This window comes from Lagenorhynchus albirostris, chromosome 2, assembly GCF_949774975.1.
Source record: "Lagenorhynchus albirostris chromosome 2, mLagAlb1.1, whole genome shotgun sequence".
Taxonomy (NCBI): Eukaryota; Metazoa; Chordata; class Mammalia; order Artiodactyla; family Delphinidae; genus Lagenorhynchus; species Lagenorhynchus albirostris.
The window spans coordinates 58,025,132-58,169,310 of record NC_083096.1 but is presented as its reverse complement, the minus strand read 5'-3'; the positions used below and the strand labels follow the sequence as shown (position 1 = coordinate 58,169,310).

Here is a 144,179-nt window from a genome sequence, read left to right as displayed (position 1 = left end):
TACAAGTCTTACCAGAAGGGGAAAAAAGCAGTTTTTCTCTGCATTAAAAAAATGAGAAGTCTTTTTTATTTTCCCCCTGAATGATAGGACCATAATGATTCAATTTCTTTTGCACCAATCGGCATCAGCCGTGAGATCCAGACCTGGCACATGGAAATTTCAGCCTTAAGTCAAATATTATTTCAAAGTTAATGACAAAATCTATTTTTGCAGTGGTCTTGTTTAAAATATTTCCCCTTAATACTCTTGAAATGCTGTAATTGAAAGCAGTTATTTGAGATGCCAGTGCATACTTCTTTAATTATGTCCTGTACCATCTGTTTCCAATGAAACGGCAGTATCTGTTTGCAGTTACCAATCTTATGAAAAACAGGCTTGTCCCGAAATAGATTGGAACTAAAACCAGAAAGCATTTCTTTCAGAGGCATCCTTTCAAGCCAATTAACTTTAATCATTATAGAAATGTTTATTTCCCATCTTAGTCCCTCTTCACATGTAAATTCCTTCAGGGGAAAAGATCCCTTTTTGTGACTGTTTGAATAGTTCCAATTTGGGTTAATCAGAACCTGCTGGCCTGTTTATTTTCCAATTGTGAATGCTGGCAGATTTCTTGATGAAGGAGGCACAGAGTCCCCAAGGGGAGCAGATCTAGAAAAGCAGCAGATACACACCTACTGGTCAGAGAAAGTTCGCTTAACCTCCAGGGTTCCAATGCTTGACTCCATGTTGTCTTCTAGAGTGGGGACCAATGAAGTGATTTGATAGGTGGGAGACCAGGACTCCTAAGTTGCATCAGGATGAAGCCCATCTCCCCAAAGGAGCCAGACATTCTCTTAGACCACACACTCACATGTCACTCTCATACAAGCTGTAAGAAAGCTTGGTGACCTTGCAAAATGCAGCATCTGTGGTGGTGGCTTATAAGTGGCATCACACTACCTAAGGAAGAGTTATTTCTAAATTGCTCTGTTCTTCAGGGAAATTTTCAATCCACAGGTCAAAAAAAAGGTTCATGGCATGTTTTTGGATGTTATCATTAAATAGCGTCATTTGTCCATCAGAGAACTTTGACTGATTTGTCCACTGATATATCCCAAATACCTACAACAAACAGTACCTGGGACAAATAGATCCTCAGTGAATATTTGTCAAATTTATTCCCTCTTCTAGACCATAACAATATGTTAATATAAGACATATAAAATCTCTGCTCTTATGATGTCTTGGAGATGAAAATAAAAGGGTCAAAGACAAGACATATTGACCATGAGCATCTTAAAGATGGAACAGCAAGATCACCTCTGTGCCTAGAAGGTATCTGATGCAAAGGGTCTCGGTCAGAGTTGGTGTTTATTAAATATTTGGTTAATTTAGCTCAGCAAGCATATGTGTCTTGGCCAATACCTAAAAAAGCTACCATTTACTGAGCCTTTAATAAGTTCCATTCACTGTGATGAATGTTTTATACACATGAGCTCCTATGATCCTCAAAACAAACAAATAGACACCCTGTGAAATAGATATAAACTATTTCCAATGTTCAGATGCAGAGCTGAAGCTTATGTATGGTCAGTAACTTAGTGAGATTGAGCAGTTAGTAAATGCTAATCTGAGATTAAGAATTCAGGTCCATCTTAGTTGAAAGTCGATATTCATATGAGCTCTCTATTTTCTCACATGCAAAGCTCAAAGTGTCCAGGAAGGCCTCCTTCTAACACACCAAAGCTTAGGGATTTCATGGTCACATATTTTAAAAATCTGAAACCATGTTATCATTTGGGAAACAACAATTTCCATTCCCATTTCTCCCTTGAAGTTTCTGGAGTTGTACATTGACTGGACCTCCTAATAACAACATCCTTCAACTTTAGCTTCCTGAGCATCTGTAGCTTTTGGATCTTATGGGCTCCATCCAAGAAGATATTTTCCTTGTTTCCCAAGAATCATGAGGGTAAGTAATATATTTTTTTCTGTTTGGAATTGAAATGTTATCCTGTCACGTTGGATGAACTTGGCAGGCTTGAATTAAAAAAACCACCCATCTATCCCACGCTCTCTTCCTCTGATGATTTAAATGGAAGTGTAACAAAATCCCTTAAACCTTCATAGTTTAATCCCATCCCCAACTTTTCAGAAAGCCATCAGAATTCCTGTGGGACTGTCCAATGAGAGGCAGTACAGGATGATGCAACAATGGGAAATGTGGAGGGACGTGATGGAAAGTTGGGAAAGAGAACAGAGACACCCTAATTATGCAGGGGCTGAGCATCTTCACATAGTCACGCTAATGAGTGGCTTCTGATACTGTGTGGTCAAGGAGGAAGCTGGCCTCCATGTTCTCGAGCCTGACATTCAGGAGCTATGACTCATGCTGGGTCTGTAGCAGACTAACAAGTTATGAACAAACTACTAGCACTACCTCTACATTAGAGTTGCTATGATCTATTTGTCAACTGTTCATTTATCACTTAATAATATCAATCACCACTTCTCAGTCTTCATGCACAGTGTACTAGATGTTACCCTAGCAGCAAGTGAGATGTATCTTTATTCAGAAATGTCCCATTTAAGTTCATTAAACACACACATACATAAATATGGGATGAAGATAAGAGCTCCCTCAAAGAAAATAAGAATGTCAGAGTACAGGTCTTTTGCCTCCTTAGGCAGGTTTATCCCCTGATAAAAGAAACTGAAGATGACACAAAGAGAAGGAAAGATATGCCATTTTATTAGATTGGAAGAATCAATATTGTTAAAATGACGATACTACCCAAGGCAATCTACAGATTCAATGCAATCTCTACCAAATTACCAATGGCATTTTTCACAGAATTGGAACAAACAATTTCACAATTTGTATGGAAACACAAAAGGCCCTGAATAGCCAAAGCAATCCTGAGAAAGAAAAATAGAGCTGAAGGAATCAGGCTCCCTGACTTCAGACTATACTACAAAGCTACAGTAATCAAAACACTATGGTACTGGCACAAAAAGGGACATATAGATCAATGGAACAGGATAGAAAGCCCAGAAATAGACCCATGCACTTATTGTTGTTTAATCTATGATAAAGGAGGCGAGAGTATACAATGGAGAAAAGACAGTCTCTTCAATAAGTGGTGCTGGGAAAACTGGACAGTCACATGTAAAAGTATGAAATTAGAATACTCTCTAACACCATATACAAAAATAAACTTGAAATGAATTAAAGACCTAAATATCAGACCAGATACTATAAAACTCCTAGAGGAAAGCATAGGCAAAACACACTTCGACATAAATTTCAGCAACATCTTTTTGGATTCATCTCCTAGAGTAATGGAAATAAAAACAAAAATAAACAAATGGGATCTAAGTAAACTTAAAAGCTTTCGCACAGCAAAGGAAACCACAAACAAAACAAAAAGACAACCCACAGATTGGGAGAAAATATTTGCAAATGATGCAACTGACAAGGGCTTAATTTCCAAAATATACAAACAATTCATAAAACTCAATATCAAACAACCCAATCAAAAAATGCGCAGAAGACCTAAGTAGACATTTCTCCAAAGAAGACATACAGATGGGCAACAGACACATGAAAAAATGCTTAACATCACAAATTACTAGAGAAATATAAATCAAAACTACAATGAGGTATCACCTCACTCCAGTCGGAACGGCTATCATCAATAGTCTACAAATAAAAAATGCTGGAGACGGTGTGGAGAAAAGGGAACCCTCCTACATTGTTGGTGGGAATATAAATTGGTGCAGCCACTACGGAAAACAGTATGGCGGGTCCTTAAAAAACTAAAAATAGAACTACCATATGATGGAGTTACCAGCAACCCCACTCCTGGACATATATCCAGAGATGCACCCCAGTGTTCACTGCAGCACTATTTACAACAGCCAAGACATGGAAGCAACCTAAATGTCCATCAGTAGATGAATGGATATATATATATATATATATATATACATACACACAATGGAATATCACTCAGCCATCAAAAAGAGTGAAATAATGCCATATGCCACAACATGGACAGACATAGAGATTATCATACTAAGTGAAGTAAGCCAAAGATAAATATCATATGATATTGCTTATATGTGGAATATGAAAAAAAAGATACAAATGAACTTATTTACAAAACAGAAATAGATCCACAGGCATAGAAAACAAACTTATGGTTACCAAAGGGAAAGGTGGGGGAAGGATAAATTAGGAGGATGGAATTAACATATACATACTACTATGTATAAAACAGATAACCAGTAAGGACCTACTGTATAGCACAAAGAACTTACTCAATATTTTATAATAACATATAAAGGAAAAGAATCTGAAAAAGAACCTATCTATTTATATCTGAATCACTGTGCTGTACACCTGAAACTAACATGACATTGTAAATCAACTATACTGCATTAAAAAGAAATAAATTAAAAAAAAGAATATCAGGATAGGGCAAAAGTCAGTGTGTTAAAATGAAAAAACTAATAATAACAATAACAAAATTAATATTTATTTAGTTTCTACTGTGTGCCAGGCACAACGCTAGAAGTTTCATAGTAACTTTATAAGAACCCCTTTGAGATGAATATTCTTATCCCTATTTTACAAATGAGAAAATTGAGACTCAAAGAGACTAACATTAGGTTCCAGAGCTAATAAACGATAGAAGCAGAATTCAAACCAGCTCTTCCTGACTCCAAAACCTCTGCTCTTTCCATATTAATGCAGTTTGTCTAAAGGATCATTAGTAGAGAATGTGGTACAGAAAATTTTGTTCTCAAAATTTCATTCATAGTGGATAACATAGATGGAGGTGGCAGAATTAGAGAAGGAAAAAAGGCATTTAAGAAATAAAATCTTATACTTCACAAATTTCCATGTCCTTTGAAGTCCTGAAAAAGATTAATTTTTATGAATCAATTTTAAATTTTCCTGTGATAAGTGGAAATTTTAAATATATGCACTTAATACTTATGAGAGTAATGAAATGAAGCATTGAAATTGCACCATCCTGAGCTTCCCTATGTAATCATGCCTCCATCGTTTAAGCTCCTGAGATTCAGTCCAATGGCAACAATGAAAACAGTCAACATGCCTGGTTACGATTCTCTCTAATATCACCCTTTAGGTCACTTTAAACTTGAGCCTTGTCAGCTTGTTTTACGGATCTACAGGGAGTGTCCATTGTAACACATCAATGAGGAATCTCCAAACATTACTAAGACTGTCTTTTGGTTTTACTGAAGATGGTGGCAGAAGCAATGGCATCAGTTTTCCTATTCAGTCATCATAATCATTATTGCCAAATTAATATGCAAGTCATTTTGGGGGCTCTATATATTATCTACAGATTTTCTATGCAGTAAACATGGTTTATATATAAATTGTAAATTTATCCAACTAATTTTTTGAAATAATTCCAATGAATTGGAACTGCTAGGACTAAGGATATCAAAAATTTATAGTTTTGAGTCCACACTAGATTTTCCCCTACTATATAGACAGGACCTCATCAATCTTGTCCCCCAGTGTTTATGTGGGTATGTTTCCTAAAACTGTACAAATGTTAAAAATTTAATCTTTGGTAATATGATATTACAAAGAAATTGCTTTTCTTCTGTTACTGTTAAGCTCAGTCATCTTCATATATGCTTAATCCTTACTAGTCACTTGTGCTATTTCATTTTTTTCTGTTTTTTTCATTTCCCTTGGTATACCAATGTCTTCGTTACTGGTTACTAAGAACTCATTTATGACTAAGGATGTTAACCATTTGCCATGCAATGCAAATGAAATACCATATTTTATTGCCATCAATTTACTATGGTGTTTTGTATTTTGGTTGTGTACTAAAATAGAATCATGTTGTGTTTTTTAAAAAAAGTAAATTTCGTTCTGTTAAGGAAGGAGATTGAGAAAATAGAGAGGTTAAAAACTTACCATTGGATCCTGGAAATATTCCTGAACTGGAAATTAAAGTTCTATTTTCTGCTGCTTCACTAATTAACTTTCTACTTGGGTGAAGTCACTTCACCTCTCTGGGCTTTAGTTTTATCATGTATTCTATCAAATTAAGGAGACGAATTTAATGCTGTTAAAGATTTCAGTGGGAAGTTTTGGTATCCAAATCTCACCCTACTCCTACCTCAGGGTTCTCTGTTGAAGGAGATATTTCAGCAAGGCTAAATAACCAAATGGGAAATAATATGCCAGCATTTCAGGAGTGGAGCTCCTTGATTAAGTCATTCTAGAGCATCTTGGGCTTTGAGACTATATTGGGCCTTCCTTTCCCTACTCCCATCTAGCATGACTGGATCTGGGTAGCATATTCCAAATTTACGTAAATAACTAACCTCATGGGTAATAACAGACAACTTGTCTCAGCCATCCAAGTGCAAGGAAACATTAGGTCAAAGTGTGGGTGAACTTTCTCTTCTGAATGGACCAAGGCAGAAGTAGGGGATGGAAAAGAAGAAGAGAAGAATAATCTCTCTCCTCCAAAAATGACTTCTAAGGTCATTCCTGGTATTAAGCGTCCATGGATTGATGAAGCCACTGCCTATTAAAAAACCAGGGCTAGGGCTTCCCTGGTGGCGCAGTGGTTGAGAGTCCAACTGTCGATGCAGGGGACACGGGTTCGTGCCCCAGTCCAGGAAGATCCCACATGCCACGGAGCGGCTGGGCCTGTGAGCCATGGCCGCTGGGCCTGCGCGTTCAGAGCCTGTGCTCCGCGACGGGAGAGGTCACAACAGTGAGAGGCCCGCGTAGAAAAAAACAAAACAAAACAAAACAAAAAAAATCCCCCCAAACCAGGGCTAACATATAATGACTATCATTCAAACTGAGACATGTAGTGAAATTGAGGATTATATATAAAGAAATGAGAATGAGGTTAAACGCAGAGTTTTAATCAGGACAATAGATATCAGAAGACAATGGCATAATATATTTAAAGTGTTAAAGGAAAGTCAGTACACCTAGAATTTTTCAGTCAGCTTAACTATTATTTAAGAGCTGAGGGGGGAAACACAGTTTATCATACACAGTCTCTCACTGAAAAAGTTATCAGAAGATGTGCTTCATGACATTATCACTTTTTTTAACCATGAAGCACTATGTAGCATTATACCAGGTTAAGATGGAAAGGAGAAGCAGGGGTACAGGTTTTCCCTCTCAAAATACCTAAAAATGAACAAAAATATTTTGAAAAGGCCAAAACTATACATATGTTGTGTGTGTTTAATGAAGATAAATTGTTACATTATTAATATAGTTTACATGTGGTCCTACAGGTAAAGAGGATAGACTTAAAATTTTTTCATGTCCATTCCAAGGCCTGAGTAAAAACAACTTAAACAAAGCATTGTGTTATCTGAATTTTACAGTTGTATGTATGTGTCTATGTATAAAATTATCTGTTTCTATAAAGGGAAATTGTACAATCCAATATAATTTATTTTAATCTAGTTCAATTCATTTATACCAATTCAGTCCAGGTCAGATCAGCTCACTTAAATTTAATTGAATACAACTGCTTGCTCTAATCTTGGTCCACTTTCATATTAGTACGAGAAAGTAAAAATCCAGCCCCAGATAATAGCTCTCTGTTGCCAGTGTTTGTTCTAGCCACCTTCCCAATTCCCCTTTACTCACTTGACTAGCTTTTTCCATTTCTCATCTTCTGAATCTTTGATCTTTTGGCTTTGTGGCCCTGATCCTATTACCTGCTTTAGATCTCTCTTTATTTTGACAACTTATTTGGACCAGTTTCTGTGTCCTATTAATTTTAGTCTGTTGACTTCTTATGATCCGTTCAAGTTTGATGACTTTGCAAGTCAAAATAAGAGACACTTGGTTAAAGACTAGTTCTAAAAAAAGTCACCAGACTATGAGACTATACGTTGACCTCCCCACAAATTTATAATGCACTACTGTGCAGTGAGACATAAAATGGCAAAGAAAGACCATGTATATTGTGAACTAAAAAGACAATGATGCCTCAACTTGTTCACCTCTGTGCTTCTTTGTCCTTGATTCTTTATACCCATAGCTTCCCCTAACTGGATAGAGCCCAAAAGGCTAACCCAACCTAGAACTCTTTCTGTGTGCCAATGCAATTCCCAAACGCATTGGGAGAGGCAGGCGCATAAATGAGGCCCAGCATCATTCCAAAGTTCTAAAAATAAATAACTTTCCAAATAGTTCAAAGAGATAAAGAAGGCAGACAGGCTCTATATGGCTGGTAAAAAGTTGGCATCAAGGGCAGATGATGGATTTGAACTACGGTTTGCTGTATTTTTATGCTTTGAGTGACAGCATAAGTATCTTCCTGCTATTCTTGGCAAGGCAAAAACTCAAATTTTGCCTTTGGTGTTTTTTTCCTTACTTTATTATTTTTTAAACTGTGGTAATGCAAAACTGAGAAAAAGCATTAAGTCATCCTCTCTATTGCTCTGGCCAAAGAATTACTTCCTATGGTGTGTATTCTAGGACTTCTATGAACTAAACTAACCTTAAATTATGGTAATGTTTTCACTACTTTCTCTGGGACATGTCTCCCAAATCTAATGATTATTATTATGTATTAGATATTTATTTCTGATTCTGGTTTCCAAATTTTCTACTCACATTTCTCTGAGCTACATGTGTATTATTCAGTAATCATAACATGGGGTTACAGCCTTCATATTAAGAAAGGCATTTAAGCATTTCCTCAGTTAATGTACTGAGAGTGGGGATAGGTACATATAAGGGAGTGGGATGTTACAGAATCTCAGTGAGGACCTCTTAACCCCCAAGATGTGACATCTGTTTAAGGTAATCATTGCATGTTATATTGAAAGGAAAATAAAACATCAAAAGATAGCTTGGTGGATGACTGAACTGGGACAGTTCCAACTCTTCATTATAGTTGAGAGAGCCGTTCACCAACTATCAATAATTAGGCTCAGCCTTTATTGGATTCTCAAGCTGTTCTATAAGGTCTTTCTATTCTTTCTGTCAAACCTTGAACATTTTCCACTCCTGTGTGAGCTGAGATGGTTTTTTAGCTCACAGCTTCTTGATAGTCGTTCTTCCCCCAGAAGAACGACTGTACTTTGCCCAGCATTGTAGAATCTTGCCCTAAGCATGCACAGCTTATGATTTGGCTAACTAAAGTTTCAAGATAGATTTCTGGAGCTGATAAAAAAGATACCCACTTTGACACTTCTATTTAACATTTTACTGGAGATCTCAGCCAATTAAATAAGGCAAGAAAAATAAAGATATGCATGTTGGAAAGGAAGCTATAAAACGGTCTTTATTTCCAGATGATATAATCATGTGCATAGAAAAATCATAACTCCTCAATGTATTATAACTAATATGTAAATTCAGCAAGGTCACAGAATATAAGGCCAATATACAAAAATTTAACTTTAAGTCTAAATACTAACGACAAAATGTGGAAAATAAAATTAGGAAAACAATATTTACAATAGCTTTGAAGAATATAATATACTTAAGGACAAATATAGTGGTATATATGTGAGACCTATGCATGCAAAACTATAAATACTGCTGAAATTAGAGTTAAATAAATGGAGAGATGTGCTATGTTCATAGAATGAAAGACTCGATAGTGTTATGATACCAATCCAGAAATAAACCCATACTTTTACAATCACCTGATTTTTTAACTAAGAATCCAAAGCAATTCAATGAGGGAAAGAAAGTCTTTTCAACAAATGGTGCTGGGTCAACTAGCTACCTATATGAAAATAAGTGAGCCTCACTCAACCTACACCTTACACGATCACACAAGTGATTATTTTGAAATGGATCACACAAGTGATTATTTTGAAATGGACCACAGACTCAAATATAAAAATCAAGTATATATAGTTTCAAGAAGAAAACAAAGGAAAACACTTCCATGATGTTGGTGCAGGCAATAATTTTCACTAACCATAAAAGAAAAAATGTGAAATCAACTTTATCAAAATTAAAACTTTTGGAAGATTCTGTTAAGATAATCTAAAGACAAACCACAAATTGGGAGAAAATATTGTGTGTGTATATATATATGTGTGTATATATATACGTATATATATATGTATATATATATACATGTATATATATATACGTATATATATATAACTTTAAAAACACAAAAGATTTGAACAGGCAGTTTACAAGGACAACATGCAAGTGGCCAATTTGTATATGAAAAAGTACAATGTACTCTACACCATCAATCATCAGAGAAAAGCAAACTAAAACATCAATTAAATACTAATTGATACTCACTAGAATGGTTAACACTTAAAGACTGATAACGCCAATTGTTGAGGAGCACATGAAATAATTTAACCTTTTATACAATGCTAGTGGGAATATTATATGGTAAAACCACTTTGGAAACATTCTGGCAGTCTTTCATAAAGTTAAATATATACCTATCTATGATCCAACTATGTCACTTTTAGCTACTTACCCAATATAAATGAAAGGATAAGTTTTAAAAAGGGAATGTTCAGAGGCTTCCCTGGTGGCACAGTGGTTAAGAATCCACCTGCCAATGCAGGGGACACAGGTTTGAGCCCTGGTCCAGGAAGATCCCAAGGGTTGCGGAGTAACTAAGCCCGTGCACCACAACTAATGAACTTCCGCTGCAGAGCCCACATGCCACAACTACTACAGCCTGCGCGCCTAGAGCCCGTGCTCCACAACAAGAGAAGCTACCGCAGTGAGAAGCCCGTGGACCACAACAAAGAGTAGCTCCTGCTCGCAGCAACTAGAGAAAGCCCGCGCAGCAACGAAGACCCAACGCAGCCAAAAATATAAATAAATAAATAAATAAATTTATTTATTTATTAAAAAAAGTGAATGTTCAAAGCAACTTTGTTCATAATAATTAAAAAGCTGAAAATAATGCAAATATCTGTTAACCGATGAATGAACAAACTGTGGTATATCCATGCAGTGGAATACTACACACAATACTGCTGGACCTCAAAAAAACAATTATGCTGAGTTAAAGAAGCCAGACACAAATGAGTATAGTTTGATTTCATTTAATAGTGTGATTTTCATTCAACTGTTCTGTAATAGTGAAAACAAATCTACAGTTCCCTGGGGTGTGGCAATGGGTGGTTAGCAGGAATGGACTGTGAAGGGTCAAGGAAAGACATCTCTGGTGTGATTAAAATGTTCTACATCTTGGAGAGGATAACGGTTACATGGGTGTATACATTTGGACAAACTCATCAATCCTTAAATCTGTCCATTTCATTGATATAAATTATACTTCAACTTTAAGAAAAATTTATAATGAAAAAATTCATACTATAATTTTGCTCTTTGATCTCATCTCTCCATATACGCCTACCCCATATTTTTTCACTCTTGATGAGTACTTGAGTATAAAATTAAATTTTATTTACTTACAAAGTTTGTGGCCCTCTTTATTTAACCACAAGTATGCATTTAGTACCCACGCCAGGCATTGTTATGTGTCTTGGAAATACAGCAATAATTTTTTCCCAGGGATCAGCCTAGAATCATCTTCAAAGAAACCAATCTGACAGGGGCTGTAAACCAGAGATGTACTTGGCCAGCCAGAGGAAATGCTGACTACATTAAGGGAACTCTTGATAATAAAAATTCGAGTTTTGATTATTAAATGAAATTAGACAAAATAATTACTGAAATAAGTTTCGTGAGTAAAATCACATTTGAGAGTAACCAGAGAAGTCGTGGGACCTGCTCTAGGTTTCATCCAAGAAGTGGGGAACAGCAAACCCCAGAAAGACAATTTTACCTAGTAGTGTAGGTAAAGGATAAAGACTGTTGTTAATATTGGTGTTAGTATTGATGGTGATAGTTGACTTGTTTGTTTATTTTGCACTTTATCAGGATCTACTCTTTCAATATAACAGTTATTTTCTGTTTATTCCTCATAAAAGCATTGTCCAATAGAACTTTCTGTAATGATAAAAATATTCTAGAGCTGAGCTGTCCAATTTGGTAGCCACTAGCCACATTTGGCTACTCAGCACCTGAACTGTGGCTTGAATGACTAAGAAACTAGATTTTAAATTTTATTTAGTTTTATCAATTTAAATTTAAGTAGCCATCTGTGGCTAGGGGCTACCATATTGGACAAGTTATTCTCAAAGGTACATGTGTACTGATTGATGTAGTTACAGTGCCCAAAGACCTGAAAGGCATTGGAGTTCTCTGTAAAATGTTGCCTTGGCTCTAGAAGGTGAATTAATACACTATTTTCCCATGCAAATATACTTGGCTTTATTGGATAGCACACATTTTTAACCTCTACATCTCAGTCTCCGTAGGGTAGCTCATGACTTTTCTTTCCTCATTTCTCATAAGGCCACGGGGTCTGATTCCTGAGCAGTCAAACACTTACAACACTCATTGTTCCTTCAGTAATTTTTACTTGTGCTTAAAGCACTGGGAAAGCCATTGGTGATTATAACTGTGTAGTTCCTACCTTCATGGAATCTACTTCCTGCTTCAGAGGTCTTCTACCCTGTGAGCCTCAAGGAAAACCAGGTTAAGTAGTTCTACTCTAGACCTCAAGGAGAAACTTGTATTCTTCGCCTTCTACCTCTTTCTTCTCCCTTTCCTTCACTCAGTATCCTTATCCTTAGGCTAGTCTTCATGGATTTTATTTTTCATCACAGTGGTACAATCTAAAGCAACGTTTCTGCAGGCTCTTTGTTGAACAGTCAGTTCACACAATCATAAATTTTATATCAACTTAAAATTCAGTTACCAAAATTTTAAATAAAACTCCTAGTATTGAAAATCATACATTATAATGAGTACATTATTTCATTGATATTATTTACCAATTGTGATAGTACATGCGTTTACTTCTTGATCAGTGGAGTCAGCTTGACTCATAGGTCAGTTGATTCCATCCTAAATGGAATAAAACATAGTAGTTAAAAGCAGGGTGCATTTCTTAGTTCTCTCTCACATGAGTTGTTTTGTTTTCTCTGATTTGCTTTGTTTTCCTCAGTTCTTTTTTTTTTTTTTTAATTGCTCATAGGAGCTTTAACTGTAATAGCCCAAATTTGGAAACAGCCCAGATGTCCTTCAACAAGTAAATGGTTAAATAAACTGTAGTATGTCCCTACAATGGAATATTGTTCAGCTAAAAAATAAAATAAAATTTAAAAAGAACAAACTACTGATACATGTAACAACTTGGATGGATCTCAGGGCATTATGGTGAGTGAGAAAAAAAAAAACAATCTCAAAAAGTTGCATAATGTATATTTCAATTTATGCATCATTCTTGAAAAGACAAAGTTAAAGAAATGGAGAACAGATCAGCGGTTAGGCAAGGAGGGAGGTGTGACTTTAAAATGGTATCTCCAGGGACTTCCTTTGTGGTGACATTAACAGTTCTATATCTTGATTGCGATGGTGGTTATATGAATCTAAACATGATAAAAATACATAAAGCTATACACAAAGACATACCAAAAAAGGAATCTGTGCAAAAACTGGTAAAATTGGAATAAAGTCTGTAGGATAATTAATTGTATTTAATCAATGTCAATTTCCTGGTTTTGATCATGTATGTACTATAGTAATCTAAGATGTTACCACTGAGGGACACTAAGTGATGGGTATATGGGACCTTTCTGCACTACTTTTATAAGTTCTGGAGTCTATAATTATTTCAGGATAAAAGTTTTAAAGCATGATTAATTGTATAATTTTGAATACTAGAAAAACCAGAAAATGTAATTTAGAAAAAAATATATATACCATAGCAATAAAGCATACATATTACCTTAATAATAACTATAAAAATATACTGAAGGGAAAATAAATCTATAAGACAGTTAAGAGAGAAAATCTTAAACCTTTTCTTTTTGAATTTATTTATTTATTTTTGGCTGTGTTGAGTCTTCGTTGCTGCATGGGGGCTTTCTCTAGTTGCAGCGAGTGGAGGCTACTCTTTGTTGCGGTGCACGGACTTCTCATTGCGGTGGTTTCTCTTGTTGCAGAGCATGGGCTCTAGGTGTGTGGGCTTCAGTAGTTGTGGCTCACAGGCTCTAGAGCGCAGGCTCAGTAGTTGTGGCACACTGGCTTAGCTGCTCCGCGGGTATGCCTGTATTCTTGCCAAAAATCAAATCTGGGCTTCCCTGGTGGTGCAGTGGTTGAGAGTCCGCCTGCCGATGCTGGGGACACGGGTTCGTGCCCCAGTCCGGGAAGATCCCACATGCCGCGGAGCGGCTGGGCCCGTGAGCCACGGCCGCTGAGCCTGAGCATCTGGAGCCTGTGCTCCGCAACGGGAGAGGCCACAACAGTGAGAGGCCTGTGTACCGCAAAAAAAAAAAAAAAAAAAAAAAAAAAACCCCAAACAAACAAAAAATCAAATCTGCATCTCATCAAGCTTCTAGATCAAATTTCCAGTTTGTAGGAACTACAGGGGACAGAGGAACATGCTAGTGACACCACAGAATGCAATAAGCAAATCCAGACTATAGGAAATTCTACCAAATAAACATCTCATTTCCCTCCACAAATATATGGCAAGGGAGAAAAAAAGAGGGAAGAGAAACCTGTGATTTGTAAGAGATTTAAAAGACATATCAACAAAATGCAATGTACAAACACTTTGGGGTTCTGATTTGAAAAAAAATGTAAAAAATTTTTTAAATTGTGGGACAATTAGGAAAGTTTGAATACTAAGAATTTGATCATATTAAAGAATTATTGTTAGTTCTTTTAGGCATGACAATGGTATTGGTAGAAACCTTTTAGAGATACATATTGAAGTATTTACAAATAAAGGATATGATCCATGGGATTTGTTTCAAAATAATCTAGTTGAAAAACGTAAACCATATATAGATAAACCATATTTGGTCGTGTTTGATAATTACTGAGGCTGGGTGATAGGTATATGTAGATTTATTATAATGTTCTCACTACTTTCATGTATGTTTTAATATTTCCATAATAAACAGTGTAAAAAGAGGGAGAAAACAGGCAGAAAAGAATAACGGAAACAGTCTAAGGTTGTGGTTAAGAATGCACCTCTCTAATCGACTGCCTGAGATTGAATTCCAGCTCTCCTACTTATTAGCTGAGTGACCGGAGCAAGTACTAAATTTTCTTCTGCCTCAGTTTCCTCATCTGTTCAATGGGGTAATAATGGTACTTGTCTAACAAAGTTGCTGAGAGTCAGTGAATTAATACACATAAAGCACTTAAAACAGTGACACATACCTATATATGCTAATACATGTTAGCTATTTAATGAGAAGTCATCCTAATAACAAGGAGTTAATTTTGAAGCTCAGCTGGAAAACGTTCCAACACTAATCATTTGGTAGTAGCTTCCTGAAGTCTTGAAATGAGTATGATTTTGAGACCAAATGTGGGCACAGCAAAAGATAACTTAGACTTTGGTCTGCAAGGGTGGGGAAAGTGGATGCATGTGGAGGTATTTACCATCTCTCTTCTGTGAAGCCCAAAAACCAATGACAGGACAGTTTCCATGAAATTACACAATTTTGTTACTGGAATCTACTTTATCCTTTTCTTTTACTGAGGTGATAACTGGGGACCAGAGAGGTCAAGTAATTTGTTAAAAATCACACAACTGGCAATTAAACAGTCCCTAGAATCCAGATCTCAAGATTCCAGTAAGACAAGTTATATGTTTCTTATATCCCAGCATGGCATGTGTGGGAAAGTCCATTCATCCATGAAATCAATTATGACTAGAGCTGTAAAGTACCTTATTTGGGGAGTTCCCTTAATATTGGGAAATAGAGAAAGGAATAAGTGTGGTAGGGTTGAATAGATCTAGAACAACCAGACCATCATTTCTGGGTTTTCAGGAAACCAAATCATTCCCTGCCATTCAATTCTTTGTTTTACAGGATCAAGTTTCCAAAGGATTTTAGAGGTCAAACCTTAAGCAGTAGTGCCCAAAGGTCCTACTTCAGGTCTCCGGTTTTCTTCATGGCTGATGAGACCCCTCCAAAAACTTAAAAATGACAGTGGTGTGGATCATTTTTGAGGTCTATTCAGAGACATCTGAAAATATCATTTATTTGCCTTGAAATAAAGGAAACATTTATTTTATTTGAGAGTGTCCTAACAGTTCACAGGGAACATCCAAAGTAAGCATATTCTTTCCCAAAAACAGTTTTCAAGAAGGGTGTATATTTCTTGCACTGCCAAGAACAAAGCTTTCATCTGTGAGGAACTTGAGAGCTAAAGTGTATTTCAAAGACATATTAAACCTATGTCCTAATAGGTCAATTATTCTTGAGAAATTTCAGTGGCTGAATTGAAGAAATGTTCACAAGGAAATTAAAAATTGAAGTTGTTATTCAAAATTTTGCCTTTTAAATGTGCTGTTAATCAAAATGGGCCTTTACAAAAGTCAGTCAATGTTTTTTATGTCCCCTCATCGTGTAAATTGTTGATGGGGAAGAAAACCATGAAGCAGTTACTACCCTTAGCTACCATTTGCAGAGAAGGAAGCATTTTGTAAACTAAGCAGTAATTTCAACAAAGTAGTTTAGTGTCTTAAAGACAAATTTTTCAATAGCAAATATGCCTACAAAAGGACCACTGTTCGGGCTTCCCTGGTGGCACAGTGGTTGAGAGTCCACCTGCCAATGCAGGTGACACGAGTTCGTGCCCCGGTCCGGGAAGATCCCAGATGCCGCGGAGCGGCTGGGCCCGTGAGCCATGGCCGCTGAGCCTGCGCGTCCGGAGCCTGTGTTCCGCAACGGGAGAGGCCACAACAGTGAGAGGCCCACGTACCGCCAAAAAAAAAAAAAAAAAGGACCACTGTTCTAGTAATTATTGAACTACTTGTAGTCCCCTTAACATCATGTCTTTCCTTATACCTTTTCACATATTTGTGGTTATTCTTTGCTACTATACTAAAATTTGATAAGCAGTGATTTATTTAAGGTTAGTTACAGTGTGGAACTTGAAATCCTATCAAACCTTTCACACTCTATTACATTAAAATCCATTGGTCTATCTTCACTTTGAGGAGATTTTTCACTCATGTCCAATTTTGTAACATCATAGATTGGTAATTTGGAACATACTGATTTACTTAGTTATGCAGATCTTCCAAATGCTGACACAAGGTCACATTTATTAATATCACCGCCAAGCACCAACTTCATCAGAAAAGTCTTTAAATATTGGGAAGTTGTCAAACTCATGGTGGTGGATAAAATTTTCCAAGATTCGAATTTTCTCTTTAAAACTTTAATTTTATCATTGGCACCAGATACTTGTTTTCCCCACAGTGACATACTCACTTCACTCGTTTTTGAGAAAATGTCTGCCAAATACCCAAGTCTGAATAACCATAGTGTGTCATTCCTTCTTTCAAATTAAAAAAGAAAATGTGTTTCATGAATAAAACATTGAGTTCAACTCACAACTCAGATAACCGCACAAGTGCTTTTCCTCAAAAATAAGAAGTCATTGCATTTTATTTTGTACGGAAGTGTTTTATGCGTCCTTCCCATTTCATTACACAGAATATTTAAAAGACTTGTACTAGCTTTGCCTGTTTTGTTTTATTTACTGTGACTACTAATACAGTTTGGTGCCACTGCATTGATTCATGCTAAAGGACTGGCAGTTTTACCCATCAATGCTTTTGTACCATAAGTGCATTATTATGAAAATACTTTTGACCTCATGGACTCCTGATAGGATCTCAGGGGCCTCCAAGACTCTGCCGATTACTGATGATGCTTTGAAAACTCCTGCCCTATAGTATATTAATTCTGATAGAGTATGATTTGAAGTAAAGATTACGGGAGAGTGGCAAGGAAGGAAAAGCTTAGGCTCTGAAAAGGAGAGCTTAATTCCTATTTGGTTTATGTTCAAAGTAACCTTGAATGGAAGATACTTAAAGGAGAGTATCTTAGGGGCAGGCTATAAACCTTATCACTGCAGTTAATGAAGGAATCGAATGAATAAAAATCTAATATAAAATAAGAAACTAAATTAAATGATAAAAGCATTTTGCGTTTGAAATGTTAAAAATACATTTGGATTCTCCCTGTTATTACTTCCTTACTACCATGGGAATAATCTTGATTAGACAATACTTCACTGGGCAAATTTAGGAAAGTTCTTGTAGAGTACACAAGAATGAGAATTCCGTTTTCTACAATTGCACTTTAATGTTTCAAAGAAATGTAAATCTGCTTCGACTTATCAGTATTAGATAGCAACTAACCTCAGCATTTGGGGAAAATTTACCCACAAAGTAATGTAAGATATAAAGCCAATTTTAGTGCAAATGTACCTAGTTTGATAAAATAGGTGTGTGGATCAACTGGAAAGTACATTTTTGCACATTGACACATTAAATATTTATCAAGAAAACTTGGTTTTGAAAAGATTTCTCAGGTGAACTTTTCCCAAGCAGGTAATCACTTCCTATTGTTTAAAACTTTTACAGTTGTCTTTTCTGAGTACAAAAGTAAAGCCTTTTCCTTGTATGTAGAATGTGTTTTACATTTTTTTTTTCTAGTAGAAAAAAGGAAAGAAACAAAGAGGGGAAAGACAATAGAAAATTTCTCCTAATGCCACATTACTACTTTGTATATTTTGGGTCTTTTTAAGAGAAAAATACACATTCACTGTAAAAAAAAAAAAAAAAAGGAAATATACAAATAAAAGTTGACATAAGAAAATAGGAATAATAAAAAAGTGGTAAACACTGTTAAAATGCTCCCTCTCTCGTTAAACTAACTAATTAAATATTATGAACTCAGTAGGAATACAAAGCATGAAAGAGTTTTGTATTTTTTTTTCCTCATCATTGCCTTCAACTAAGCTAGGGAACAGCTTTTTTTTCTATCTCACATTGATATATAGAAGACACAAAGTTTTTCCATTTTAATCTCACAGCCAGTGTGCACTTCAGAACCTCCTGCCCCCCAGGTCCAGCCAGGTGAACAAAACTTGAAGTTGACTGGAGAGGGTATTCTCTACAGCTTCACTCCTTCACTATTTTCCACTTTTCCCCAACTATGGTCATTGCTAAAGTACTTTCTTGTGTTTTTGTTCTTCTTGCTTGCTCTTTCTCCATATGGAAAAGTTAGTATTATCTAAGTGTTTTTCTTATGTCTTTAAAATGTTTTGAGCACAATTTTAATGCCTATGTATTATACCATCTGTCACATGATTATTCCATAACTCTCCATTATTGTTGTGTTCATAATTCTGACTTCCACTCATCAGATTTTTTTTTAAGCAGGTATACTCAATGTGCATTGAAACCCTAGAGCACACTTCTGTGAATTACTCCTTCCCTATAAAACCTCAAGAGTTTTGCTGAGTGTTACATAAGAAAAAAATTTAGTACCACAGGGGAAAGTAAAAAAAAAAAAAAATCACTTTTAAAATTGCATCCAAAAAAAAAAAAAGTACTTAGGAATAAACATAACCAAGGAGGTGAAAGACTTATATGCTGAGCACTATCAAACAATGATAAAGGAAACTGAAGGTGATTCAAAGAAATGGAAAGATATCCCATGCTCTGGGACTGGAAGAACTAATATTGTTAAAATTGCCATACTACTCAAAGTGATCTACAGATTTAATGAGATCCCTACTAAATTACCCATGACATTTTTCATAGAACTAATAATCCTAACATTAATATGGAATCATAAAAGACCCAGAATTGCCAAAGCAATCCTGAGGAAAAAGACCAAAGCTGGAGGCGTAACCCTCCCAGACTTCAGACAATACTACAAAGCTACAGTGATCAAAATACCATGGTATTGGCACAAAAACAGACATATGAATCAATGGAACAGAAGAGAGAGCCCAGAAATAAACCCATACACTTATGGTCAGTCTTCAGCAAAGGAGGCAAGAATATACAGTGGAGAAAAGACAGTCTCTTCAGCAAAAGGTGTTGGGAAAGCTGTACAGCCTCATGTAAATCAATGAAGTTAGAACATTCCCTCACATAATGCACAAAAATAAACTCAAAATGGCTAAAGTCTTAAATATAAGACATGACACCATAAAATTCCTAGAAGAGAACATAGGCAAAATATTCACAGACATAAATCTTAGTAATATTTTCTTAGGTCAGTCTCCCAAGGCAAAGAAATAAAAGCAAAAATAAACAAATGGGACCTAATCGAACTCATAAGATTTTGCACAGCAAAGGAAAGCATAAAATGAAAAAGCCTACGGAATGGGAGAAAATATTGCAAATAATGCAACCAACAAGGGCTTAATTTCCAAAATATACAGACAGTTCACACAACTCAAAATCAAAAAAAAAAAAAACCTAATCAAAAACTGACAGAAGACCTAAACAGACATTTATCTAAAGAAGACATACAGATGACCAACAGGCACATAAGATGCTCAACATCTCTAATTTATTAGAAAAATGCAAATCAAAACTAAAATGAGGTACCATCTCATTGGCCTCAAATAGCCATCATCAAAAAGTCTACAAATGATAAATCCTGGAGAGGATGTAGAGAAAAGGGAATTCTCCTACTCTGTTGCTGGGAATGTAAATTGGTGCAGTCACTGTGGAAAACAGTATGGAAGTCCCTTAAAAAACTAAAAATAGAGTTATATGATCCAGCCATCCCACTCCTGGGCATAGATCCAGAGAAACCTCTAATTCAAAAAGATACATGCACCTCTATGTTCACAGCAGCACTATTTACAATAGCCAAGACATGGAAGCAACCTAAATGTTCATTGACAGAGGACTGGATAAAGAAGGTGTGGTATGTATGTGTATGTTCACTTATTCTGTCAAGCATAAAATCAATAATTGATACCGCAGATTTAAGCAAAAATTTATGAGAAAATTATTTCAAACTAAGGCAATCTCTCCATGAGCCTAACTTTTATCTGCAAATTAGGAAAGACTGTTTTGATTCAATCAGTGATCAGACCCATGGATCATTGCCGCAGAAAGCGCAAGGAGCTCACTGTAACAGCCTAGGATGCAGAGGGTGCTATGCTAATACGTGTTAATAGATGCTATAGGATAAAAGCGTCCCAGGGCTCTCCTGGTGGCTCTGTGGTTGAGAGTCCGCCTGCTGATGCAGGGGACACGGGTTCATGCCCTGGTCTGGGAAGATCCCACATGCCGCGGAGCGGCTGGGCCCGTGAGCCATGGCCGCTGAGCCTGCGCGTCCGGAGCCTGTGCTCCGCAACCGGAGAGGCCACAACAGTGAGAGGCCCGCGTACCGCAAAAAAAAAAAAAAAAAAAAAAAAAGCGTCCCATAATCAAATGAGATTGGAAAACCCGAGGTTAAAAAAAGTTAAATACATTTCTGAGAGTATCTCAGGGGTACTCTGCTATTTAATATGTGAAAGTGCAATATGAATTTGCAAAAGGAGGCAGTGACTATAGAGGCTTGTTTTCGTGAAGCATGTCCTTACCCTGGAAGTCACAGAGGGAAATATTCTCAGACTCTGACAGGTAATTCACCAGTTTAGGGAAAAAAACCCTAATTTCCTATTATAACTTTTTATAACACATTACAATATACAATTTATCTAAGAGAAATAGAATTACAGGCAGTTAAGCATGAAAAAACTACGGTAACATTATTTATCTATTTATTTATTTATTTCCCCAGATGTCAAAGATATTCTTGGAATTTAATAAGAATAAAACAAAGGCTTGCTGCCTCAGAGAACAGAGAAGCAGCAGCTATGAAATGCTGGAGAAGAAATCAGCCTCAGGGTGTTGATCCAATGTCTGGTACAGGAAGGACAAGAAGGGGATGAGCGTGACCTCTTGTGGGCAGAACCTCCCTTATTTCACCTTTGTACACTCTTCTTCCAGAACCACACACAGTGTCATGTATGTAAGGTGATAAAAGTCAGGATGCATGAGTAAAGGCTATTTTTCTAATCTTGACTTTATTCATTAACAAAGCTTTCCTAAAATTAAATCTTATTTGCTTGTGTATTTCTATCAGTTGGGATTTTGTTTGTCTGCAAGTGATAAAAACTGAAAGCAGGAGACTAGAAGTTTATCTTTATGAAAAAAGCCTATATATCAATATACAAAGCTGCCAAGTCAGCTTCATGATTGTCAAGGCCCTTAGCACAGGGCTTCCACCTCATCGTCCAGTCTGCAGTGACCATGTCCTTTCTGCAGCCGATAGGAAAGAAGAAAGGAAAAACAAAGCAAGCGTCTCCATTTAAGGATGCTTCAAGAATTCGTACATGGACCATGATAAGGGAGGCTGGGAAAAGCAGTCCTATTCCAAGTCGCCATGGATTCAGCTTAAACTTGGGAATTCTATTATTATAGAAGAAGGAGGGAATGCCTCAGTATTTAATACAGAAAAGTGTATGAAAGAAAAATTTTAACGTACAGTAAAGAAAATAAAAGTATATGAAAACCTGAGAGAGAATGGCCAGCCAGAAGAAAATGCTTAGCTTGCATCTTTGGAAGGGCCATCAGATGTTTCTAGTGGGGACATCTGAATATCTCAAAAGCACCATTCAAAGAAAGATAATTTACTTCCCTCTTCATCTCTTCTTCTTTCCCACACTCTCCAAAGTGTGTTAGGGAGTTGGGGAGGAGTTGAGTATGAAAAACAAACATACTTTAGCCCCTTCTGGAAACTGCCAGACCACCACCAGCTCTAGCTTGGGGAGGAGAAGTTGTGATTTTGAGTGAAATAAGTAGCGTTATTACATAAAATTGGACAGTTTTTATTACTAAATTGTGATAGTTCTATTACTTAAAGTGATCATAGGACATTTGAGTACAACAGGAGATCAGAAGTGTTATATGTGTGCTTGAAGATTTTATCCAGGAGCAGGGAAAGAGCTTTCCCACTGAATAAAGTTTAAAGGAAAAATGAGAAATAAAAGTAAAGATTATTTGTCATTATATCTCATGAGTATTGCTTGTACGCAGCCATGACGACAATAATTACCTCATAGGATTTTTGGTGAAGAGTATGTTCAAAAAAAGGAATGCAAGAAAGCAGTAGAGAACAAGGTATAAAAAGCAACTAAATAAATGTTGGTTTCCTTCCTTTGTTTCATACTATTCATGTGTTGAATTCATACTATTTACCAGTTATGTTTTTCAGAATAAAGACATAAAAGGGGGGAAATCATTGAGAAAAGTAGAAATTAATTTGAAAAAAATCATATCTCAATTTTCCCTGTCTAAAGAAAATTCAATTTATCTGACTCACTGCCACCTGGGGGCAGCTGTTGAAACTTTAGACACAAGTCCCAGGAGGACTCCAGCACTTGAGGCTTGGAATTTTAACCCCATTTTATTAACAGAGTCATTCTATAACATATTTCTTGAGTTTTATGAGATCATTTAGTTACTTTTCTGCTAAATGCTTTTGCCAGTCCAAAATGGGTCCACACACTGATATGACAGGGTCTGAAACCATTTCCTGGGGGTATTGGGTTAGAGAGAAGCCACTTTCCATTGTGTCAACTGAAGGTGGAATTTTCAGTTTTCTCCATTAACATGACGAATTTCACTTGCCTTTTCTGCTTTCCTAGTTGTAATCGCTAATGAATACAAGTTTTATATTTAGTGACACCTAGTGGTTCCATGTGGTAATGAGAACACTTGCTTTGATGCTTTCTCTGGCTGCGTAACAGGCCAAGAGGGGCTAGGCTTGGGTTTGTTTCTCATTTTTACCCTTGTCAAATAGTCTGTGAGAAAAATTACTTTGTATCATAGTAGATCAGATTCTCCCATTCCTGTCTGTAAAACAGAATTGATATTTGTGCTCCCATATCATCAATGGGATGTCAGAAATTTCTGGAAGAGAGGTGCTATGTTCTTTCAAGTTGTTATAAATTGTAAAGCAACTCTCTTTCTCTCTGCTGGAATCTATGGAGGTGCTACTAACCAAGAGTGTGGAGGAAAGAAGACAGATAATGTCAATTGTTTCACTTCCCTGACTGGAGCACAGACATAGTATGGAGATTTTTAAGGAGGAAGAAGCCAATGACTCACATTTTTCTGTCTGGTTTGAACTTGTAATTTTTTAAAAGCAAAATAAAGAGCAGAATATGACATTCCATATTTGAAAGCCATTTCAAAATCATTTTATAACAGACCCAATTGTGATTCAGCAGTTATTTATCTTACTCTTGTCTTTTGTTTTCTATCCACCCATAGATTATAAAAAATTGAGCAGAGTCAAGTGAGTCCCCAGGGAACAGAAGAATCCAACCCATTATGACTTTCTTCTTTCTTCCTAAGTTTTAAATAGATAAAAACACAAAAATAATATAGTATACACTCATGTGTCCATATTTTCTTTAATAAAATAAATAAAAATATTATGGGAAAAGTTACTTATTTTCTTATTTCATTCCAAATCCCCATCACTATCATGCATAAGATGTTTATCCTCTTAGCTCATGTTTTGTAAAAATAATTTGCTTTCAATATATGCACATATCAAAAATATTAGTTGGTGTGTTTTATATGTTATAATTATGTAAATATTATTGCTCTGTAGGTATCATTCTACAACTTGTTTTTATAGCTAGCCATGTATAGATATATAATCTTAGTCCATTATTTTAACTGCTGAGTTCCATTGTATAAAGAGATCACAATTTACTTGTCCATTCTCTTACTATAACATATTGTTTCCAATTTTTTTCCTACTAAAAATAAGGTTGTGCAAGTACTTTTATAATGGTGGAGTAAGAACCTCTCAAAATCTATTCCTCCATAAAAGCAATGAGAACACTGGCAAAATCAACATTTTTAGAACTTGGGGAATTAACTGAATGCTTGCAATCATCTAAGAAGTGTTTACTTTTAAAAATGGGTGAAAACCCAAAACCCCAAAACCACAGTAGCTGTGAAAATCAGTAGCCTAGCCACTGCTAGAGGGCAGAATATGTTCACAGATCCCACAAATCCTCCAGGGAACCATCATTATTTGACCTTTTTGTTATCTCCTTGAAAAAGTACCATTCATAGGGCCTGTCATTATTTTACCTGACTCAGAGGTCCTTCAGTGCAAACAGTCCTATTCTCAGAGCATTTGCCAAAACCAATCAGTGGCAGTTGTCTAACACTGTAGCTCCCAGAGGTGGCAACAACAGTTGGAGCAAATAAGAGCCTGACCAAAAAAGGAAAAATAGAGACATAAGGTGCCCATAGGACGCTTTGAAAGCTCTGATCTATTTCTGGAAATCATGTTCAGAGCTCTGTACACACCAAGGAAAGACATGAGAAGGTTCTAATCTCTTCCCTCTGGGCAACATTAAGGCTCTGCAATCAGGAAGCAAAGACTAAGGCAGTGCTGTAAACTGCTGGAAGTATAGAAAGCATTCAATAACAACAACAATATACAACACACACGTACAAACACATGGAGCTCCTTGGCAAAGGTTGGGAGACTTACTGGTTCAAAACACTTTAAAAAAACCTCTATTCAATCATTAGCTAACTGAACAGAGAATTAATTCAGTGGCCGTATATGACAAAAAAGAAAAACTACAGGCTTTACAGTATTAGTCCAGGAAAGTCACTACATTCACAAAATAAAACCACCATCAATAACAATAATGAGCATAACAACAAACTCTGAGGGGAGAGCAATATGATTTCTAGAGCTGCTATATTAAATTTTTTTAAATATCCAGATTTTAATAAAAATTATGACACATGCAAAGAAAAAGGAAATTATGGCCCATATACAGGAATAAAAAACAATAGAAACTGTCACTAAGGAAACCAGATGTTGTACCTACTAGACAACGACTTTTAACAAACTGTTATAAATGCAGTGAAAGAACTAAAGTAAACCGTGTTTTTAAAGAAAGTATAAAAACAATGTCTCTTACCAAATAGAGAATATCAAAAAGGAAACAGAAATTATACAACACAGCCAAATAGAAATTCTGGAGTGAAAAGTATAACTGAAATGAAAAATCTACTTAGAGGGGCTCAACAGCAGATTTGAATAGCAGATGGCAAAATCACCAAACTTGCCAATAGGTCAATCGATGTTATCCAGTCTAAAGAGCAGAAATTTAAAAGAAAGAGGAAAAATAAACAAAGACTCAGTGACTTGTAGTACATCATCAAGTATATCAAAATATGCCTAATATGAGTAATAGATGGAGAGGAGAGAAAGGAGCAGAAATAATATTTGTAGAAATAATGGCCAAAAACTTCCCAAATTTAACCCAAGAATCCCATTAACCTGCACACACAAAGCTCAAAGAATGTCAAGTAGCATGTGTAAAGCCAAAAACAAAGAGAAAATCTTAAAAGCAACAAGTGAAAAGCAGCTCATCATGTATAAGATATTGTCATAAGATTAACAGCTGGTTTGTCATCAGAAACATGGATGGCAGAATGTAGCAGGGTGACATATGCAAAGGGCTGGGAGGAAAAAATTGTCAACCAAGATTTCTATATCTGGCAAAACAATGCTTCAAAAATTAAGAAAAACCTTACAGAAATTGAAAAGATTATAAGGGAATGCTCTGAATAATTGTATGCCAACAAATTACATAACATATGAAGTGGAGAGATTTCTAGAGAGACACAAACTATCAAAACTTGCTCAAGAAGTAGAAAAAATTGAATAGAACTATAATAAGAGATTAAATTAGTAGTCAAAAACCTTCCTACAAAGAAAATGTCAGAACCAAATGACATTAGTGGTAAATTCTACCAAGTATTTAACAAAAAATTGACAACTATCTTTATAAACTCTTCTAAAAAATAGAAGCGGATTGAACATTATCCAACTTATTTACGAGGCCAGCATTACCCCTGATACCAAAACCAGACAAAGACATCTCAAGAAAACTACAGACCAATATCTCTTATAAATATAGGTGCATAGATAGTGTTGATGGTTGTACCCGTCTGTAACTATATTTAAAACTACGGAGTTGTACACTTTAAAAGGGTGAATTATATGGAATACAAGTTATATCTTAAATTTGTTACGAAAAAATGCTGCAATGAACACACTTCCCCGTGCCTCCCAGTACACAAATTCTATAAATGTTTCTATGTCTATGGACCTACAGGTGGAAATTCTGGGTCGCAATTTTTCAATTTTACTAAAATGTGACAAATTGCTCTACAAAGTAGCTATATCATTTGTACTTCCTCCAGTAGTGTGAGAAAGTTCCAGTTTCTTTTATCTTTGCCAATATTTAGTAATCAATTTAAAAATTTTTACTTATTTGTAGTTATTTTTTTACTTATTTGTTGTGAAATGGTATTTTATTGGTTTGCATTTTCGTGACTTTGAGGATGATTAAGCATCTTGTAATATTTATTGACCATTCAGTTTTCCTGTTCTGTGAGTTTTCTATTCATATCCTTCACCCAACTTCTAGCAAGCTTGTTGGTTTGCAGAGCTACCTTTCAGTGCAGATAACACAAGAACCAGAAGCTTCCCTCCTCAGGAGTGACAGTGAGCATTACCAGCCACTTGAGCATATCAGTACTTTCTAGGCAAGTACATCCATTCCAGAATGGAATCTTTGAAATATATGGTTGTCATGACGAATGACAACATCTCAAAGGATTCCTTTCGTTGTTAGAATATTTTACCTTTGGCTAAGAGGTAAGACACTTGAGTTTATCTTCACTACCTTGCCTCCTATCAATTGCAGAGAAGTCACACACGAGTAAGTGATTTTTATTCTATCAATCCTTCAGTCAGTCAAAAGTCTGTCTTCTTTCTAACTTTGACTACTTTTCTTAGTTTTTGTTCTGTTAAAAGAAAGAACTATGGGTATATTAGAATTTACTTCACTATGGCCCTCCTCTAAAGTTCTTTCCAAATTTGCCAATTAAAAGAGTTCATCTTTGTTAATGAATCTCCTAACTCCACGTCTACCTTCTTTTCCACCATCTGACCACAACTCTCCTGCCTCGAAGGCATCTGGAGCACTTATCTTAACCTATGGCAGTCTACACCATCAAATTTTGGTCTCACCTCAAGCACTCAAGCTCAAAAGTTGAACCCCCCTCCAGAAAACATTTTATTTTTCTCAATGAAGCTGGATTTCAAGGAGTCAGGAAATAGAAAAATTCATCAGGTGGTGAAAAGCTCATCAGACTAAATAGTTTACACATCAATTTTTTATTAATAAACCATGCACACATAAAAACACAGACTAGCAAAACTTGGGAAAATTCTAGATCTGTTCTAAAATTTCTTCACATATGTATTCAATCCTGTGAGAATTTTAAAGGGGAAACATTTGCTAAAGCTAAATAAACATTTAGTAAATATGGAATCTTTGAAAATAACAATGAAAACACTCCAGTGGTGAAATAGCTAAATTGTGAATAACTATGACATCTCTGGAATGAAGCTTTTGTTCAGATATTTGGATCCAGAGGTACTCCCTGGGAAGATGAATGATGCTTTTTGGTGGGGATGGAGGCACGAGGAAAAGCAAGGTGAGCAGCTTAGACAGAAAAACGGAAATGGAATATGCAACTGAACACCTTTCTTTCGTTCTGGTTTTCAACCAAGAATCTACTGTTGCAGGTAAGTCATGATAGAGGAGGTAAATTCTGAAGCTGCCAAGATCAAATAGCAAGAGTAGAATAAATCTGAAAGAGCAAATTTACACACACAGTTCTGGGTCAAGAGGAGAATTTCTCTATCTGAAAGTCCAGCAAACATTTGATCTGAGAGTAGCTCATCACATTCAATACTGAGTAATCATCAAAATGGAATCAATAGAGGATGTAAAAAAAAAAAGAAAGATTTTACAAGAAAAAGGCAGAAATGTAATATAAAAATAATGACAGTTAAATAATTCTAGGAAAATATCACAGAGCAGATAAAAAAGACTTCATAATTTAATGAGGTAATTTTATCTGTAAAACGTAATCTTGAAATAGAGATATAAGAATTTAGGGGAAAACAGTGCCGTTTAGGACAGAAGTGGAGGGGAAAGGATATTCTCACAAAAACAAAGGTCATGTTGGAAACGGTGCAAAGAAAATAAGCATTGCTGAAAATATGGTAAGGAGCATGAAGGACAAGACTGAGATAAGCTAGAAAGACATTAAAAAAGAGACCAGGGTTTCCCTGGTGGCGCAGTGGTTGAGTCTGCCTGCCGATGCAGGGGACACGGGTTCGTGCCCCGGCCCAGGAAGATCCCACATGCCGCAGAGCGGCTAGGTCCGTGAGCCATGGCTGCTGAGCCTGTGTGTCCGGAGCCTGTGCTCTGCAACAGGAGAGGCCACAACAGTGAGAGGCCCGTGTACCGCAAAAAAAAAAAAAAAAAAAAAAGAGAGACCAATATAAGCATAATTGGTGTCACCAAAGAAGAGAACCAAAATAAAAGAAGAAAATATTTAAATAAAATTTTTAATATAAATTTTCATGAAGATATAGGTCGAAAAGCAGACTATGTCCCTAGAAAAATTAACTCTATACAATCAAAGGAGCAGTATCCCAGTAAAGTTGCTGATTTCCAAAGATAAAGAATGCTTTGGAAATCCAGGAAAAGGAAAAGTATTCAATTAACCTTTCTAGGAGAAGAAAAAATCCAGCTCACCATAGCATTTTCCACAGCAATACTGGATAACAGTGGAACAGAACACATAAAATCCTTGAGGAAAACATTGTGGCCCAAGAATGTTATACTCAGGCTAACTTTAACTCAGAGTGAGTGTGAGAAATGTTTTGTAACATGAAAGAACTCAACGAATGTGTTTCTCTTCAAGAGACTAATAGAAAATGAAATTCAGCTCAACAGGAGATGACTAGAGAAGCCAATGCAGTGTGCACTGAATCTATTTAAAAGAAAGTGGGGATTATTGTTACAGAACTGAATATAAATATTATAAACTTTTTAAGTATGATAATTATATAACTAATAACCCAGGAAAATTAGGAAATAAGGAGGAAGGTAATGTAAGGACATTGATTCTTTATTATTAAAACTTGGGGATTAATAAGTCATCAAGTAATATAAACAAAAAGGCATAAAGGTTTCACTAAGTAATTTAATCAACTAAAATCTATAGGGGTTAAGGAAGGGGAGGAAACAGAGATGAACAAATTTCATCTTTGCTCACAATTGGGAATCAGATTTGGTCTAAAGTTTGGTCTACAGTTTTTTTTTTTTATTTTTATTTTATTTTATTTTATTTTTTTGGTCTACAGTTTTGAGGAATAAATATATTACAAAAAGTTAGAGTCATCTTAATCATAATCACAACAGGAATATAAACCTTTCATATAAAAGAAACACACAAAACACACCACTTCACACACACACACAAAGAAAGTCAAGGAAAAAATACCAAGTAATAAAGGACTTAAAAGTAGCCACAGCTACAGAAAAAGCATAAAATATAGAACAAAATTAAGACCAAAATATGTTCCATAAATAAATCAAAATGGATTGAACTCATCTATAATGAGAAAGGAGACTGGTTAAATTACAAATAAAACCCAGCAATATGTTACCTACTAGAGACATTTATAAAACAAAATACTCCATTGTAAAGCAATTAGACTCCAATAAAGATGTTAAAAAAAAAGGTTGTGAATAAAAAGATGGGAAAATGTACACCAAGAAAATGTAAACAACAACAATAACAACAAATTAGGAGTCAGGATCTTAATTCAGACAACTTTGACTTTTAGGCTTGAATTAAGACTTAAAGAATTAAATGTGATTTTTTAAAAGCATCACATAATGAGAAAGTCTATAAATCATAATAAAGATAAAATAATTATAAAAATTCATGTGGTAAGAAGAATTTTAAGATGTCCTCCAATATTCCTGTCTCTTGGTATACATGCCTTGTATAAATCCCTCCTCTTGAAGCTGAAAAGTTAAGGAAGGATAAAGGCTGGAGCTCTGATATGATGGGATATGATTATGTTACACAATACAGCAAAAGGGATTTTATAGATGTAATTAGGTTACTAGAGAGTTGGCTGCGAGTTAATCAAAAGGAATATTATGAATGGGCCTGATGTAATCACGTGATCCCTTTGAGTCTGGGTCTAGACGTTGGAGACAGAAGTCATATTGGTAGTGTGAGAAGGCCTTGTGAAGGGGCCACAGAGCAAGGAACTCAGACAGTTTCTACAAGCTGACAGATGCCCTCAGACTCAGCCAGCAAAAGAGCAGGATCCTCAGTCTTTCAGTCTCAAGGAATTGAATTCTGCCACCAACTTAAATGACCTTGAAAGAAGATCCTGAGCCTCAAGTGAGATGGCAGTTCATACTGACACCTTGATTTCAGCCATGTGAGACCCTAAGGAGAGCCTGACCTTCTTGACCCACAGAAACTGTCAAATAATAATAAATGGGTGTTTTTTTTTAAGCCATTACATTTGTGGTAACTTGTTACACAGCGATCGAAAATTAATATGATCTACTTACCATATAATATAGTAGCATCAAAATTCATAAAGCAAAAAAAAAGCTATAGGAAAGTTACTGGTTTATGTACTAATACAAAATACTCTTTTGCAGCATTAGTAGTAGCAGTCTTTAATTCACCTTTGTCAGCAAGTCGTCAAGGAGTATTAAAGCAAGTATGAATTTAGGATGTACTTCAGACAAAGGTAACTGTGTGTATTTGTGCGTGGGAGAGTGAGAGAAACCCATATATCAATCTCTAGCCCTGCATACAAAGAACATATCTTTTTTTCTAATGCCCACAGAAAGGTGTACTCACAAAAGATAACCATATGTTAGGCTAGAAATTTCTGTATAAATTCCAAAATGTAGAAATAGCAGAAATAGTCTCTAATCACAATGCAAAAAAAAAAAATTAGCAGTCAATAGTAAACTTATGAAATGAACAAAAATCCTTACTATGTGTCATATAAGGTATTCTATTAATTCTTAGGTTAAAGAGAAAATTAATACACAAATTACAGAATGTTGATAGCACTACATATTGGAACCTACAGCATATAGCTGAAAGAGTACACAGAGAAAAATCCATAGCTTTGAACACTTAGAATTATAAACCAGAAAGGACAGAAATAACTGAATCAAGTATCCACAACAAGAATTTAGAAAAAGAACCTCAAAATAAATCCAAGGAAGGCAGAAGGAAAGAAGGAGTACACAAAGATGAAGCTGCATCCCTGAATCTGATAAGAGAAAAATAGTAGAACTATTGAATAAATTCAAAATCTGATACTTTCTCATGATGAGAAGGACACTTCACTTCTGTGATATTTTTCCCAAAACTTATATTTCCAATCAAATCTTGAGAAAAACATCAGATAAATGCAACCTGAGGGGCATGCCGAAATATCTAACCAGGTACCCTTTTCAAAATAGTCAAATTCACAAACAAGGAAAGATTACAAAATAATTACAGAACACAGGAAACAAAGGAGAAATGATGACTAAATGCAATGTGGGGTCCTGGTTTGGATCCTGGAACAGGAAAAGGACATTAGTGGAAAAATAGAGCCTACAGTTTAGTTGTTAAAATTGTACCAATATAACTTTTTCAGTTTTGACAAATGGTCCATGGTTATGTAAGATGATAACACTACGGAAACAAGGTGAGGGGTATATGAGAACTCTAAACTATCTTTGCAACTTTTCTGTAAATCTAAAATTATCCCAAAATAAAGACATTATTTAAAAAAAAAGAATTACAGAAGACCTAGAAAATTGAAACAGAACAATTAAAATGAAAGAAATAAAAATAATTATCAAAGGGCTACACCGTCAAAGAAAGACATATCAGGTTCTAAAGGTTTTCTAAGGAAATTTTACCAAACATTTCAGTCATTGATAACTCCAATTCTAGTTAAATCATTCTCATATCATAGACAAATTTAAAAGGCACTCATATTCTTTCCCATGAAGTAAATAATTTAAAAATAATATAGTTTTTTTCTTTCCAATTTTAATACACTTATTTATTTCTATTTTCTAACAATACTAGCTGGAATGTCCAGAAATGGCAAACGATAGTGGTATAATGGTCATCATTGTCTTGTTCTCTACTTTAATGAGAATGCTTCTAATTATATCCTTATTACATCTGGCTCTGGCTTTTGTGTTTATATGTCACATTAAGAAAATGACTACATACCTGTTTTATTAAGAATTGCTATCAAGAATAGATTTAAAATTTTATCAGAATTTTCTGCCTCAATATAAATGATCATGTAACATTTTTAGCAGTTAATATTGAGAATTATATTATGGGTCCTCCTTTATCTAACCATCCTTGTAAGTTTGGAATAAATACCTCTTGGTTAGGGTTCATTATTCTTTTAATGTGGCTGTGTATTCTGTTTGTTAATCTTTTAGTTAAGTGTTGTTTAGTAATATTTGTAATGAATTTGTCTGAAGTTGTGGGTGTGTGCGCGCGCGTGCGCGCACGCATGCGCACGCACATACTGTCTTCATTGGGCTTTGCCATTAAGGTCATATAAAACTTCAGATTTGGGGATATGTTCCAACAGGTGGTAAAAGTTCATTTCCTTTTAACTACTCTCCCTCTTCTCCCTGACTAGCAAGTAATCTCCAGATTCTGCAGTCCAGTGTCAAATGGCATCGCATGGTAAGTGATATTCTATGAGGAAGTAATGTAACTGAAATCTCTTGGGGGGAAAAAACAAACAAATTTGTTCACTGTCTCCATTACAAGCCTGTCATAATTAATGTTTAAAATATATTTTAACATAGGTGAGTAGGTGGAACGGGGAAAAGGGCAGTTTGATTGAAAACTGTTTTTAGCTTTTTCTTCCCAGCAGAGTCATATTCGTGCTCACCCTTCTGTGCCCCTGCAATGACCTTCAACACTAATTCAAAAGGAAGGAAGTTTTGACCCATCCCACTATTTCCCCATCCACCCTCATCTCCTGATTGCTCTGCCACAACAGCCTATTATCCTTCCTCCTTCCTCACTGTGGAAATCCTTCCCACCAAAATGGGTCAGAAGTAATCACCACTCGGAAGAGGACAACAAGTCATGTCATGGCAGATGAGAAAAGAAAAATATTTTCCCAGGTCACAGCCACAACCTCAGAGAAATAAAGACAGGGGAGACAAGGGGAGCTGCGAGAGAAGGAAACCCCATTACCCACTCCAATAATAGTAAAAATAGCTAACACTTATGTAGCATTTATAATGTGTAAGTCATGCTCTGAGTGCTTTACATGAAAAACTCATTTAATCCTCACAAAAGTCCTACAGAGTAAGTGCTACTACTATCCCTGCTTGACAAATGAGGAAACTGAGGCAAGAGGTGACCTGCCCGTTGGCACATAATTTACAAGTGGCAGAGCCAGGGTGCAAATTCATGGAATCTGGTTCCAGAGTCCCTGGTCTAAGCATCAAGCTGTAATGTGTCAACCCTAAAACCGAGAATCTTGCCTGCCCTTGGGATCAAGGAAGACCTGTGAATAAATTATGAGGTTGAAGACTTTAAATAAACAGGATTCAGTATTACTAATAATGGTGAAGCTGTTTTAATAAAGAGATGGAAAATTCATGGAAATCAGACTTAGAAGTCAATAAGGGAGACAACGATCTAGGAGGGAATCGAGGGTAGGGGATCAGTGAGAAGAAAGGGAATAGAGGACAGTGGAAGGCTTACAGGAAAAAACAGAACAATTTCCTACTTGTCTCAGCTGAAAAAATGTTATTAGCGCGCCCATATCTGCGTATTCTACCTCTAGATAGATAAAGACTTGGAATCTTTGTCTGCTATTTACTCTTTTGTGCTGTACTGTACATGTGTGTGCATTATTATTTTTTTTCTTTTTTTATACAGCAGGTTCTTATTAGTCATCAATTTTATACACATGTCAATCCCAACTGCCGAATTCATCACACCACCACCACCACCCCCCTGCAGCTATCCCCCTTGGTATCCATACGTTTGTCCTCTACATCTGTGTCTCAATCTCTGCCCTGCAAACCGGTTCATCTGTGCCATTTTTCTAGGTTCCACATATATGCGTTAATATATGATATTTGTTTTTCTCTTTCTGAATTACTTCACTCTGTATGACAGTCTCTACATCCATCCATGTCTCAACAACAGACCCAATTTCGTTCCTTTTTATGGCTGAGTAATATTCCATTGTATACATGTACCACATCTTCTTTATCCATTCATCTGTCGATGGGCATTTAGGTTGCTTCCATGACTGGCTATTGTAAATAGGGCTGCAATGAACATTGGGGTGCATGTGTCTTTTTGAATTGTGGTTTTCTCTGGGTATATGCCCAGTAGTGGGATTGCTGGATCATATGGTAATTCTATTTTTAGTTTTTTAAGGAACCTCCATACTGTTCTCCATAGTGACTGTATCAGTTTACATTCCCACCAACAGTGCAAGAGGGTTCCCTTTTCTCCACACCCTCTCCAGCATTTGTTGTTTGCAGATTTTCTGATGAAGCCCATTCTAACTGGTGTAAGGTGATACCTCATTGTAGTTTTGATTTGCATTTCTCTAATAATTAGTGATGTTGAGCAGCTTTTCATGTGCTTCTTGGCCGTCTGTATGTCTTTGGAGAAATATCTATTTAGGTCTTCTGCCCACTTTTGGAGTGGGTTGTTTGTTCTTTTAATATTGAGCTCCATGAGCTGGTTATATATTTTGGAGATTAATCCTTGATGTAATTAATTTAATTAATCCGTTGATTCGTTTGCAAATATTTTCTCCCATTCTGAGGGTTGTCTTTTCGTCTTGTTTATGGTTTCCTTTGCTGTGCAGAAGCTTTTAGGTTTCATTAGGTCCCATTTGTTTATTTTTGGTTTTATGTCCATTACTCTAGGAGGTGGATCAAAAAAGATCTTGCTGTGCTTTATGTCAAACAGTGTTCTTCCTATGTTTTCCTCTAAGAGTTTTATAGTGTCTGGTCTTACATTTAGGTGTCTAATCCATTTTGAGTTTATTTTTGTGTATGGTGTTAGGAATTGTTCTAATTTCATTCTTTTAAATGTAGCTGTCCAGTTTTCCCAGCACCACTTATTGAAGAGACTGTCTTTTCTCCATTGTATATTCTTACCTCCTTTGTCATAGACTAGATGACCATGAGTACGTGGGTTTATCTCTGGGCTTTCTATCTTGTTCCATTGATCTATGTTTCTGTTTTTGTGCCAGTACCATATTGTCTTGATTACTGTAGCTTTGTAGTATAGTCTGAAGTCAGGGAGTCTGATTCCTCCACCTCCGTTTTTTCCCTCAAGACTGCTTTGGCTATTCGGGGTCTTTTGTGTCTCCATACAAATTTTAAGATATTTTTGTTATAGTTCTGTAAAAAGTGCCATTGGTAATATGATAGGGGTTGCATTGAATCTGTAGATTGCTTTGGGTAATATAGTCATTTTCACAATATTGATTCTTCCAATCCAAGAACATGGTATATCTATCTCTTCACATCATCTTTAATTTCTTTCATCAGTGTCTTATAGTTTTCTGCATACAGGTCTTTTGTCTCCCTAGGTAGGTTTATTCCTAGGTATTTTATTCTTTTTGTTGTAATGGTAAATGGGAGTGTTTCCTTAATTTCTCTTGCAGATTTTTCAGCATCAGTGTATAGGGATGCAAGAGATTTCTGTGCATTAATTTTGTATCCTGCAACTTTACCAAATTCATTGATTAGCTCTAGTAGTTTTCTGGTGGCATATTTAGGATTCTCTATGTATAGTATCATGTCATCTGCAAACAGTGACAGTTTTACTTCTTCTTTTCCAATTTGTATTCCTTTTATTTCTTTTTCTTCTCTGATTGCCAAGGCTAGGACTTCCAAAACTATGTTGAATAATAGTGGTGAAAGTGGACATCCTTGTCTTGTTCCTGATCTTAGAGGAAATGCTTTCAGTTTTTCACCATTGAGAATGATGTTTGCTGTGGGTTTGCCGTATATGGGCTTTATTATGTTGAGGTAGGTCCCCTCTATGCCCACTTTCTGGAGAGTGTTTATCCTAAATGTGTGTTGAATTTTGTCAAAAGCTTTTTCTGCATCTATTGAGATGATCATATGGTTTTTATTCTTCAATTTGTTAATACTGTGTATCACATTGATTGATTTGCATATATTGAAGAATCCTTGTATCCCTGGGACAAATCCCACTTGATCATGGTGTAAGATCCTTTTCATGTGTTGTTGGATTCTGTTTGCTAGTATTTTGTGGAGGATTTTTGCATCTATATTCATCAGTGATATTGGTCTGTGATTTTCTTTTTTTTGTAGTATCTTTGTCTGGTTTTGGTATCAGGGTGATGGTGGCCTCATAGAATGAGTTTGGGAGTGTTCCTTCCTTTGCAATTTTTTGGAAGAGTTTGAGAAGGATGGGTGTTAGCTCTTCTCTAAATGTTTGACAGAATTCACCTGTGAAACCATCTGGTCCTGGACTTTTGTTTGTTGGAAGATTTTTTTTTTTAAATAAATTTATTTATTTATTTTTGGCTGCAATGGGTCTTTGCCGCTGCGCGTGGGCTTCCTGTAGTTGTGGTGAGCGGGGTCTACACTTCGTTGTGGTTAACGGGCCTCTCATTGTGGTGCCTCCCCTTGCTGCACAGGCTCCAGGTGCACAGGCTTCAGTAGTTGTAGCTTGTGGACTCTAGAGCACAGGCTCAGCAGTTGTGGTGCACGGGCCCAGTTGCTCTGTGGCATGTGGGGCCTTCCAGGACCAGGACTCGAAATGGCATCCCCTACACTGGCAGGCAGATTCCCAACAACTGCACCACCAGGGAAGTCCCTGTTGGAAGATTTTTAATCACAGTTTTAATTTCATTATTTGTGATTGATCTGTTCATATTTTCTATTTCTTCCAGGTTCAGTCTTGGAAGCTTATACCTCTCTAAGTATTTGTCCATTTTTCCATGTTGTCCATTTTATTGGCATAGAGTTGCTTGTAGTAGTCTCTTAGGATGCTTTGTATTTCTGCGGTGTCTTTTGTAACTTCTTCTTTTTCATTTGTAATTTTGATTTGAGTCCTCTCCCTCTTTTTCTTGATGAGTCTGCCTAATGGTTTATCAATTTAGTTTATCTTCTCAAAGAACCAGCTTTTAGTTTTATTGATCTTTGCTAATGTTTTCTTTGTTTCTATTTCATTTATTTCTGCTCTGATCTTTTTGATTTCTTTCTTTCTGCCAACTTTGGGTTTTGTTTGTTCTTCTTTCTCTAATTCCTTTAGGTGTCAGGTTAGATTATTTATTTGAGATTTTTCTTGTTTCTTGAGGTAGGCTTGTATAGCTATAAACTTCCCTCTTAGAACTGCTTTTGCTGCATCCCATAGGTTTTTGATTGTCGTTTTTCAATTGTCATTTGTCTCTAGGTATTTTTTGATTTTCTCTTGATTTCTTCAGTGATCTCTTGGTTATTTAGTAATGTAGTGTTTAGCCTCCACGTGTTTGTATTTTTTACATCTTTCCCCCTGTAATTCATTTCTAATCTCATAGCGTTGTGGTCAGAAAAGATGCTTGATATAATTTCAATTTTCTTAAATTTACTGAGGCTTGATTTGTGACCCAAGATGTGATCTACCCTGGAGAATACTCCGTGCGCACTTGAGAAGAAAGTGTAATCTGCTGTTTTTAGATGGAATGTCCTATAAATATCAATTAAATCTATCTGGTCTATTGTGTCATTTAAAGCTTCTGTTTCCTTATTTATTTTCATTTTGGATGATCTCTCCATTGGTGTAAGTGAGGTGTTAATGTCCCTCACTATTATTGTATTACTGTCGATTTCCTCTTTTACAGCTGTTAGCAGCTGCCTTATGTATTGAGGTGCTCCTATGTTGGGTGCATATATATTTATAATTGTTATATCTTCTTCTTGGATTGATCCCTTGATAATTATGTAGTGTCCTTCCTTGTCTCTTATAACATTCCTTAAAGTCTATTTTGTCTGATATGAATATTGCTACTCCAGCTTTCTTTTGATTTCCATTTGCATGAAATATCTTTTTCCATCCCCTCACTTTCAGTCTGTATGTGTCCCTAGGTCTGAAGTGGGTCTCTTGAAGACAGCATATATATGGGTCTTGTTTTTGTATCCATTCAGCAAGCCTGTGTCTTTTGGTTGGAGCTTTTAATACATTCACGTTTCAGGTAATTATTGATATGTATGTTCCTTTGACCATTTTCTTAATTGTTTTGGGTTTGATTTTGTAGGTCCTTTTCTTCCCTTGTGTTTCCCACTTAGAGAAGTTCCTTTAGCATTTGTTGTAGAGCTGGTTTGGTGGTGCTGAATTCTCTTAGCTTTTGTTTGACCGTAAAGCTTTTGATTTCCCCATCGAATCTGAATGAGATCCTTGCTGGATAGGGTAATCTTGGTTGTAGTTTCTTCCCTTTCATCACTTTAAGTATATCATGCCACTCCCTTCTGGCCTGTAGAGTTTCTGCTGAGAAATCAGCTGTTAACCTTATGGGAGTTCCCTTGTATGTTATTTGTTGTTTTTCCCTTGTTGATTTCAATAATTTTTCTTTGTCTTTAATATTTACCAATTTGATTACTATGTGTCTTAGCATGTTTATCCTTGGATTTATCCCGTATGGGACTCGCTGAACTTCCTGGACTTGGGTGGCTATTTCCTTTCCCATGTTAGGGAATTTTTCGACTATAATCTCTCAAATATTTTCTCAGGTTCTTTCTCTCTTCTGCTTCTGGGAACCCTATAATGTGAATGTTGTTGTGTTTAATGTTGTTCCAGAGGTCTCTTGGGCTGTCTTCATTTTTTTTTTTTTTTTTTTTTTTTTTTTTTGCGGTACGCGGGCCTCTCACTGTCACAGCCTCTCCCATTGCAGAGCACAGGCTCTGGACGCCCAGGCTCAGTGGCCATGGCTCACGGGCCCAGCCGCTCCACAGCACGTGAGATCCTCCCAGACCGGGGCACAAACCCGTGTCCCCTGCATCAGCAGGCAGGCTCCCAACCACTGCTCCATCAGGGAAGCCCCTGTCTTCATTTCTTTTCATCTTTTTTCTTTATTCTGTTCCACAGCAGTGAATTCCACCATTCTGTCTTCCAGTTGAGTTATCCGTTCTTCTGTCTCAGTTATTCTGCTACTTATTCCTTCTAGTGTAGTTTTCATTTCAGTTAATATATTGTTCATCTCTGTTTGTTTGTTCTTTAATTCTTCTAGGTCTTTGTTAAATATTTCTTGCATCTTCTCGATCTTTGCCTCCATTCTTCTTCTGAGGTCCTGGATCATCTTCACTATCATTATTCTGAATTGTTTTTCTGGAAGTTTGCCTAGCTCCACTTCATTTAGTTGTTTTTCTGGTGTTTTATCTTGTTCCTTCATCTGGTACATAGCCCTCTGCCTTTTCATCTTGTCTATCTTTCTGTGAATGTGGTTTTTCGTTCCAGAGCTGTGCATTATTTTTTAAAATGTTTAAACAAAATGGGTATAATGCTTTAAAAGTTTATTCAAAAAGATGTTTCTATAGATAATCTAAGTTTCATCACTGGATCAATCTATTCATTTGTATCTAAATTTGAAATCCATCTCTTGCTCTTGTAAAGGTGCTGTTTACTATGTATGTCTGTGAATGTCCCTCATCCTCAAATCATCAATTTTATCTTTATTTTAATTTTATATCATTGGATTTTTGTCTTTGCCTCTAAGCCACCCCCAATCACTTTTTATTTCTCTGGGGAAGAGGGATTTTAATTAATAAAGTAAGTTAATAGAGAGCAAAGTATCTTACTGTGTGAATTTGAAATTCTTTTTTGTTTTATTTTGTTTCGTTCCTAGTAGGGATTGCAAAGTGGAGATTTGCCATCAGTGAGCAATAAATATACTTTGTTTTGACCTAGTGAAATATATACACTGTTAGAGAAATAGAGTAGTCTAAACACAGTCATTGCCAATAGAGTGATGAAGAGTTTTACTGACAATATGAAGTGAACAGAAAATCTAGAAAACATAAAGAGCTAATTTATGCCATTTATACTACAGAAAAAAGTTTATTAGACACCAATTTATCTCTGGGGGCATAGCAGGAATCAGTAAGACAGCTGCTAAGCCTGTAAAGTAAGAATATGGTCCTAAGAAGGTTAAAACTGCACTACAATTTCAGTTCTTAATTTGTTTTTCAGAATCAGGGTTTATATTTCACTTAGCTATGGACAAGATCAAGTCCAAAAACCAAATTATATTCAAGAGAATGACATAGACTTAGGCTGCATATAGTTGTCAACAGAAAGGAGATGGTCAAATGGTTCATGGGACAAAAAGCAAACTTGTTTCGTGTAGAAGTCACAATTTGAGCCTAAATTGAATTCTCTAGAATTCGGGCATGTCTGGACCACTCCAGATGAGACAGAACTACCAGGAAGGAAGAGCCTGCAAGGGAAGAACATATCTTGTGTGAAGATATTATCAAGGTACATAGTGTGATTCAAGGACAATAGGCTGGTAGAAGAGGGGGAAGAATCTCGCAATAGCACAGCCCCAGCTTCTGAGTCCCAGAAAGATGGGGCTGCTGTAAAAAAGAGAGAAACAATGAGTGGCTAAAATGGTGAGAGGGAATGAGGTCACCTGTGGCTTTTGCTATGAAGTGAGAGCATCTTTTGTGCAATCCTAGTTTTCTCTATCTTTTTAAATTGAAATATAGTTGAATTACAATATTATATTAGTACGACCCAGCAACTCAAATCCTTTGTATTTATTTGAAGAAAACAAAAACACTAATTTGAAAATATATATGTCCCTCATGTTTATTGCAGCATTTTTACAGTAGTCAAGATATGTGAGCAACCTAATTGTCCACTCACAAATAAATGGATAAAGAATATGTGGTACATATATACAATGGAATATTAGTCCTAAAAAAGAATGAAATCTTGCCATTTGCAACAACATTGATAGACCTGGAGGGTATTATGCTAAGTGAAATAAGCCAGTTAACTTGATAATGGGTATCAGCAGTCATGGGACTCCATCAGCAAGCACTAGCAATATTATCAATGCCTTTGACAGGTGGCAGCAGCAGCTTCAGCAGAATCTTTTGGTTTCAGCCAGAATAGTCAATGTTATCTTACCAAATCACAGCAATAAAGAAACTGTCACACTTTTAAACTATTATAGATAGCTTGGCTATATAACACAAACTCTTTCTGCATCTAATTTGGTGAATCTATACAGTTATTCCTCTTTTTCAAAAATGTCTTGGCTAAGGTCATGGAAGCAACCTAAATGCCCATCAACAGATGACTGGATAAAGAAGATGTGGTGCATATATACAATGGAATATTAGCCATAAAAAGGAACGAAATTGGGTCATTTGTAGAGATGTGGATGGACCTAGAGACTGTCATACAGTGTGAAGTCAGAAAAAGAAAAACAAATATTGTATATTAACGCATATGTTAATGCGTTAATCTAGAAATCTAGGAATCTAGAAAAATGGTACAGATGAACCGGTTTGCAAGGCAGAAATAGAGACACAGATGTAGAGAACAAACATATGAATTGGGAGATTGGGATTGACATATATACACTAATATGTATAAAACAGATAACTAGTAAGAACCTGCTGTGTAAAAATAAAATAAAATTCAAAATGAAAAGAAAAAAATGTATTGGCTAATTTTACTCATTTACACTTTCAGAAGAATTTCGGACTGTGCTTGTGAAATTTCTCCCAGAATTTCTTTTGGCATTTGATTAGAATTGTATAAATTTATAGATTATTTTATGGAGAATTTATTTAAATTATTGTCTTGTCATCAGGAACATGTTTTTTTCTCTCACTTGAATCTTCAGTAAAGTTTTTTCTTCATGTATACCTTAAATATTTCTTAATCATTTATCTAGGTGTATTTTATAGATTTACAGTTATTGAGTGTAGAATATATGATTTGCAAATATTTTCTCCCAGTACATTGATTTTTTTTTCCTTTCCTTAATTGTGTCTTTTGAAGAGCAAAAAGTTTTAGTATTGATCAAGTCCAATTTATCTTTATTTTCTTTTGACTGTGCTTTGGGGACTATATCTAAGGAAATTTTGCCCAAACCAAAAGTGACAAAGATTTTTTCCTATGTTTTCTTCTAAAGGATTTATAGTTTTAGCTTTTAGATTTAGATCTATTATCTATTTTGAGTGATTTTTGTGTAGGTGTGAGGTAGAAATATGAATTCATCTTTTTGCATATAGATATCCATTATTCCATTCTTTTATTTTTAACACATAATCTCATACCATTATTGCAGCAGAATGTGACCTGCACAATTTCTGTCTCTGGGAACTTAGAGATTTTCTGTTTCTGAAGTGGATATATGATCAATTTTAAATGCTTTTTTAGTTTTACAAAAGTGCTATGTTTCCATTTTTTTAAATGATGCAATATAGATGAGTTTTTTAAAATACCACCATAAGAACAGCTATCATCAATTATGATTCCAGCCATTTCCCTAGGTTGCAGATCATTCTCTCTAAAAAATAAAATCTGAGGCATAACTTACATTTTTTCTGGTATCCAGTATAACCAATGAAGAATCTGATCATGATCTGATTCTCTAGCTTTTGTCACCTGTTTTCTCTTTCTGGAAGCCTTTAAGATTTTTCTTCATCTTGGCTAGACTGAAATTTCATAAAAATAGTTTTAGGTGTATTTTTTATTCAAATATGTTAAGCACTTACTCATGTTTCAGTCTAAAAATTCCAGCCATTTATCTTTGAGAAGATCTTGCGTTATTTATTGGAAAATTTTCTTCCTTGTGTTTTCTTCATTCTTTCCTTCTGAGATTACTATTAGTTAGACATTGTATTGTGACATTTTAAGAAATCCCAAAATCTCATGGCTTTGATCTGAGACACATGAAAACATACTGAAGAATCAACTCAGGACAGAACCAAAGAGTTTCTCCTTGTGGATGGATTGTTGTGTGTGTATTAGTGATCTGGCACATCAGAATGTTCACTGACAAGACAGTTTAAATAATGCTCTAGAAGGATGGTTTGAGGAGAGATTAATGCCTTAGGTATTCATATAATTAAAAGGTACCTTTGTGGTTCATTCTAACTGCTTTGTTAAATGTCTACCCAATAGTAATAGTAAAAAGAAATGTGGAAGTTTTTTTAATGTGTGCATATTAACATAATCACTGAGCTAATACTCTCTATTTTGCCTTCAAGGGTCACTAGACTACCTACTGAAATGTTTGTGGTTCTCCGTGGGTTAGACTTACTAAGTCAGTGTTATCACTTCCAACAACCAGATAACACTGACTAATGAGGATAAAAATAAAGACTTTTTCTGCCCATTAGAGATCTATTCATTTAAAGGGGAACCTTTCGATACTGAATAGAGAAGCAGTTTGTTAATATGACCTATCCAGAATTATTAGTGTCCCTAGATAACATTAATATTGTCAAAGTGGATAATAAAAGGCATAAGAGATGGCAAATTAAAGTCCTAGATGGACTGGGTAAAGCTGACTTGAAATTGTTCCAAAATAAGGGCCTGTTCTATAGGCCTTTCTAAAATGTGGGGATTAGGAAACAATGTCTGTATCACCAGCTGGCTAAACCTTATTATTAGGAATAAAAATTTTGGGCTTCAATGGATATCATAGAAGAGTTGTGAAGAATGTTTATGTTATTACAATAATCCATTATGACCTAACTCAGAGGTCTAATCCAGGTCTAAACTAGGGATATATTAGAGAAATGAGTTTTAAGTAGGCTTGGAAAAGGAAGAGAGTAACTAGGAATCCTCATCCTCTTGGACCACTGAAGTTGATGTGAACATGATGATTTTCATCACTTATTCTGCTCAGGGTTTTTAAAATTATATTTACATACTAATAATGCCATGTATTACTAGTTCTGAGGGTTTATACAATTATATTAAAAAGATGAGAGGGAAAGAAACCAGTAAGTTTTATCAGCAGAATTCTATCAGATATTGAAATGGGTATTTATGAATATAAGGCTCCAAAGTAGGCAGTCACCAACAAGTTTTTGAATGAAGTCACATTGAGACTTGGACTTAAAACAACACTCTAGATTCCACAAGGTTGCCATAGGGGAGGGAGGGTGGAGAAGGGAAGCACTGGGAGCCTGGGATTAGCAGATGTAAACTATTGTATATAGGATGGATAAACAACAAGATACTACTATATAGCACAGGGAACTATATTCAATACCCTGTGATAAACCATAAATGGAAAAGAATATTAAAAAAAAGAATGTCTATATGTGTACAACTGAGTCACTTTTTTGTACAGCAGATTGGCACAACACTGTAAATCAACTTTACTTCAATTTAAAAATAAAATAAAAAAACAACAATACACTACTAGGTTGATATTACTAGGCAGTGATATTGGACATATTACCTGGTTATGATGTCCATGTATACCTAAGCTTTAAAAAAGTTCCTCTCTTTGCTGTTCCCAATGAAAAAAAAGTGGAAAACTTCCCCATTAAGGAAGTGAGAGATATTTGGGTCTCTGTGTTTGTAGAGGTTCTCTGCTTTTACTGTCATGCTATAAATTTTGAGTTATCTCAAGAGAGTATACTCTAGTGGCCATCAATAATAATGCAGCTCAACAGAAGCGCTCGCTTCTCTGTTTGGGGTAGAGAAATCAAAGAAAGCACAAGGGGCAGAAATCCAGCAGAGAAAACTGATAAGGAGAAAGGTATAGGTCTCTAGGCATAGAATATCAAGTTTCAATGAGTATTAATATGTCACACCAGAATCAGTAAAATGACAAGTATTGTACCCAGCACACATGGTTCTAAAATGGAAACAAATGGTTTTGCCTCAATTATACAATCTCACTTTTTTTTGACAGTCTCACTTGTTGACTTTGGTCATGTAAAAAGGAAAAGTAAGCTTTGGCTAGTAGTCTTTCTCTTTGTTCATTTGTGTCTGCAGATAACTGAGGACCTCACATCCGAATGTGAGACCTGAGCTGATTGGTCAGCATGATGACCTGCCAGACTGAGCATCTACAGAAATCCTCTACTGAGCTACTCCCATCTAGGTCCCTAGTGGCTTTCATGTCTCAAATCCAAATAATAATTTTCTTTTTCTTGTGTGACCTTTAAGCAGCATTTGATATTGCTACCAGTCACTACTTATCTCTCTTTTTCCACTGCCAGTATTCTAATCCTACTCTGTTACAATCTCTCACCTCGGTAACATTCTCTTGGCAACAATTTTATCATATTCAATCAAATCTCTACAAAGCAGCCCTGTGATCTTGTCCCTCCTTCTATTAAATGCCTCCCATGGTCCTTAGAGATGAGTAGTAATCTTTATTACTCACAAAAGGACCAGCTGTGATTCAACCTTTCTGGCCCCATGATTTTCCACTGTCCTTACTCTCTTTGCACCATCCATGTGGTTTCCTTTCATGTCCTCTGATATAATGGTTCTCAATCCTGGCTTCATATTAGGATTATGTGTGGAGATTTTTTTAAAAAATACTGTTGCTAGGGCCACACCTTCAGATATTTTGATTCACTTGTGTGGGGTGAAGTCTAGGCATTTGTATTTTTGGAAGGGATCCAAATGATTTTAAGGCTCAGTGAGGGTTGAGAACGGTGTCTGTAATGCAACAAACCCTTTCTCAAGTCAAGTCCTTAACCCGTAGTGTTTCTCTGAAAAACTCTTCCTCTGCTCTCCTCACCCCCATAATCTCTAAGTTTGAGCTTGAAACTTCTTCAGAAAACAAATTTTCCTTGATACCCTCTGCTAGTTTAGCTTCCCTTAATCATCCCTATAAATCCTCTTTTGTTGAATACTTACTGATTTCCTGTGTTTCAAGTTTGCTTTCCCATGAGATTACTGGCAGAAATTATCTGTCTTGCCCCTGTTCTAACCCCACTGCTTAACACAGCACCTAGTACACAGTAGACACTAAACAACTATCTGATGATCAACTGAAAATGTTTGTATCCTGGGGATTCAATCTTGCAGAGATATTATATTTAGTTCTTCATCTTTCCATAACAAGATTCTTGGTTGAGGGGAGATTTGTAAGGATGGCAAAGGATTTTTGATGAGGGAAGTGTGTATTTGGGGTACCCTCATGAGCCAAGATATGTTGATGCTAAGAACCTAAAATGTCTGGAGATTTGGTGAAGTAGGCCTTCCAGTAGTGTGCAGAGATGAGGGCCCCACATCTCCCTGGAAAAGAACTTTCTAAGAAAAGACAGTGGAGGCACAAAACTAGTTTAAAGAGAATGATTAATTAGAAAAAAAAAAGGAGTAGGGCAATTCTACATAATATAACAGCACAGTAACTTTCTTTCAGGGATTTGTCCCATCAATCTTCCCCAGAGTTTAAGTCAAGCAAGGAATGAATATAAGAACAAGTAAAATCTGTTAAGAACTACAATACTGAGAGTGCACAGTGTAGTTACACTGGTTCTGGTTCTTTTTGCAGTAGTAGAAAATAATTTAACTGGATCTGGGAGTAGGCAGTGAATTTATTCTGGGTGTAGCCTTCACCTATCTCGGTATCTGGCCTTGGCAGTGTTGGTAGGGACACAAGAGCATCAGCAACAGCAATCACTACCTTCAGTAAGGCACCAGCACAAGACAGAAAGCCTAAGAGGTAAGGGCATTGGATATTCATGCCCTCAATTCAGATGCCCCATCTCTCTGAACTTTTGACATTTTGCTATTATCAGAGAAAGGAGACATTCTAGTGAGCTAAGATTAAGGGAAAAGTTCAGACTCACATAGTATTCTAGAAGATCAAGTCCATGGCTCCCTTTGAACATTCCCAGGATAGTTTGGGAATTACCAGAGGGAATTCAAATTCCCTCAGAATAATGATTATTATGATAATACCATTTTCTCCCTGGCTAAGGTGGCATAAGAAAACACACATTATCCATATGTGATTTGAAACATCTGAGATTTAAGAAACTAGTCAAGTTGGCACAACTCCAATTCTTCTGGCCAAGAATGACAAGCGATATTGAACACAAAATGTCAATGATATAAGATATATATAAAAAGCACATGGATAGTTTAGAGAACAAAGCCAAAATAATAAATATGGAAGCTTAAGGCCCACCAGACTGGCCCTAGAATCCAGTGTTATGAAATATATTACAAAGTACAGATTTCCAGGATTGTGAGCATTTTTTTTAATTAATTAATTTATTTATTTTTGGCTGCTTTGGGTCTTCATGGCTGTGCACGGGCTTTCTCTAGTTGTGGTGAGTGGGGGCTACTCTTCGTTGCGGTGCGCAGGCTTCTCATTGCAGTGGCTTCTCGTTGTGGAGCACAGGCTCCAGGCGCACGGGCTTCAGTAGTTGTGGCACGCGGGCTCAGTAGCTGTGGCTCGTGGGCTCTAGAGTGCAGGCTCAGTAGTTGTGACGCACGGCTTAGTTGCTCTGAGGCATGTGGGATCTTCCTGGATGAGGGCTCAAACCTGTGTCCCCTGCATTGGTAGGCAGATACTTAACCACTGCGCCACCAGGGAAGTCCCAGGATTGTGACGGTTTTATCAGTTACTGTGGGTTTCCAGTGAAGACCCAGAGTGATTAAGGAGTCATTGAAAATGATATAAAAGAGAACTTATCCATATAATAGAAGTTAAAGCCAGAATGATAATCACATCTCCCCAGAGGAGGCACTGAAGAATTTCCGGGAACACTGGTGAGCATGTTATATATTTGAAACAATAACAAAAAGCCTAATTGGGAAAAGCAGGTGAAATTCCTGGCTAAATCCTATAACTCCCTATACCGACACCACTGGAGAATCAATCTGTACATGTTAGACAACCCTTACTGCTTATCAATGTGTGCACTGGCTTTTGGAATTAGATAAACATTAGCAGTATATATGGCACAGGTGAAAGCATGCTTATAACAAGGAAGGGATATTGCTGTAAATCAGTGAATCAACAAAAGATGTGACGCTAAAGTAATATGGGCAGAACAATAAACTGGTGATGGATTTGTGGTAACAAATTTGGAAAAGAGAGATCCTAGCTAACAGAGGGGAAGCAGAGGTCCATGTTATTAGAGATCAACGTAATGACGATTATTACTGTACAAGCAAGCTACAGGCTTAAAAATGGCTTCTCAATTCTGGCTGTACATCAAAATTTTCTGGAAGGCTTTTTTTTTTAATGTTGACGCCTGGTCTTGAATACAGACCTATTAAATCCATATCTCTGGAGGTGTGGCCCAGGAATCAAAATCAATATTTTTTAACCCCTTAATGTACTGCCAATGTTGAGAATCAGTGCTTTAAATTTAAAGTGTTACAAATTAATTTCTAAGGACTCAAGCCCAGTTAGAACATATTGTATAAGAAAAGTTCCCATTGAAACAATACTGTCAAAGGATCATTGCTTATATCAACAAAATGTTCAGTTAGTCACTGCCCAGAGAAACACAACTAGTAGATTTCTGGCCAAATTAAATGGAAGTGGTGACAAGGACAAAAATGTCTTTCCAAAATAGACCAATCACCATTATTCTTCCATGTTACAGTGAGAGTTGTCTACCATATAGAAGATTCCATGCTCTCTAAGTAATAATAATGTGCAGTATGTTAATAAATAACATAGCAAAGAATTATTCTCTCAAGATTAAGTAAAATCATGTTTGGCATTGTTAGGAATCAATGCTAGGTATGAATATAAATATTTTAGAGAAAGGAGAATAAGTCCTCTGAACCACTCAGCCTGAGCACAGCCCAGAGAAGAGGTGTTAGACAATGATCAGTGTGGTGACTCCCAGGAAGGTCATGGCAGGATGCTTATCCCTAGTGGGGAGATGCCATTTTTTAATTCAGATCCCCAATCAGGAAGTTTGTCTGACTCTCTCATCTGTTTGGGCTGGTTTACCATGGTACCAGAGAATGGGTGGCTTAAACAACAGAAATTTATTTCTCACAGTTCTGGATGCTGGGAAGTCCAAGATCAAAGAATGGTAGATTCAGTATCTGGTGAGGTTCTTCTTCCTGGGTTTCAGACAGCCATCCTTTCCCTGCATCCTCACATGGTGGAGACAGAAATCGCAAGCAAGCTCTCTTATGTCTCTTCTTATAAAGGCTCTAATCCCATCATAGGGGTTATCTCTCATGACCTCCTCTAAACCTAATCACCTCCCAAAGGCCCCACTTCCTAATATCATCACACTGGGGGTTAGGGTTTCAACATCGAAATTTCTCAAAATTCAAACACGCAGTCCACAACACGATCTTAATAGACAGGCATATAGCTCTATCCATCAAGATTGCTCTTACACTCCACAGAGGCAAAACATAGATCCCACAGGGCACTCAATGCTGGAGTCAGCAAAGCAGCACTTAGCAAACAGAGAAGGGCTTTTTTTTAATGTGCGAAGTATTCAGGGGCAGTCATTTGCCATGCACTAGAGGAATAAATTCCCTTTGAAATACCATTATTATACAGCAGTACCTAAAAGAGAACTTTGAGCTATTTCAGAAATAGAGGCTGATAATTTCTATAAACAGCACTAATGGGTCTGATACAAGAAAGTGATATTGCAACAGAGGCTTGCATGAACAAGAGTGGGATGTGCAGAAGAAAAGAGGTGCTATTCTATTAGGTCTTCTCCAGTTCTCCAACTTCTTGAATAAAGAAGTGGAGATTCTTGGGCTTCCCTGGTGGCGCAGTGGTTGAGAGTCCGTCTGCCGATGCAGGGGACATGGGTTCGTGCCCCGGTCTGGGAAGATCCCACATGCCGCGGAGCGGCTGGGTCCGTGGGCCATGGCCACTGAGCCTGCGTGTCCGGAGCCTGTGCTCCGCAATGGGAGAGGGCACAACAGTGAGAGGCCCGCGTACCGCAAAAAAAAAAAAGAAAAAGAAGTGGAGATTCTTAATGGAATCCCATTTATTATCATTTATAAATTTAAATAGTTATATTAGACAGCTATACATTGACCTGTACATGGTTCCCATTCTATAGTAGTGTGAGTTTGGACATTTTTCAGTAAGGCCTGATTTAAATCACCTTGCTGATATGTTTATACATAGACTCCACACTGAGCAGATTGCACTTAATGGTTAGAGTGTTGTATAGGAGGGCACCCGGTAAAGAGCATTCCTAATAAATTTTTGTCTGGAAATGCTAATTATATAAGCACAGTGGTTGGCTGTAAAAGGCCAGCATTTAATATCATGCATAGGTTTAAATTACAGTTTGTCTGGTCTCATCACTTCTATAAACCCTTGGGCTTATATTTCAAGTCCAATTTGGTCCCTTTGGTTTCTGTAAAAGACAGAATTACACATGATGTTATGAGCCCCACAGGTCTGTCATCATTGATTCTTTTCTCTCTCCTGGTACTTACAGGTGCAAACAGCTGCCAGCCTATGGGATGCATACTCAGGCCTCTTAAGTAATCAAGCCATGATCCTGGCCATGAACTCCAGGTATAATAAGCTTTAATGCTTTCATATCACTGATTGAATACCTTTTTAAAAATGTAATAAATACATATCAAAAATATGAGAAATAAAAAGCTACTCCAAATTCCACCACTCTAATTCAGCAACTATTAGCTCTTTCTTTCTCATGTTCTTTTAAATCTTTCTGTATTGCAGGAATAGGCAGATTATTTAACTACTGCAGAATCATAAGCAGGTTGCACATTCAATTTTCTATACTACTTTTCATTTTTGCTTTGTCTTAATTTTTAATTTCTCCGTAAAATCATATTTTCATTTTAATGGCAATGGAATATTCCAAAATTTTGACATTTTCTAAATTATATTATATTTTACCAACATTATGATAATCATCCTGGTACGTAAAAGATTGTATCTGCTCTGAACTACTTCCTTGAAATACCATTCTGAAAGTGAGGTTCCTGATTTAGGTGATAGGCAACCATGAAAATGCCCTGCTGTGGGGGAATCCTCATTGGTCAACAACTCCAGCCCTGCCTGTATAGATTCACCAGCACGGTCTGTGAGGTGTCACTTCCTGTAGGCTGATCTCACCAATGACCCAGAATGGTAGGACAAATAACTCCAATGGGTGACTTCAGCTTGAGGGATCGCCATCAGCCAAGCTGAACCCTCCTTGGAACTTGCTGCAGTCCAAGACTCTTCCTACCCTATTCCTCCTTCCTTCCTTCTCTTGGAAATCTCTTGTACTTCTAATCCTGTTTTGGCATCTGCTTCCCCTGAACCCAAAGTAATGCAGATGAGATGAACCTTCTAAGAGCTTTTGATTGTGTCAACTTGTTTTCCAGAAGAACTGCACTTATTAATAAGTGTTTTGTCAAAGCCTAGTCACCTAGAAGATACTCATACATGTATACATAGATCCATATAAACAAAATTTGGCATACTGTATTATATTATTTTACAGGGTTCATGGAAAGGCAGACCCTGGATTAGAATCCCCTTCTCCATATTTTAATTTAATTTTTTGGTCTACTTAAATGTCCTAAAAATCCCCCACCTAATAGTTTTTCCTTTATTCTTTAAAATTTGTTATAGATTTTGGTTTTCATATTTCGACCAAGTATAATTTGGTACATAAAGATTTACATGTGTTATACCTTCATATATACTTGTATAATTTAATAATATAAAATTTTATTTGTTACTATTAAACTCATATAATAGCTTACTTATTTTTTGACTAATTTAGTCTTTATTAATTATTATTTAGTTTCTGCTTACTCTTTTGCTTGTCTTTTTTTTGTTGCTGTTATTGGAGTATAGTCGATTTACAATGTTGTGTTAGTTTCAGGTGTACAGTAAAGTGAATCAGTTACACATATATCTACTCTTTTTTAGATTCTTTTCCCATATAGGCCACTAGAGATTATTGAGTAGATTTCCCTGTGCTATACAGTAGGTCCTTATTAGTTATCTATTTTATATGTAGTAGTGTGTATCTGTCAATCCCAATCTTCCAATTTATCCCTTCCCCCCTACCCCCCGGTAACCATAAGTTTGTTCTCTACATCTGTAACTCTATTTCTGTTTTGTAGATAAGTTCATTTGTACACTTTTTTTAGATTCCACATGTAAACAATATCACATGATATTTGTCTCTCTTTGTCTGACTTACTTCACTCAGTATGACAATCTCTAGGTCCATTGATGTCACTGCAAATGGCATTATTTCATTCTTTTTTATGGCTGAGTAATATTCCATTGTATATACATACCACACCTTCTTTATCCATTCATCTGTCAATGGACATTCAGGTTGCTTCCGTGTCCTGGCTATTTTAAATAGTGCTGCAATGAACATTGGGGTGCATATATCCTTTTGAACCATGTTTTTTCTCCAGATATATGCCCAGGAGTGGGATTGCTGGATCATATGGTAGCTCTATTTTTAGTTTTTTAAGGCACGTCCACACTGTTCTCCATAGTTGCTGTATCAATTTACATTCCTACCAACAGTGTAGGAGGGTTCCCTTTTCCCCACACCCTCTCCAGCACATATTGTTTCTAGATTTTTTGATGATGGCCATTCTGATTGGTGTGAGGTGATACTTCATTGGAGTTTTGATTTGCATTTCTCTAATAATTAGTGATGTTGAGCAGTTTTTCATGTGCTTTTTAGCTATCTGTATGTCTTCTTTGGAGAGATGTCTATTTAGATCTTCTGCCTATTTTTTTGATTGGGTTGTTTTTCTGATATTGAGCTGCATGAGATGTTTGCATATTTTGGAGATTAATCCCATGTCAGTTGCTTCATTTGCAAATATTTTCTCCCTTTATGAGGGTTGTCTTTTCATTTTGTTTATGGTTTCCTTTGCTGTGGAAAAGCTAAGTTTAATTAGGTCCCATTTGTTTATTTTTGTTTTTATTTTCATTACTCCAGGAAGTATATTGAAAAAGATCTTGCTATGATTTATGTCAAAGAGTTTTCTATGTTTTCCTCTAAGAGTTTTATAGTATCCAGCCTTTTAGGCTTATAGTATCCATTTAGGCCTTTAATCCATTTTGAGTTTATTTTTGTGTGTGGTGTTAGGGAGTGTTCTAATTTCATTCTTTTACATGGAGCTGTCCAGTTTTCCCAGGACGACTTATTGAAGAGACTGTCTTTTCTCCATTGTATATTCTTGCCCCCTTTGTCATAGATTAGGTGACCATGGGTGCATGGTTTTATCTCTGGACTTTCTATCCTGTTCCATTGATCTATAGTTCTGTTTTGTGCCAGTATCATACTGCTTTGATGACTGTAGCTTTGTAGTGTAGTCTGAAGTCATGGAGCCTGATTCCTCCAGCTCCGTTCTTCTTTCTCAGGATTGCTTTGGCTTTTGTGGTCTTTATGTTTCCATACAAATTGTAAAATGTTTTGTTCTAATTCTGTGAAAAATGTCATTGGTAATTTGATAAGGATTGCATTGAATCTGTAGATTGCTTTGGGTAGTGTAGTAATTTTCACAATATTGATTCTTCCAATCTGAGAACATGTTATATCTCTCCATCTGTTTGTGTCATCTTTGATTTCTTTCATTAGTATCTTATAGTTTTCTGAGTACAGGTCTTTTACCTCCTTAGGTAGGTTTATTCCTAGGTATTTTATTCTTTTTGATGTGATAGTAAATTGGATTATTTCTTTGATTTCTCTTTCTGATCTTTCATTGTTAGTGCATAGGAATGCAAGAGATTTCTGTGCATTAATTTTGTATCCTGCAACTTTACCAGATTCCTTGATGAGCTCTAGTAGTTTTCTGGTAACATCTTTAGGATTCTCTATGTATAGTATCATGTCATCTGCAAACAGTGACAGTTTTACTTCTTGTTTTCCAATTTGGATTCCTTTTATTTCTTTTTCTTCTCTGATTGCCATGGCTAGGACTTCCAAAACTATGTTGAATAATAGTGGTGACAGTGGACATCCTTGTCTTGTTCCTGATCTTAGAAGAAATGCTTTCAGTGTTTCACCATTGAGAATGATGTTTGCTGTGTGTTTGTCATGTATGGCCTTTATTATGTTGAGGTAGGTTCCCTCTGTGCTCACTTACTGGAGAGTTTTTATCATAAGTGGGTGTTGAATTTTGTCAAAAACATTTTCTGCATCTATTGAGATATTATATCATTTTTATTCTTCAATTTATTGATGTCATGTCTCACACTGATTGATTTGCAGATATTGAAGAATCCTTGCATCCCTGGGATAAATCCCACTTACTTGATCATGGTGTGTGATCCTTTTAATGTGTTGTTGGATTCGGTATGCTAGTATTTTGTTGAGGATTTTTGCATCTATCTATGTTCATCAGTGACATTGGCCTGTCATTTTCTTTTTTGTGATATCTTTATCTGGTTTTGGTGTCAGGGTGATGATGGTGTCATAGAATGAGCTTGGGAGTGTTCATTCCTCTGTAATTTTTTGGAGGAGTTTCAGAAGGATAGGTGTTAACTCTTCTCTAAATATTTGATAGAATTTGCCTGTGAAGCCATCTGGTCCTGGATTTGTGCTTGGTCTATTCATATTTTCTATTTCTTCCTGGTTCAGTCTTGGAAGGTTGTACCTTTCTAAGAATTTGTCCATTTCTTCTAGGTTGTCCGTTTTATTGGCATATAGTTGCTTGTAGTAGTCTCCTATGATTTCTTATCTTTTAAATCTTTTTTTAAACTTGCCATTATACTATTATTTCTCCTTTTCCTTTTTTTTTCATAATGCATTTATTTTGCTTATGGCCTTCATGTCTTTGGTTGTATTTTTAGTCCTTTTAAAATCTTAAATTATATGTTTAGTTTATTATTTTCCCTCATTTTAAATAAAAAAAAAAGTCTTGACAGTATTTAAGTACTTTGAATTTTCTAATTTTTAAAATAGACTTCTCATTGTGATTTGAGAACGAAATATATATCCTTTTATATTTTGAAACTTTCTGTGGCTAAGTATATGGTAAATATTTGTCAGCATTCCATGATTATCTGAAAAGATAATCCTTGTTATCTTAATTAATACAATTTATACCTCCTTATTAATTATATTAAAGGTCTCTCCTTTTGCAGAATTATTTTTATCTACTATATACTAATAACTGAATGCTTAATCATCTCCTATATCTGTCTATTTCTCCTTATATCTTTAATAATATAATAATTTTTCATAAAATTATTATATATATTAATAATTCTGTTTAATAATTTTTCAATTTTGTTTCTACGTGGTTTGAGAGCTTTTGTATTAATAACTATGTCTTTTATTATTTTATAATAATTGCATATATCTCTCTTAATACTCTTTCATTTGTATTAGACTTGTATCATATTGATATAGCCCTCCTGATTTATTTTTGATCATGTTTAATATAATTTTCCCATGCTTTTATTAGGAGGCATCGACTTTCCTTTATTCAATTGTGATTCTTGAAATTATACTTGTAAAAATTTTGCTTACTGATCTTATATAATACTTATTGCTTCATAATAGGAAGAAATAAAACATTTTCAAGAAATATTTTAGTACATTTGGCTTACCTCTACTTCTCACTTCACTCTAATATCTGAAAAAACATTTCACTCAAAAATTTAACAAAAGCATACAGTAATTTGTGAGGGATGCTTATTCTTTCTTCTCAAGTTTCTTTCTATACCACCTGGTTATATATCTTGGAATATAAGAAAGGTTTTACACTGCCATTCTTATTTCCAAGATGTCATTTTTTGTAAAACACATTAGTAATTTAATACTTGTTCTTTTGAAAACCAATTACATGTAGCCCAAAAAACAATGTATACTTGCTGATAATTGCCGATGTTGACCTATATATTTATATTGGACTTTCTTTAGTATCACCAATATCTGACTCTCAGTGTTCTTCACACTTAAAATGTGAAGATTCTTTAGTCCATCAGCAGTTATGAATGGCATCAGAGTATCACACTACTTTCCTAATCCTTGTTCATGACATGGACCATTTTAGCATTTTTAGGACTGGCAATATGATTTCAAAGTACATTAAAAGACACTATTTTCTATTTTATCAAAATATTAATTTTGCATTTTTCTAAACAAAATCATGTATCTCTAGAAACCTACAACTGAAAATACTACTGGAAGCTTTTGATAGGTAGCTGTTCAGAGTCTGAAAATCCATTGGAGCCCATGAATAAGTCAAATCAATCTTCTCAAGATTTGAAAATTATCTAATATAATCCAATAAATGCCCTTTCAAACAATGGATATCAGATATTTAGGTCTTCTTCTCCAGTAGAGGAAAAAGATTCTGAGTGCAGCACAAGATTTCCTACCTTAACAACTATATTACCATCTTTTTTAAAAAAATTATTTTTAACACAAAAAAATCAGGAGGCACTGTTATCCAGAGGTCACACTTATTGAAGGAACAATAACTGTGTCACAACTTATCTTTTTAGCTGCTGATGGGAAGGTTTCTTTTGCCATAAATTGGAAGATGTATCCCAATATCAGAAACATTAAATGTAAGAAACATAATATCATGGACTAGAGAAAATGTGGCAGTAATATATTTCAACTACCTAAATCTCAGCATGGCTTTATGGGCTTGGCTGGGTAGGTAACCACCCTTTACATTATTATGTCTATGCAGAAATATATTATGAACTCTAAATAACAGATTATAAATGATTTTTACCAAAAAATATGATTCCTTTATAGTTAAAGCACCATTGTTATTTTTACACTAATATTTAAAACCCATGTTATATAAAGCCAAAAGTTGGGCCTCATTTTCTAGTACACTGTCTCTTAAACTAAGAAAAAACCACTAAAGTTAGGTTGTATCTGTTCTTTCCTCAATTTAATAATTATACCTTTTTCTTGTCAGCTTCGTGGACCCCTTATTGCAATATGAAACTCAGCTGAAGATAGTAGAGTTGTCCTTTAAAATGGCATTTGCTATACCAAGTCTTGACAAAGTGAAAGAAATTGGGAAGAATGAGGATGACCAAGAGGACCTGGAGGTAAGACTTGCTTCCTTTAGTCATAATGAGACATCGTCATGCACCACAGCAATCCCACAGAAAGTCTGTCCAAAAGTTGTAATCTTTGTTTTCTCCTTCGTTCTCTTTAGATATAATAGATAAACAGCATATTCTAGCACTAATCTCTATCCCTGGACTCCTTGTGAATTCTATAACCCATGGGATTTAAAGGATTGTATAGGATCTATAGGAACAAATGGGTGAAGAGATTTTGGTTAATTTGTTTGACAAAAACAGCAAGTTTACTGGCAAGTGTTGCAAAGAAGGAAACAGGAGCTAAGAAAAGTGGAGGTAGGAAGAATCCTGTAGTAAGATCAGCAACATCTGTGGTTTTTATTTCTCAGCATAGCTACACAGTTCACTTGCCCCGCAAGGTATTAAAGCAATTCATGGCATACAGTATTGAATGAGGTCTCATCTCCAGAGCTACCTCTCTCCTTTCTTACCTTCAGTTTATGGGGAGAACTCAGGACCCCAGGATGCAAAACTATAGGCGTTGGTAAAATTTTATCTAAGGCTGGCTGGCTGGTTGTGCAAATTTCTTGTTTTTCAGAATTTATACCGAACTATTTTAAACATATTTGAGGACACTCTTCTGATCTTAGTGTCTAAAGACCTCTACAAACTGCAAATCTTAAAGGTAAAGGGAAAATAAGTAGTCTCATTTTCTTGTCATAAATCTAAAGGGTATACTATATTTTACTTATTATTTACCATTTGCCATACTTACATCTCATTCAAGTATTTGGCAGCTGAAAATTTTTCTTTACCTTTCAGAATGTGTCATTATCTCCCAAATAAAATTACTTTCTTTTATTTGAATTACAGAGACACAATTTTAAGAAGCCAATTTTGGGAGAATGGCAACAGACACTTAAGAAGCCAAGGGTTATGTAGCAATGTAAAAGAAAACACAATATGGGGTAGCAGAACATACGATGATTGGCCTAAACCACCTTCAGGTCCACCTAACAATGAGCCATATTTTGATAATATCTATATGCATGTTCTTCCCTAACAACCCTGGGCTAGGGAATCCCATGAGCATCCTATCTTCATGGACACCATAGTATCAAAGGAAGTTCTAATAACCAGCCATAACCCTACTTTTCACATCCAAGATTTCACTGTGTTTTTAATGTGCCAGGCAGAGACAGAGACTGATCTGGACATTTTATGACCTTTAATTTTGCATTTTTAACATGATGGCATCAGGAGGAAGCTGTCTGAAAATACTGAGAAACTAGATTTACTTACTGTACCATGAGAATCATGGGATTTGCAAATCGTAAAATACATTCAAGGAAAGAAGCAGAACTGGTATATATGAAGATTAGGAGAAATGGGGGGGATAATAAAATATACTGAGGTAACTTGTGCCTAATTTTAGCCAAATATTTTCCATGCATTTAAAACATTTTAACCTCACAATCCTGTAAATTGGTTATTACCCCATTATTACAACCCTCTCCCCATGTGTGCTCTTTCTACCACCCTAGGCTGCTTATTGAGGATTTACTCTATGTCAGGCACTAAGCTGAATACTTAATATATGGGTTTTTTAATTTAATCCTTAAAATAACCCTATGAGAAAGTTAAAATTATTTCTCTCATTTGCAGATAAGGAAATGGAAGCAGAGAGAGGAGAAATAATATGTGTGCATCTAATGAGTAGAGGACCTACTCTAACTAGGGAGCCTGTTACTTAACCACCTTGTTCTTATACCTACCACATCTAGAAACTCCCCAGATCCTCAAAAAGAGTTGACCCTCACTCCTGGAAAAGGAATAGGCTGAGCCCCCTGAGATTTAGAGACTCTTCTGCCCTAGGAAACAAACTTCAGAACAGTTTTACACAATGGGAGCAAGAGAAGGGGATGAGATTTGGCCAACCATTGGCATAAATACTAAGGACTCCAACAATCTGTCTTAAGAAGTCTACTAATGGTGGTTAACATGCAAGCCATATGCAGTCTTCTTCCTTCCCCAAGGTTGTAAATATGTCCCTGCATCTGAGGATTTAGAACAAACAGGTAGAAGCTACAGCAAGACAGACCATATTTAGCAATGAATCAAAATTAGCAAGAACTTTCTCATCGAGCTGGCTCCAGGAATATACTCTAAACCATGAGTCAGAAAGTATCTGGATGGTAAATTTACAGAGGCAATTCTGGGATAAAATGACATTTCAGGATCAAATAACATTTGATTCTTTTTTAAAACTGCAAATCAGATCTTATGACTTTAAAAAAAGACAGAATATGTATTTTGAAAGAAAAAGAGAAGGAGAAGCAGCTGGTGATAATCAGCCTCATAGCCTCACGTTAAACTTTTCATGATGCCTGGCAAAGTGACTGTTATAGTGGATATTAGTAAATACTTGTTGGATAGAATTAAATAAAATAAAACCCAGGTGTAGCTATATGGCAGATGAAGTATTATACTAGACAGTCATATACCAGCTTATTGTCATATTTTTAAAATAAATATAGGATAGGTGTGAAACCATTGGGAGGACATGGGGAACCTTGACTTGGTGAAGGTGGTGATCAGAAGAAAGGGACCTGTGGAAATGGAAACACCATGGCTCTAGGATAGTTCTTGTGTTTTCACCAGGAAATGGCTGTGTGGATGAGTGAAGATAATTTGTACATGCAGGAGAGAGCCATGGTGATCATCAGCAGAGTGCTAAGCTTTGCATCCAGGAAAGTCAAGGGATGTGTAAGTCACAGAGTAATCATGCCACGTGCTTCTGAAGACTGCATTTCTGCAGTGCTGCTTTCCAAGTCTTGGGTCTAGAGAGTGTTAGATGCCTGCTTTGTATTATCATACTAGTAGGTTGGGATACTGGGAAAGGAATTAATATCCTACATGACTTTATGTCAGTTAGAGCAGAGTTTCTCAATTGATTAAGATGCCTCATGCTATCCACAAACAGTATGAGTGTGTCAAAACCAGGCTTTTGCTGACTCTCTAGATTCTCCTCTTTGGACCACAATCAATGTTATTTGTAAACTTATAAATTCTTCCATCCTTACTTTCCTTCTTATTTCTCTTTTTCCTAGAATATTTTTAAACCACCATTTATTTTAAATGTATAACAAGTAATTCTTGAGTACTTTCATTGTAAAACATGCTAAAGACATAGCAGAAGTCCTTCTTTACTATCCTCTCCATCCCAATCTCATCTCTAGTCACGTCTGTGTGATGTGTGTCCTGCCAAACAGCTACGTACACATACAAAATACATGCACACTGATATACATAGCTTTGTTACTTAGTTTTTCTTTACTAAAGTTACATCATATTTACATATGGTTCTGCAATTTGATTTTTTCACTGAACAGTATGCCCAACAGATACTTTAATAGATTTGCTTCATTATTTTCACTACAGCTTATATCTTATAGTGTTGATGTATTATGATCTACTTAACTATTCTTCAGTTGATGAACATTGAGGTATATTGTGGGTTTTTCTACTTCAAACAATACAAAAATGGTCATCCTTTTGCATGTATGTGAGTATGTACTTAGAAATGCTAAGAAAAATAATAGGCCAAAAAGTATGAATAGGTTAAAACTTAGTAATGCACAATTGTCCTTCATTCTGCATTCCTGTGATTATTAGACTGCCCATTTCCTCAACCTTCACAAACACCTGGATATTATCAGACGTTTTAACTGTTGCCTTTCAGATGGAGAACAAATAGGTATCTCATAATTGCCAATATTTACTGAGGTTTTCTATATTTTGAATAACATTATTGCCTGCCTTCTAAGAAGCCTCAGACTATCTCTGAACATTTTTCTCTCTTATGGATACTGTGTTTTCAGTCTCTGTTCCATAACTCACCCTTTACCGTGATTTTTAAACATACTCTACTAATTGTATATCTGATTGCTTAAATCAGTTCAGGAGTTCAGTATGAAGGGGGTCAGAAACATGCATTTGTGACACTATCTTCATGTATCCATTTCTAATACTTGTACAGTCTCTAGACATATTGAGACGAAAAGCCTAAATCAGCCTTATAACATAGCTGAATTTTTATTATTTTATTTAAAATAAACTTTGGGAGATAAACCCATGCACTTATGGTCACCAAATCTATGACAAAGGAAGGCAGAATATACAATGGAGCAAAGATACCCTCTTCAATAAGTGGTTCTGGGAAAACTGGACAGCCACATGTAAAAGAATGAAATGAGAACACTCCCTAACACCACACACAAAAATAAACTCAAAATTGATTAAAGACCTAAATGTAAGGCCAGACACTATAAAACTCTTAGAGGAAAACACAGGCAGAACACTCTATGACATAAATCGCAGCAAGATCTTTTTTGGCCCACCTCCTAAAGTAATGAGACTAAAACCCAAAATAAACAAATGGGACCTAATTAAACCTAAAAGCTTTTGCACAGCAAAGGAAACCATAAACAAGATTAGAAGACAACCCACAGAATGGGAGAAAATATTTGCCAACGAAGCAACTGACAAAGGATTAATCTCCAAAATATACAAACAGCTCATGCAGCTCAATATCAAAAAAAACAAACAACTCAATCAAAAAATGGGCATAAGACCTAAATAGACATTTCTCCAAAGAAGACATACAGATGGCCAACAAACACATGAAAAAATGCTCAACATCACTAATCATTAGAAAAATGCAGATCAAAACTACAATGAGGTATCACCTCACACAGATTACAATGGCCATGATCAAAAAAATCTAGAAACAATAAATGCTGGAGAGGGTGTGGAGAAAAGAGAAACCTCAGGCACTGCTGGTGGGAATGTAAATTGATACAGCCACTATGGAGAACAGTATGGAGATTCCTTAAAAAACTAAAAATAGAACTACCGTATGATCCAGCAATCCCACTACCGGGCATTTACCCAGAGAAAACCGTAATTCAAAAAGTCACATGCACCCCAATGTTCACTGCAGCACTATTTACAATAGCCAGGACATGGAAGCAACCTAAATGTCCATCAACGGAGGAATGGATAAAGAAGATGTAGTATATATATATATACAATGGAATGTTACTCAGCCATAAAAATGATTGAATTTGTGTCATTTGTAGAGACATGGATGGACCTAGAGACTGTCATACAGAGTGAAGTGAGTCAGAAAGAGAAAAACAAATATCATATATTAACACGTATATGTGGAATCTGAAAAAAAAAGCAGAAACAGAGACACAGACGTAGAGAACAAATGTATGGATTCCAAAGGGGAAAGGGGGGTGGGATGAATTGGGAGACTGAGATTGACATATATACACTATTTATACTATGTATAAAATACATAACTAATGAGAACCTACTACATAGCACAGGGAACTCTACTCAGTGCTCTGTGGTGACCTAAATGAGAAGGAAATCCAAAAAAGAGGGGATAATTGCATACATATAGCTGATTCACTTTGCTGTACAGTATAAACTAACACAACATTGTAAAACAACTATACTCCAATAAAAATTTTAAAAAAGAAAGTGAGAAAAAGCCAAAAACTAAATAAATAAAATAAGCTTTGGAACATAATACAATTTACTTACATGGAAAATACAGTCCACGATGATCTTTGCATCATGCTAATTCCCCATCTCAGTGTCCAAAAGAGAGACTGAGTGGCTTGTTTTAAATATTCTGATTCTTTGGCCTGGGAAGTCAGTCTCCCTCTATTTCTGAGATGGTTTGGAATGTCCATTCAAATGGACACAACATTTTGCAAGTGAGGCTTGAGATTAAGTGTAGTTCAACACTCCAGTCTGTTTTCTGTGTAGTTCCTAACATGTTTTATATATTCAGCAAGCATTTGATGGAGACTATTCACACGCTTCTCTTTGCACTTCAATACACATATATATTTCCTATTTATATATCTAGTGTATATTTATATACTAGATATATACTATATGTGTGTATAAATATATATACATCTACTAGTGAGTTCCACTCAGGTAGCATGTATGACATTTGGGGGTTTCATCTTCTGCTATCACCTCTACTCTCTTTCAATTACAGTTGTAAAGTTCATTCTCCCCAGCACATAGCCCACCCTTCAACTGTGAAACAATAAATGTGTAAATTCATATGTACAGCAGAAGGCTCTCATAAATTGTTGAGGGTTCCTAAGCTATAACTGAGACCTTTGAGAAGCCAAGTGGTTAACATATTCCTCTGTTCTGCAATGCTTGCTGAATGCCACCAGGTGGAAGCACACCAGCATTTTCCAGAAGGTGGGAACTAAGATAGCCTCAACGGGCTTATCACAGTCATGGAAGCATAAACCTTTACTAAGTTAATTTTCTCTTTAAAATAAGATAATTATCTTATAAAGATAAGATAATTATCTTCTGAAGATAATTAAGTCAGTGAAATTAATGGAGATGGGGAACAAATACATAAAACAATCAAAAATATTATTAATAAATTAAAAGCTAAACTACCCACAGGCAAGGTCTGTGTATCTCTATATCTGACACATTGTAAATAATAAATGAAGATTTGTTCTGCCATTCTCTAACTAAACGTAGCTACCTATTCTGTTCTCAGGTTCTGGCCATTCACTGGATAAAAACTATTTTCTTCATAAATTACCCTAGCCTATGTCTCCCAGACTCTCAGAGGCCCTTGTCCTATTGAACAATACTTTCATTTGTATTCTACCAGAATTTAAAGTGGTATTCCTCTTATATGACCTGTGTGCCTATCAGAATGAAGAAACTGCTACACTCAAAGAATATTTGTCCTTTCAATTAAACTGTGAATTTCCAAACGGGTGAAGAAATGTGAGCTAAACATGTCATATTATCTCATTAACAGATTTTTCCTAGGTTTGTTCCTTTGGCACATCAACATTTAAAAGACAGGTGGGGGCTTCCCCGGTGGCGCAGTGGTTGAGAGTCCGCCTGCCGATGCAGGGGACACGGGTTCGTGCCCTGGTCCATGGAAGATCCCACATGCCGCGGAGCGGCTGGGCCCGTGAGCCATGGCCGCTGAGCCTGTGCGTCCGGAGCCTGTGCTCCACAACAGGAGAGACCACAATAGTGAGAGGCCCACGTACTACAAAAAAAAAAAAAAAAAAAAAAAAAAAAGACAGGTGGAAGGTTTCCAGTCAAAGCTAACAGATTGTCCACATGTCTATCTCCTCCCCCTCCACAAAATGACAGTAATAAAATTTGTTAAATGTTGCCATTGCAACAAAGAGAATTAGTAACAGGTTCTCAGTGGGCTAGTGATGTCAGCAAACTTCTGCATGACAGAACAGATAGAAGATGGTAACTGATAAAGTCTGGCAGGGGAAGCTGAAAGGCAGGGGCATGTGAACATTAGAATGGAGGACAGCTGAAAAGGGAGGGAGTATCCCTATGGAACCCTGAAGAGTCTGGAGCTATGGAAGCCCAAGTAACGATGAAGAGTGGGAGGCAAAGGAAAGCTGAAGACATACACATGCACCGAAAAGACTCATAGAAAGTTTATACAGAAGGATCTATAGTGCCTCCCATCCCCGTTTACACACACACTCTCTATTCCACAGGGACATGAGTCCATTGGTAGGTAAAATTTGAGGACATTTTTCTCAAAACAATTGTAAATTCCCTGAAACGATCATCTTGGTTCTGTTGTTTAGATACACTTCAGCATGATCCCAGCCTACCCACCCAACTACTCTAAAGCCAAGCCCACCAGTTGACAAGCCTTGGTCAAAATCCCACCAGTGGAATCACGTTCTTACATATGACTAGACAACCAAGAATTTGCCAGACATTTGAGAAAACCCTCCAAATACAAACACAAAAGAGATAGCCCCCAAACCCTCCAAATACAAGAGATAGCCCCAGGTAAATAAAGAGAACAAAAATGATTATCAAAAATAGATAATTCTGAGTACAGATGAGAATTTAGTCTCAAAAGGAGTAGAGAGGACATATTTATATGCCAAAAGGAAATATAACTAAAAATGAGTATGGCCTATGCACTGATTCATCACAGCAGGAATAGATAGGCAATGTCCCGAAGTGATTTTAGAACTGAAGTAGAAGTCCATTGTTTAGAGATGTATAGTTGATTTCCAAAAGCAGCAGCTAAAAAACTTAGAAGTGGTTGCTTCTGGAATTTAGCACCTAAAACTGTCATAATTAAGATAAGGAACTGGAGAAGCCAGATGTACACAGAAGAAGGAATCCAGTAAGAAAGGGCCAGAAAACTAAGCAGGCACTTAGACTTAGGAACAAATACAGAGAAGTTACTTTTCTCCAGGTCTTAACTCTTTCCTTCTTTCAGCACTTTAGATAGATTTTCTAAAAAAGCAGGACTATACTGTATTAATGTTCCCAAAGTCTTGTGTTTGAGGGGGTGTGACTTGGTTGGCACACTTCTGAAGGGACTGTGCAGGGCATCATCAGTGTGCCCCATGGTTCACACAGCTTTATTCCTCTCTTGGCCTGTCCTAGGTCAGGTCTCCCCTCCTCCTCAAACACGCTATGCAATCTAGACATGGCCACACCTACTCTGCTAGAGACACACATCTAGACAGACCATATCTGGCATCATTAGCAGCTTCCTTTACAAAGACACCTGCTAAAAGTTACACATCCACAAGTTCATGAGAAGGAATAATCAGAGAGAACGCGCAAGGCAAAAACTATAACACAATAAAACTTTAAAACCAATCCTCTGTAAATGGTCCCCAGGTTCAGTGAGCTAAGCTGTGAGAAGTACTACCCTGGTTCTAGGTACTTTCGCTATAAACGTCTTTGCCATAGACATCTTTGTAGCATAACGAATTGGCCATAAGGCAATTTTTTCATAAAAGATAAAATAACGAAAAATAAAAGAGGGACGTTATAAAGGTCATAATGAAACATGAAAAATTAATAACAAAATTTAAAAGGCTTTCTTGAGAAATACAATTTAAATATTTACATACAATTTAAATATATTTAAATTGTGTGTAAATTCGTGGCAATCCTGCCAAATAACTGATTTTATTTTGTGGGTTGTACTTAAGCACTTGTCTTTGAAGTCTCTCATTCATAGTATGTGTTTTGCTTTTTGATTCATCTCCTCATTCAGCATGATAGTTTTTCTTTTTTGCTAAAATTTCTTCCTTCATTTCATCCTTCATTCCAAGTATCAGGATGCATATTTCTAACTGAGCTTTGTATTGCATTATAAAAACCTCTGCACTGTTTTTTGTTCTTGGCATCTTGCCACATGTCTGTTCATAGATGTTCCAAAGCTCTATGGGAAATGTGGGTTCAACTCTGCACCTCTGAGACCCTTAGCCTCTTTCTCCTCCAATGTAGTGTGCTTCAAAATAAGAAACCAACTCTTGGGGCAAATCATTGTCATCTCTCAGCTCAATAAAGCCACCAATAAAATGGCTAACTGAAAGAAAGTCTAACTCATTTCAACCAGTTGAAACCAAAGTGTCAAACCAAGCAGTCTACTAGTTATTTTATCTTTCACAGCAAAATTGCCTTACAGACAATTAGTCATGTATTAAAAGGGTTTGCGGCAAAAATGCTCGTGGCAAAGATGTTTATGGCAGAGAAGCTTGTGGCAAAATACTGGACACATACTCATACTCCTCCATCATGCCCAACAGAGAAACAGAACACCTTCCCCTTTTTTCTTAAACCCATAATGCAAAGGTGGTTCTTAAAATCTTGCCATTTGATAGAAAAAGAAATTTGGAATGCAAACCAAAAGAAGAGAATAGCCAGGGGAAAATAAAATACTTCTTCCTAGGGCCTAGAATAAATAGCAACCCCTACTGTCTGCTTCTAGATTCTTCTAAGTCATAGGACTCCTAAAATAGGGGGAGCCGCAGGTACCCTTACAAAGAAATACAGGCAGAAAGAATCCAAGGAAGACATCCACAGAAGCAGATTATCTTCCCTTCGTTTACTAAGACTATCACTCCCAACATCCTAATTCAGTCGTATCCTTGGCCCATGACCTAGTTCACCTCACATTCTTCTTCAGGAATGATTCCGTGTGTGTGTGTGTGTGTGTGTGTGTGTGTGTGTGTGGTGTGTGTGTGTGTGGGTGTGTGTGTGTGGGTGTGTGTGTGTGTGTGGGTGTGGGTGTGTGTGTGGGTGTGTGTGTAAGACTGAGACAGGCAGAAAGAGAGACGTGAGTGGGTCAAGCAACAAGAGACGCAAGGATAAGGGTATATAAGAGTAATACAAAGAAGGAGAAACAGGTCTTGGGATCTCCCTGGAAGGTTGACTTGAACTCTAACTTTTACCACCAAAGCATCTATCTAGGAAAAGTAATCATTTGTCTTAGAGATAAGAAGATTCTGCAGGCCTACTAGTTTAGCAAACCTACATGTGGGAAGAGTCCTTTTTGTTTAAAGAAAATTGGTAATAATTCTCATATCTTCACAAAAGCAAAATATCTCTTCCATCTCTCCTTTCTTCTTTTATGTGTCTACTCCTCTCTATTTGCATTTTATCTGGCTAAACAAATCAGTCAAGATAAAAACCTAAATATTTGAGAAGCCTATGTGTCAAGGAAGTTGTGTGTGTGTAGGGGGGGAATATATAAATGTTCTGGCAGTAGGTTTGATACCAGAAGCAAATGCTTTGAGTTCTTTAAAAAATTAATTTCCCTGGGAAGAATCAGAGCAATTCTCAGAAGAAAAGTTTTCTTCAGTGACTTACAGAGTCATCTGAAGTGTTCTCCAGTGACTTACAGAGTCATGTAAAGTGTTTCATACATGGAGAAGGAAGCATGAAAGTTTCTGGATATTGACTCCCCCACCCCAGTATCCTAAGAATTTGATACCTACAAATAGCTACCTAAAATATAGACTAGAAACTAACGTTAGTTGAGTCTCTATTATTGCCAAGCACTTTGCTAGGAACTTTCTTTTTTGTCATAAATGCTACCCCCTTAGTTCCTACAATAACTGTTACAAGGTAACATTTGTTATATGCATTTCATAGATGAGAAAATTGAGGCTCAGTAACGGAGTGAGGATTTTAATACAGATTTTGCGAACTCTGAAGCTCAACTCTAACCGTAGTCTGATATATACATCAGACACAAACACTTAATGTTGACCGTGCATAGCAAATACATTTTTTACTTTGTTTTTTCACTAGACAAGTGTTGATGTTCCATGTTTGGGTGTCCTGGCAGCAGAACTGTCTCTTTTGTGTTCTCATGCTGATCCCTCGATCACACAACAAGCATCCTTGGGAATGTATCACCTCCTCTGCATTGCAAAGTGTCAGAATGGTAAGAAAGATTCATCTTTTCTAAGGATTACTAATAATCTGTTCCTAATTATTATACTTGTGGGTCCCAAGGGGGCTCTACGTCTGTAGATTTCAAAATCCTGCCCCAAGATCTATAGCTTCACTTTTTAAAATGTATTTTTAAATCTTTTTTAGAATTATTTTTATAATGCTATAGTTGGTTCTTCAATGTCTATAACATACTATATTTAGATTAGTGTTGGGTGTTAATGGTGGGAACAGGAATGCTGGGTGGAGGCAGGGAAGAGAGGAAGAAAAATTACCAATGGGACTTTCTAAAAAGAGGCTTAGTTTTTGTCTGTAATGGAGTATCAAATAGAATACTCAGATTCTTGCTTCAATGGTGGGGAAAAATTAGCCCAAGACCTAAATAAATGCTGCTCTGGTCTGCCTAACAAAGCATAAGAGCAAGACCTTATGGTATCAAACTATTTCCAAATACTTTAACAGAGAATAGATTTACTGTCCCATAATAAACAACTATTTAAAGATTATATATACTAATTGTTCTCAAGTCACTGGACATCAGATAACAAAGGACAATGATTCCTAATGAGATGGGAACAAATGAACAAATAAGGCAGAGTCTACAACTGACTGAGTTTACAACCTAGAGTAAGTTTCTAGGCTGCAGCCCAGAAAGGAGTAACCCAAGAGTCTCACCAAGCTGAAGAGACAGAATTGGGAATCCAGATAGATCAAGATATTTAGAGTTCATAGGGCAAAGCGCCAGAAAGGAGTGCACAAAGAGAGAGCTCCAGAGATGTGCAGAGAGCCCTTTAACTATTTGGCTATGTAAGGATCAGAGCACACATGTGAGGAAACTACCTGAGGCTTGCAGGGGAGAGGGTGGGGGTAACACCCAAAATGGTTAAAGGATCCACTGAATCCCAAAAGACTGGAAATGGTGCCTATGCCTATAAGCTAGAATTTAAAACTTCATAATTCATAAGTAATGCAGCAGAGTACAAAGAGATTTTGTCTCATCAAGAGGAAAAAATTATCCCTGAATTATTTTAGTGCCACCTAACAAAAGTTAAAAACAAGACCTAAAATTATCAAGTGATCTCCAAATACTTTAATTGTTTATCAGAAGAAGCTCAAGCTTACTTCTAGGAATACAAAAATTCCATCACTTAACAAGTTAAAATGAACAGTTTGGACAAGTTAAAATTAACAATGTCTGACATGCAATAAAAAATTACTAGGCATGCAAAGAAACAAAATACAACCCACAATAAAAAGAATGAATAAAAACTGACCCAGAAATAACACAGATGATAGAATTAGTAGAGCCATTAAAACAATTATTATAACATATTCCATTTAGTTAAGGAGTTAGAGAAAAAGATGAACATATTAATGAGAGACAAAGAAAAGTCTCTAAAAGACCCAAATTAAACCTCAGGAGATGAAAACTACAATATCTGAGCTGAAAAACACTCTGGCAGGGATTACGGTATAATCTTTTTTATTGAGGTATAGTTGATTTACAATATACACAATATACATTTACGATAGGTGTACAGCATAATGATTCAGTATTTATACAGATTTTACTCCATTAAAAGTTATTACAAGATAATGGCTATAATTCCTTGTGCCGTTAATATTTCCTTGTTGTTTATCTCTTTTATACATAGTAGTTTGTATCTCTTAATCCCATATGCCTAATTTGCCCATCCCCTCTTCCTGCTCCACTTTGGTAACCACTAGTTTGTTTTCTATATCTGTGAGTCTGTTTCCATTTTGCATATACATTCATTTGCATTTTTTAATTTTTTAGATTCCACATATAAGTGATATCATATGGTATTTGTCTCCCTCTGTCTGTCTGACTTATTTCATTAAGCATAATATTCTCTAGGTCCATCCATGTTGCTGAAAATGGCAGAATTTCATTCTTTTTTATGGATGAGTTTTATATATCTAGATAGATAGATAGAAGATATATCACATCTTCTTTATACATTCAACTGTTTATGGGCACTTGGGTTGCTTCCATTTCTTGGCTATTGTAAACAGTGCTGTTATAAACATAGGAATGCATGTATTTTTTCAAATTAGTGTTTTCATTTTTTCTTCATTTTACTTTACTGGCTATATACCCAGGAGTGGAATTGCTGGATCATATGGTAGTTCTATTTTTAGTTTTTTGAGGAACATCCATATGTTTTCCATAGTGGATGCACCAATTTACATTCCCACCAACACTGTGCAAAGGTTTCCTTTTCTCCATACTCTCTCCAACATTTGTTATTTGTAGACATTTTCATGATAGCCGTTCTGACAGGTGTGAGGTGATATCTTATTGTTTTTTTGACTTGTATTTCTCTAATAATTAGTGATGCTGAGAATCTTTTCATGTGCAACAGTGTAATCTTAAAAGGAGCTGGGGCTGGGAGGGGGGAACATTTCATTCAGAGTAAAGGTAAGGTAAGGATTATAGCAAATTTCTCATGAGACAATGCAAGCTATAGGCAATGAAGCAACCTCATAATGTACTGAAAGAAAAAGCTGTCAATCTAGAATTCTTTAACCAGCAAAAGTGGTACTCTTTCAAAAGCAAAAGTGAAATAAAGACTTTTTAGATATACAAGAGCTGGTAGAATTTATCACTAGCATATCTGCAGTATGAAAAATATTTTATGAAATTATTCAAGAAAAAAATGATGTCAGATGAAAATCTAGGTCTACATAAAGGAATAAGGAGCATTGGATTGCAACTATGAAGGAAAATATTAAAATTTTCTTCCCTACTTTTTAAATCTCTTTAAATGAGAATCAACTATTTAAAGCAAACAAACAAACAAAAACAATGTAAGAGCTAAATATGTGACAACAATATCACAGAGTCTTGAAAGAGCATGAAATATGAGGTTCTTATCCATAAATTCATAAAATATCACTTCAAAGTAAACTGTGATAAGTTAAAGATGTATAATATAAATCCTAAAGGAACTACTTAGCTAATATAACGAAGTTTTATATAATAAGCCAAAATGGAGATAAAATAGAATAAAAAATACTTAATAAAAAAAAGACAAAAAAAGAAGAAAAATATGAAGAAAAACAGATGGAAAGCAAAAAGTAAAATGAAGACTTAAATCCACTCATAATATATATAAATGCTCTAAATATCTCCAATGAAAAGGCAGAGATTATCACACTGGATAAAGAGCAAGACTCAACTATATGCTGCCTATGAGAAATCTACCTTAAATGTAAAGACACAAATAGAATACAAGTTAAAAGTTGGAAAATGATATAACATGCTAACACTAGTCAAAAGAAAGCTGAAATGACTATATCAATATAAAAAAAATACACACATTTCAGAGCAAAGAATGTTTCCAGGGAAAAAGAGGGTCATTTCATAATGCTAAAGGGGTCAATTAATTAAGAAGACATAATCCAAAACACTTATGTACTTGAAAACAAAACATATTAAAATAATCAAAATACATTAAACAAAAGCTGATAGGACTACTATGAGAAATAGATCTACAATTACAATCAGAGAATTCAATACCACTTTTTCAATAAACTATTACACAAAATATCAATAAGGATACAGACCTGAACCAGCTAGATCTAACTGACATTTATAGAACACTCTACCAAAAATGGAAAAATAAACATTCTGTTCAAGAAAAAAACAGAAAATTTACCAAAATAAACCATATTATAGACCATAAGACAAGCTTCAAGAAATCAACAGGTAGTTAAGTCATACAAAATATGACGAAAACAGAGTTAAATTAGAAATCAAAAACAGAATTAACACCATACAGAAAAATAAACTCAAAACGGATTAAAGACCTAAATGTAAGACCAGATACTATAAAGCTCTTAGAGGAAAACATAGGCAGAATACCCTTTGACATAAATCGCAGCAATATCTTTTATAATCTGTCTCCTATAGTAATAGATATAAAAACAAAAATAAACAAATGGGACCTAATTAAACTTAAAATCTTTTGTACAGCAAAGGAAACCATAAACAAAACAAAAAGACAACCCACAGAATGGAAGAAACTATTTGCAAACAATGCGAATGACAAGGGATTAATCTCAAAATTTATAAACAGCTCATGCAGCTCAATATCAAAGAAAACAAACGACCCAATCAAAAAATAGGCAAAAGACGATACAGATGGCCAACAGGCATATGAAAAGATGCTCAACATCACTAATTATTAGAGAAATGGAAATCAAAACTACAATGAAGTATCACCTCACACCAGTCAGAATGGCCATCATCAAAAAATCTACAAATAATAAATGCTGGAGAGAGTGTGAAGAATAGGGAACCCTACTACACTGTTGCTGGGAATGTAGATCAGTACAGCCACTGTGGAGAACAATATGGAGGTTCCTTAAAAAACTAAAAATAGAGCTACCATATGATCCAGCAATCCCACTCCTGGGCACCTATCTGGAGAAAACCATGATTTGAAAGGAAACATGCATCCCAATGTTCATTTCAGTGCTGTTTATAATAGCCAAGACATGGAAGCAACCTAAATGTCCATCAACAGATGAATGGATAGAGAAGATGTGGTACATATATACAATGGAATATCGTCCATTAAAAAGAATGAAATAATGCCATTTGCAGCAACATGGATGGACATAGAGATTGTCATACGAAGTGAAGTAAGACAGAGAAAGACAAATATCATATGATATCACTTGTATGCAGAATCTAAGAAAAAAATGATACACAAATGAACTTATTTACAAAACAGAAACAGATTCACAGACTTAGAGAATGAACTTACGGTTACCAGTGGGGAAGGGTGGGGAGGAAGGATAGATTGGGAGTTTGGGATTGACATATACACATTGCTATATTTAAAATAGTCAACAAGGACATACTGCATAGCACAGGGAGCTCTGCTCAATATTCTGTAATAAACTAAATGGGAAAAGAACTTGAAAAAGAATAGATACTTGTATATGTATAATTGAATCACTTTCCTGTACACCTGAAACTAACAAAAGGTCGTAAATCAACTATACGCCAATGTAAAATAAAATTTTTTTAGATTTTAAACAAGTTAAAAATAAATAGAAGTGGGGAAAGGATTTATTCAAGTTAAACTTTTATCAACTTTTTAATAAATGGAAACTCTGGAGATAAATTTTTAAATTTTAAAAGAAAAAAAGATATCTGAAAGTTCAAAATATCTGGAAGCTAGATAACCTGTTTCTAAATAACAAATGTGTCAAAAAAAAAAGAAATAAGGGATATTTAAAGCATTTTGAACTAAATGAAAATGGAAATATAAAATTTCAAAATTTATGGAATACAGCTAAACAAGATTCCAGAGGGGAAATTCTTAGCACCATATGCCTACATTAGAATAGAGAAAAGTTCTTAAATCAATGACCTTAGCTTCTGCCTTAAGAAAGTAGAGAAAGAAGAGCAAATAAAACCAGAAGTAAGAAGATGAGAGGAAATAATAAAGACCAGAACAAAAACCAATAAAACTAGAAAGCGGAAAAACCTTAAGGGAAAGCAATGAAGCCAAAAGCAAATTCTCTGAGAAGATCAGGGGAGAAATAAGAGAAAAGACACAAATTACCAATATAAGGAATGAGAGAAATAATATCACTAAAGATTCTATGGGTATTAACAGAATAAAAAGTGACATTATGAACAACTTTAGGCCAATAAATTTGACAAGTTAAGCAGACAAATTTATTGAAAGACACAAATTACCAAAGCTCACTCAAAAAGAAATAATCTGAATATTCTGCATCTAGCAAAGAAGTTGAGTTTGTAGTTTAAATCTTCTGCAAAGAAAAGTCCAGATCCACAGAGAAAACTCCAGACTGAAATGATCTATCAAACATTTATGAAAGATATTATACTAATTCTATACAAATTCTTCCAGAAATGTGAGGATGAGGGAATACTTGCCAACTCATTCTATGAGGCTGGCATTATTCCAAAACCAAAATCACACAAAGACATTACAAGAAAAATAAAAACAAAAAACTACAGACCAATGTCCCTCACGAACACTGATGGAAAAATTTAATCAAGCTTAGCAAATCAAACAGTACACTAAATAAAAAGAATAATATACCATGGCTATGTGGAATTTATCTAGAAGTGCAATGTCAATTTAACCTTTTGAAAATCAATCAATGTAACATACCACATCAACAGATGAAAAAAATAACCATATGATTATTTCAGTAGATACAGAAAAAGTACTTGACAAAATTCAACATCCATTCCTAATAAAAACTCTCAGAAAATTAGGAATAGAAAGGAAACTTCCTCTATCTGCTAAAATACATCTATGAAAAATCTACACCTAACATCATACTTAATGGTGGAATACTGAATGATTTCCCCAAAAGACCTGGAAAAAGACAAGGATGTGCACTCTCATTCGTTCTGTTCAACAATGCTTTGGATAGAATAGAATAAAGAATCCAGAAATAGATCCACACACGTATGGCCAACTGATTTTCGACAAAGGTTCAAAGGCAATTCAGTGGAGAAGGGATAAACTTCAATAAACATTGTTGGAAAAATTGGTGATTTGTATGCAAAAAAAGAACTTTGATATATATCTCATAAATGCATAAAAGCTAATTCAAAATGGATCATAGGACTACACGTAAAACCTAAAACTATGAAACTAGAAAAAATCTTTGTACCTTGGATTAGGCAAAGATTTCTTAAATATAACACGAAAAGCATGACCCATAAATGAAAAAAAATGATAAATTAAGTACCTCTGCTCTTTGAAAGACACTTAAGAGATAAGCCACAGACAGTGAGAAAATATTTGCAAATTACATATCTGATAGAAGAATTGCATTCATTATTTTAAAGGAACACTCAAAACTCAGTAAAAAAAAAAAAAAGCAAGCAACCAAATTAAAATAATAATAGTAGATTTGAGTAGTCATTTCACTAAAGAAGCACAGATGGCAAGGATGCACATCAAAGGATGATCAATATACAGTCATAAAAGAAAGGTAAATTAAAACTGCAATGAGACACCACTGTACTCCAGTTAAAATGTCTAAAATTGAAAAGACTGACCATACAATGCGTTATTAAAGGTGTGAAGCAACTGGAACTCTCATACATTGCTAGAGGGAATGTGAAGTGATACAACAGCTTTGGAAAATAATTTGGCAGTATCCTAAAAAGTCAAACACACATCTACCATATGATCCAGTCATTCCACAGCTTAGTGTTTACCTAAGAGAAATGAAAGCAAATATCCATTCAAAGACTTGTACATGAATGTTGATAGCACCTTTATTTGTAATATCCAAAAACTGGAAATAACCCAAATGTCTACCAAAAGGTGAATGAATAAGCAGATGATGGTATATATGTACAATGGAATAGTATCCATCACTACGACTACTGATACAAGAAAAAACATGGATGGATTGCAAATAATTTTGCTAAATGAAAGATTCCAAACAACAAAAGAGTATATACTAAATGGTTCCACTTATATAAAACTGGAAAATACTAACTTGACAGAATGTAGATCAGTGCCTGCCTTTGAATCGGGGACTGGGATCTGGGAGCAGGTTTGATCAATTACAAAAGGACATGAGGAAACTTTTGGAGGGAATAAATCTTTTTTTATTGCAGTGATGTTTATGGGCACATACATATATATTAACTTACCAAATTAGACACTTTAACTATGTTGCATATTGGTTATATCTCTATAAAGCTGTTAGCAAACAAGCAAAGTCATTTAAAACCTACCTTCTCTAGAACAAAAGACATCTGCACCTGAAGCTTATGTTGAGGGCTTTTCTCTTTCTTGCTGTATCACTCCCCTAGCTCTTTGCAAAATGCCTCCAAATCTGCTCTTTTACCAATAGACACCCCAACTTAGCAGTAGCTCTTCCACTGCACTGAACAATGCATTTGATGGCCTAAATGTACTTGATATTTGGTCAACTTATTAAAATTATCTATGTCCTTTATTCATATTTCAAAGAGGCCTCTCTTAAACACTTTTTAAACTCTGGGTCAATGTAGTCATAGTATTTTATGTGACTAAACTGTTAGCAGAGAGTTAAACATTCAGAAACTTTAGACTTCCAGAATTGGGCAGGAAGAGGAAATTGGAAATAGCAATGTTATAGAGGAACCAGTGATCAAATAAAAACCTTAAACTCTTTTCCTTAATACAGCGGATATTGCAAAAAATAAAAGTACAAAGTATGATAAGCCTGGAAGTCATTGCTTCCTGCCTTCTCCCTCTGATATAGAATTTCTACCCAAGATCTTGCAAAGAGACAAAAGTAAAATTGCTCAGGTAACTTAGCCCCCACTTTATCCTGTGGCTTTTGTTTCATGTGTATTATTACTTTTAGTGGTAACTTATTTCAACAAAATTTATATTTTTAATAGATTTTTTTCTGTTTTATTTAAATTCAGTAAAGCAAAGAGTAAATGATAGAGTATTTGGCTTCCTGATTTTCATCTCTATTAATGAGAATTATGCCTATTATTCCAGAATATAGCAATTTATATTATTTTACCTAATCCTTACAGAATGCAAATGAGATAGGTGTTTCCTAGTTGTTATGCTTCTTATTGTTTGGCTAATAAGTTATTAAAGATGGGAAACTTCTGATTTTCTAGCAAAATTAATGAAGTCAACAATTAACAGCCTTTTCAATGTTATTATAATTTATTCAGCAAACATCAAAATAATGCGATTTACATTTTAAAAACCTCTTAAATTTAAATATTTTTAAAAGTTCAAGTGATAAAACTCAGTACCAAGTAAATAATTTTTACATTGACCCAATCTTTGGGGAAAATCATGAGGCTCTATAACTGTATACATTCCCTCACCTTCTTCAAAGTATATGGGCTTATTCATATGCTTGAGAGGTCACTGGCGCCTAAGCTGTGCTGTCCAACAGATGGCTGTCTAGGTACACACACTGAGTCAACAGTTCAGCAAAGCCTGCTGGGGAGGCTCTTCAGGCTAGCTCATCTCTTGAGTTGGGAGGGTCTTATGGCTCCTCCTAAAGGTACATGCATAAAGCAGTGCCTTGCCCTCCCATGGCTGAGGTAGATAGAATTGTGGGAGGCTGAGGAGATATGAAAACAATATACCTCAAATAATACAATCAAAAATACCACATAGATATCCTAAATATGCATCTTCATGATGATGCATCTTTCCAAAATCAAGCATTATTCATAATCCACCTCCCCTCAAAAGTCACAGACCTGGCTGACTACAGAGTTGTCTATTTAAGTGAAGAAACCAGGCATCTGTAGAGGTTTACTAGAAAATCCTTTTACATCCTTCCATGCTTCACTCCAGAGCCCTAGAACTGAAATCCTGAGCCCCACAACTAGGCTAGTTAGCCTAAGACTGGCAGCTTCCTCAGGGTCTCTTCCAAGTGATTCATGGGTCTTACTATCTCCACTTCCAGTTTAGCATCCTTTCTTTTCTGAGCTTAATGTCCATCAGATTTAGAAATCCTTGGATTTGGGGGAGGGTGTCCTGGATCCTGTGTTCATGACCTGTTATTCAGTTCTCAATTGTGAGATCAAAGCAGGTCTAGTACTAGCACTGTGTGCAAGAGTGGTAGCTGGAAAATCCTGAGGTAGGTACTTTCAGAGGTAGATTGGGACAAATGGGTGAGAGAATCTAAGGTTGTAGTAAGGAAACCAAGAGGACCATATCCAAAGACAAAGTCCTAAGGATGCAAATAGGAGGAAAAGCATCAAGGTTTTTAGCCAAGAGAGCTAGACCACATTTTATAAAGGGAGCCCTATCATTTGATACTCTACTGTCATATCTATACCTTTGTTACTGAGTCCAAACTCATACTGTTCGCTGCACAATAGACCAATAAATCAAAAGACAAGGTGTTGGGGCAAGAAATAGTGACTTTATTTGAAAAGCCAGCAGACCAAGAAGATGGTGGACTAGTGTCCCAAAGAACCATCTTACCCGAGTTAGAATTCAGGCTTCTTTTACATTAAAAGGGGAGGGGAGGTGTGACTGGTTGTTACAAACTAACTGGTGCTGAAATCCTTTGTTCTTGCAGCTGTCCAGATAGGTCTGGTAACAATGTTCCTGTAAACCTCCAACAAGACAACTATAATTTTCTATTCTGCACTTTTTATCTCTATATGAATGGAAACGTGTTATACATTTAAAGGTCAAGCCTGGGAGGCAGAATATTGAGAAAGTGTTAGTATGTATATTCCAGGCTATAGGCCACATTCTCTTACTGTTTGAGACAAAGGTGCAAAGCTAGCATGACTAAGCACAGGCAATGGAGCACAAAGGCTAGAGCTGAAGGAATAGATCCAATATGGAGTCAGGTTTGTTCTTCTTTGTTCAACCTTGACGTACCAGAAACCTCTAACACTATCTCTATGTTTCACTAGGAATTGCTCCTTCTACAACATTTTAATAGACATCAAACTAAAATATTTTGTTGAATAAAAAAATATGCAAAAGAGAATATTCCCTCTTCCAATGATTTTTTAAAATTCAACATCTTATATAATTAAATCTGGCTTTTTCAAAGTAGAGCAAACTATTTATAATATTCAGTTCACCTCACCAAGCCTTAGTGACCCTCCTTTATCCATCTTTCATAGCTTTCCAAAAATACTATCCCTCACCCCTCTGTCCAGTAGGAGGGAGCCTGGTGGTCATCAATTTTCACTCAGACCTCAGTCCTTCCCTATTGACCAGAAAGAGCTATGTTCAATTCCTTTAATCGGGATGGAGAAAAGCTTTTATTATCAATATTGAGTACTTTCTGTATTTTAGAGAATGGCACACACACACACACACACACACACATAAAGGAAAATTTTGAATATATATATATTTTTTGAATATATATATATATATATACACACACACATATACAAAAGGAACAAATGTGGTTCATTCATCTTTCTTAATTGAGCGATCCATAATATTGTGATTTTTTTCACATTTTATGGCCCATGGATATTCCTCTAACTTCAAAAAGAGATTGTTTGAATTGTAGTTGTTGTACCTCAATCGTGGACATATGGGCCTTTTTTTCTCTTCCCACTTCTTGATACTTCTCTGAGAAAAAGTCCACACCTTTGAATGACCCTACCTTTCTTACCCCATCCTTTCCTTCATCTTCTACAAATCATGCTTGTTTCTGATCTGAGCAAATTCATTTCCAAAGCTGAAGTTCACAATAATTTCTAGTATTTGAATAGCTGAAATGGGATAAAATCAATATTTTATAGTTCTTCTGAATTACAATGCCATGATTTTCCACTTCTCCCTGGCTTGCCCCCAGAGCTGACTTATTCAGATAAAAATGTTTTAATTGCTTTAAAAATCAGATGAAAAAATATATATAATTCAACTTGAATTACAGTCATCTTAATAGCAACACAATTGTAAAATATAATTTTTAATATTTTTTAATGGAGGAAAAGGCCCACAGCAGTAAAGGTGCCTAGGGCCCACAAAAATCATATGGCCCTGCCTGGCCCTGAAGCTTCCCTCAGGATGTCTGGGTTCAGCTGTCTTGCTTCTCTTGATATAAGTAAGGCCTGAGATCATGACTCTCCTTTTTGGTTTCAGAGTGTAGGACAAACCTTATTGCCACGCTTGCTAACTGACTTTGTGTGGAGTCTCCTGATGAAACTCTCTGCACCTGATCAAACAACTGCATCCGAGGCAGCAACCATACTGAAATCGACTCTGGAATATTATGCCCATAAGGTCACCATGGTAAGATACTTGACAATGAGCAGGGGAGTGCAGAATGTATTCTCTAATGGGCTCTTACTGCCTTTGTTATATGCCTACTTCTTTTCATATATATTTCTTGCCATTGTTCATTATGTCACTTCAATAAAATGAGGCTTTTGTGTGAAATATTTCAAGCATACAGAAAAGTTTCAAAATAATGTAATGAACATTCACTCACCAATCACACCAAATTGTACATTTTGCTATACTTGCTTCAAATTTTTAAGAAATTCTTTAACAACAATAAAATAGTACTACTGTAATTGAAATCCCCTGTGTAACTGTAATTGAAATCCCCTGTGTAACCATTAAGGAAAGTTTTAAGAACCCTCAGCTAGCTGTAGGGCTGGCCACATAATTTGTGGGGCCCAGTGCAAACTGAAATGTGGGGCTTCTTATTCAAAACACAGAAAAAACTACTATTAGATGTAGAAAAATATTAGATGTAGAAAGATATCTCTCTCTCTCTCAATTTGTCATGGTGTTGTTATTTTCTAAGTTAAAAAAACCTAAAATTTTATAATATTAGCATGCATTTTGCCATCCATCTTTCTATTGTGCAATGCCAATCATAGCTGCAGATATAAGAGCACACAACTTAACAAAATACTACAATTCATATTTCATATTTCATGCATGCATATGTATTTTATTCTTACCAGAAGAGTGGTAAACACTACACAAAACTACCTTAATTGTCTTTATTTCACTCCTTGTCATTCACACATTCTATTAACACTATCTTCATTTTGTTCGTGAGTAAGGAAAGATTGAAAGGAAAAGAATTTATGGATTGCCACATCTTTCTCTTTCCTTCTATGTCATCATTTTCAGCCTAAGTGGTTGAGGCATCAATAAATGTTTATCTTATACCTGCTTTGATTTCCCACTTAACCCCTGCACATCATGGGTCTACTGGAATTCTGTGTTCTTAGGGAATTGTGAATGCTGCCTCTGAATGAGGCTGCAGGAACCGTAGCTGACTCTCATACTGCCACACACACACACACACACAGAGGCTCCATTGTCCCATGGGACTTCACTTACAAAACACAAACTCAAGGAAAAACTTATTAAAAATTTCAATATGACGACAGCAGAGGTTTAAACAAAGTGAAGGACCTTCTGAATGTGGGACCTTGTGCAAAAGCATAGGTCACATGCCCATGAAACCAGCCCTGATGGAGACATAAGGGCTGAACTCCCAGTTCCCTCTCCTGACATAGCAGTGTTATGTGATTGTAGATAAACTGAGTGCTTGCACTCAAACTCAGAGAGCAGGAAAGGGGAAATAATGCTTCTTACAAACTCTCATGCTTCTACAGACAGGAGCATTCCAAAAGGCATGCAGACCAAGGGGAAAGCTGGAGGGCAGCAGTTATTTCTTTAACAAAATAAAAGTTCTCCTCTCATGCAGTGAGCAAAGGAGGCTAGGTAAAACCATATCAGGTCCTAGAGAAGACAAGAAGCCAATTGGAAAACTAGATGTGTAAACCTAGCCTGTGCTACAATGAAATCATTAAACATGGAGAAGTAAACTGAACAAAAATGGGGTTCAGCAACTTATTTCCCCAGCTCCCACAAACAACTGAACTACTGAATACACTGGATTCTTGGCTTAAACAGGGTTGGATTCTAAAGTCAGTTATAATGAAAAATTGCATTAAAATTATCCTGAAAATCTCCTAAATTGCAAGTATAGTTTGTGGCCTTACTATTTCTAAATAAATCTAACACAGCACGTCTTTCCTTGAGGACTGAAGGAAATCATCATTTCTACAATTGAGCATACAGTAACATAGCTGGCTTGTTTTAGGGGCATGCTGCATTTAAAGTAGGAGGAGGAGGATGAGAAGAAAAAGCTCTAAACCCAATAGTTAAGAGAACTCTGGAGAAGATCACTGGTTTATGTCTCCCATTTCATGTTTACCTTGGAGCATATGTGGTGGGATGAATGTTTTACAATAAACACTTCATTTTGTTTGTTTAGAGTAGAGGGTTGGACACAGATAATTCAATTGTATATGAGGCAATTGCAATGGAATGTAAATTTACATCAAACAACTTTTCAGCTTATGGTCTCTGAGAAGTACTTTCAAAATAAGAAGTGAGGTGATCTGGGTAGATTAAATTTGATGTTGAATATACAACCATTGGTCTGAGAAAAATTCCAGGTCTAGCTAAAACTCTCCTTATTCAAACATGAAGAGGGATTGGAGACAAGATGGTGGAGTAGAAAGACCCGAGTTCACCTCCTCTCACAAGTACACCAAAATCACAACTGCTGAACAACAATTGACAAAAAAGACGGGAGCCTACCAAAAAAGGTATTGCAAGGCAGGAATAAAGAGGTAGACATAGAAAATGGACTTGAGGACATGGGGTGGGAGGGCGAAGCTGGGGCAAAGTGAGAGTAGCATCGACATATATACACTACCGAATGTAAAACAGTTGGCTGGTGGGAAGCAGCCGCATAGCACAGGGAAATCGGCTCACTGCTTTGTGATGACCTAGAGGGATGGGATAGGGAGGGTGGGAGGGAGGCTCAAGAGGGAGGGGATATGGGGACATGTGTATGCATATGGCTGATTCACTTTGTTGTGCAACAGAAACTAGCACAGTATTGTGAAGCAATTATACTCCAGTAAAGATCTATTTTAAAAAAGATATTCTACATCCAAAGACACAAAGAAGAAACCACAATGAGATGGTACAAGGGGCACACTAGTGATATAACCAAATCCCATACCATCCAGGTGGGCGACCCACAAACTGGAGAATAATCATATCACATAAGTTCTCCCACAGGAGTGAGAGCTCTGAGCTCCATGGCAGTCTCCTCAGAATCAGGAGGTGGAGCTCCCTGAGTATTTGGCTTTGAAGGCCAATGGAGCTTGACTGCAGGAGCTCCATAGGACTGGGGGAAACAGAGACTCCAGTCTTAGCACACACAAGTTCTTGTGCATACTGGGACCCAGGGCAAAACAGTGATTTCATAGAAGCCTGGGCCAGACTTACCTGCTGGTCTTGGAGGGTCTCCTGGGAAGGCAGGGAGCAGCTGTGGCTCTCTCTGGGGTCATAAAAGCTGGTGGTGGACATATCAGGGAGTGTTCATCTATGTGAACTCTGGCTGGAGGAAGATATCTTGCTTGGCACTGAGATCTGGCCTCACCCAACAGCCTGTGGGCTCCAGTGTTGGGATTCCTCAGGCCAAACAACCAACAAGGTGGGAACACAGCCACACCCATCAGCAAACATGCTGTCTAAAGACTTCCTGAGCCCATAGCCACGAATAGACACACCCCTTGACATGGCCCTGCCCACAAGAGGACCAAGACCCAGGGTCCACCAACCAGAAGGCAGGCACTGGATCCTCTCACCAGGAAGCCTGCACAAGCCTCTAACCAGCCTCACCCACCAAGGGGCAGGCACCAGAAGCAAGAAAATTATGATCCCACAGGCTGCAGAACTGAGTGTGCAAACACAGGTCAGAACCTACCCTGGGACCCGCTAGTCCCTGGCCATTTGGTGATAAGAGGAAAGTGTATTGCTGTGACACAAAGGGCATCTCCTACTGAGGGCCACTTCTTCAAGGTTGAGAAACATAACTAAGCTACTACAGAAATTAAATACAAATAGAAATTTAAAAAAAAAGAGATGGCAAAGGAATATATTCCAGACAAAATGAACAAGATAAAACCCCAGAAGAACAACTAAGTGAAGTGGAGATAGGCAATCTACCCAAGAAAGAGTTCAGAGTAATGAACTTAAAGATGATCCAAGAACTCGGGAAAAGAATGGATGCACAGAGCAAGAAATTACAAGAACTTTTCATCAGAGAGTTAGAAAATAAGAATACAATAACTGAAATGAAAAATACACTAGAAGGAATTAATAGCAGAATAAATGAGGCAGAAGAATGAATCAGTGAGCTGGAAGACAGAATGGTAGAAATCACCACTTCAGAGCAGAATAAAGAAAATAGAATGAAAGTAAATGGAGACAGTTTAAGAGACCTCTGGGACAAGGTCATAGGCACCAACATTCACATTATAGAGGTCCCAGAAATAAAGGGGGAGAGAAATGGCCTGAGAAAATATTTGAAGAGATAATAGCTGAAAACTTCCCTTACATGGGAAAGGAAACAATCACCCAAGTTCAGGAAGCACAGAGAATCCCATAAAGGATTAACTCAAGGAAGAACACACCTAAACACATAGTAATCAAATGGACAAAAATTAAAGACAGAGAAAACATTAAAAGCAACAAGGGAAAAGCAAAAAAATAACATACAAGGGAATCAGCTGATTTGTCAGCAGAAACTCTGCAGGCCAGAAGTGGGTGGCATGATATATTTAAAGTGATGAAAGGGAAAAACCTACAACCAAGAATACCCTACCCAGCAAGGCTCTCGTTCAGATTCAATAGAGAAATCAAAAGCTTTACAGACAACAAAAGCTAAAAGAACTCAGCACCACCAAACGAGCTTTACAATAAATGCTAAAGGAACTGCTCTAAGTGGAAAAGAAAAGGCCACAACTAGAAACAAGAAAATTATGAGAGTGGTAGCTCACCTGTAAAGGCAAACTTACAGTAAATGTAGGAAATTATCCACACACAAATATGATCTCAAAATCAGTAATCATGAGAGGAGGAGAGTACAAATGCAAGATATTTTAAATGCATTTGAAATTAAGATATCAGCAACGTAAAACAATCATGTGTGTGTATATATATAGAGAGAGAGACTACTATACCAAAACCTCATGGTAACTGCAAAACAAAAATCTATAATGGATATAAACACAAAAAAGAAAAAGGAATCCAAACACAACACTAAGGATAGTCATCAAATCATAAGAGAAGAGAACAAAAGAGGAAAGGGAAAGAAAAAAGACCTACAGAAAACAAATTCAAAACAATTAACAAAATGGCAATAAGAACATCCATATCAATAATTACCTTAAATGTAGATGGGTTAAATGCTCCAACCAAATGACGCAGATTGGCTGAATGGATACAAAAATAAGACTCATATATACGTTGCCTACAAGATACCCACTTCAGATCTAGGGACACATAAAGACTGAAAGTGAGGGGATGGAAAAAGATATTCCATGCAAATGGAAATCAAAAGAGAGTGGGAGTAGCAATACTCATATCAGACAAAATAGACTTTAATATAAAGACTGTTACCAGAGACAAGGAAGGACACTACATAATGATCAAGGGATCAACCCAGGAAGAAGAAACAACAATTGTAAATTTTTATGCCCCCAACATAGGAGCACCTCAATGTACAAGGCAAACATTATCAGACAAAAAAGGAGAAATTAACAGTAACACAATAATAGTGTTAAATGACTCATTAGACCAGATGGACTTAATTGACATTTAAAGAGCATTCCATCTGAAAGAAGTAGAATACACATTCTTTTCAAGTTTACATGGAATATTCTCCAGGATAGATCACATGCTAGCCACAAAGCAAGCCTGAGTAAATTTAAGAAAACTGAAATCATATCAAGCATTTATTCCACCCACAATTCTATGAGATTAGAAATCAACTATAAGAAAACACTGTAAAAAACACAAACACATGGATGCTAAACAATATGCTACTAAACAACAAATAGATCACTGAAGAAATCAAAGAGGAAATCAAAAAATACCTAGAGACAGATAAAAATGAAAACAACGATCCAAAATCTATGGGATGCAGCAAAAGGAGTTCTAACAGGGAAGTCTGTAGCGATACAAGCTTACTTCAGAAAACAAGAAAAATCTCAAATGAACAACCTAACCTTACACCTAAAGCAACTAGAGAAAGAAAAACAAACCAAACCCAAAGTTAGTAGGTGGAAAGAAATCATAAAGTTCAGAGCAGAAATAAATGAAATAGAGACCAAGGAAGCAGTAGAAAAGATTAATGAAAATAAAAGCTCATTATCTGAAAACATTTTTAAAAGTGATAAACCTTTAGCCGCCTCACCAAGAAGAAAAACTAGAGGGTCCAAATCAATAAAATTAGAAATGAAAAAGGAGAAGGTATAACAGACACCACAGAAATACAAAGGACCATAAGACATTACTACAAGCAACTGTATGCCAATAAAATGGACAACCTAGAAGAAAGGGACAAACTCTTAGAAAGATACAACCTGCAAAGACTGAACCAGTAAGAAATAGAAAATATGAACAGACAAATCACAAGTCATGAAATTGAAACCGTGAATAAAAATCTTCCAACAAACGAAAGTCCAGGACCAGATGGCTTCACAGGTGAATTCTATCATACATTTAGAGAAGAGTTAGCACCCATCCTTCTCAAACTCTTCCAAAAAACTGCGAAGGAAGGAACACTCCCAAACTCATTCTATTAGGCCACCATCACCCTGATACCAAAACCAGACAAAGATACTACAAAAAAAGAAAATTACAGACCAATATCACTGATGTATATAGATGCAAAAATCCTCAACAAAATACTAGCAAACAGAATACAACAACACATTAAACGGGTCATACACCATGATCAAGTGGGATTTATCCCAGGGATGCAAGGATTCCTCGATATATGCAAATCAATCAATGTGATACATCATATTAACAAATTGAAGAATAAAAACCATATGATCATCTCAATAGATGCAGAAAAAGCTTCCGACAAACTTCAATACTCATTTATGATAAAAACTCTCCAGAAAGTGGGCATAGAGGGAACCTACCTGAACATAATAAAGGCCATATATGACAAATCCACAGCAAACATCATTCTCAATGGTGAAAAACTGAAAGCATTTCCTCTAAGATCAGGAACAAGACAAGGATGTCCACTCTCACCACTATTATTCAAGAAAGTTTTGGAAGTCCTAGCCACGGCAGTCAGAGAAGAAAAAGAAATAAAAGGAATACAAATTGGAAAAGAAGAAGTAAAACTGTCACTGTTTGCAGATGACATGATACTATACATAGAGAATCCTAAAGATGCCACCAGAAAACTACTAGAGCTAATCAATGAATTTGGTAAAGTTGCAGGATACAAAATTAATGCACAGAAATCTCTTGCATTCCTATACACTAATGATGAAAAATCTGAAAGAGAAATTAAGGAAACACTCCCATTTACCACTGCAACAAAAAGAATAAAATACCTAGGAATAAACCTACCTAGGGAGAAAAAAGAACTTTATGTAGAAAACTATAAGACACTGATGAAAGAAATTAAAGATGATACCAACAGATGGAGAGATATACCATGTTCTTGGATTGGAAGAATCAATATTTTGAAAATGACTATACTACCCCAAGCAATCTACACATTCAATGCAATCCCTATCATATTACCAATGGCATTTTTTTACGGAACCAGAACAAAAAATCTTAAAATTTGTATGGAGACACAAAAGACTCCAAATAGCCAAAGCAGTCTTGAGGGAAAAAAACGGAGCTGGTGGAATCAGAGTCCCTGACTTCAGACTATACTACAAAGCTACAGTAATCAAGACAATATGGTACTGGCACAAAAGCAGAAAGATAGATCAATGGAACAAGACAGAAAGCCCAGAGATAAACCCACGCACCTATGGTCAACTAATCTGTGACAAAATAGGAAAGGATATACAATGGAGAAAAGACAGTCTCTTCAATAAGTGGTGCTGGGAAAACTGGACAGCTATATGGAAAAGAATGAAATTAGAACACTCCCTAACACCATACACAAAAACAAACTCAAAATGGATTTGAGACCTAAATGTAAGACTGGACACTATAAAACTCTTAGAGGAAAACATAGGAAGAACACTCTGTGACATAAATCACAGCAACATCCTTTTTGACCCACCTCCTAGAGAAATGGAAATAAAAACAAAAATAAACAAATGGGACCTAATGAAACTTCAAAGCTTTTGCACAGCAAAGGAAACCATAAACAAGACCAAAAGACAACCCTCAGAATGGGAGAAAATATTTGCAAATGAAGCAACTGACAAAGGATTAATCTCCAAAGTTTACAAGCAGCTCATGCAGCTCAATATCAAAAAAACAAGCAACCCAATCCAAAGATGGGCGGAAGACCTAAATAGACATTTCTCCGAAGAAGATATACAGACTGCCAACAAACACATGAAAGAATGCTCAACATCATTAATCATTAGAGAAATGCAAATCAAAACTACAATGAGATGTCATCTCACACCAGTCAGAATGGCCATCATCAAAAAATCTAGAAACAATAAATGCTGGAGAGGGTGTGGAGAAAAGGGAACACTCTTGCACTGTTGGTGGGAATGTAAATTGATACAGCCACTATGGAGAACAGTATGGGGGTTCCTTAAAAAACTAAAAATAGAATTACCATATGATCCTGCAATCCCACTACTGGGCTTATACCCAGAGAAAACCATAATTCAAAAAGAGTCATGTACCAAAATGTTCATTGCAGCACTATTTACAATAGCCAGGTCATGGAAGCAACCTAAATTCCCATCGACAGACAAATGGATAAAGAAGATGTGTTACATATATACAGTGGAATATTATTCAGCCATAAACAGGAACGAATTGGGTCATTTGTTGAGACATGGATGGATCTAGATACTGTCATAGAGAGTGAAGTAAGTCAGAAAGAGAAAAACAAATATAGTATATTAACACATATATGTGGAACCTAGAAAAATGGTACAGATGAACCGGTTTGCAGGGCAGAAATTGAGACACAGATGTAGAGAATAAACTTATGGACACCAAGGGGGGAAAGCGGCGGGGGGTCAGGGTGGTGGTGTGATGAATTGGGCGATTGGGATTGACATGTATACACTGATGTGTATAAAACTGATGACTAATAAGAACCTGCTGTATAAATAAATTAATTAAAATTCAAAAATTAAAACAGAATAACTCCCAACAAACAAAAGTCCCAGACCAGATGGCTTCACAGGCAAATTATACCAAACATATAGAGAAAACATCTATACTGCTGAAACTGTTCCAAAAAAACTGCAGAGTAAGGAACACTTCAGAACTCATTCTATACTACAAAGCTACAGTAGTCAAAACAGTATGGTCCTGGCACAAAAACAGACATACAGATCAATGTAACAGGATAAAAAGCCCAGAAATAAACCCACCTATGGTCAATTAATCTATGACATAGGAGACAAGAATATACAATGGAGAAAAGACAATCTCTTTAACAAGTGGTGCTGAGAAATCTGGACAGCTACATGTAAAAGAGTGAGATAGAACATTCTCTAACACCATATAAAAAAACAAACTCAAAATGGATTAAAGACCTAAACGTAAGGCCAGATACTATAAAACTCCTAGAGTAAATCATAGGCAGAACACTCTTTGACATAAATCTCAGCAATATCTTTTCAGATCAGTCTCCTAGAGTAATGGAAATAAAAACAAAAATAAACAAATGAGATCTAATTAAATGTAAAAGCTTTTGTACACCAAAGGAAACCATAAGTACAACAAAATACAGCCTACAGAATGGAGAAAATATTTGCAACCAAAAAGAGTTTCATTTCCAAAATATACAAACAGCTCATGCAGCTCAATATCAAAAAAAAACAAATAACTCAATCAAAAAATGGGCAGATCTAAATAGGCATTTCTCCAAAGAAGATATACAGATGGCCAACAGGCAGATGAAAAGATACTTAATATCACTAATTATTAGAGAAATGCAAATGAAAACTACAATAAAGTATCACCTCACACCATTCAGTATGGCCATCATCAAAAAGTCTACAAAGAGGGACTTCCCTGGTTGTAAAGTGGCTAAGAATCCTCTTGCCAATGCAGGGGACATGGGTTCAAGCCCTGGTCCAGGAAGATCCCACATGCCATGGAGCAACTAAACCCATGCACCAAAACTACTGAGCCTGCACTCTAGAGCCCACAAGCCATGACTACTGAGCCTGTGAGCCACAACTTCTGAGCCCACATGCAGCAACTACTGAAGCCCACAAGAGGAGAGCCCATGCTCCGCAACAAGAGAAGCCACCACAATGAGAAGCCCACACACCGCAACAAAGAGTAGCCCTGGCTCACTGCAAGTAGAGAGAGCTCGTATGCAACAATGAAGACCCAATGCAGCCAAAAATAAATACATAAATAAATAAATTTATTTCCAAAAAAAGTCTACAAATAATAAATGCTGGAGAGGATATAGAGAAAAAGGAACCCTCCTACACTCTAAGTGGGAATTTAAATTGGTGCAGCCACTGTGGACAACAGTATGGAGGTTCTGTAAAAAACTAAAAATAGAGGTACCAGATGATCCAGAAATCCCACTTCTGGGCATATATCTAGATAAAACTGTAATTCAAAAAGTAACATGCACCCCAATATTCACTGCAGCACCATTTACAATAGCTAAGACATGGAAGCAACCTAAATTTCCATCGACAGATGAATGGATAAAGACGTGTGGTATATATATATCCAATGGAATATTACTCAGCCGTAAAAAAAGAATGAAATGATGCCATTTGCAGCAACATGGATGGACCTAGAGATTATCATACTAAGTGAAATAAACCATACAAGTAAGAGAAATATCATGTGATATCGCTTATATGTGGAATCTAAAAAAAAACAGATACATATGAACTTACTTACAAAGTTGAAAGTGACTCATAGATATAGAAAGCGAAACATGGTTAGCAAAGGGGAAGTTGGGGGGAAGGATAAATTAGGAGGTTGGGACAAATATATTTATACTACTGTATGTAAAACAGATAATCAACAGGGATCTACTGTATAGCACAGGGAACTATACTCAATATTTTGTAATAACCTATAAGGAAAAAGAATGTGAAAAAGAATTACTGAATTACTGTGATGTATACCTGAAACTAACACAAACTATATTTCAATAATAATTTTTTGGATTAAAGACCTAAATGTAAGGCCAGACACTATCAAACTCTTAGAGGAAAACATAGGCAGAACACTCTATGACATAAATCACAGCAAGATCCTTTTTGACCCACCTCCTAGAGAAATGGAAATAAAAACAAAAATAAACAAATGGGACCTAATGAAACTTCAAAGCTTTTGCACAGCAAAGGAAACCATAAACAAGACCAAAAGACAACCCTCAGAATGGGAGAAAATATTTGCAAATGAAGCAACTGACAAAGGATTAATCTCCAAGATTTACAAGCAGCTCATGCAGCTCCATAACAAAAAACAAACAACCCAATCCAAAAATGGGCAGAAGACCTAAATAGACATTTCTCCAAAGAAGATATACAGAGTGCCAACAAACACATGAAAGAATGCTCAACATCATTAATCATTAGAGAAATGCAAATCAAAACTACAATGAGTTATCATCTTACACCAGTCAGAATGGCCATCATCAAAAAAACTAGAAACAATAAATGCTGGAGAGGGTGTGGAGAAAAGGGAACACTCTTGCACTGTTGGTGGGAATGTAAATTGTTACAGCCACTGTGGAGAACAGTATGGAGGTGCCTTAAAAAACTACAAATAGAAATATCATATGACCCAGCAACCCCCCTACTGGGCATATACCCAGAGAAAACCATAATTCAAAAAGAGTCATGTACCAAAATGTTCATTGCAGCTCTATTTACAATAGCCAGGACATGGAAGCAACCTAAGTGTCCATCATCAGATGAATGGATAAAGAAGATGTGGCACATATATACAGTGGAATATTACTCAGCCATGAAAAGAAACGAAATTGAGATATTTGTAGTGAGGTGGATGGACCTAGAGTCTGTCATACAGAGTGAAGTAAGTCAGAAAGATAAAAACAAGTACCGTATGCTAACACATATATATGGAATCTAAGGGGAAAAAAAAAAAGGTCATGAAGAACCTAGGGGTAAGACAGGAATAAAGACACAGACCTACTAGAGAATGGACTTGAGGATATGAGGAGGGGGAAGGATAAGCTGGGACAAAGTGAGAGAGTGGCATGGACATATATATACACTACCAAACGTAAAATAGATAGCAAGTGGGAAGCAGCTGCATAGCACAGGGAGATCAGCTCAATGGTTTGTGACCACCTAGAGGGGTGGGATAGGGAGGGTGGGAGGGAGGGAGACGCAAGAGGGAAGAGATATGGGAACATATGTACATGTATAACTGACTCACTTTGTTATAAAGCAGAAACTAACACACCATTGTAAAGCAATTATACTCCTATGAAGATGTTAAAAATAATAATAATTTTTTAAAAAAAGAATACAGCCAGAAAACAAGGAAAAAATAAAACTAACTTGGAGCCTATAAAGAAAATTTGAAGGATTATGATTCAGTTTTTACCATTCTAGTCCATTCCCTCAACACATAGTTCACTCCTTCAAAATATAGATTCATATCTCCTTTAACTGTCAAAATGTTTTCAGAAGTATATTGTTCTCTTGTTATTCTGTTCCATTATTTTGACTTTCTTTTTAAAGGACTCAAATTATATTGTACATATGCTTTTTGAATTGAGCTTATATGTTTTATACAATAAAGTCTACCCATCCCAAATAAACTTTTTTTAAAAAAAACATGGGTATTCTCCCACTATCCATAAATGCATATAGATTGGGAGGCAGCCAAGATGGCAGAATAGGAGAGCCCTGAGCTCACCTACTCCAACAGGTACACCAAAATTACAACTATTTACAGAGCAACTATTGATGAGAAAGACCAGAAAACTAGCAGAAAAAATCTACAACTAGAGCTGTAAAGAAGGAAGCACAATGAGATGAGTAGGAAGGGCAGAGACACTGTATAGTCAATATCCACACCCCCAAGGAGGCGACCCACAAACAGGAGGATAATCACAATTTCAGAGGTTCTGCCCAAGGAGCGAGGGGTCAAAACCCCACATTGGGCTACCCAACCTGGGGGTCCTGCACCAGAAAGATGGGTCCCCAGAACATCTGGCTTTGAAGGTCTGTGGGGCTTGCTTTCAGGAGAGCCAGAGGGCTGTTAGAAACAAAGACTTCACTCTTAAAGGGGACATAGTAAACCTCACATGCTCCACAAGACCCAGGGCAGAAGCAGTAATTTGAAAGGAGCCTGGGTCAGACCCACTTACTGATCTTGGAGAGCCTCCTAGAGAAGCAGGAGGCAACTTGGACTCACCTGGAGACATAGACTCTGGTGAGTAATGGGGACAAAATGTACAGTGTGGGAAACTTATAAAATCAAGAATAATATAGTATCTTTGCACAATGACAGATGGTAACTACACTTAACATGGTGAACATTTTGTAACGTATAGAAATACAGAATCACTATGTTGTGCACCAGGAATTAACATAGTGTTATAGGTTAATTATACTTCAAAAATAAATAAACAAACTCATTGAAAAGGAGATCAGATTTGGGGTTACCAGAGGCTGGTGGGAGGGGTAATTTCCAGTTAGAAGATAAATAAGTACTAGGGATGTAATGCACAGCATGATAAATGTAATTAACACTGCTTTATGTTATATATGAAAGTTACTGAGAGAGTAAATCCTAAGAGTTCTCTTCATAAGGAAATATTTTCTCTTTTCCTTTTATTTTGTATCTATATGAGGTGATAGATGTTTACTAAACTTATTGTGGTAATAATGTCACGATGTAAGTCAAATCGTTATGCTATACACTTTAAACTTATACAGTGCTTTATGACAACTATATCTCAATAAAATCGGAAGAAAAAAATAAATGCATATGTTTATTTCTCATCCAAATAAACATTTTCATTGTGTAGTAATACACATAAATATGCTTTCCTCTAGTGCTTATTTGTATGTTAATTGCTGCCTTGGTCATTCTGAGAAAGACTGAATTCTTTTGTCTAAGAAACGCCTCAGTTAGAGGTGGCTGTGCAACTAGAGACTCTTGTTGACCTGTGAAATTGCTTTTCCAGGTGTCTAAAATTGTGGATGTTATTTATAAACAATTGTGTGGAAATGCTTCTCCCATTTTGAAGCAAGTTATGTTGAGGGTCATTACCTTGTTGACACGTACTTCACCAAAGAAGGTCATCTTTCAACTTATGGACTACCCAGTCCCAGCAGACAAGTAAGGCCCCTCTCACCCCTTCCACAGAGTTTGTTCAGTCTCCAGAGTCAGAGAGACCTGAACAAATCAGATCTGGTTTCTTTTTTTCTGAAAGAGAATATCTATTTTTGTACCACATAGGATGATTGTAAGGCTTAAACAAGATCATCTATAGTATTCATATCTTCGTAAAATATGTGGCACACAGTAGACCATCAAGAAATCATAACTGTTGTTATTATTTATCTGAGGATTTAAATTGTGTTCTGCTGCATATCCCACATTGAAAAACCTCTTCTCAAACTTATAATGGTTTTTTCCCCACATGTGATAAAATTCATAGTGTTTTTTCTCATTTATGAAGGACAGACATATTTCCAACCACCAATTAAATCATAAAACATTTCAAATTCCCAGGTATAATTGGGAATTTTACCTGTCCCTGTCCCTTAACTGTTTATCTGAAATTCATGATCCAGGGTCATGAGAAATATTTAAGAAGAAAGTATGCTAAGGTGAGCCTACGTGACACTATGAATCTAACAGCCACGTTAGAGGAGCTTATTAAATCACACCACTGCATTTCTATAGTTTGGACATTGGAAGGGAAGGTATTACTTCTCTACTATTAACAGTATAAAAGGCAGGAAATTACATTATGGAAAGGATTCAGGCTTTGGAAACAAATGAAAATGAATTGCATCCCAGCCTTGACCCTTATATCCTGTGTGACATCATGTAAGTTTCATAAACTCCTTGATCCTCAGTTTCCTCATCTGTGAAATGAGGAAAGTTCTTTTCATCTATAAAGCTGTTATATGGATTAAATTAGTTAATGTCTGTTAAGAGGGCAATGAAATCAACAAAATGCTAAACCAATTATATGACCGACTTTCTATTTCCAACTTAAAGATTGTATTTTTTAGGAAGCTTAAACTCCTATTTTACTATTTAGAAAATTCTTGGAAACTAAAAATATTCATAAGACTCAGTGTTTTCTCATTCAGGAACTAAGTACCCACTGTGTGTAAAGTTACCAGCCTTCAAGCATTTTGTTGAGGAGAGTGAATATACCCATATGGATATAAGATAAAAGCTTCCAATGAATCCATTACAAACACTGTGTACTGAGGAGGTACAGAAAGCAAACATAATTAGAATTAGGTGAAAATTAAAATAGTCACTAGCAGGTCTTGTGCAATAGTAGGTGAGGATTGAGGTAGAAAAACTGGGATTTGTAGGTAAGCTCAAACAGAGAAACAGAAAGAAGGTGTGATCAAGAGGTAAGAGAATGAGACAGGGCTTGAGAGATTTGATGTCCATGCGGTTCTAAGCATGGTACTACGAATAAGCCCTGCAGATAAAAGCAATTGAGTACTGGGGTTCTAGAGAGATAGGTGTGTCCATGTTCTGAGGGACCAGGCCCCCATATTAGGAATCTAAATGCAAAGAGAAAGAACAACAGAGTTCAGAACCCAGCATGGCTTGACATATAGCAGTTTTTAAGATGAGCAATAGTAAGAATAATCTTGAAGTGTGACAGGTATGTAGGGAAAGGAGCTCAGGAATTGGAGATTGAGAAGTCAGCGTTCTAGTTACATCTGTGTCACTGACTATATGTGTGACATTTGGGGATATGGCTCAGTGTTTTGTTTTGTTTTTTTTTGCGGTACGCGGGCCTCTCTCACTATTGTGGCCTCTCCCGCTGCAGAGCACAGGCTCTGTGGCCATGGGTCACGGGCCCAGCCGCTCCGTGGCATGTGGGATCTTCCCGGACCAGGGCACGAACCCGTGTCTCCTGCATCGGCAGGCGGACTCTCAACCACTGCGCCACCAGGGAAGCCCTAGTTTTTAAATTTAATTTTCTAATTTTTAAGTTATGTAGTTTTTCTTTAATTTAGTTAGCTTTTTACCTAGTTTTTTTAATTGATATATTTATTTATATATTAATTTGTATTTCCGTACCAGTTTTTAAATACTCTATTATCCCTAGACAAACAAGGTCACAAGGTGGGAGGGAAGAGTATGGAGTACAGAAAGCTGATCAGTTCCTGATATTGAGCTGGACAGGTATTTAAATAGCAGTAGGAAATGAACTTGCAGACTTACAGTCTGTATTTTCCACAAGACCATATTGAAATTCTTCCCCTGTTTTCAAGGACAAGAAACTTAATGGGATCATTTGGAAATGGGAATATCAGTTAGTTTTGGACTTGTCTGCAGTTTCTTCGCACTATGAAGATGTAAAACCAAGACTCTTTTCCTGATTTGTGTCACAGTGTTGAGTAGGAAATGAAAAACGTATGATTTTCATTATCGGGGATGGGGGGCTGTGTTTGCAGCACTCTGATGCTGATGTGGCAGGCAGCTGGTTCTGAGTCAAGTGTGGCTCCACTTGTGCTGAAGACAATCTTGTTGATACTGAAAGGAAAGCCTGGGACAGTGGAAGAAAGAAAAACGGAAAGAAGACATTTCTCTCTTGACACTACTAACATGATGCCCGTGGCGGTAAATAATACAATGAGTGTTTCTTTTTCCTGGTGTTGTTTTCTTAGTCGTGAAAATCCCTATCTGCTCGCAGTCTGAGTCATACTTCCTTGACACAATCTGGCTCTCATTCATTCATTCATTCATTCACTCAACACATATTTATTGAATGCCTACTACATGTCACACCTCGATCATGAAGCTTACATTCTTGTAAGAGACACAGACAATGAACCAAAAAAATGTGTTATGTGTCAGATGATACAAAGCTTAGAAGAGATATAAAGTGGGGTGGGGAAAAGAAAGTGGCAGGGAAGGTTTAGGTAAATTGGTCAGGGCAGGTCTCTCTGCTGCAGTGACATCGAATCAGAGACCTGAATGAGGTGAGGGAGTGATCCTTGCAGATATCTGGGCATGAGAGTTCTAGACAGAGAGAAGGGCAAAAGCCACGTGGTGACGGGAGCTTACCTGGTATATCAGTGAAGCAAGGAGGCCAAAACATCTGGAGAGTACTGAGCAAGGGTGAAGGTGTAGGAGATGGTATCAGAGAGGTAGCCACCAGCCAGATCACACAGACTCTTGATAGGCATGTGAAGGCCAAACCTCATTTGTGTCCATCATTATATATCTCCCAAGCACCCAAATCGCCACTCCTGGGAGTAAATTCAAGTCTTGCAGACATATAAGAGGGGAAAAACTGGATAATCCTCCACAAATGTGAGGTGGTGAGATGTGTTTCTCTGATAGAGTGGGTATTGTAGTGGTCAGTAGACCAAAAAATTTGTTAGTTGACCTGGCATGCCCCTCCTTAAATATTTCACTGCCCTGGATTGTTGAAGCACTGGGAGGACCTGGGTTACTGGCAAGACTATTCTTCATGAGCACATAGGCATGGAGCCTTGGGAGGTATGCCTTCCTTGAGAATCAGCTTGCTTCCTGCTGGTTTGGCAATCAGGCACTGTTGATAGTGATTTGGGAGCCCATGGTCAGAGAATGCTTGGTGCAGTTCCTGCTTCAAAATGGACTGAGTAACTGTTATTGAATGAATGAATACACATGCATGCTTCAGGCTTCCTTCAAGGAATTTGGGGGAGGAGTTGCAGAGTCCCTGCCTTTCCACCCACCTCACCACTGCTGACTGGGTTTAAAAGGAGATGGTTACATTCTTGACTCCTTTTTCCTTCCCTTATAGGCATCCCAGGCCCTGTGCACATTGCTGCCTATTGGTTCTTACAAGAAAGCGGTGGCCCAGTTTTTCCCCCAGCTCTTGATGGCCCTCATGCTTCAACTCTATTACACTAGCAACCTGAGACTGATGACAGAGGACAGGACTTTGTGAGATACTAGTGGTATAAGAAATGAGCTTCCAGCTGTCAAATATTTCTACTCCCTTGGGTTCATGTGGAACTATATAATCCCTTGTGCAGTATATTCATTTATTACAGTTTTCTCTCCTCTGCAGGGTAGGATGCCTTTGGAAAAGTAACTATCCTAAGTACCTAGAAGTAAGCTGGGACCTTCCCTGAATGTGTATGCAGTATATAAAAAACCACTCCCACAGAACACGGTTTATTCCTGCCACAAAGGGAAGCCACCACGCAGAGAGAGAGTAGGGAGGAAAAACAGGTCCAAAACCAGACATGTACTAGCTCTGCCATTTACTCTGATAGTGATCTCTCAGGGTAAATTACGTGTAAGGTAAAAATAATGTGCACACAAACAGTAGTGGAAGATGGCGGAAGAGTAAGACACGGAGATCACCTTCGTCCCCACAGATACACCAGAAATACATCTACACGTAGAACAACTCCTACAGAACACCTACTGAACGCTGGCAGAAGACCTCAGACCTCCCAAAAGACAACGATTCATCCCAAATTGAGGAGGTGGTCTCTGACAGCAAGATTTATGATTTTTCCCCCTTTACCTCTTTTAGTAAGGGTGTATGTGTATGCTTCTGTGTAAGATTTTGTCTGTATAGCTTTGCTTCCAACATTTGTCCTAAGGTTCTATCCGTCCCTTCTTTTTTTTCTAAATAAGAATTTTTTAATTCAATAATTTTATTATACTTTATTTTATTTTTACTGTATCTTCTTTCTTTCTGTCTTTTTTCCTTCTTCCCCTCCTTCCTTCCTTCCTCCCTCCCTCGCTCCCTCCTTTCTTCCCTTCTTTCCTTCTTTGCTTCTTTCTTTCTTTCTTCCTTCCTTCCCTCCTTTCCTTCTTTCTTTCCTCATACTTCTACTAATTCCCTCTACTTTTTCTCCCTTTTATTCTGAGCCGTGTGGATGAAAAGCTCTTGGTGCTCCAGCCAGGAGTCAGGGCTCTGCCTCTGAGGTAGGAGAGCCAACTTCAGGACACTGGTCAACAAGAGACCTCCCAGCTCCACATAATATCAAACGGCGAAAATCTCCCAGAGACCTCCATCTTAACACCAGCACCCAGCTTCACTCAACGACCAGCAAGCCACACTGCTGAACAACCTATGCCAAACAACTAGCAAGACAGGAACACAACCCCACCCATTAGCAGAGAGGCTGCCTAAGATAATAATAAGGCCACAGACACCCCAAACACACCACCAGACGTGAACCTGCCCACTAGAGAGACAAGATCCAGCCTCATCCACCACAACACAGGCACTAGTCCCCTCCACCAGGAAACCTACACAACCCACTGAACCAACCTTAGCCACTGGGGACAGACATCAAAAACAGCAGGAACTACGAACCTGCAGCCTGCAAAAAGGAGACCCCAAAAACAGTAAGATAAGCAAAATGAGAAGACAGAAAAACACACAGCAGATAAAGGAGCAAGATAAAAATGCACCAGACCTAACAAATGAAGAGGAAATAGGCAGCTTACCTGAAAAAGAATTCAGAATAATGATAGTAAGGATGATCCAAAATCTTGGAGATAGAATGGACAATAGAATGGACAAAATGCAAGAATCAGTTAACAAGGACCTAGAAGAACTAAAGATGAAACAAACAACGATGAACAACACAATAAATGAAATTAAAAGTACTCTAGATGGGATCAATAGCAGAATAACTGAGGCAGAAGAACGGATAAGTGACCTGGAAGATAAAATAGTGGAAATAACTACTGCAGAGCAGAATAAAGAAAAAAGAATGAAAAGAACTGAGGACAGTCTCAGAGACCTCTGGGACAACATTAAACGCACCAACATTCGAATTATAGGGGTTCCAGAAGAAGAAGAGAAAAAGAAAGGGACTGAAAAGATATTTGAAGAGATTATAGTTCAAAACTTCCCTAATATGGGAAAGGAAATAGTTAATCAAGTCCAGGAAGCACAGAGAGTCCCATACAGGATAAATCCAAGGAGAAATACGCCAAGACACATATTAATCAAACTGTCAAAAATTAAATACAAAGAAAGCATATTAAAAGCAGCAAGGGAAAAACAACAAATAACACATAAGGGAGTCCCCATAAAGTTAACAGCTGATCTCTCAGCAGAAACCCTACAAGCCAGAAGGGAGTGGCAGGACATACTGAAAGTGATGAAGGAGAAAAAGCTGCCACCAAGACTACTCTACCCAGCAAGGATCTCATTCAGATTTGATGGAGAAATTAAAACCTTTACAGACAAGCAAAAGCTGAGAGAGTTCAGCACCACCAAACCAGCTTTACAACAAATGCTAAAGGATCTTCTCTAGGCAAGAAACACAAGAGAAGGAAAAGACCTATAATAACGAACCCAAAACAATTTAGAAAATGGGAATAGGAACATACATATCGATAATTACCTTAAATGTAAATGGACTAAATGCTCCCACCAAAAGACACAGATTAGCTGAATGGATACAAAAACAAGACCCATATATATGCTGTCTACAAGAGACCCACTTCAGACCTAGAGACACATACAGACTGAAAGTAAGGGGATGGAAAAAGATATTCCATGCAAATGGAAACCAAAAGAAAGCTGGAGTAGCAATTCTCATATCAGACAAAATAGACTTTAAAATAAGGACTATTAAAAGAGACAAAGAAGGACACTACATAATGATCAAGCGATCGATCCAAGAAGAAGATATAACAATTGTAAATATTTATGCACCCAACATAGGAGCACCTCAATACATAAAGCAAATACTAACAGCCATAAAAGGGGAAATCGACAGTAACACATTCATAGTAGGAGACTTAAACACTCCACTTTCACCAATGGACAGATCATCCAAAATGAAAATAAATAAGGAAACACAAGCTTTAAATGATACATTAAACAAGATGGACTTAATTGATATTTATAGGGCATTCCATCCAAAAACAACAGAATACACATTTTTCTCAAGTGCTCATGGAACATTCTCCAGGATAGATCATATCTTGGGTCACAAATCAAGCCTTGGTAAATTTAAGAAAATTGAAATCGTATCAAGTATCTTTTCTGACCACAACGCTATGAGACTAGATATCACTTACAGGAAAAGACCTGTAAAAAATACAAACACATGGAGGCTAAACAATACACTACTTAATAATGAAGTGATCACTGAAGAAATCAAAGAGGAAATCAAAAAATACCTAGAAACAAATGACAATGGAGACACAATGACCCAAAACTTGTGGGATGCAGCAAAAGCAGTTCTAAGGGGGAAGTTTATAGCAATACAAGCCCACCTTAAGAAGCAGGAAACATCTAGAATAAACAACCTAACCTTGCACCTCAAGCAATTAGAGAAAGAAGAACAAAAAAACTCCAAAGCTAGCAGAAGGAAAGAAATCATAAATATCAGATCACAAATAAATGAAAAAGAAATAAAGGAAACAATAGCAAAGATCAATAAAACTAAAAGCTCGTTCTTTGAGAAGATAAACAAAATAGATAAACCACTAGCCAGACTCATCAAGAAAAAAAGGGAGAAGACTCAAATCAATAGAATTGGAAATGAAAAAGGAGAGGTAACAACTGACACTGCAGAAATAAAAGAGATCATGAGAGATTACTACAAGCAACTCTATGCCAATAAAATGGACAATCTGGAAGAAATGGACAAATTCTTAGAAATGCACAACCTGCCAAGACTGAATCAGGAAGAAATAGAAAATATGAACAGACCAATCACAAGCACTGAAATTGAAACTGTGATTAAAAATCTTCCAACAAACAAAAGCCCAGGACCAGATGGCTTCACAGGCGAATTCTATCAAACATTTAGAGAAGAGCTAACACCTATCCTTCTCAAACTCTTCCAAAATATAGCAGAGGGAGGAACACTCCCAAATTCCTTCCACGAGGCCACCATCACCTTGATACCAAAACCAGACAAGGATGTCACAAAGAAAGAAAACTACAGGCCAATATCACTGATGAACATAGATGCAAAAATCCTCAACAAAATACTAGCAAACAGAATCCAACAGCACATTAAAAGGATCATACACCATGATCAAGTGGGGTTTATTCCAGGAATGCAAGGATTCTTCAATATACGCAAATCTATCAATGTGATAAACCATATTAACAAATTGAAGAAGAAAAACCATATGATCATCTCAATAGATGCAGAGAAAGCTTTTGACAAAATTCAACACCCATTTATGATAAAAACCCTGCAGAAAGTAGGCACAGAGGGAACTTTCCTCAACATAATAAAGGCCATATATGACAAACCCACAGCAAACATCATCCTCAATGGTGAAAAACTGAAAGCATTTCCACTAAGATCAGGAACAAGACAAGGTTGCCCACTCTCCCCACTCTTATTCAACATAGTTTTGGAAGTTTGAGCCACAGCAATCAGAGAAGAAAAGGAAATAAAAGGAATCCAAATCGGAAAAGAAGAAGTAAAGCTGTCACTGTTTTCAGATGACATGATCCTATACATAGAGAATCCTAAAGATGCTACCAGAAAACTACTAGAGCTAATCAATGAATTTGGTAAAGTGGCAGGATACAAAATTAATGCACAGAAATCTCTGGCATTCCTATATACTAATGATGAAAAATCTGAAAGTGAAATCAAGAAAACACTCCCATTTACCATTGCAACAAAAAGAATAAAATATCTAGGAATAAACCTACCTAAGGAGACAAAAGACCTGTATGCAGAAAATTATAAGACACTGATGAAAGAAATTAAAGATGATACAAATACATGGAGAGATATACCATGTTCTTGGATTGGAAGAATCAACATTGTGAAAATGACTCTACTACCCAAAGCAATCTATAGATTCAATGCAATTCCTATCAAACTACCACTGGCATTTTTCACAGAACTAGAACAAAAAATTTCACAATTTGTATGGAAACACAAAAGACCCCGAATAGCCAAAGCAATCTTGAGAACGAAAAAAGGAACTGGAGGAATCAGGCTCCCTGACTTCAGACTATACTACAAAGCTACAGTTATCAAGACGGTATGGTACTGGCACAAAAACAGAAAGATAGATCAATGGAACAGGATAGAAAGCCCAGAGATAAACCCATGCACATATGGACACCTTATCTTTGATAAAGGTGGCAGGAATGTACAGTGGAGAAAGAACAGCCTCTTCAATAAGTGGTGCTGGGAAAACTGGACAGGTACATGTAAAAGTATGAGATTAGATCACTCCCTAACACCATACACAAAAATAAGCTCAAAATGGATTAAAGACCTAAATATAAGGCCAGAAACTATCAAACTCTTAGAGGAAAACATAGGCAGAACACTCTATGACATACATCACAGCAAGATCCTTTCTGACCCACCTCCTAGAGTAATGGAAATAAAAACAAAAATAAACAAATGGGACCGAATGAAACTTCAAAGCTTTTGCACAGCAAAGGAAACCATAAACAAGACCAAAAGACAACCCTCAGAATGGGAGAAAATATTTGCAAATGAAGTAACCGACAAAGGATTAATCTCCAAAATTTACAAGCAGCTCATGCAGCTCAATAACAAAAAAACAAACAACCCAATCCAAAAATGGGCAGAAGACCTAAATAGACATTTCTCCAAAGAAGATATACAGACTGCCAACAAACACATGAAAGAATGCTCAACATCATTAATCATTAGAGAAATGCAAATCAAAACTACAATGAGATATCATCTCACACCAGTCAGAATGGCCATCATCAAAAAATCTAGAAACAATAAATGCTGGAGAGGGTGTGGAGAAAAGGGAACACTCTTGCACTGTTGGTGGGAATGTGAATTGGTTCAGCCACTATGGAGAACAGTATGGAGGTTCCTTAAAAAGCTACAAATAGAACTACCATATGACCCAGCAATCCCACTACTGGGCATATACCCTGAGAAAACCGAAATTCAAAAAGAGTCATGTACCAAAATGTTCATTGCAGCTCTATTTACAATAGCCCGGAGATGGAAACAACCTAAGTGCCCATCATCGGATGAATGGATAAAGAAGATGTGGCACATATATACAATGGAATATTACTCAGCCATAAAAAGAAACGAAATTGAGCTATTTCTAATGAGGTGGATAGACCTAGAGTCTGTCATACAGAGTGAAGTAAGTCAGAAAGAAAAAGACAAATACCGTATGCTAACACATATATATGGAATTTAAGAAAAAAAAATGTCATGAAGAACCTAGGGGTAAGGCAGGAATAAAGACGCAGACCTACTAGAGAATGGACTTGAGGATATGGGGAGGGGGAAGGGTGAGCTGTGACAGGGCGAGAGAGAGTCATGGACATATACACACTAACAAACGTAGTAAGGTATATAGCTAGTTGGAAGCAGCCACATGGCACAGGGATATTGGCTTGGTGCTTTGTGACAGCCTGGAGGGGTGGGATAGGGAGGGTGGGAGGGAGGGAGACGCAAGAGGGAAGAGATATGGGAACATATGTATATGTATAACTGATTCACTTTGTTATAAAGCAGAAACTAACACACCATTGTAAAGCAATTATACCCCAATAAAGATGTTAAAAAAAAAAATAATGTGCACAAATGTGCTTTGTGAACTGTAAATTTATTTTGCGGTTGGTGATGTGATGTGTGGGCTTATGATAGCATGCAGTCATTCTGTCCACATAAGGTAATGTTCAGCTCTTCTCTTTTGCCCAAGAGATTACAGTAAGCTTCCCTGCTCTCCAGGGAAATCAGGACCCAACTTTCTGCTATTTGCCCTCATCTGGTATGGACTTCTAAGTCAGGCAGGACTCTAAAACACAATCCCATTAAGATATTTAATCCACTCTCTGTCTTTCAAGCAGACAGACACCAAATCATCCCAAGTAGATAAGAATGTATTCTATTTATTTAAAGCATTCAAAGAAGACAATCAACAGGCACCTTTAGCATGTCTTCACATCACTTAACATCTTTTGCTAACAAGCTTTTAATAAACTAATAAGCTGCTCTATGATTAATCCCAGATTTTACATGCTACAATTTCAGTTTAACCCCGCATCCCATGTCCTGTTAATCAGGGGAGATTAAGAGCATTTAATGGTCTCTTCCTTTGAAACACCCCCCTTTCCCAAAACTGGCATCCTGCCCAACATAGAATGAAAAGGCAAATAATCACTTGCATCTAGTTATGTGAAGGCCACTTGCAGGTGATGACTCTCCTCTTCTTTGGGACCTTAGCTATGCTCGAGATGCACTGAGAGTTCTGCTGAATTGTTCTGGACTGCAACAAGTGGATATTGCTCTAAAGAGAAAGAATTGTTGGAACCAGTTTTCCCAAGCACTGTTTCACCATCATGGAGTCTACCTTGTTGCCAAGTAAGAACAGGGGCATTGAGAAATGTTCTCTGTCTCTTTCCCACCTGTTTCATCTTTCTTCGACTAAGCCACTGTGGGAACACAGTCGATAGCCACTCCAACTTCCAAATCTCTCCTAATGATCTGAATTGCCATTTGACTTCTACTTTTTCACTTATTTTGGGGGGTTTTACTTTTCCTTGCCTTGCTCTCTTACCTAGTGATGTAGACACCAAATTATTCTCCCTCCACAGAACAGATATGGAGAACTAGAGGTGAATCTGCTTTTTCCTTCCTCTGTTGTTAACTGATTCCTTCTCTGCAGGCATCAGACATGTGCTCCCACTTTAAAGAGGTCTGATAAAAACCTGTACCCAATGAGATAAATTTGGGAAAGTATAATAGAAGAGGACTTTTATCCACGGAGTCTGCGTAGAACTCATACTGAGCCCGCAGTTTACCTTGGATTAAGGAATATTCAAGAATATCTTTCTTTTTATCTGGTGATACAAAATATGAGGATAATGTTTCCCTCTTTTCTACCATTAGTATTTGCTGATGCAGAAAGTGTTTTCATCTTCTTTGCTAATTCAGTGCTTTATTCTTCTTTACAGAACTCTCAGTGACTATAACTTTCCACAGTTTCCAGACACCTTGCATTATCTCTATAAGCTCTCAGTGGAAGGTCCTAGAAGGCCAGAAGACAACGTCATCACAATAATATTCCTCACTGAAGTGAGTTTTATTACGAGACTGTGAACAACCAAGTTCTCATTCCCTTTCCTTATCCAAACTTAAATCAACTCTCTAATGTTTTGTCTCCCTCTCCGAATATTGATTCTTACCAAAAGTTAAGACAATAACAGATATCTGAAGCTGAGGGGCGTAAGGCGAAGATAGATTTATGAGAGGGTTGTCCCTTTAGACTGTTTCAGGAGTTGGCCTTTGTAGTTTCCTAGGGGGTGCGGATTTGCACAAACTAATAATTTTTGTAGTCCTAGTTCATATTTCTTTACAAGCTTCTTAAAGTATATAGGGATAATTAAGTTTACTAAAGGTGGTAAGTAACATCTAGTGTCTAAACGATACTTCAGACTGCCTAGGGGAAAAAAGGAATGGGCTAAATAACTGGGTAACATGAAGATATAGAACTATATTACTTTGTATATGAGTATTACATCAAATATTGGAATGCCATACCAGAGTTAAGCAAATTGAGGCAGTACTTTTGCTTACAAAAGGCATGTAAAAAGTTCTATAAATTGAAATTATCTGAGTCAAATCTAATTTTCCATAAAAGTAATATATAATAAGGAAGTATTGATCTAAGGTACGATGCCAAATATTCCCAAAAGTTTTACATTTCAAACTTCATGTCAAAACAGTTAATAAACTATAAAAGGCATACCCATACAGTATACTATATACTCCGTTTTTTCTTTTTTTTTTTTTTTTTTTTGCGGTACGCGGGCCTCTCATTGTTGTGGCCTCTCCCGTTGCGGAGCACAGGCTCCGGACGCGCAGGCTCAGTGGCTCACGGGCCCAGCCACTCCGCGGCATGTTGGATCCTCCCAGACCGGGGCACAAACCCGTGTCCCCTGCATCGGCAGGCGGACCCTCAACCCCTGCGCCACCAGGGAAGCCCTACTATATACTTCTAAAGCTTTCACAAGGATACATGAATTAGTTTAACTTAACATTGCAGTAGCAAATCAGTATTTTTCTAACTTGCTTAATCCATTTGAACCTCTCATTATTTTATTATGTGACTCATTATTTTTATTGTACTACCCTTTAAGTATGTACAAACACCAAAAAGGTCTAAACATGAGATACAAAATCCCTTCCATAAAATGCTACATTTAAAAGAAATTTATAAACTACATAAGATTTATGTAAGCATCATTAATATACCTAGATGGAAACCTAGTTGCCTCTCTCATCATGAATGTAATGCTTCCTGCTACTGGAGATTGGCATGCCTATCTTTCCAGGAACTCAGCAATGACCACACTCTCCCACCACTTTTCTCTGTTTAGAAATTCTGGGCAATCGTCAACTTTCCAGTTCAACTGTGAGGTCCCTTGGCCTTTTGTTGTTCTGAACACACAATCTATGCATTTTACCTTATTTTGGTCTTATCAGCCAGTGATACCTAAGATAGTATTACCAATGCCTATGCCATTTATTTATATATATTTGTTATTTCTAGTTTTCTACTGATATAAATAGCAATCAAGTTCTACTGATATAAATAGTAATCAAGTTTACATCTTTGTGCCTAAATCTTCTTTCTTTTGGTATTTTCGATTATTTTCTTATAATAGATTCCAAGAATCTGAAATAATAACCAAAGGGTATAAACATTCTCAAGGCTAAGGATTTTTAACACCAAACCGCTATCTGGAAAGCAGTGCCAATCAGAGCTCCCCACACAGCTCGTGGGTCTGCTTACCCCACAGCACTCTCACCACCATGAACAAGCTTTCCAATGTGTGAGGCAGATGTGATGTCCTGTGGGGTGATTTGATTTGTACTTACTGTTTAAAATTTTAGAGAGTTTGAACATTTTTAAAATATTATTTATAAATTAAAGTTCCATATTATGAACAACCTGATCTTTCCTTTACCTATTTAACTATTATGATCTTAGTGTCTTTCTCTGTGAATTGTATGCTTCTCTCTCTCTCTCTCTCTCTCTCTCTCTCACACACACACACACACACACACACACACACACACCCACAGATTTGTGAAAGATCAAGTAATACATGAACAATGTGCTTTGTACATCCTTAGTGAGATAAATTGCAAGGACAAAAAACATCTGTAAAGAAATATTTATTTTTCCTCAGGAGGTTTATTGATGTTATATGTGTTGATATCATAATTTTAAGACTAGTATATGCATTATATGGTAGAAAACGAATAAGTAAACATATTAATGCTATTAGGCACCACGGTTTTCCAGGTAAGAGAAAGATGAGGCAACATAAAAGTGTAAAAAGTTAACGTAAACTCTGTTATTCCACATGTGAAAATTTCTTTCATCATATATATAAAACAAAGCATGTATTTCCTATTCCATCTGCTACTTCTCCTTCCCTCTATGGGCACAGAAATATATGTAAAAATATGTGTAAGTATTTAGAGTTTTAGTGTGATTTGTGTTTGTTTTACTGAAAATGTCTTGATTTTTATGACTGAAGCAAGAACAATGCCTGGCCATTACTCTGCCTATGAACTTAATTGTTTTCTTTTAGCTTCTCAATAATTTCTTCAAGGACCCATTCCCAGAAGAATTTTTGGTTCTCTTCAGAAACTGGGTCAATGACTCTGATCCTGCAGTTAGCAAACTGAGCCTTCAGAAGATTGCCAGCATGGCACCGGTTATCAACGAGGTACGTGTGTGTGTGATCTGTGTCTGCCAGCACCATCGAACTCATAATCTGAGATTTGGTAGAACTCAGTATCCTTACTGACAAAACACTGATTATTTTTTAGTTTATACATCACTAACACAATATCAAAGCTGTGCGTTTTATCAGTAAGGAAACTGGGTTGAATGGAAAGGATGTGTTAAGTCAATTTATTGGCTTTATCACCTTATTTATATTTTTCCCAGAAAATCGCTCATTACACTCAGAATTTATCAGCATTGCTCTACATGAACACTCCTGTTACACTCTAAACCACACATACGTTATTTTCCACTCCAACATACACACATGCATACACATTAATTTCCTGTCTCAGAGCACTCGCTCAAGCTTTTTCTTCCTTTATACCACTTTCCTCCTTCACCCATTCACATTTTTCTTATTTTCCAATGATCAGCTCAAGTCGAACTTCACTGGATATTCTGGTCTCTAGCAGCCTCAACCCTTTCAGGGCCACACCAACTATAAGCACTTGCTTATATAATATTTCATATTTATGGCTCTCTACCTATGACTCTTGAACCAACAGCATCAGAGTCTTTTGGAAATTTGTTAAAAATGCACACTGTCGGACTTCCCTGGTGGCGCAGTGGTTGAGAGTCCGCCTGCCGATGCAGGGGACACGAGTTCGTGTCCCGGTATTCTGGTCTCTAGCAGCCTCAACCCTTTCAGGGCCACACCAACTATAAGCACTTGCTTATATAATATTTCATATTTATGGCTCTCTACCTATGACTCTTGAACCAACAGCATCAGAGTCTTTTGGAAATTTGTTAAAAATGCACACTGTCGGACTTCCCTGGTGGCGCAGTGGTTGAGAGTCCGCCTGCCGATGCAGGGGACACGGGTTCGTGTCCCGGTATGGGAAGATCCCATATGCCGCGGAGCGGCTGGGCCCGTGAGCCATGGCCGCTGAGCCTGTGCGTCTGGAGCCTGTGCTCCGCAACGGGAGAGGCCACAACAGTGGGAGGCCCACGTACCGCAAAAAAAAAAAAGCATACTGTCAGGCCCTATCACAGGCCTATGGAATCAGAAATCCTGGGGGTTGTGCCCACCAATCTATGTTTTCAGAAGTCCTCCAGGTAATTCTAATGCAGGTTGAACTTGAGAACTACTGTCCTATATCATTTCCCACTAAGTCATGTGAATACTTCTTGCCTTCCAGGAAGAGTGTGTCAATGCATACACCTATGTGTTGTAATTCTTTTGTAAATTTCAAAGTAGCCTGCACAATGCTGAGACTGTAGATATTCCATAAATTATTACTGATTTAATAATAAATTTAATAATAAATCCTAGTATATCCATTAAGCATAGTCTCTGAAAGCTTAAAGCCTGTCAGTGGGCACTCATTTTGCATTTAGAACGAAATGAGCCATAGTTTATTTGCTTTAGATAAATCATACAAGTCAATAGGATGTATTGTGAACAGAAAGTTAGTTATTGCCTTGTCTAGTCCTCTTACCAATGCGATTGACAATGTAACAAAGTTGTCTAGGAAAGTGGGAGAGAAACAGTGGAGAGGGATCTGTTTTGAGGTTTCACATACTATCTATTGGTAAAGACTCCAGCCAGACACAAGTGCCCTCTGGCTGTTATTTTGGCAAATATAATTTATTTCTTTTACTTCCTTTCTTTCCAGCCTTTCTTTCACTCCTTTTGTGTCTCCTTTTCATGCTTTAATTGCCTGATATTCTGCTTGTCTCTGATCTGCAATTGATGCCCATGACCTAGCTCAGCAGCTCAGTGGCTCTCATGTCCAAACAGGTCATTGTCACCTAGTTTCGAGGTTATACTGCCCGTGGTGTGTTGGTAAATGTTTAAACAAGCAGCTCTGTGAAAATAAGACCAATTTCTCTGGTGTAAATACCCCCACTATGGATGATTTCAATCTATCAAAGGGACATCAGTAGACATGGATTTGGGAGGAGATGCACAGTAGTGCATCATTATTTAATATCCCCACCATACAGATACACTACATGTAAATAACCTCAAAGGCACAAAAGAGCAAAATGTAGCGAAAGAACGGGAAGTGATGAGTCTTCAGTATTTATTACCATTGTTTTTATTTCTAAATTTATAAAATTTAATTTTTAATAGTGACTTTTAATGATCAGCTTGCAAAATTTTTGACAATTTGGCAATTGACTCTTGTAAGCTAGCTCCAGCACATCACTGCATACTGCCCAAACTCAGAGGTGTGTGTACCAAAGCTACCTCAAGTCTCCTTCCAGTTCTTAAATCCCACCATTTTTTTCCTTTTACATATAGATAGAAAATGTCTGCAGCTTATTAATAGCCATCCTGGATGCCTTCCTTTCCCAAGACAAGACTGTTGTAATTCGGGCCTTAATGACCTTTCGAAGACTTTTAGGCAAACTGGACAAGGTGACCTACTCCTCCCTGTGTACCAGAATTGCTTGCAGCTACTGTTCTCTGATGGATCATGTGAGTTACACAGATATATGAGATCATTAGGTTTTATCATTAAGCTGAAGCCCCAGGTAAGGCAATGCTATTACATCCCAGAATAAGTCAACAAAAGGCAGTCATTTTGTGCAGAGCTACCTTTTTTTTTCCAGAGATAATAATATTAATCAAGTAAGCTCTATGTTTGTTTGTTTTTAAACTACACTATGAGAACCTGGAAAAGTCTGCCCATAGGAAAAGAGAATCAAAATGTAGCCTCTGTTCTTAGATGAAAGAGGAATTATAGTTTAGTGGCTGTGTTTGTTAACCCTGAATCTGGACTTCCTAGGTTCAAATCCCTGTGCTGCCACTGACTAGCTGTGAAATCTTGAGCAGGTGGTTCAGTCTCTTAGTGCATCATCTGTAAAAGAGAGTGAATAGCAGGCATATTATGGGTATTAGAGTTGACATGTGTAATGCCCCAAATGAATATGGTATTTTCATAGAAAACTTTAATTAGAAAGTATTTCATCAGAAAGTTGTACATTTTGAAAATTCTCATTTTTTATGGTAAACGTGTTCCAGAAAAGTTGGATGACAGTAATATAGTATTTTAATAAACAAGAACATTTTGGTATGCTATGGGAAATCTATTTGTTTTTAAAGATTCCTTTGATGAGTGTTTGTGAACCAGAGAATTATTTCATAGTAAATTATCTTGCCAAAATGTGTAACTTCTTAGTTCTGCAGATTTCATTGAAGAAAGGCCCAATATTATTAAACTATAGAAAAAGGAAACAGTGGCAGAAAATATTTTCATAAGGACATAATGATAAGAATAGTAATAATAATAGTGGCTAAAATGTATTGAGCGTTTACTATGTACCAGGCACTATTTTAAGGGATTTACATGGACAATTTCACATAATCCTCTAACAAACTCTATTGCTATTATCCAGTTTACATATAAGGAAACTGAGGAAAACTGAAATGAATATTTGGCCAAGTTCACACGGCTAATAAGTAGTTGGCATGCCCATGTAAAGAATTATTTTCAAAATGGAATCATAAACTTTTTTAAAAAACTGAAGGTGATATTATATTTTAAAAAATTAACCTCTTCCTCTGACTTGAAATTTTTCTCTTCTAGAATCTTTATAATCCAATCACCTTCCTATTTGGCGTAAGTAAGCCCTTGGAAACCTAGTACTATGCCATTATGCAAAGAACTTGCATTGGTATTCACTGGCAATTCTGCAAAGTCCTCCAGCATTTGAAGACATCATGGTCACATTACCCTAAGTATTATAGAAATCATCTCCAAGTTATATAGATTTTTACATGTTATAATTTTAGGATGTTATTAAATACTATCTTCCTAAATTTAAGAAACTCACTTTTCACAGGGGATTTTCTTTAAGGTAATCTGAATTTTGGTAAGCAAGTCTTATTTTAAAATCAAAAGACAAGCTTAGATCCAAAGTGAATCTTCTTAGACCCTTAGACTTCTTAGACCCAAACTGAATCTTTTCTAAAAATAAATGATAATAATTATATATATACGGGCTTCCCTGGTGGTGCAGTGGTTGAGAGTCCGCCTGCCAATGCAGGGGACAAGGGTTCATGCCCTGGTCCGGGAAGATCCCACATGCCGCGGAGCGGCTGGGCCCGTGAGCCATGGCCGCTGGGTCTGTGCATCCGGAGCCTGTGCTCTGCAACAGGAGAGGCCACAGCAGTGAGAGGCCCGCGTACCGCAAAAAAAAAAAAAAAAAAATTATATATATACATATAGACACATCATATATAGTATATATACGTATAAATATATATACTATATCGTGTATATAAGTATACATAGTATATATAGTATATAGTGTGTGTGCATATATATAAATATCCTCAAATGAGGTCTTTTCTGTGTGCATATTTCAGAGTAATGGAGGCATTCGGAGTATGGCCATTCGACACTTTGGTGAGTTACTCAGGGACATGAGTCAGTACACATGGATGCTGAATGATGTGGTTTTCGGAGGCTTGGTGCCTCTGATTCTGTTTCTGGAAGATACAGAGGCAAGAGTAGTTAAAGTAAGTCCTGTGATTTTGTTTTTCTTAGTTTTGCTGAGAATCGCAGTGCTTTATGTAACACCAGATGAATAGATTTTTACTGACCTTTTTCTACTTCACAGGCATGTAAATATACATTAGAAATCTGTGCCTCAGAATTAAAATGGGCAACATCATATTTGCTCAAGGATGAACATTACAGTTTTGAGCTGGTAGTGCTCAACATCTGTAACAATCTTGTAAGTGATCCCTCAGGGTTTACTACCACAAGAGTTATAGGAGGAACTTTAAAGGATATCCAAAGTGATGAAAAGCATGATGAGCAAGGAATATAAAGAAAAGATAAATGAACAATTATAGCTAGAACTTGAGACAAGAGAAAATTAAAAATTTCCACTCTCTTTTCCTCAACATTTTCCATCTATCGTTTCTTCCTCCAACCTACCTACTTTGAGCAGTGTAAAGGTAGCAACATTTCAGATCACCAAAAGAAAAGCTGGAATTTCTTTTCCATGGCTGAATGAGCTGGTTCTCTGAAAACCAGCATAAACTGCAACGATAGACAAATGGGGATGGAAGGATGTTAAGCAAAAGTTGGAAACCCAAACTTTGGATATCATGTAGTAAGCTGAATAATACCTGCAAGCAAAAGAATAACATTCATACACAGAAACCCCCAAGTTTTAAACTGGCCCTGATTTCGTATAAGCAACCAAGTTCTTTTCCCTGAAAGCCTCTCTGGAGAGAGCAAATGTGCTCTTTCAATAAGTGAGAGAATTTTTTTTCCTTTTTTATTCTCAGCTTATTTCTCATCAGAAATATGTTATAGATTTGATAGCTGATACCTTAGGATTCCTGAGGAGTTCCAGAACATATCTGAGAAGAGGATCAGTTATTTTAATAGGTAAGTAAAATTCAATTCTAATTTCCTAATTTGTCTTAAAAGGTAAAGAATGGGGTAAGCAGCTAGAAATTTTCCTTGAAAAAATTATAAATTTTCTTTCTTTATGATAGACAGTACTTTTCATGGTGATATCGAAGATGAACAGAAGTTAAAATATATCATGAGTATAGAGTTCTACTTTATAATACACAGTGGGTATAGCTGTGTGATTAAATTATCATACAAAGTACATTCAACAGGATGAATTTCAAAATTTTAGATGGTGGCAAACCACTACAGTTTTCCTTCACTGCTTAAAAATCACCCCCCAAAGAATAAGAATAATGTATTTTTTAAATGCCATCTTCAACAAAACATGAACATCTATAACCACAGACTACAACAGATGAGGAAGAGCTACCAAATCCAATAAAGTTTGAAGAAGAAAATGTAAAGTTGTGGGAGTGCAGGAAGATTCTAAAAGAAAACAACTATAATTTTTGACCTTGGACAAACCTGACCAATCATTTTTTTCCGCCTAGATTCTCGCCATGAAGATCAAAACTAATAATCCTTTATTTGGAATGATAGGAACTGAATTCCCAACTTGGTAGTGGGATCTTCCCTTGACCCCATTTGGCATCCTTGAATAGCTGGGGCCCCAAGGAATGAGGAAATACTTAGTCACATTATTCTTGTACAGAAAAGTCTGTCATTAGTCAGGGTAGAAGACAAGTTGTATTATGATCAGCACTACAGTTCATGATCTGTGTTGATCAGAGTGGAGTAGAGGAACACACACACACAGAGAACCCTGTATTATAAGAACTTTATTTCAAACCATAAAGAATTCATGCTATTCGGAATTCTACACTGGAAATTTCCACAAACTTCCCACAAAGAAGAAAATCAAATTTTAGAAAATGTTTCTACAGAGTAGTTGAAAATCATGGTAAATATATTCATGAATCCAAAACTTTTTAAAATAAAAATCTAATGATATAAGCACACAGGGAATATATAATGGGATATCGGGAACACATGAAGAGTAAGCTTTGCATTTCTCTAATAATTAGTGATGTTGAGCATCTTTTCATGTGCTTTGTGCTTTTTGGCCATCTGTATGTCTTCTTTGGTGAAATGTCTATTTAGATCTTCTGCCCATTTTTTGATTGGGTTGTTTGTTTTTTTGATATTGAGCTTCATGAGCTGTTTGTATATTTTGGAGATTAATCCCTTGTTGGTTGCTTCCTCTGCAAATATTTTCTCGCATTCTGAGGGTTGTCTTTTTGCTTTGTTTATGGTTTCCTTTGCTGTGGAAAAGCTTTTAAGTTTAATTAGACCCCATTTGTTTATTTTTGTTTTATTTTCATTACTCTAGGAGGAGATTTGCTGTATACCTAAAACTAACACAACACTGTAAATCAACTATACTCCAATAAAATTTTTTTTAAAAAATAGACAATGGAAGGAGAACATCAGGAGAGCCAGATACTAAAGTTATCTGACATAGATGTGAGATATATGTTTTAAAAACTGATTAATATGTTCAAGAAAATATATGGCAAAATAGAGAATTTCAAAAAGTAAAAGAAGCTTTCAAAGCATGATGGAAAGTGTAAGAAAAAATATATAACCATTGCAAAAAACTTCATTGCAGCCAGTGGAAGAGCAAATATATATTGTTGATAACCCAGTAAGGAACAAGGAGGAAAGGGTTGAAAAATGTTAGCAAAATAAAATATAAGCCAACAAGAAACAGTTTGAAAAATTAGGGAGCAGTGATAGATATAGAAGATAGATGAAAGAAATGCAAATATGCATAGATAATATCCATGAAGAAAAATGAACAATTAGACAGAAAAAAGTATTCAAAGATAGAATTTAAGAACTAAAAAAAATTTGATTAAATATACTGATGGTAAAAATTGTTCAAGAAATGTTTTATACAGAATGAAACATTAAGACATTTCCTAACAAAGTTATAGAACTTCAGAGTTAAAGAATTCATCGTGCCGTTGAGCAAAAAAAAAGTCACCTATACGTTACAAAATAAATAAATGTGGCATTAGATTTCTCCACTTCAGTATTCAACTCTAAAATGTTGTAGAACAGAGCCTATAAATCCTAAGTAGAAAAAAATTATGACTGAAGAATTTTATACTTATCAAAATTATATCCAACTATAAAAATAATAAGAAAACATTTCTAAAACATAAAAACTCAGCATAAGTTCATTACCATGAATCCTTCTTGAAGAAATCATTGATGGATGGAATTCAGCCAACTAAAGAAGGAATGGATAAACTATCACATAAGGACATACAGTATCTACTTAACTGTAGGACTTCCAGCTCCCAATCCATTCTTCACTATGTTTTACATTTCTCTATGCCTCAAAAACTGACCTCTATGGTCTACATCTCCCAATCTCCCTTGCCAGCTTGCTTTCAGGTTGGTATAGCATTTAATGTCCATTAATGCATTTAATGTTACAGGAGTATGCTTAATATTCAGTAATAATTGTAACAGTGTTAGTCACAAATTATCCCATCTAGAAACCCCAGAGCCCCTACTGAGAAATACTGATCAATAAGTTCAATCCAGTTATAATAAAAAATACCAACAGATAATTTCATAGATCTTGACAAGTTGATTCTAAATGTATGTGGAAGAGCAAAAGACCAACATAAGAAGATATAACTAACAAATTTTAGACAATCCGTTACTCACTCAAGGAAAGACAAGAACTGTGAAACTGTAATAGAAAGCCTAGAAACAGATCCACACATATACAAACACCTAATATAAAAGATCAGAACTGGTAGTATATATCAGATCAGAAATGATGGGCTGTCTAATAAAAGGTGCTAGGACAATGGGAATACACACACACACACACACACACACACAAATTCCTACCTGACACCCTACACAAAATCAATTCTAGGTGTATGAAGTCATGTATTGAATAGATGGAAGGAAGGACGATCTAAAAAGAAACTTTAAAATGTATGCAGTATTTCTATGAAGAAAACCTGCAAACATTACTGAAAGACACAAAAAAATTTTAAATAAATTGAAAGGTATAAACCATATTTTAGGAAAGAATCAAAATTGTAAATGTGCCAGTCCTTTCCTAAATTAATCTATACATGGAATAAGATGCCCGTTGAAATATCAATAGGGCTTTTTTTTTCAAAATTGACATCCTAATTTTAAAATTAATATAGAAAAGTTACCATGCAAGAATATCCAGGAAGTTCTAACCAAAAAAGAATGAGAAAGGACTAACCTTATCAGATATTAATATAGCTACAGTAATTAAAATCACATGGAATGAATAGATAGATAAATGGAACAAAATACCGTCTAGAAATAACTGCCAAAACATGCAATATTTTACAGTGAATCACTGGCTTTAAGTAATAGTGATGAAAATATGGAATATTCCTTAAATGGTTTGGGGACACATGGTGAGCCATCTGGAATTTTTAAAATTATTTTATTCCTATCCCACTCTTTACACTAAATAAATTCCAGATGGTCAAAGGCTCAAATGCTAAAAATAAAACCATAATAATAAATAAGATTAGATAAAATAGTGTAGAAGAATTTGCTTTATAATCATGGGGTAGGTAAGATCATTCTAAGTAAAAGTAAAAATCATAAAAGATTGACAAACTATGTAAAAACAAATATTTTTGCAAGGCAAAACCACTATAAACAAAGTCAAAAGCCAAATTGTAATAAAATATTTATGGCACTTATCACATATAAAGGGTGCATGAATTCTTACTGTCTAAAGAATCCTTACAAATCTGTAAGAAAAGCCAAACAACCCACTAGGAAAACGGACAAAGTACATGAAGAAAATTACTTGGCTCATATACATAAAATTTTCACAGCCTCATCCAAAAAGTGATGCAAATTGAATTGATAAAGTGCTTCCATCCATCAAACTGACAAAGAACAAAAATGATTATACTACATAGTTTTGTCCAGGTTGCAGGAAGTAGGCAAACACATTACTGGTCAGAGTGTAAATTACTACAATCTCAGCACAGTTTGGTAATTTCCATCCAAATGTGAAATGCATATTCTTTTGACTTAATAATCTCTTCTCAAGAGAATTTATCCTCTGATATAGTCACATATGAGAAGTGATGTGTGCATGTAGATATTCATTGCATCATTGGCTTTATAATACCATCATCCTTAGCATGTGACTTGTATCCTTATTTGTGTTTTCTGATTACCCTCAGTATTTTCGCAGTGTTACACCAAGGAGAAAGAAAAACGTAAAGGGCAAAAGGTGTCTCTGGGTCAACCTAATTTTACAAGGCTTTCTTCAAAATCCCAACCAGTGATTCATCTTATACCTCCCAATGACCAGAACTGTCACAATGCCACCATCATTTGCAAGAGCTGCTTGGCACTTTTTTTATTGGGCAAGAAGGGGACAATGATATTAGATTGACAGCTAGCAGTGTGTCACAATTGCCAAATTTAAGAGTTTTCGCATAAGTATCTGTATTTCCAATTATTTGATAGGGGGAGGAGATAAGGCTACACTGAACCTGCATTTCTGCCTGGTAGCAACTGAGCAGAGCTGACTGCTTGTGGATGGAGCTTGTAGTTCCTGTCCCCACGCTCCCCACCACTACTAACTGTATTCTTCCACGTGCACCTTGTTGGCATTGTGGTTAGTCTGCCGTGTTTCAAAACTTTCAAAACATCAAATTCTATTTGAAAGTTCATTTGTAACTTTCAAAAACACCATTTCAGTAGAGTCATTTAATTTTCAGTTGTTTTTGCCTAATTTTACCACCTGTTTTGCTCCTTTGGTGCTAATGTTGTATTTCTGAAGTTCCTACAGTATAAGAAAGACCCAAATATAATTACGGCTTAAACAAAATAGTAGCTTATTTCTCTCTCATTTAACAATCCAAGTATACGTAGACTAGTGTCAGCTCTTCTGTTGCTCTAGTATTCTCATCACACAGTTTCCTACATCAGGTCCAAGATGTTTCCTCCATCTCCTGCAACCACTTCAATTGGAAAGGGGAAAATATCAAGAGGTCACAGGCATCTCTTTAAAGAGCAACTGTAACTTCTGCTAAATGTTCATTAGCCCAGAACATAGATGTGGCCATACCTAGCTGCAAAGAAGTCTTAAAAGTCTAGTCATCTGCTAGATGGCCACGTGTCCAGCTAAAAATTGGTAGTTTTAGTAAGAGAACTAAAGATAAAGAAGTAATTTGACAACAGGGGAAATTAGTACTCTCTAGCATAAGAAATTTTCATTCATTATTTGTACCCGCCATCTAATTCTGAAAGGAATTGCATTGATTTACAAACTTAAGCAAAAGTATGCCAATTAAGGATACCTCCACAACACAGGGCTTTGTTTTTAAACATTATTCTTAAATTTTTTTTTTTTTTTTTTTTTTTGTACGCGGGCCTCTCAGTGTTGTGGCCTCTCCCGTTGCGGAGCACAGGCTCCGATGCGCAGGCTCAGCAGCCATGGCTCACGGGCCCAGCCACTCCGTGGCATGTGGGATCTTCCCGGACTGGGGCACGAACCTGTGTCCCCTGCATCGGCAGGCGGACTCTCAACCACTGCGCCACCAGGGAAGCCCTATTCTTAAATTTTTAAGTCCATGTTCCACCTGTCAATAAGAATATCTTGAGCTTTACTATCTGTAAATTGTATTATGAAAATAATGTATTATTGTGATTTCTGTGGTCACTATTTTGACTGAAGCAGAGGCAGTGTGAAATATTGGTGAGAGTAGATACGTTTCCATTGAAATCTCAGAATGAACACCCACTAGCCGTGTGACCTTCACCAAGTTACTTAATCTCTATGAACTTTTATTTTATCACATGGAAAATGAGGATAATAAGAACAGCAATAAAAATATTTCTTAAATCTATCTGAAAACATGTAAGAGCTTTTATAAAGGCAGTGAAGAGAAAGTAGAAAAACCAAAAGAAGTAGGCCTGAGATTTGGGGATTATTTTCCTTTATAGATTTTCTTTTATGAATTTATAGATCAATTCTAAATGCAAAAAGGGTATTTGGGAGGCTGATAAACTGTGCAGAAACTTAAGCTGTCTCACAGAGCTGGAGGAATAAAACTTGGAGTGGACTGACAATGAGGAGGAACTCTGGTAAATACCCCCAAGTTTTCAGCTGGGATCCCTGATGTCTCTACCCTAAGAGTGAGAGTAAACTAAAAATAGGCCAGCTCTTAAAATTACTGAACCTTTGAATATCTAACTCCCTGGTTGGATTAAGGGGATATACCTCTAGCCTAACTGCCTGCCAAAAAAGCAAAAATAAATCCTCTCTGGGAGAAGATAAATTGCCCAGAGCCTAAAAGTATCTACACAAAATTGTATACAAAATAGCTGAGATTTAATCAAAAATAACCAGAGGTTTAGATTTTTTTTAATTACAAGGAAAAAAAATAGAAACAATCTAGTATATGCAATTATTGAAATTTATCAGATAGGAACTTTAAAATAAATATGATTAGTATGTTCAAAAGATTAAATAATGAGATGGAATGCAGAACTCAATGGGTAAAATTAGCAGCAGACTAGAAAGAACTGAAAAGAGATAAAGAGAATTAGAAATGTCAGAATAAAATATTCAGCCTCAAGATCAAAGCTCAAAGAGTTAAAAATGGAAAATATGAACAGAGCATAATAATATGAGATATGGTTACAAGGTCTAACATATGCATTCCATAAGGATAGTGGGGAAAGAATGAGACAAAATAAATAGTTGAAGAGATAATGACCAAAAATTTTCCAAAACTAAAATAAGGTAATAACAAGAAATAAAATGTATAAGTCTGGAAAAAAGAAAATAGAACTTCCAAAATTTGCAGATAAATAATTGAGTATTTAGAACACTGGAAAGAATTCAGAAAAACTACTGGAATTAAATAAATTTAGCAAGTTTTCTATATACAATATCAATATACAAAGATCAATTGGGTTTCTACACACTATCAATAAACAACTAGAAAATCGATTTTTTGATGCCTAATGCATTGTACCAAAATTCATCAAATACCTCAAAATAAAACTAAGGAAAGATGTACAAGACTGATACACAAAAAAACTAGAAAATGTTGAGAAGTTTTTAAGAAGACTTAAATAGAGTGATATATCATGTTTATGGATTAAAGAATTAAGTATTGTAACAATGTCAACTCTCCCCAGACTGTTCGGTATATTCAATACAACCCCAAACAAAATTTCACCAGAGGTTTTGTGTGTGTGTGTGTGTGTGTGTGTGTGTGTGTGTGTGAGTGAAATTTGAGAAGTTGATTCTAATTTTTACATGAAAATTTAAAGATTTGAGAATAGCCAAGATAATCTGAAGAAGAATCACAAAGTTGAAGAACTTATACTACTGGATATCAAGACCCATTTTACATTAAGGTACTATGGAAGTGGCACAATGTTAGAATGGAGTCAAGACACTGACCCCTGCAAAATTCACGATATAAATGACCCTGCAAAGCATTAGGGAAAGGACTTTGTTTTTTTTCTCTTAATGATGCTCGATTAATTTCATAGGTAAGTAATCTCAACCCCTATTTTATGCCATATAATTCCAGTTGGGCTTGCAATCCAAAAATGTGAAAAGGTAAAACAATAAAGTTTCCAGAAGTAAATATGGGAGAATATCTTTATGACTTTCAGACAGCAAAGATTCCCTATCAGGACTCCAAAATTCACTAACCATAAATTGGACTACATTAAAATTAGGGACTTCTGTTCATCAAAAAAAAAAAACCAAAAAAAACAATACAAATGGAAAAGTTTAGCCCTGGGGTAGGAGAAGATATTTGTAATGGGTGTAATATTCTAAGAGATTAGTATCCAGAATTTAAAATGCCTAAGAATAAATAATTTAAAAACACCTCAATATAAAAACAAGTGACTTACTTGAACAGACATTTCACTAAAGAAATATCCAGGGCTTCCCTGGTGGCTCAGTGGTTGAGAGTCCGCCTGCCAATGCAGGGGACACGGATTCGTGCCCCGGTCTGGGAATATCCCGCATGCCACGGAGCGGCTGGGCCCGTGAGCCATGGCCGCTGAGCCTGCACGTCCGGAGCCTGTGCTCCGCAATGGGAGAGGCCACAACAGTGAGAGGCCCACGTACTGCAAAAAAAAAAAAGAAATATCCAAGTGGCCAATAAATATACAAAAATAATACCACCAAACCCATGAGACTGACTGAAAGTAAAAGACTAACAATTTCAAGTGTTAGAGAGGATGTACAGCAATGGAAATGTAAGAGTGAAAATTGGTACAACCACCTTGGAAACTGTTCTGCAGTAATGATTAAAGGTGAACATAAGCACATCCATTAGCCAATAAGTCCACTCCTAGCTATATACCAAACAGCAATGCACACAAATCTACGCAAAAATTCATGTACAAGAATGCCCACAATAACATCATTATTCATAATAGCCCAAAATTGGAAACAACACATTGTCCATCATAAGCAGGATGGCTAAAAACTGCTGCATTAATAAGATGGAATATCATATAAAAGCATTCTGCAAATTCTTTCTGTAAAGAACCAGATAGTAAATATTTCAGGCTTTGAGTACCATATGGTCTCTGTCGCAACGATGCAACCCTGCTGTTGGAGGGTGAAAGCAGCCGTAGATAATCCATAAGCAAATGAGCCAATAAGCATGGCTGTGTTTCAGGAGAACTTTGCCAACCTCTGTCATGTAGCAATGGAAATGAATGACCTATTGCTATGTTTAAAAACATGGATGAATCATACAATATAACGTTGAGCAAAAGAATGTATTCTGAAAGGTGAAGGAGGAGGCTGCAAAGGGCATGAGGGAGCCTCCTAGGAAAATAGTAATATTCTATTTAATGACCTAGGTGGTAGCTAGACGTATTCACTATGTGGTCATTTATTGAGCTGTACAATTATGATTTCTGCACATTTATAAACACATGTATATCTCAATAAAGAATTTTATTAATAATTATTTGAAAGCACTAAAAGATGATTCAAGGATAATCTAGAGATGCTTTGCTTTGAAGAAAGCAACGAAGGTAGCCAGATAATATCAGATGATGCATTTTCATAACGTATTTTGGAGTAACTTTAATTTTACTTTGTGCATAGGGTACTTGGCAAAATTGGGTGGCCATTTACTGCTCAGAGATGAAATTCAAGTCATGCTTGAGGGTAAGTGTTGAAGTTATAATGAAATCTTTATGTATAGGCCTAAATAACTTCACTGTTTGTGATTCAGTTTATATCTGAGCTCTATAGTGATGCCAGGGATGGGAAGAGGGTGGTAGAGGTAGCTAGGCAGTTAAGGGGAAATCAGTGGAAGGACTGGGTTAAGGGACATCTTCTTTATTTTTTATTCTTTCTCTCTCTGTTTCAATCTCTCCATCTGTCCCTCTCATTAGTTGAGACCTAACTATTATCCTAGAGTCCTTAGGAACTACAGAGAGTTAAGAATTCATTCACTCATTAATCCATTCAACAAACATTTTTCCAGCATCTACTATGTGACAGCACTATTCTATCTGCAGGATATACAGCAGCAGACAAAGCAAAGTCCCTTCCCTCAGAGGATTTACATTTTAGTGGAGAGCAATGTACACTTGCACCAGAAGAAATTAAAGAAGGGTAATGTTTATTCTTTCAAAATGTTTGGATCTTCAGCATCTCTCTCTTAGCCTCTGCCTATTTCCCCTTCAGGATCAGAATTACAAACAGGGGAGGCAGAAAATAAGGTGGCTGCCTTCCTTCCCTTTTTTGGTAATAGACTTTATATTTTAGAGCAATTTTACATTAATAGAAATATTGAGTGGAAGATACAGAGGTTTCCTGTATACCTCCTGCCCCCACACATGCAGAGCCTCCCCCAGTTACCAACATCCCCCAGCAGAGTGGTACCTTTGTTACAGTTGATGAATCTACATTGACACATCATTATCTTCCTTTTTTATCCATTCATATTTATTGACTGCCGGCTAAATACTAAGCACTCCCTCCATGTCACTCAGAATATTTTTCTTCTTTCGCTCTTCCTCCTCCTTCTGTTCCTTCTACTTTTTCTCTCTTTTCTATATCTGTCCTTTTTTCCTTCTCTATTTCTTTTTATTAAGAAAGAAAATAATAACTTCCCACAAGCTCAACATATGAATATAATGATATTAGTATTTTGGTATATATCTTATTGCAGATATTTTTAAAGAATATAAACTATTACCTATTTATTTTTAAAACTATCATAACTGTTTTATAACTTTTTCACTTACTCATGTGTCAGAAACATCTTTTCATGCCAAGAAATATGGGTCTACATCATCATGTTAATATGTATGTGCTACTTCACTTTATGATATCTCTAATTTTTAAGCACTTTCATATTGATGAACATTTAGACTGATTCCACTTTTTTCATTATTATGAGCAATACTGAACCTCTTCATGAATATATGTTTATGCTGTCTACCAGAATGCTCAGCACAGAACAGGCACTCAGTAAACACTTAGTGAATATTTCCTTTTTTCTTTTAATGAGGTCTGGTGAGGACAGAGGATAAAAAACTTCCTGGATGCTATTTGTCAAAGTAACAAAAATTGGGGGAGGGGGGCTTTTGTGAAAGGTGGTGAGGCTATTTAGGGTTAGAGCTTCTCAGACTATGAGAGTGATGCCTTGAATTAATGGCCTTTCTGCTGTTACAGCTATTGACCCAGTGCTTGGGGATGAAGATCCTGTGATCAGGGAGTTTGCAAAAATAACAAACAAAATTTTTATGGAAACAGCCCATAGACTGACCTCCTCAAATATTAAACAGAGCTTCCGAAGACTGTTTAACTTAATCTACATCAAAAAATTGAAGCCTCTTTATAATTATAACCTTCCCAAGGACCTGACAGGCAGTCCTATGGGGATTAAAGAAACCAAGAATGATAAGGAAGCCATTACAGACAATAATTATGAAGACGTATTGGTAAAGAACAAAGATGTATCGGTAAAGAATGCAAGGTTCACGAGTGCCTTGGAGCACACCTCCGAAGAGGAATGATTTTCCTTTCCCTCTTGATAACTTGAGTCCGTTTGTAGATGCTTTTCAGAAGGACACTAGAAGCCTTTACTGTCTCTTCTTGATTCTCTACTCAAATATAGAAATGTGTTGCCTCTCTCTGTCTGACAGTGATTAGAAGACTTACTTCATCAAAGCAACTAACAAAATTGAAAAAACATATAAGCAAAGTGTTTGATGAGAAGCTCTTGGAGCTTGCATTAATCAATACATAGCTACTGAACATCTTCTAAGTGCCAGACACTATGCTAGATAGTGACGCTATCTGGATGATGTAAACAAGGTTCCCATCCTCAGGAAGGCCACAGTCTAGTGACACACAGTGTGGTTATTTACACCCTGCTCTGATGAATGCTGCCAAGGGCGGTATTTACAAAGGAAGAAATGGAGCTTGCAGGGGAAGAGGATTTAGAGCAGGCAAACTATGCCAGGTAGAGACACTGAGGCAAGAAGAGTGTTGGGGGAAGCTGGAGAGTTTGTTGTGGGTACAGGTGGTTAAGGAAAGAATAGGGAGAGCTGAGACCTGAGGGGAAGATTGTGCTGTGCCAATGGTTTTAAACTTTTTGAAATGAAAATTGGAGAGTCAACATAGTTAGTGGTTCCCATGGCCGTCAGGATCCAGTTTAACACTTCGTCCTGGTTTATAAGGAAGTTGATATATAAATGTTGAACTGCAGTGATCTTGCTTGACTTAAGGCTCCAGGCTCATCTTTCACTCATCTCACCTTACCTTCCTCCCACCCCTGCATCCCACCCTAGCATAAACCACTTCAGCCACAGGGAATTACTTGCTGGTAGATGAAAGCCCCATTTCCTCTGTTGACTCAGATGTTGTGGCTTTGGAATGTGTCAACTTGCAGTTCACACATGTTCTCATTTCTCTGCCAGCTCGCCTTGCTGGGAGTTGGGGCAGCAGCCATTCTACCTTCCCTTGGGTCCTTCTTCAGCTTCTCTGACTTCTGGGCCAGGTGGGTTTAGTAATGTTGACAAAGGACACCAGCTTCTCCTGCAGGACATCTGCATCATCAACATCATCAGTGTTGGAGGCAACAAGAGACTGATACAGTCACACGCTTGTGGGTTCTACCTTGTCCCTGCTCTCCACTTCACACCCACACGCCTTTCCCAATTGCCTGCCCTGCAGACTTTGAGCTCCAGCACAAAGTGTGAAGATGACAACTTTGCAGAGACTTCTTAACCCGCTCCCACAATTGCTTAGTCAAACCTCTGGTTGTGCCTCTCTAATTGAACCCTGATATATCTGAGATACATTTCCAGTGCTCTATTTTTTTTTAATTGGGGTAGAGTTGCTTAACAATGCTGTTAGTTTCTGCCGTACAATGAAGTGAATCACCTTTATGTATACATATATCCCCTTTCTCTTGGACCTCCCTCCCACCACCCTCCATCCCACCCATCTAGGTCACCACAGAGCACTGAGCTGAGCTCCCTGCTCTATACAGCAGGTTCCCACTAGCTCACTGTTTTACACGATAGTGTATATATGTCAATCCCAATCTCCCAATTCATCCCTCCCCTCCTCCCCCCACACTGTGTCCACACGTTTGTTCTCTACATCTGTGTCTCTATTCCTGCCTTGCAAATAGGTTCACCTGTACCATTTTTCTAGATTCCACATATATGCATTAATATACAATATTTGTTTTTCTCCTTTTTTTAAATATATTTATTGGAGTATAACTGCTTTACAATGTTGTGTTAGTTTCTGCCGTATAACAAAGTGAATCAGCTATACGTATACATGTATCTCCACGTCCCCTCTCTCTTGCATCTCCCTCCCACCCTCCCTATCCCACCCATCTAGGTGGTCACAAAGCACCGAGCTGATCTCCCTGTGCTATGGGGCTGCTTCCCACTAGCTATCTATCTTACATTTGGTAGTGTATATATATCAATGCCATTCTCTCACTTCGTCCCAGCTTACCCTTCCTCCTCCCTGTGTCTATCCATTCTCTACAACTGAGACTTTATTCCTGTCCTGCCCCTAGGTTCTTCAGAACCATTTATTTTTTTTTGATGCCATATATATATGTTAGCATATGGTATTTGTTTTTCTCTTTCTGACTTACTTCACTCTGTATGACAGTCTCTAGGTCCATCCATGTCTCAACAAATGACCCAATTTCATTCCTTTTTATGGCTGAGTAATATCCCATTTTATATGTGTACCATATCTTCTTTATCCTTTCATCTGTCAATGGACATTTAGGTTGCTTCCATGTTCTGGCTATCATAAATAGTGCTGCAATGAACACTGGGGTACATATGTCTTTTTGAATTATGGTTTTCTCAAGGTAATGCCCAGTAGTGGGATTGCTGGGTCATATGGTAGTTCTATTTTTAGTTTTTAAAGGAACCTCCATAGTGGCAGTGTCAATTTACATTCCCACCAACAGTGCAAGAGGGTTCCCTTTTCTCCACACCCTCTTCAACATTTATTGTTCGTAGATATCTTGATGATGGCCATTCTGACTGGTGTGAGGTGATACCTCACTGTAGTTTTGATCTGCATTTCTCTAATATTTAGTGATGCTGAGAATCTTTTCATGTGCTTTTTAACCATCTGTATGTCTTCTTTGGAGAAACGTCTATTTAGGTCTTCTGCCCATTTTTTGATCAGGTTGTTTGTTTTTCTGATATTGAGCTGCATGAACTGTTTTTATATTTTGGAGATTAATCCCTTGTCAGTTGATTCTTTTGCAAATATTTTCTCCCATTATGAGTGTTGTCTTTTTGTCTCATTTATGGTTTTCTTTGCTTGCAAAAGCTTTTACGTTGAATAAGGTCTCATTTGATTATCTTTGTTTTTATTCTCATTACTCTAGGAGGTGGGTCAAAAAAAGATCTTGCTGTGATTTATGTTAAAAAGTTTTCTGCCTATGTTTTCCTCTAAGAGTTTTATAGTGTCTGGTCTTACACTTAGGTCTTTAATCCATTTTGAGTTTACTTTTGTATATGGTGTTAGCGAGTGTTCTAATTTCATTCTTTTACATGTAGCTGTCCAGTTTTCCCAGCACCACTTATTGAAGAGACTGTCTTTTCTCCATTGTATATTCTTGCCTCCTTTGTCATAGATTAGGTAACCATAGGTGCGTGGGTTTATCTCTGGACTTTCTATCCTGTTCCATTGATCTATATTTCTGTTTTTGTGCCAGTACCATACTGTCTTGATTACTGCAGCTTTTTAGTATAGTCTGAAGTCAAGGAGTCTGATTCCTCCAGCTCCGTTTTGCTTTCTCACGATTGCTTTGGCTATAAGGGTCTTTTGTGTTTCCAAAGAAATTGTAAAATTTTTTACTCTAATTCTGTGAAAAATACAATTGGTAATTTGAAAGGGATTGCATTGAATCTGTAAATTGCTTTGGATAGTGTAGTCATTTTCACAATACTGATTCTTCCAATCCAAGAAAAATCTCCATCTGTTTGTGTCATCTTTGATTTCTTTCATCAGTGTCTTATAGTTTTCAGAGTACAGATATTTTACCTCCTTAGGTAGGTTTATTCTTAGGTATTTTACTCTTTCTGTTGCTGTGGTAAATGGGACTGTTTCCTTAATTTCTCTTTCTGATCTTTCATTGTTAGTGTATAGGAATGCAAGAGATTTCTGTGCATTAATTTTGTATCCTGCAACTTTACCATGTTCATTGATTAGCATCATTGATGGTGGCATCTTTAGTATTCTATGTATAGTATCATGTCATCTGCAAACAGTGACAGTTTTACATCTTTTCCAGTGTAGATTCCTTTTATCTCTTTTTCTTCTCTGATTACCATGGCTAAGAATTCCAAAACTATGTTGAATAATAGTGGTGAGAGTGGACATCTTTTTCTTGTTCCTGATCTTAGAGGAAATGCTTTCAGTTTTTCACCATTGAGAATGATGTTTGCTGTGGGTTTGTCATATATGGCCTTTATTATGTTGAGGTACGTTCCTTCTATGCCCACTTTCTGAAGAGTTTTATCATAAATGGGTGTTGAATTTTGTCAAAAGCTTTTTCTGCATCTATTGAGATGATCATATGGTTTTTATTCTTTAATTTGTTAATATGGTGTGTCACATTGATTGATTTACATATATTGAAGAATCCTTGATAAACCCACTTGATCGTGGTGTATGATCCTTGATCATAAAACCCACTTGTTCATGGTGTATGATCCTTTTTGTGTATTGTTTGATTCTTTTTTTAATAAATTTATTTATTTACTTACTTATTTATTTTTTGCTGCATTGGGTCTTCGTTGCTGTGCACGGGCTTTCTCTAGTCGAGGCGAGAGGGGGCTACTTTTTCTTTGTTGTGGTGTGCGGGCTTCTCATTGCAGTGGCTTTTCTTGTTATGGAGCATGGGCTCTAGGCACATGGGCTTCAGTAGTTGTGACACATGAACTCAGTAGTTGTGGCTTATGGGCTCTAGAGCACAGGCTCAGTAGTTGCGGCACAGCAGCTTAGTTGCTCCGCTGCATGTGGCATCTTCCTGGACCAGGGATCAAACCCATGTCCCCTTCATTGGCAGGCAGATTCTTAACCACTGTGCCACCAGGGAAGTCCTGGATTCTTTTTGCTAGTATTTTGCTGAGAATTTTTGCATCTATGTTCATCAGTGATATTGGTCTGTAATTTTCCTTTTCAGTGATATCTTTGTCTGCTTTTTAGTAACAGGGTAATGGTGCCCTCAGAGAATCAGCTTGGGAGTGTTCGTTCCTCTGCAATTTTTTGGAAGAGTTTGAGAAGGATGGGTGTTAGCTCTTCTCTAAATATTTGGTAGAATTTGCCTGTGAAGCCATCTGTTCCTGGACTTTTTGTTTGTTGGAAGATTTTTAATTGCAGTTTCAATTTCATTACTTGTGATTGGTCTGTTTATATTTTCTATGTCTTCCTGGTTCAGTCTTGGAAGGTTGTACCTTTCTAAGAATTTGTCCATTTCTTCCAGGATGTCCACTTTATTGGCATATAGTTGCTTACAGTAGTCTCTTATGATCTTTTGTATTTCTGAGGTGTCAGTTGTAATTTCTCCTTTTTCATTTCTAATTTTATGATTTAAATCCTCTCCCTTTTTTTCTTGATGAGTCTGGCAAAGGTTTATCAATTTTATTTTTCTTCTCAAAGAACCAGCTTTTAGTTTCATTGATTTTTGCTATTGTTTTCTTCATTTCTATTTCATTTATTTCTGCTCTGAATTTTATGATTTCTTTCCTTCTACTAACTTTGGGTTTTGTTTGTTTTTCTTTCTCTAGTTGTTCTAGGTGTAAGGTTAGGTTATTTGAGATTTTTCTTATTTCTTGAGGTAGGATTGAATTGCTATAAACTTCCATCTTAGGACTGCTTTTGCTGCATCCCAGAGGTTTTGGGTCATCACGTTTCATTGTCATTTGTTTCTGTGTATGCTTTTATTTCCTCTTTGATTTCTTCAGTGCTCTTAGTTATTTAGTAGTGTATCATTTAGCCTCCATGTGTTTGTGGTTTTTACAGGGTTTTTTTTCCTGTAATTGATTTCTAATCTCATAGCGCTGTGGTTGGAAAAGATACTTGATACAATTTGAATTGTCTTAAATTTACTGAGGATCGATTTGTGACCCACGATGTGATCTATCCTGGAGAATGTTCATGTGTGCTTGAAAAGAAAGTGTATTCTGCTGCTTTTGGACAGAATGTCCTATAAATATCAATTACGTCTATCTGGTCTATTGTGTCATTAAAGCTTATGTTTCCTTATTAATATTCTGCCTGGATGATCTGTCCAGTGGTGTAAGTGGAGTGTTAAAGTTCCCCACTATTATTCTTTTACTGTCAATTTCCCCTTTCATGGCTGTTAGCATTTTCCTTATGTATTGAGGTGCTCCTATATTGGGTGCATAAATATTTACAATTGTTATATCTTCTTCTTGGATTGATCCCTTGACCATTATGTAGTGTCCTTCCTTGTCTCTTGTAACAGTCTTTATTTTAAAGTCTATTTTATCTGATATGCGTATTGCTACTCCAGCTTTCTTTTGACTTCCATTTGCATGGAATATCTTCTTCCATCCTCCACAGGATCCTCCAATTCCTAATCCCCAGAATCTACGAGTATGCTACCTTACATGGAAAAGGAAGTTTACATATATGATTAAATAAAGAATCTTGAGACAGGGAGAGGAAACTGTATTATCTGGGCTGGCCCCATGTAATCAGAAGGGTCTTTATAAGAGGAAGGTGGAAGTTAGAGAGGAAAGATTTTTGAAGATGCAATGATGCTGGCTTTGAAGAGGGAGATGAGGAACAGGAGCCAAGGAATTCAAGGAATGCAAACCTAGAAGCTGAAAAAAGCAAGGAAATGGATTCTCCCCTAGTGCTCCCAGAATGAGCATAGTCCTACCAACACCTTGGTTTCAGCCCAGTGAAAGCCAGTTTGGACATCTGAACCCCAAAACTATAAGATATTAAATTGCTATTGTTTTTAGGCATTAATCTGTGGTAATTTGTTAAAGCAGCAATAGGAAACTAATATACCTACCTAGATTTCTACAAAACAAAGCAAACCAAACCAATTCATAACTCCTCACCCTTCTCCAACCCCCACCCTCCCAAAGAAACAGACATAGCAACAAGTATAGTGGACCTTATACAAATGTTGAGGGTTTTGTAAAAGGTCAGATATTCTGTGATATTTACATGTTCTTCAAAGTCCTTTAGGCTGGTGACCAAGGACTTCTTCCTCACTTTCAACCTACTACAGTAACCTCCTCCATCATCTACTGGTTCTCTCTGCTCTTTCTCCTTCTCTAATTTTTGTCATTTTAATTACAATGTGTCGTGATGTATTCCTCTTTGGGTTAATCCTGTATGGGGCTCTCTGCACCTCCTGGACTTGGATGTCTATTTCTTTTCCCAGGTTAGGGAAGTTTTCAGCTATTATGTCTATGACTATCATAGCAACTGAGATATCTTCATTTTTTTCAAAGAATAAAAAATATAACTTCTGAATATGGAGTCAAGTGGTGGTGGAATATATAAGGCAGGTCTCAGGAAATAATTCAAGGCAAAGGAAAGCCCTCCATAGCTGAGTCAGCTAATTACCCAGCATAGGCACATGGCTAATCAACCAGAGACCAGTCCCCTTTGGTCTCTGGGTGGCCAAAGTTCTCACCAATAGAAGGTGAGCAGAAGCAAAGTATAAGACTTTAGCCTAATCACTTGCTTAAGAAGGAAATCTGCCTTATTCCTTCCTGATGGTTGAATGTGGATGTGGAACTCAGCTTCAAACTTGCAGAAAATAATAATATACTATGCCCCTTGGAATATGGAAAAGCCCCTAACAGCCTGGATATCTGGATGGCTTCTCAGAGCAGGTCCTACCCATGCTGGACTTTTACATTAAAGGGAAATAAATGACTACCTATTTTAGTCTTTGCATTTATAGATCTCTCTATTGCAGTGATTTAGTCTTCACTCTAATTAATACAGCCCCTCTCCAAACTCCCAGGTCCCTAAAGCCTGAAATTACACTTTTAAATCTTTACCCTTTGCCATAAAAACAACTCTGTTAAAATGCAAACACTGTATCTCAAGAAGCAGTAGCATAATGAGGTAGCATTCAATTGTGTCTACAAATAAATGAGTCTAAAGGATCCTTTCTGGAGGAGAATGTAAAACATAACACAACTCTTCTATTCAACCAAAACATACCCCTTCCCTGAGGAAGACAATGGTCTCATCCAGTTACTGCTCTTAGCTCCAATTCTGTGACCTCTGAGTGACATGATACCCCCACTCCTTAGTCAAGTGTGGCTTCCCGTGGTCTGGCCCAATATACAATGGAAAAATACTTCCACTGGACTGACAAGAGTAAAGTTGTATTTTGATCCTGTTTTTTTTTGTTTTGCTTTTGCTTTTAATGCTCTAGTTTCACTAGACTCTGCTGATTTCTCTTCAAGGAAACCTCCCTTCCTGCCCTCTTCTTTCACCACTTCACCAAGACATAGACAGAAAATCTAGTGGAACTATGAATCTATAGAAAGGAGAATGGTAGGAAATATTCTTCTTGGAGGTCCTTTGTCAGAGGACATGGGAACTGCAATTCTATAATAATATATTGATTGCAACTGGATCACAACTTAGAAATATATTCATGAGGCCAGAAACACCAAGCTGTCCCACAATGTCAGGGAATTTAATTGCTGATATTTTGGAGTCCTATTTCTTTACAGCTTGATTTCAGTTAATGCCTTTCTCCATTCCTTTTATTCTCCCTTTTTACCACCAGCATATATGAAATTTGTCCCAAATATGTTCACAAACTATCAGCTACAGAGGAAAGTATTCCATTAAGGGGTGTAACTGTGGCCAAGTGTAACCCCCCCAAAAATTACTTTTTAATTGAAGAGAAGGGATGAATGGAGGAAAACCCACAAGTAATAGGAGTCTTCTGAGCCAACAGTGGCTAAAATGAACATGACAACCACTACAATAAATGAGTTTGGTAATTCACAGCGTTCTTCAGGAAGATACTGAGGATATAAATCAATAAGGCCTGATATGCATGCAATATTAATTGCATAAATCGTTACAAAACATCTTGGAGTTTGGGAGTATATTAGGTCATTCCTTGCTCTTAAACTGTTCTACACTTTACAGATGTGTTTACTGAAAATCATAAAATAACCCCAACAATGAAATATTATCTAACTACTTCAGAAAAGTTTAAAATAAGCAGAATCCACACATTCAGAGGATATTACAGGTATTTCAAACACTTGTTTTTACTAAATGAAGAAATATATTTTTAATACTATTCTCTCAAAGCATTAACATTGACTTCCAAAATTTCTTCGTAATTTTTTTAATTTGCCACGATTACAAAGTAACAGATACCTGCTTGTCTTTGTAGGTTCTATTGGTTTCCCACTCCCTTCCCCAAATTATGTTTCTATATCTAAAGCTGAGCATAATGAACTTTTACTGAACTCTTTGAGTAAACTCTTCCCAAGAGCCAAGCACTTTATATGTATTATATGATTTCATCTCCAACCTCTGAAGGTAATTTTTTTGTTCTCTTTTTATAGACAAAGGAATGAAAGCACAAAGACAGAGATTAATTTGCCCAAGGATACACGACTAGTACATGAAGTTCAAGGGTTCTAACCCAGATTTCCTGACTCTAACCCACCCAACTCTTGACTGATAAGCTCTGTTGCTTCTAATCTTATGAGGCTTATCATATGAGGTCATCACACTTTGTGGTTACAGTATCTTATTCATACAAAGATCCTGATTATCAAAAACATTTTACATCTCTTATCTTCACAACAACTTTATTCATTGTAGATAGGATATATTCCTTTTTAAGATTTTTTTAAAAATAAACTTTAGGTTTGTTACCTTTCCTAATTAAGAGCTGGTCACAGACTGACATAGCCCAAGGAGATGACATAAACTGGTTAGAACCAACAGGTCCAAGATAGTGGACATTTTGACTTCCACTAGACATTGAGCCTCAGTATACTCTCACTGTAACACATCAGCATGCTAAATGACACACCCACAGTCACCATGACAGTTCCAAGGCTGACCATAAAAAGTCAGAAAGTGGGTAGCAGCCCAATTCCTGGAAGTCCCCACCCCTTCCCCAAAATAGCTGGAATACTTCTCCCACTCATTAGCCTGTGAAATTACCCACCCCTATACCCTGAAAACCCTATACCCTGGTGCCTCTCACCTTCTGAAATGGCCCACGCTCTGTCTGTGGAGTGTGTTTCTCTCTAAATAAATCTACTTCTTACCTATCACTTTGTCTGTCACTGAATTCTTTCTGCAACGAGAACATCAAGAACCTGAGCTTCATTACGTCCTGAGACCAGGTGTGTGATCTCAGTTAAAAGACCGTGGGTTCAAGTCCCAATCTGGGTTTTGGCTGGGTTCAAGTCCCAATCTGAGTTGCACGGTTTCAAGTATACAATTATAAATTGTTAACATATGCTATGAAAGGAAATACATTGCACTCTGTGATCTAAAGGGACCTACTATGAAAGGTGGATTTGAGAGGTTTCTTTAAGTTGAGATATGGGGGTTGTAAGGAATGTAGCAGTGGAAGAACTGGAGATCACTCAGGCAGCTGGAACATGTGTGAAGGGATGGAGGCAGCAATGAGTTGGCACATTTAAGAAACAAAATAAATCAACTGCACTCCAATAAAAATTAAAAAAAAAAAGAAAAAGAAACAAAGACGGCCAGGGTTGATGGAGCACAGTGTGTGCAGGAGGAATAGCACAGGATGATACTGGAATTATTGACAGGGGTGAAGTCTGTGCCAAGAATTTGGTGTTTTATTTCAAGTTTAATGAGAAGCCATTGAAGAGTTTTAGGCAGGGAAATGACATCCAATCTGAGGTTTTAAGAAAGATCGCTTTGGCTGCTTTGTCAAGACAGCATTGGAGGTGAGAAAGTGTGAAATCAGGGAGACTAATCGGGCTGTTACACAAGGCCAAGAAAGAGGTGGAGGTAGTGAACTATGCTGCGACTCATGAGATAGATAAAGCATCCCAACTAGGATGTGTACCACAAACCAAGGTCAAATAGTTACCAGCTCATTGCGACCCACATGCTCCAGGAGAAGACCACTGATTAGCTGTTCTAGTAGTAACTGCATAGACTCATGCTTTCCTAAGACCAGCATCTCCTGCCAAGTTCACAAATTCTGACCAAGACCTTGCTTTCTTCTTCTGTCTTAAAACATCCCTTTGATAATTCCAGCGCCTGAAATGTGTAAGTACCTTTCGCAATTCCCCCCTTTTAAGACATTGTGAAACTCTGTGAAGGCAGACCAGCTTTCCATGGTCTGCAGGCTTCCCTCTGGTATGTGGCAGCTTTGACAGTAATGTGGGCTGTGTGCTATCAGGGAAAACAGAAAGAAGTGGATGGAGTCAATGTGTATCTTAGACGTAGACTCCATAGGTCTTGAAATCGAACATAAGGGTAAGAGAAGCAAGGTGATAAAGATCAGTCCCAAATTTCTGCTATTTCAACTCTAAGAAAATAAATCTGAGGAACTGATATAATATTTAAGAGCAGACGCTTTGGATCTGGTGAGACAGAAACTGACTCCTTACCCTGTGACCCAGTTGTAATTTTGGGGAAGTGACTTGCCTATTACAAGCCTCAATTCCCATAAATGTGAAATGGGGGAACACAAATAGAACCCCTGTCCTAAATTCATTATGAGGACTAAATGAAAAAACTATTATAAAGGACTTGGCACAGTTCTTAGCATACATCCAACAGTAAATGATACTTACTGTACTGAAGAATATTCACAAGCACAAATTCTAATATGCAAGACATTTAGTTTAATATGTTACCTGCATTTTTGTCTATAACAACTTAGTTTTTATCACAAGCCCTCCCTTTCTGCCTGGTAACAGAAACGTCTTCTCAGTTAATTCAGGTTGCTACCCCAGCTTCACCCTGTGGGTCTGATCTTCAGGGGCTCACGTGGCACCAAGCCATCAGGTGCTTGGGCAGGGGGCACAGAAGAGTGATGCAGCTGGTCCTGAGCCAGCATCTCCACAATGACATCTCTGAGACTGCCTCATGTCTGTTAGGTGTTCAGTCATTCCTCCTGATGGGGAGGAAAAACTGCTTCCTCTATCCTTCTAGGTTTTTTTGACTGGTCTAATAATTAAATTGACATGAGACAAATTAAGAGGAGAAAATAAAATGTTAATTTCATATGTACAGGAGTTTATAGAAATGTGAAACTCAAAGAAATGATCAAAGCAGGCAGCTTTAATAAGTTTTAGACAAAGAAACAATAAATTTGTGAAGAACTGACAAGACAAAGAAACTTAGGCTTGGGTACTAATTATTGAAGAAACTAAGCAGAGATACATAACTTCACAGCCCTGAATTCCCTGTCTCTGGCAAAAGGAGGTCTTTCTACCTCCTAACGCAGGAAGGGTAACTTTCACACGAGAGATTTATTTTCTGATTTCAGGGGGACAGAGAGGAGGGTCGGAATGTCCTTTCTGCACCAGCTGTTTCTCAAGTAACTTCAATTAACAATAATCAATATGCCAAAGTGATATATTTGGGGGTGGCCTGCCCTGAACCCCATCAATCCATTAGGGATGGATTGCGCCTTGTTCATTCCCATGCCAAGATCTCATGACACTCAGCTCTCTCTGCCACTCACGCCTCTTTGACATATGATAAAGAATCAGTTCCTGCTGCTAACCACCACTGTGAGAAATTAGGTAGGGCTGCCTAAGGCGTTTTGCCCTTTATGCTCTACTGTTCCCACTCCATGTTGGGCCAGGGAAGGTCTGGGGTCTTACCAGCTTCCATGTACTTTCCTGGGTCTATAAGGATGGGTGCGAGGCTCAGGTTCTCTGTCACAGATCTGCATTTCTCCCTCTCTCCCATGCAGGGAACTTAAGGGACGGGTGGCTAGAACCAGAGGTTCCAGTTCTCTCTCCTCCACTGAGAAGACAAGCTCACCTGGCCTGATGGATGAGACAAAATTATGTCCTTTCATATCTTTTATGTCCGGAGCTCACAATTTAATTTTTGTTTATTGTGTTCTATTCTGTTATGCCTTTCCTGAGGGCACTAAGTTGTAGCTGCTGTTGGAAGGAAGGAAAAGATCATAAAGTTCGGGGGATACTGAGAACAAAAAAATTGGTTAATTATCAAAATATTATCCCATTATATAGTTATTATCATTGTTCATATTTACTGTGAATTCGTTGATTTAAGGAGGGTTTATAAAGTTGTGAACAAGCACTTAGGCTCTGGAGCCAAATCGTTTGGGTTCAAATCCTAGCTCCACAGCTAATTATTTCTTTGGGTGATTGACTATGTTTTTAGTGCCTCGATTTCCTTATTTGTCATCGAGATGATCATGGTACCTTCCTCCCAGTGTTGTTTTGCGTGTTGAATGATATCACAAAGGTAAAGTGGTCAGAACCGTGCGCATAGTAAATGCAGTAAAAGTGTTTGCTACTATGACTATTAAGCTTGTCATGCTCTTCTAACACCTGGCACAGATTCACTGAATATATGGGAATTGGTTCTATAACTATTGGGAGAAAACAAACCACTGTGTCACTCCCCAAAGAAATATGGTATATGAATCCATAAGATGGGACTAAAATCTCTGTTCTTACCAGCATTAAAGTCATATATAAAGCATAAATTTAAACTATTTAACTAAATACAGCTTGAAAAGACTCCTCATCGTCATTTATTTGTTCTATTTTTATTCAATTAAGTATATGTTTACTAGCACTAGCCACTGCACTAGAAACAGGAGGCACAGTTTAGATTTCATGGTTCTCACAATCTCCTGGAGGAAGACAAACATAAATAAACTGAGAAAGAAAAAACAGCCCTGACAGCTTCCCAACCTTTGTTCATGGTTCACAGTTCCAGGTGACCAAAATAATACTAAGTCTATGCTAAAATAATAAGGTTCATTCTCTGCTGTTTCTCTAAGAAATTCTATAATTTTTCCATAATCTTGACACCAGTGACCAGACAATAGAGAAAAATTTGTCAAATCCAGCCATGCTCTACCGGGGAGGATGAAGGAGTACTATTCTTAAAACGATCAGATTTGAAAAGAAGACAGATTTCCAGATTCATTACGCACATTTTGGCATAGCTTGTGATTTGAAATGTTAAGCTAGCTGTAGCTTAGTAATATTGAGTATACCACAGGGCCAGCCTAGTTAATGTAAAATATCTGTGCCCAAAGTGCTGAGATTTAACATTAACAATGTGAAAAAGAAGAATGAAATATTGCCATCTGCAGCAACATGGATGGACTTACAGATTATCATACTAAGTAAAGTAAGTCAGACAGAGAAAGACAATATTATATCACTTATAAGTGGAATCTAAAAAAATAATACAAATCAACTTATTTATAAAACAGAAACAGACTCACAGACATAGAAAACAAACTTATGATTACCAAAGGGGAACAGGAAGGGGAGGGATAAATTAGGAGCATGAGATTAATAGATACATACCAGTATATATAAAATAGATAAACAAAAAGGATTTATTATATAGCACGTGGAGCTATATTCAGTATCTTGTAATAACCTATAATAGAAAAGAATCTGAAGCTGTACACCTGAAACTAACACAACACTGTAAATCAACTATAGGTAAATAAATTTTTTTAAAAATCACTGTGACTTGTGAAGTCATTTAAACTGCTCTGAGCTATACTGCTTGTCTGTAAAATGGAAGAGATAACATCTATTTTGCAGGACTATAGTGAGGATTAGAAGCAATGCATGTACATCTCTTAATATGGTGTCCGGCACATGGCAGGGACTCAAGAATTATGTTCTACTCTGAATGCTTGTAGGGTACTGGGTAATGCCACATATACCTCATTTAATCCCCAGGGCATCATTGTAATGTAGGTATTATTATCATGGTTTTGCATTGGAGGAGACTAAGACTCAGAGTGAATTGTTACAGACCCTTATATGATATGCTCACAGGTCACTGTAGGGAAACATACTTGCTACATAAATGAAACAGTTCCAAGTAGCATTGTTGCTCCAGTGCAAGCACAGCATTAGTCCTCTAAAAACTTCAGAATGCCTCACTTGGCTTAACTCTTCCTCAGACCCTAGAGAGACCCAAAAACTAGCTCCCAAATCAACCTCCTGGTGAATGGGTTAAAATGGACTCTTGGAGTTGGGGGCAAAGGGATATATTTTCTTAGGGTTTTCAGCTCACATTACCATTGAGTGTTTACTGTATGTCCAGCACTGTTCTAAGTGCTGGGGATACAGCAGCGAAAAAAACCAAAAGGAATCCTCGCCTTGATGAAGTTTATATTGTAGCAGAAAATAGGAAAATAGACAGTAAACAAAATAAATAAATAAAAGATAGACAGTGTTGGCTGACGGGGCGTATTGTAGGGAAAAAAAATAAAGTAGGGAAGGGGGAGAAATGTGAATGAGAGTGAGCTGTTCCAGCAGCCTCTTTTACTCTGCACGTGCCTAGGGTGTAAAACCGGAAAAGGACATCTCAGTACTGGATGTATCAGAGCAAAGCTCATTTGCTTTTTCCCTACCACAGAAGATTATGGCTAAGAGAGCTACTCTTCTTGGAGTTGCTTGGATGAAGAATTTGAGCCTACCTGCTTGAGAAATACAGTGGCATCAGGCGACTGTGGACATTCAGGATGGAGGCTTTGCTTACGTGGGTTGGTAACTTTCTGTTATTGCTAAGGTTGTTTACTTTAGGTGGCCCAGATAACTTGGCAAGCGTACTACTGGAAGGGACAATTTGAGGGCACTCTCCTTGCAGAGTCACCTACCAGTTCAACAAACACACCATGCTCCATGCCAGGCTCTTGCTGTCCCTGGGAACGCTCTACCCATATAATTTAGTTGCCCTATCAAACAATTTAAAGGGAAGGAGAAGTCGAAGGAAGAGAGTACTTTATAAGGCAAATAAATCAGTTCATGCTATACTGGTGCATACCAGGATTCAGAGATTTTATGATTTGAAATAAAAAGGCACTTTCACATTTATTATCTCATGACCATTTTTGTTATAAAAGATATTTACAAAGCACATTGTAAACTGATCCCTCAATTGCCATCAATTAACTTTCAGTTTCTTACCTCATAATACTGGTTCTGAATTATTTACCTTTATACTGTCTGCTTTGCTCTCTCTGCAGCCAGTGACTTTCACCTCCTTATGACTTCAGTCCCCAGTCCCACAGCAACACCCTGGATGTTGTTATCACCAGGAATTACCCCACCATTCATATAAACACAAGCAATCCTGCTTTGGAATCTCAACCTCTTATCTTTCCAAAACCCTGACACCTTCTGTATTAGCTGTTAGAGCTGCCATAACAAAATACCACAGAATGAGTGGCTTAAACAACAGAAACTTATTTTCTCACACTTCTGGAGGCTACAAGTCCCAGATGAAGGTGCTGGAAGTTTTGATTTCTTCTAAGGCGTCTGTCTACTGGATTAGTCAGAGTTCTTCAGAGAAAAAGAGCCAATAGGATATATGTAGATCTGTACAACAGGAGATTTATTGTAGGAATTGGTTCACATGGTTGTAAAGGCCAAGAAGTCTCACTGTCTGCTGCCTGTAGGCTGAAGAAACAAGACAGCTGGTGGGATAATTCGGTCTGAGCCCAAAGGCCTGAGAACCAGGAGCTCCAACATTGGAGGGCAGGAGGAAATGGACGTCTCAGCTCAAAAAGAGAGAGCGAGGGTTTCCCTGGTGGCGCAGTGGTTGCGAGTCTGCCTGCCGATGCAGGGGACACGGGTTCATGCCCTGGTCCGGGAGGATCCCACATGCTGCGGAGCGGCTGGGCCCTTGAGCCATGGCCACTGAGCCTGCGCGTCCGGAGCCTGTGCTCCGCAACGGGAGAGGCCACAACAGTGAGAGGCCCGCGTACCACAAAAAAAAAAAAAGAGGAAAATTCACGCTTCCTCTACCTTTTTGTTCTATTCAGCCCTAAATGGATTGAATGATGCCCACAGGCATTAGTGAGGACAGGTCCTCTTTACTCACTCTACTGATTCGATAGTAATCTCTCAAAAACACTCTCACAGACACCCCCAGAAATCATGCTTTACCAGCTATCGGTGCATAACTTAGCCCAGAAAAGTTGATACCTAAAATTAACCATCATAGGGGCTTCCCTGGTGGCGCAGTAGTTAACAATCCGCCTGCCAATGCAAGAAACACGGGTTCGAGCCCTTGTCCGGGAAGATCCCACATGCCACGGAGTAACTAAGCCCATGCGCCACAACTACTGAGCCCACGTGCCACAACCACTGAAGCCTGTGCTTCACAACAAGAGAAGCCACTGCAATGAGAAGCCCACGCACCGCAACGAAGAGTAGCCCCCGCTGACTACAACTAGAGAAAGTCTGCATGCAGCAACGAAGACCCAACACAGCCAAAAATAAATTAATTAATTAATTAACCATCACAGTTGCTTTCTCTCTGTGTCTTCACATAGTCTTTCTTTTGTGTGTTTCTGTGTCCTGTCTCCTCTTCTTATAAGGGCATCTATCATATTGCACTAGGGCCTGTCCTAATGACCTCATTTAACTTTAATTACCTCTTTAAAGATCCTGTCTCCAGATAAAATCACATTCTGAGATACTGGGAGTTAGGACTTCAACAGAGGAATTTGGGGGGGGCGACACAATTCAGCCCATAACCTTCATTCCTACTACACTTGGTCTTTCACTTTAGTAGGACATTCAGACTCGAGCCCATCCTCTCACATCTTCATTTTCTTCTTTGCATGGGTAGGACTCTTGTCTTTCATTTCAGCCACCCTGCTAACAACAGCCACAGTTCCACCATCCCTCTTCCATTGAACCCATCTAAGAAACACATACCATGGATCAATTCATCTGCTGTACCTCCCTTCTCTGCTCCCAGGTTGACATTGCTCCTGGAGAAAAATCACACAAGCACATCCAAAATGGTGCTACTGTGCATGAACAAGTCATGTTCTGTTAGAAATTCATGCTCCTCCACCCCAACTAGACCCTGGGGCCCCGGGCACTCCTTACAGCTATTTCCTACATTTTGCACTCTCCTGAAGTCTACTGTTCTACCACTTGCCACTCATTCTCAACAGATGACTTTGCTCTCTGCATTGAAGAAAAATTAGGAGCCATCACCCAGGAAACCACTCAACTCCATGCTCCTGATCTGTGAGCATTTGTTCCTATTCCCATTCTTAACCACCAATCTACTTGACTTGGAATCAATTTTATTCCAAAATTCATGCGTTCTATTTCTATTGGAGGGAGGGGGTAGCAGAGGTGGTAGGAGAGAGGGAGAAACGAGTTAGCAAGATTCTTTCTAATGTGCAGTCAAGCATAAAAATAAAATAAAATATTGTGTTATGTTTTAATGCACAGTTTTGTATTTTATTCATTCTGTTTTAGGAACTTTGATATAAAATCATATCCTATCAGGATTAAAATATGTAGGTTTCTTCTT

At 36.8% G+C, this 144,179-nt stretch overlaps 1 protein-coding gene across 1 annotated transcript; it reads left to right on the top strand.

Annotated features, from left to right (window-relative positions):
• The first annotated feature begins 28,514 nt into the window (after positions 1-28,514).
• Positions 28,515-126,142, top strand: MROH9 (maestro heat like repeat family member 9). The gene is made up of 21 exons (XM_060141844.1): positions 28,515-28,578; positions 31,538-31,599; positions 51,311-51,390; positions 57,759-57,894; positions 58,469-58,555; positions 60,532-60,636; positions 69,052-69,187; positions 77,404-77,528; positions 80,829-80,978; positions 94,906-95,060; positions 97,382-97,547; positions 98,719-98,861; positions 106,115-106,252; positions 106,846-106,966; positions 109,495-109,632; positions 111,946-112,122; positions 114,016-114,168; positions 114,270-114,386; positions 114,949-115,051; positions 124,218-124,280; positions 125,799-126,142. Exons 1-21 carry the CDS (start codon positions 28,515-28,517, stop codon positions 126,140-126,142), a joined length of 2,763 nt encoding a protein of 920 aa, XP_059997827.1.
• Positions 126,143-144,179: the final 18,037 nt, after the last annotated feature.

What these genes read in the sequence shown, in the direction of transcription:
- MROH9 (XM_060141844.1), top strand. Translation starts at nt 28,515, where the DNA reads ATGGAATATGCAACTGAACACCTTTCTTTCGTTCTGGTTTTCAACCAA. An exon ending in CCAGGAAAGTCAAGGGATGT is followed by an intron (nt 60,637 to 69,051) that starts GTAAGTCACAGA and finishes TTTTTTCACTAG; the next exon opens with ACAAGTGTTGATGTTCCATG. An exon ending in ATGACAGAGGACAGGACTTT is followed by an intron (nt 98,862 to 106,114) that starts GTGAGATACTAG and finishes TTGGGACCTTAG; the next exon opens with CTATGCTCGAGATGCACTGA.